This window comes from Hylobates moloch, unplaced genomic scaffold (genome assembly GCF_009828535.3).
Source record: "Hylobates moloch isolate HMO894 unplaced genomic scaffold, HMol_V3 SCAFFOLD_12, whole genome shotgun sequence".
Lineage (NCBI taxonomy): Eukaryota > Metazoa > Chordata > Mammalia > Primates > Hylobatidae > Hylobates > Hylobates moloch.
This window is the reverse complement of record NW_026652287.1, coordinates 68,207,375-68,322,335: the sequence shown is the minus strand read 5'-3', so window position 1 is coordinate 68,322,335 and position 114,961 is coordinate 68,207,375. Positions and strand designations below refer to the sequence as shown.

At 39.6% G+C, this 114,961-nt stretch overlaps 2 protein-coding genes across 2 annotated transcripts; both read left to right on the top strand.

Moving 5' to 3' along the window:
• Positions 1–43,138: 43,138 nt before the first annotated feature.
• IL22 (interleukin 22) lies at positions 43,139–48,416 on the top strand. The gene is made up of 6 exons (XM_032171655.2): positions 43,139–43,160; positions 43,249–43,480; positions 43,918–43,983; positions 44,100–44,243; positions 45,172–45,237; positions 47,779–48,416. Exons 2-6 carry the CDS (start codon positions 43,295–43,297, stop codon positions 47,854–47,856), a joined length of 540 nt encoding a protein of 179 aa, XP_032027546.1. The 5' UTR covers positions 43,139–43,160; positions 43,249–43,294; the 3' UTR covers positions 47,857–48,416.
• Positions 48,417–70,814: 22,398 nt separating this feature from the next.
• Positions 70,815–98,640, top strand: IL26 (interleukin 26). Its single transcript, XM_032171654.1, has 5 exons — positions 70,815–71,037; positions 71,123–71,179; positions 71,341–71,475; positions 97,906–97,971; positions 98,058–98,640. The coding sequence occupies exons 1-5, from the start codon at positions 70,867–70,869 to the stop codon at positions 98,142–98,144; spliced, it is 516 nt and encodes a 171-aa protein (XP_032027545.1). The 5' UTR covers positions 70,815–70,866; the 3' UTR covers positions 98,145–98,640.
• Positions 98,641–114,961: the final 16,321 nt, after the last annotated feature.

Sequence of the window (114,961 nt, the reverse complement as noted above, 5' to 3'; positions counted from 1 at the left end):
ATACTGAAGCTAAAATATACAGAATATTCATGCTTATTGATTAGAAAACAAGTGAACAATCTGTTCTAAAGTGATAATTGGTCAAAAGTGTATTTGCAAATCATTGGTTCACAATAAGTTTGTTAAAGATCTTACATTATCATGAAGTCTTAAAGAACTGTAGGCATACAAATATTTGCCTGTCTTCCACTGACCTTTAAACTAGTTTGTTCAGTAAAGGCTACTAAGGCATTACATACGAAAATAAAAGTTTGAAATTAGAGTATAACTGGACTTTAGAACACAAATTGGCTTCTATACATATCTGCACTGAGGCATATTAATTGTAAAATAGGTTTGGAGCTTATCTCTCTAGACACATAGATGTATCATTGTCCTCTTCCTCAAAGGTTGGTTAGTCTAGTTGGTTAGGACAGAGTTTTCAATGGCTGACCACTGATGCATGGTAAAGAAGGGAATTAGAGCTAGCTTGCAGGGAATTTTGCATAACTCAGTCTATTCAAGCTATAGATGTAAAATCTGGGTACACCCATTGGAGTGAATCAAACCACATGAACTTGATCTACCAGGTGTTAGATGGATTAGGATATAGTTCTCATGGGGACAAGGTCATGACCCCAGTCTCTATGCAACAATTTAGCTCTGCAGTTATTGACTCCTTCTGTTAAAAACCCTATTCAGTGGCCCAGGGGAGAGAATAGTGTTGAGGGCCCAGTAGTGTTTTATCGCTCATACTAAGGGCAACTCAGAAGACATGCATTTGGGTTGGTGAGTAGTCTTAGTTACATGACAACTGCCCCTTGAGATCTGCTGGTATTCAGGAGCTGGGATTGCTAATTCAAATTTTTGTTAGTTTTATTAAGGCATACTTTACAAAACTGCAATTGTTAAAAAAAAATAGAGCTCAATGAGTTTGAATAGATGTACACATCTGTGAAACTAACACCACCATCATGATATATTATGTTTCCATCACCCCAAAAGTTTCTTCATATTCTTTTGCAGTCAGTCTGTCCTTCCACCCCTGGTCCCCAAGGCAACCAATAATCTGCTTTCTGTTGGTATAAATTAGTTTACAGGAATTTTATATAAATGGAGGCATCCTTTATGCCTGGCTTTTACTCAGCATAATATTTTTGAGAGTCATCCATGTTTTGGTGTGCATGTTGCCTCTTTATTCACTTGCTGGTGGACTTTGGGGTTATTTTCAGTTTGGGATTATAATGAATAAAACTGCTATCAGTATCGGTGTGCAAGTCTTTGTGTAGATAAATGCTTTCATTTCTCTGCAGAATATCCAGGTAATTCAATTTTTATTCACCTTGAATATAACTTCTGCTTTGAGTATGCAGTATATACCCAAATAAATATTATAAACTGGTAGCTTGGTCTTTCTGTCTGAATTAATATCTCACAAGCCACACTGGGGAGCCAACTGCAGAACTGCAACGGACAGTTTTTCTAAAATGCATACACCTACCTGCTCTTTTCCCTGCCCCTCCCCCTCCCCCATCTTCACCCCAGGTGTTGAGATTCTCAGTGTATCCGTATATGAGAGCCCTTATAAAAATGCACCAAAACACATACATGGGAGGTTTCACATGTTAATTTCTGGTCTCATCTCTGGATCCCCATGGAATTCTGAACTCGAAATTAACCCTTGAAGGATGGTTTTGATGATCAAGGATAAATAACATGATAAATATGCTTGGTACATAGGAGGAAATGTTACCATGAGATTTAAGCATAAATATCCTCATTTTACAGATGGGAAAACAGATTTAGATGAAATAACTGGCCCAAGATCTGAAGGCTGGTGAATTAAATCTAGGTCTCCTTACTCGAAATCCACCCACGCTAACTCCTTTGAAGTGTGTATGCTAAAATTGCAAGTCCCACTGTGATTCAATTCTCTCTCTGGTTGATTCATTTGGGAGTTAATTTTCCACTTTGCCTTCTTGGAAGATAAATGTCTACCTTTTCTAGTCGGGAAAAAGAATATGTGAGCATTGAATTATTGTACAAGTGGATTCAACCAGAATGAAGGCAAACTAATATTCAAAACAAGCTTGTCCTTATGTAGAGCAGTGTTCAGGTTGGCTACTTGGGGAGCTCAAGGATGGATTATATATTTTTCTTATAATTGTGCATGCACACATCAGACATCCAGAAAATATCCTGACTTCTAGAAGTTTACCAAAGGAACAAATAATGTAAAATGGTAGATGATCCCAGAATTATTTCTATTTGGTTTTGGAGTATGTTTTTGGTACTTTTACATCTGATAGTGGTAGTCATGTTAGTGTGCTTAGGGCCCAGTCTGTCAAACCACCATTACTCAGTTTCCCAAGGTGATTCTGCTGATAGAGACTACTCCAGGCCAAACAACAGTCTGTGTCATTGGACTAGCTAGGGTTGTGCACCAATGGATCTGGTAACATGGGGTCTCTGAGAAGCCAACTTGCCCCATGAGCTTAACTCATGGACTAAAAGCAGGCTACTGATTTCTTCAGCTCCGTGCTGATGAACTTTCTTGCTAATGCTGACTGCAATCTAACCATACGTGTCTTTCTCCCATGGCAAGTGGAGTCACAGAAAGACCCAGCCCTTTGCTCTCAGGCTTAGAGCCAAGCTTCTTTAAATCATATGTCATGTTTCATTCCCACCCTGAAGCTCGCATACAGGAGGCAGCTCCCCATCCTGCAACTCCTGCCATGTGGCAGGTAAGAGCAAAGGAGCCGTCATCTTAAAGATGGCATCCATTTCTCTTCTACGAAGTGCTCTACCCACTAGTCTCCATCCATAGTTTCATTCTGCCCTATATCCATATAAAGCGTATCTGGAAATTGAGAAATGAGGACCTGGGGGACACTAAGCCACCTTTGGAAATCAGAACATGAGGCCAACAGGTAGGGTAATGTTTGGGGAGTTTACACCAATTCAAACCACAGAATGGACAATTTAGATAATGCTGGGAAATTGTTCAGTTTCTCCCCTATACAGTCTACATGCCAGTATTATGCTGGAGCTGACTCATGGGCCAATCATTAAATAAGAATATTGTGAGCAAGTTGTTAAAGTTATCAGTAGTTTGAAATTGGCCATGGTGGGAGTATTTACACCACTGAAATCAACAGATGCCATAAATTAGTGCTTCTCCCATTTACTGGGAGGCGGTTTACAAGCCCATCACTAGCCACTACCTCAGGCTCTCCTATACTTTCCATATCACTTGCCTGACAGAGAAAACAATCTACTTCAGAAAGCCAGCTCAAGATAAGCTGCTTTAATATTTATTATACCACTGACATATTCCTTGGCTTATAAAAATGGTTGGGTTTAGTTTATTTTCTTGGCTGAAGTCCACCTAGAAAATAAAAACGAGCCACAAATAACAATAGACTTACAGAGGGAGACTATGCAGAGATGGCCTAGGAATCTATATGTGTGATCTTTCAGATGATTCTCATAGGTAGTTTCGGAACAACTGGCTTTGGGGTTATAGTAGCCTAGGTTCTAATCCTAACTCCACCTTGAGCAAGCCAGTTGAACTTTGAGCTTGTATTCCTCATCTTGCAAATTAAGATAACTCACCAATTTAGTTTTCAGATTAAATGGCATAAGGTCTGTAAAGTTTTCATATATGCTATTTAAATGTTATTCACTTCAAAATGTTTAGTTTTATTATGTTGGCAAATTTTCATTAAAACAACAAGAAAAAAAGCCGTGTTTTAGAGAGGCTAGGGTTAAATCTAACAAGCAGGTGACAGGGTACCCTGAAATCGTGGCCTCTCATCACAGACCTATCAGTTGTGACCTACATTCAGCTTACCCAGAGGCAGTTTCAGGTAGGGGTGCTGAAATGATTTGTCTATTTCCGTTATGTGGTAAAGCAAAAAAAGACTGACTACAGTGTTGTGACTCAGCGACTCTAGAAGGTGGAACTAATTACCTGATATATGCAAACTATATTAGCGTAACCATGAATTGGAGATGTTATCAGCTTTGAGTCAGGAAATGCAGAGATAAAGTACCCACGATAATTACTGATGAAAGGAAAGATAGTCAAGGTTGGTCCCTGACTGAATGCGTGTCCAATATCAAAGATTTCCTATGTTTGCTGCAAGTTTTTTTGAATAAGATGAATTAAATAAAACTCAGTTTTGTAATTTTAAGAAGAAAATATAAACTAACCCAAATGCCACACATTATGGGAAGATGTAGGCGCTTTACACTCATAACTTCAATGATAGTCAGAGTTTGGGCATCTCAGGAAAAATTTGCCCACAGTGAGTACCTTAGCATTCAATGTTCCTGTCAAAAAACTATTCAGGTCAAAACAGTTAAGGTTCTCGGGAAACCAAAAGAAAATCGAAAATAAGTTGTATGGCAATTCTAAATTTTGGTTCCACAAGGAATGAGTAATATTAAAGTTTAACTTGTAATTTTGCAAAGATGAAACATCTGAAGTGCTTTACTAATTTGAAAACATATACCTGGCACTAACAAATACCCTAGCATGATCATTTAAATCAATTACTGGCCAGGTGCGGTGGCTCACGCCTGTAATCCCCAGCACTTTGGGAGGCCTAGGTGGGTGGATCACGGGATCAGGAGTTCGAGACCAGCCTGGCCAACATGGTGAAACCCCATATCTACTAAAAATACAAAAAGTAGCTGGGTTTGGTGGCAGGTGCCTGTAATTCCAGCTGCTCAGGAGGCTGAGGCAGGAGAATTGTTTGAACCCGGGAGGCGGAGGTCGCAGTGAGCCGAGATAGTGCCATTACAGTCCAGCCTGGGCGACAGGGCAAGACTCCATCTCAAAAATAAATAAGTAAATAAATAAATAAAATAAATTACTATGAATCATTGCTGCCAAGACATTTGTTTTGTTTTTTATTTATTTATTTTTTATTTTTAATTTTTTTATTATACTTTAAGTTCTAGGATACATGTGCACAACGTGCAGGTTTGTTACATATGTATACATGTGCCATGTTGGTGTGCTGCACCCATTAACCATTTACATTAGGTATATCTCCTAATGCTATCCCTCCACCCTCCCCCCACCCCACGACAGTCCCCAGTGTGTGATGTTCCCCTTCCTGTGTCCAAGTGTTCTCATTGTTCAGTTCCCACCTATGAGTGAGAACATGCAGTGTTTGGTTTTTTGTCCTTGCGATAGTTTGCTGAGAATGATGGTTTCCAGCTTCATCCATGTCCCTACAAAGGACATGAACTCATCATTTTTTATGGTTGCATAGTATTCCATGGTGTATATGTGCCACATTTTCTTAATCCAGTCTATCATTGATGGACATTTGGGTTGGTTCCAAGTCTTTGCTATTGTGAATAGTGCTTCAGTAAACATACGTGTGCATGTGTCTTTATAGCAGTATGATTTATAATCCTTTGGGTATATACCCAGTAATGGGATGGCTGGGTCAAATGATATTTCTAGTTCTAGATCCTTGAGGAATCGCCACACTGTCTTCCACAAAGGTTGAACTAGTTTACAGTCCCACCAACAGTGTAAAAGTGTTCCTATTTCTCCACATCCTCTCCAGCACCTGTTGTTTCCTGACTTTTTAATGATGGCCATTCTAACTGGTGTGAGATGGTATCTCATTGTGGTTTTGATTTGCGTTTCTCTGATGGCCAGTGATGATGAGCATTTTTTTATGTGTTTTTTGGCTGCATAAATGTCTTCTTTTGAGAAGTGTCTGTTCATATCCTTCACCCACTTTTAATGGGGTTGTTTTTCTCTTGTAAATTTGTTTGAGTTCATTGTAGATTCTGGATATTAGCCCTTTGTCAGATGAGTAGATTGCAAAAACTTTCTCCCATTCTATAGGTTGCCTGTTCACTCTAATGGTAGTTTCTTTTGCTGTGCAGAAGCTCTTTAGTTTAATTAGATCCTATTTGTCAATTTTGGCTTCTGTTGCCATTGCTTTTGGTGTTTTAGACATGAAGTCCTTGCCTATGCCTATGTCCTGAATGGTATTACCTAGGTTTTCTTCTAGGGTTTTTATGGTTTTGGGTCTAACATTTAAGTCTTTAATCCATCTTGAATTAATTTTCGTAGAAAGTATAAGGAAGAGATCCAGTTTTAGCTTTCTACATATGGCTAGCCAGTTTTCCTAGCACCATTTATTAAATAGGGAATCCTTTGTTTTTTGTTTTTTGTCAGATTTGTCAAAGATCAGATGGTTGTAGATGTGTGGTATTATTTCTGAGGGCTCTGTTCTGTTCCATTGGTCTACATCTCTGTTTTGGTACCAGTACCATGCTGTTTTGGTTACTGTAGCCTTGCAGTATAGTTTGAAGTCAGGGAGCGTGATGCCTCCATCTTTGTTCTTTTGCTGCCAAGACTTTAAAAACATTACGGATCAATACACTAACAACATGTCAGTTTCTTTTATCATTCAGAATCAAAATGTGGGGACCTAAAAAATTTTATTCAGATTAATTTTAATAATTTGAAGACATAAAAATACAGAATAGTAGAGACATATATCAACATATACAGTTCTTCAGTCACTACTTAAATAATAATGAAAATAAAAAATACAAAAATTAGCTGGGCTTGATGTTTCTGAGTGAATATTTTTTATTAGAAACAGTGAATATTTTTTATTAGAGAAGCTTCTAGAAAAATATCTGATGACCTTCCTTATTATATAGATTTAGTGGTTATTTTCATTCACTAATTAAAACTGCCTGCAACAATTCCAGACATTTTCTGCTATGTACAACACATTAATCTTAGTACCTAAGTAGAAATCTGTTTAATCTTAAAAAGTCACAGTCACAGATTACAAAATAATTTACTAGACAACTAGCTTTTTTTTTATTTGTTAATTCCATATAAGGAGAAGGATTAGTTTCCATTGATACTTCAGGAAATTTTAGATGTACTGTGACAAGTAGTTTCCATTTCCTCTTCTCTCTGAACAACAGCAGAGCCAGCGAGTCTTACTTTTTCCCATGCTAGCTTCCCTTTGGTAAACTCTATTTCCTAGTTGCTAATAAAAAAAAAAAGTCCATCTAAGCCACAGTAAAATATATGAGTTGCGTGGCTTGTGTGTGTGCATGAGTACATGTTCCCATGTGTGTTAATGACAACACCAACACACTACCATTGTCACTTACCGCTGTTGCTTTGTGTGCACTGAAAGATAAAAATGTAACAAATTTTTCCTTCTGCCAAACCAACCTGCTTTACGGAATATTTGTCTTGTCTTTGCCCTTCTGGTTTTCTGTAACAAGCATGGAGCACATTCTCTTTTGTGTCTAAGGCACTGCTTACTCTAGGACTCCAGAATTCAGCTTTTCCTTGGCCTTTGTAGGGCATCTCAAATCTAGACATGGCACGACACCAACTCAGATGTGTTTAGAATATATTCACTCACCATATTTTTCTGAGTGAATGATTCAATCTCCACAAGTCTCTGTACAATAGATTTTCTTTAATAATCTTAACAAGACCACCAAGGAGCTAGAAAAGGAATCAGCCACAAATGTTAATTTCTTTTTTTTTTTTTGGATGGAGTCTTGCTCTGTCACCCAAGCTGGAGTGCAGTGGTGCTATCTTGGCTCGCTGAAACCTCTGCCTCCCGAGTTCAAGTGATTCTCTTGCCTCACAGCCACCCAAGTAGCTGGGATTAGAAGGGTGTGCCATCAAGCCCAGCTAATTTTTGTATTTTTTTAGTAGAGATGGGGTTTTTTCATGTTAGCCAGGCCGAACTGCCTCAGGTGATCTCCCACCTCAGCCTCCCTAAGTGATGGGATTACAGGCGTGAGCCCCCACACCTGGCCCACAAATGTTAATTTTAAATGAAGCTTATACTATTGGGTCAGACAACAGCATGTTCTGCCACTTGTTAGCTCTGTGATCCTGGGCAAGTTACCAAACTCTGAGCTCCAGTTGCTGAGTAAATAGGAATAATAATTATACACTTTCTGAAATGATTTTTGCGAGAATAAATCATCTCATGCATTGAAGTACGTAACACTGGCATGTAGTTAGAGCTCAATAATTGCTAACTATGATTGCTCTTTTGTATCTTATTTCCTATACATAATTTTATTTTACGGGAGGTGAGAGATCTGGAAGGGATAAAAATTATTTCAACTTGGTGTTTAAAAAAATGTAACTAGCAAGTGAAACACGGGTAGTTAGGGCAGTGGCCTAGGGGCCAGGAGGGTCAATCCGAACAGGAAGTACAGCACGTTCGCATCTTTTGGTCTGAGCCCTGCGCCCACTCTTGAGGCATTCACTGAAGCACATGCTGGGTCTTCACCTCCTAAGGAATTGGGAGAGGGCTGGAAACAAGTGGTCGAATCCTTGACAAACAGTGCTGGCAGGGGCTTTGGGAGATGGGAGAGGGAGTGAATTCTCTGTAATGTAGTGAGATACTATTTTGATATAGTGAATATAGATTCTTCCCACCTCTTTCTCCCAAATCTGATATTTTCTGTTAAACTATTTTTCTCCCACAGTTCAGCACTAGGCAAGAAGCCATGATTGTCTATTATAGTACATAAGCCATTACAATCAGAGGGTTGTCACTGCATAACTGGAGAAGTAGAGCTTGGCTTTTGGTTTTGTTTTTGCAAGATAAAAATTGGATGACAATGTGGGCAGGCAAAGCCAGTGTTTCTAGCTCCCAGCCAGACTGTGAATGAAAATGGGAAAGAGAAGGGGTAAATGTTGGTGTGTTCCTAAGGAGGGCCTATTCCCTGAGACTCTCCTAAATGGAGCCCTGGGTTGGCTGAGTGAGGACTGTGGACATTTTGGTTCGTTTGGAGCAATGGCGTGCTGGAGACAGCTTCACCCTCAGGACTCACTGGAGCATTTCTTCCCAACTCCTCATTTGGTGCTGTCATGTTGCTTGCTTGAAATTGGCCATGGTGGGAATATTTACACTGCAGAAATTGGCAACTGCTACAAATCAGAACTTTTCTCTTTGGAGAGCTTATTGTTAAGCATTTGTCCCTCATACCACTGGTTTGGGACCTCTGTCTTACTTCCCTGGTGCAGTCCCGAAAGATGGCAAACTTTTGGAAATCTGCCTCCTCCTTTCCCTATGTCTGGCAAAAATTAGAAATGGCTGTGTGGCCTGTGACCTATCTTGGCAGAAACGTTGTACGACAGCATCCAGAATTTCCCATGGCCACAGAGGGTTATGAGAGACCACTCCAATTTGTTCTGTACTTTGGAGAGAGGCTCAAAAGTGATTGAAATGGAGCCATGCCTGTGGGCATGGACAGTCAAAGATCATTCAGGAAGGTGCACATCTCAGTGGATGAGACAGTGAACAGGTGGGGCTAGGCGCTGTGGCTCATGCCTATAACCTCAGCACTTTGAGAGGCTAATGTGGATGGATCACTTGAGATCAGGAGTTCACAACCAGCCCAGGAAACATGGTGAAACCCCGTCTCTACAAAAAAAAAAAAATAGCAGTGCATGGTAGCACATGCGTGTAGTCCCAGCTACTCAGGAGGCTGAGGTAGGAGGACTGCTTGAGCCGAGGTCGTGCCACTGCACTCAAGCCTGGGTGACACAGAGAGACCCTGTCTCAAAAGAAAAAAATAAAAAGAGTGGACAGGTGATGACACAGGACCGGCTTCCTTCCTCCCCACTCTGGTGGGCAGAAAAGTAGTGTCAGCCATAGAGATAATACAAAAGTTAGAAAGATTCTTGATTACAAGTGCCTGAAGTTGGCCCCATTCTACCACCCACCTGAATGGGACTTTGAAGAGAAGTTAAGTACTATTATAGTGAAAAATAAATAAAATTGTGTTTCTGGTACACCCGAGCTTGTAGCCTGCACTTTGTGGGCACTATTTTAGCTCTTCAGAAAGTTGTAGCACCATCAGAGGTGTCTCTGCAAGAACCAGTTGAGAGCCACTTCTCCAAGCCCCTTTAGTTGTACAAGTTCTATACATTTGATAAGTGAAAATACAAAGTGTTCATCAGCTTGTGATTTTTTTTTCAGAAAAGCATCTCTATGGGAGGTGCAGTGATTAAACACACGGGCTGTGGGCTTTGACTGGGTTCAGATCTCTGCTTTGATAGGTACTATGTCATCTTAGGCAAGTTACCGGGCTTTTCTAAGCCTGTGTTGGGTTCCTCACATAAGAATTAAACAAGCAGGTCCACACAGGATTCTTACATAGCCACCTGTACACAGCAAACACTCAATACACATCAGTTATTACTAGAAGGGAAGTAACAGTCATCAGTAATAAGCAGATGAGGGGCACCTCCAGCTTCCTCTCAAATCCGTGACCAGCTGAGAGTTAGTTAGATGCCAAAGTTCAACTGAAAACAAGAGATTCTGACTCTAGATCCATGAGGAGTCTACATTATTTAATTCAATTTTTCCAATGATCTTGTGAGTACTGTCTTTCTTCTGCCAGTAAGAAAGTTGAGGCTAAGTTGAAACCCAAACTCAGATCTTTTGCCTTCAAAGCCACGTTACATTCATCTCTACTGCTTTGGAGAGGTGGATGAGTGGGCACCTCCAGCTTCGTCTGAAATCATAGCCAGCTGAGAGTTACATGCCAAAGTTCAACTGACAGCAAGAGATTCTGACTGAAGATCTATGAGGAGCCTCATACAATTTTTTTGACATTTGGGGTATAAGTGAAAAATGAAAAGGTTTTCATTAGAGAAGAGTAAAGAATACCAAGTTTATTCTAAACACGCAAAGACAGCCATTCAACTATGTCAGTAGAAGAATGGTGTCACAGTGGACCCACATATTCATTTTTGTTTATAAAAAATACCTTAGTCTAAATTGCATATTGCTTTTACTAAGTAATTAGAGCTTGGTAAAAATAATTGCACTAGATAGTTAATAAAGCTGTATTTTGGGCTTGCCTAGGAGAGCTCAGGTGGCTTTCCCATGGAGCCTGAGCCTGGGGCACCACCATGCACCTGGTGACAGCTACGTAAATGTCAAAAGTGGTAACCTAAGACCGGATGCGTGGCTTACACCTGTAATTCCAGCACTTTGGGAGGCCAAGGCGGAAGGACTGCTTGAAGCCCAGGAGTTCAAGACCAGCCTGGGCAACATTTGGAGACCCCCCATCTCTACAAATAATGAAAAAAATTAGCTATGCATGGTGGCATGTACTTGTAGTTCCAACTATTCTACTAGGGAGGCTGAGGTGGGAGGATCACTTGAGCCCAGGAGGTCAAGGCTACAGTGAGCTGTGTTGGTGCTCCACTGCACTCTAGCCTGGGCAACAGAGCAAGATCCTGACTAGAAAAAAAAAAAGTGGTGACCTAGATAAAAATACCCAGTCTAAGGGGCTAGTCCTTAAAAGCACAACCTTAAGACATCACATATGAAATTAAGTTGTACTGAGAAAAGTTGCACTTGCTTCTTTGAGACAGCAGCTTTAAATTAAATGAACATTAAATTCAATTATTAAATTGAACCATAAGAAATTGCTATTTTTGGCTGGGTGCAGTGGCTCATGCCTGTAATCCTAGTACTTTGGGAGGCCAAGGTGGGCGGACACTTGAGGCCAGGAGTTCGAGAACAGCCTGGCCAACATGGTGAAACCCCATCTCTACTAAAAATACGAAAATTAGCTGGATGTGATGGCACACGCCTGTAATCCCAGCTACTCAGGAGGCTGAGGCACAAGAATCGTTTGAAACCAGGAGGCAGAGGTTGCAGTGAGCTGAGATCAAGCCACTGTACTCCAGCCTGGGTGACAGAGCAAGACTCTGTCTCAAAAAAAAAAAAAAAAAAAAGAAAGAAATTGCTAGTTTTTTGCAGGTAAAAAGTGGTAAAATTTCAGCAATTGAGGTGGCTCAAGCTATTGATTAAATTAAAACTTCAATTCCAGGCTAATTTTCCTTCTTCCCTAAAGAAGGACTGGATAATAATTATAGTAATAGGAGGAGGATTCTTTGTCATCATAGTCCTTACACTTACTGAGTTCTTATGAAGATCCCACTTCTAGTCTGTTTACACACATTAACTCACTTAGTACCACAATAACCATGAGAAATAAAGACAATTGTTATTTGTATTTGACAGATTTATCAGGTTACATGTGGCAGCTTTATTAAATAATATCTGTAGTTTTGGATGCTTATAATATATTAAGTGTTGTACTAAATGCCCTTCACAAATAATCTCTTTACCTCTGAGATTCACAAATGACTTCATTACTTCTCATTACTATGATTTTCCTTATTCTTCAGAGGAGGACCCTGAGGTGAGAGGTTCAGAAATTTTCTGAGTTTCACAAAATTAGTAGGGGGTAGAGGAGAAATTTAAAATGAGACTGGTCTACTTCTGGGCCTCAGTGTGTTAACTATGAAGCGACTCTATTTCAGTCTATGCTTTTTCCATCTGGCCTTTCCAAGTCATAGCAGCCTCCCCCATCTTCTTTGATAATTTAGCGAGTTTCACTAAGTACTTCATAAATATCCTTGCATGCACACTGGTTTCATATGTGGCTGATTTTTGAGAATGTAACATTGCCAAGGTGCTTTTGAAACTAGGCCAATCAAATGTATTGATTCCAATAAAGTTCTTATTAAATTGATTCCTCCTTATAAAATTGTGAAATGGCCATAGAAATACCACTAGATTTAAGTATGCGCAATTTCCTTAAATTGGATTCTCAGATAAGCATCAGCCTCTTAGAGCTTACGATATCTGAGAAAATAACAGCTAAACTCCCCTGCACTGATGTGGCAGTGAAATGATTTCTCTGGTAGTGGCTCATTTCTTAGTTACCAAGTAAAGTATTTACGGAATCTTCCCTCAGGTACAGATATTACTGTTATCATGAACAATGAGATGAGAAAATTGAGGAACCAAGGTGACTACAAAACAGCTAAAGCCAAACTGGCTGTTTGGCACCCACATTGAAAAGATTTTCTGAAGTCTAATGATTTAACTGGTTGTAAAGGATGCGCTGAGTTCAATCAAAGATGTCCAAACTTAGTTTAGATTTTCTCCCACCCGTGATTAAATTGCTGTAAGTGGCCTGTTTCCCGCTGTGCGGGGTCCCCCTCCAGGTTTGCATATGAAGAGTAGGTTCTCTTGGGAGACTAGCCTCACTCACATGCACACCTTCACTCACATGGCTCCATCAGGAGCTGTGAAAATGGGGGTCTTACTCTTTAACTTAAAATATGAGTTGAAATGGAAAATAAAATAAAAGGGAGATAGTGCAAGTATCCGATGTCCCTCCTTCAAAATGCAACAGGGGACGCCAAGGCAAGAGGATTGCTTGAGCCCAGGAGTTTGAGACCAGCCTGGGCAACATGGTGAGGGCCCATCTCAAACAAACAAACAAACAACAACAAAACCTTGCAATGATGTGCAGCCTTGATGAGATAAAGAACAGGCTCCCTTTAGTACAGGCCAAATTACATGAATGGTTTCTATTTACTAGGCACTTACTATGTGTCAGACATTGTACCAAATGCCTGAATGTGCATAATCTTATGTAATTTTGCCTATTATTACCTGTATTTTACAGATGAGGAAACTGAGGTTTACAGAAGCTGAGTAACTTCGCCAAGTCCATACCCTTCATAAATGGTGTAGTTGGGGCTGCAAGCCATCCTAACTGGTCTTGGAGACCAGGTATGTTGCTGGTCTTGAGCACCATGGTATAATGCTTCTCATAGAAAATGTAGCCCATATGAGGCAGACTGAATCTGCAAGCTGCAGTCCCTTGACTGTAGAGTCCTGCTTTGTTCAGCTCTCCTGCACAGTATATTCCAGATTCCCTGTCTTGGGTGAGGGATTATAATGGCAGTTTATCTCCAACCACACGCCAGTGCTCTCATGTCCTGCCTTCCCTTCAAATATGAAGTCTGCCTGTGATCTCATTCCTGTGTCTGAGCAGATAGAGCTCCTATTCCTGTGTCATTCTGCAAGTAGAGGCTCCTCTCCACCTGTCATGTAATAAACCTTCCTTCAGCGGGAAAAAGAGCGACTCAATAAATGTCCCTAGGAAAGCATAGTTCTGCAAGGCTTGGACAAATCTTTACCTGAGGATGTGATTTACTTGTTACAACGAATGGAGGAGGCAAAAGCATGGGGTATTTTTTGGTCTTTATATCTTACTCTATGCCAACATTATAGTTCCTTAAAATTTAAATTCATTCATTCAATAAATAATATATACATGTATAGTTCAAAATCAAAACAATATAAAGCAATTACATATAAAAACGTATTTTATTTCTACCCTTGTCCCCATTCACCCTGATTCTCCCTCTAAATTAGTAAGCATTTTTATTAGTTTCTTGCATATTCATCTCATCCTTTTCAAATGCAAATATAAATACCTGTTTATTCTTTTTTTTTTTACACAAAAGCTGCACTCTGTCCTCATCTTTTTTACTCTAAATATTTTAAAAATACATACAGAACATGTACTTTTTACTGTTTACATCTGCAGAGTATTCCTCGTGTACCTGTCCTACAGCGTATCTAACCAGCCTCCATGAATGGGCGTTTAGGTTGTTTGCAGTCTTGTAATTACAAAAAACATTGCGATGAATTTGCTTATGCAGTGGTATCTGTAGGATAAACTCCCAGAAGTAGGATTGCTGGGTCGAAGAGTAAATGTGCTTTACATGGTTATTGCCAAATTGTCCTTCACAGGACTGTCCCACTAGCATCAGATAAGAGAGTGTCCCACTGCCCTGCCAACAGAGTGTGTTGTCACACTGGATTTTTGCCAATCTGATAGGCGAGAAATGGTTTCCTAGTGCAGTTCTGACTTAATAGTTGTTTTTTTTTCATGACTGAGGTTGAGAATATTTTCATATGTTTAAGGGTATATTTCCTTTCTGTGAAAAATATGTGCAGGGGAGTCTATGCCTGAGATGAGTTACAAATATTTTTGCGGGTTTGCCACTTATTTTTTGACTTTGCCTTGGTGTGTTATTATTATTACTACTCTTTTGCCTTCAGATGGCTTTTGTTTGTTTACGTAGTTAAGCATCATTACTCTCTCGTACTCTCTGGATTTTCAACCATAGTTAGAAAGGCCTTCCCTACACTGATGTTACAAAGGGATTTGCCTGCGTTTTATCATATTTTGACAATTCCTTTCCCCCTCATCTTTAAATCTTTGAATTATTTGGAGTTTATTCTGATGAGTATTATGTTAGTTATGGATCTAACTTTGTCCTTTTGCCCCTGACTACCCAATCGCCCCACCACTGTTCTGTTTAAAAATTATCTTGACTGATTTGAGATGCAGCCTTTATCATATACCAAATCCCCATAGGCATTTGCTTATAATTCTGACTCTGCATCTTTTCCATTGGTCTATGTGTGAATTCATTTAGCAGTACCACTCTACATTAATTATTAAGTCTTTATAGCCTCAATAATATTTGGGGCCTTGTGATATTTCTTTTAGGGAAGAGAGAAAATCCTTTAGTGCTTTCAATGAGAAAGAGAGTGGCCCCTGTCAGTTACCTTAAGTATACAAGTTTCACATTTTTACACATCAATATATAGTAGGACTAGGTATCTTTATCACGAATCACCTTGCAGGGGAAGCAGCAGTGGGCCCTTACGTGCTTGGAGCTGGATGATACACGATGCTCCTTTTCACCCCCTAATTTGCCAGGAGGCATGAGGAGCCTGTGAATTTGGGAATGAGAGGGGTGGAGGCCTCCTGTTCTACTTGGATGCTTGAAATGATTCTAGGGAAGGAGCCTCATTGGAGGAGCACTGAGAAACCAATGCTGGGAATGTCTAATTGCTACCAAGTGGCATCTAAATTGAAAGCATTACGCTTGATGCATGTCTTGGAGTTCTAAACTTTTTGCTTACTGACTTTAAAAAAGATACTATGAATTTAGAGCTCTGAACTTGGCTAACAAGCCCCCTAAACCATCTTTTTTCCCCCTAAACTGTGTTCTCAAAAAACATAACCACTGTGTGAGAAGCTCTCTGGATTGTCTTCAAGCAGGACAATTGTACACTCAATGATTTGCACTTCCAATAATGCTATAGAACATTGTTTAATTAAGAGAAAATGTATACGTAGCATGAAATAAATCTGTGACTTTCCCTAAGGTGTATACAAACTGAGATTGCCTTTTCATTCAACTACCACGGTAATAACTTATTATGAGCCTGCTGCTGGCTTAACTATTTCCCTGAATCCTCAAGCAGCCCTGATGGAGTTGGATCTGAGGGTTTAATACCTTGCAAACTGCACACAGGAGCACGGCAGAGCTGTGTGTGCGTGCTTGGGTGACTGTGAGCTGGGCAAGGAGGTGGGAGTAGGAGTGGGCAGGAAACCCTCTATTCTTGATACTACAAATCTCTGAGTCATTTTCTTTCTCAGTAGGAGCCTTTGTTATTAATCCCTCGATTCTCTGCGGTTTGTTTTTAGCACACCTCAGCCTCTCACAGTGGGAATGTCTCTCTCTTTCTTCCCATCACCTTCTCTTTCTCCTACTTTACAGTAGCAATTGTATCTTCTCCTATTCTCCTTCTAGATTGCTCTGATGTTTGAAGGAACCTTCCATGGCTGTTCCAGGGTGTGGCAGGTGACTTCACAAAACTTGTTTTACATGTTGGCCAAAGATCTCCTAATTTCCTACTTAGACAACATTGTACAATCCAGTTCTAAGAGTAATAGAATTTTTTCTATAAACTCTTAAAGTGTTTTTAAAATTTATTTTTGTCAACAGAAGTAATATATACATTAAATAAAACTTAAACACTGAAGAAATATGTATTGTAAAAAGTGAAGGTGCCTCATAATTCTACCTGCAGAGAAAACCGCTTTAATAGTCTAGTGATCCTCAATTTTTTTCAATAGGTATGCCAGCTAGATTCTTCTTCTTCTTTTTCTTTCTTTTTTCTTTCTTTCTTTCCTTTTTTTTTTTTTTTGACAGTCTGGCTCTCTTGCCCAGGCTGGAGTGCAGTGGCACTACCTTGGGTCACTGCAGCCTCCACCTCCTGGGTTCAAGTGATTCTCCTGCCTCAGCCTCCTGAGTAGCTAGGATTACAGGCACCTGCCACCATGCCTGGCTAATTTTTGTATTTTTAGTAATGATGGGGTTTCACTATGTTGGCCAGGCTGGTCTCGACCTCCTGACCTCAGGTGATCCGCCTGCCTCGGCCTCCCAAAGTGGTGGGATTATAGGCATGAGCCACAGCACCAGGTCAGATTATTCTTATTTTACAAAAATGGGGTCACAGTATACACATGGCTTTTCCCTTCGTTTTCTTCACTTTGGAAGCCTATCCAGCCTGTCCATATGTGGCAATTGCTGTTGTAATGAGGAAGCAACATATTTTTGCTCCATTTCCATTTATCTCATCTTTGGTCCCATCGTAAATAAAAAAAGTACACTGAAGTAAAAGTGAGGAGCGTTGGGTTTCTAGCATAGTTTTGCCACTAGCTAGCTGTGTGACTATAGACAAATTGCTCAACCTCATTGGTTTCAGTTTTCTTTTTTCTTTTTAATTATTATTATACCTTAGGTTTTAGGGTACATGTGCACAATGTGCAGGTTTGTTACATATGTATCCATGTGCCATGTTGGTGTGCTGCACCCATTAACTCGTCATTTAGCATTAGGTGTATCTCCTAATGCTGTCCCTCCTCCCTCCCCCACCCCACAACAGTCCCCGGAGTGTGATGTTCCCCTTCTTGTGTCCATGAGTTCTCATTGTTCAATTCCCACCTGTGAGTGAGAACATGCGGTGTTTGGTTTTTTGTCCTTGCGATAGTTTACTGAGAATGATGGTTTCCAGTTTCATCCATGTCCCTACAAAGGACATGAACTCATCATGTTTTATGGCTGCATAGTATTCCATGGTGTATATGTGCCACATTTTCTTAACCCAGTCTATCATTGTTGGACATTTGGGTTGGTTCCAAGTCTTTGCTATTGTGAATAGTGCCGCAATAAACATACGTGTGCATGTGTCTTTATAGCAGCATGATTTATAGTCCTTTGGGTATATACCCAGTAATGGGATGGCTGGGTCAAATGGTATTTCTAGTTCTAGATCCCTGAGGAATCGCCACACTGACTTCCACAATGGTTGAACTAGTTTACAGTCCCACCAACAGTGTAAAAGTGTTCCTATTTCTCCACATCCTCTCCAGCACCTGTTGTTTCCTGATTTTTTAATGATGGCCATTCTAACTGGTGTGAGATGGTATCTCACTGTGGTTTTGATTTGCATTTCTCTGATGGCCAGTGATGATGAGCATTTCTTCATGTGTTTTCTGGCTGCATAAATGTCTTCTTTTGAGAAGTGTCTGTTCATGTCCTTTGCCCACTTTTTGATGGGGTTGTTTGTTTTTTTCTTGTAAATTTGTTTGAGTTCATTGTAGATTCTGGATATTAGCCCTTTGTCAGATGAGTAGGTTGCAAAAATTTTCTCCCATTCTGTAGGTTGCCTGTTCACTCTGATGGTGGTTTCTTTTGCTGTGCAGAAGCTCTTGAGTTTAATTAGATCCCATTTGTCAATTTTGGCTTTTGTTGCCATTGCTTTTGGTGTTTTAGACATGAAGTCCTTGCCCATGCCTATGTCCTGAATGGTATTGCCTAGGTTTTCTTCTAGGGTTTTTATGGTTTTAGGTCTAACATGTAAGTCTTTAATCCATCTTGAATTAATTTTTGTATAAGGTATAAAGAAGGGATCCAGTTTCAGCTTTCTACATATGGCTAGTCAGTTTTCCCAGCACCATTTATTAAATAGGGAATCCTTTTCCCATTGCTTGTTTTTGTCAGGCTTGTCAAAGATCAGATAGTTGTTGATATGCAGCATTATTTCTGAGGGCTCTGTTCTGTTCCATTGATCTATGTCTCTCAGAAATACAGTGTACCATCAGAGAATACTACAAACACCTCTACGCAAATAAACTAGAAAATCTAGAAGAAATGGATAAATTCCTCGACAAACACACCCTCCCAAGACTAAACCAGGAAAAAGTTGAATCTCTGAATAGACCAATAACAGGCTCTGAAATTGTGGCAATAATCAATAGCTTACCAACCAAAAAGAGTCTAGGACGTGATGGATTCACAGCCGAATTCTACCAGAGGTACAAGGAGGAACTGGTACCATTCCTTCTGAAACTATTCCAATCGATAGAAAAAGAGGGAATCCTCCCTAACACATTTTATGAGGCCAGCATTGTCCTGATACCAAAGCCTGGCAGAGACATAACCAGAAAAGAGAATTTCAGACCAATATCCTTGATGAACATTGATGCAAAAATCCCCAATAAAATACTGGCAAACCGAATCCAGCAGCACATCAAAAAGCTTATCCACCATGATCAAGTGGGCTTCATCCCTGGGATGCAAGGCTGGTGCAACATACGCAAATCAATAAATGTAATCCAGCATATAAACAGAACCAAAGACAAAAACCACATGATTATCTCAATAGATGCAGAAAAGGCCTTCGACAAAATTCAACAACCCTTCATGCTAAAAACTCTCAATAAATTAGGTATTGATGGGACGTATCTCAAAATAATAAGAGCTATCTATGACAAACCCACAGCCAATATCATACTGAATGGGCAAAAACTGGAAGCATTCTCTTTGAAAACTGGCACAGGACAGGGATGCCCTCTCTCACCACTCTTATTCAACATAGTGCTGGAAGTTCTGGCCAGGGCAATCAGGCAGGAGAAGGAAATAAAGGGTATTCAATTAGGAAAAAAGGAAGTCAGATTGTCCCTGTTTGAAGATGACATGATTGTATATCTAGAAAACCCCATTGTCTCAGCCCAAAATCTCCTTAAGCTGATAAGCAACTTCAGCAAAGTCTCAGGATACAAAATCAATATACAAAAATCACAAGCATTCTTGGTTTCAGTTTTTGTTGTAAAGTGTTGGGAATATGATTTTAAAAGCCCCTCCTAGCTCTGTCAGATCAGGCCCATTGGTAATAGTATGTGTTGAGCACCTGCTATGTTCCAGGAACTGTTCTAGGTACTAAGAAAGCAGCAATGAGTGCAGGAGAAGAAAACCCCTATCCTCACAGAGCTTTCATTTCAATGTTGAATGTATTCCCCTCTGAATAGCACCACAAAGCATCCGAAAACAAGTGCTTCTTCTCCCTCCGTTTCTTTACCCCGCAATTATTCTCTAACTCAGCAACTGAACTATTGCTTCAAACCCTCCCACTAGTCCCACAAGTCCTCTAACAAATGCCAGCAATTAACCTTCTATTCACAACATCCAATGCATTCTTCTAGTCTGCATTTTACTTAAGCTCTAGGTGGAATGTAACACTATTATTTGTTTTCTTCTTAGACTGATTGTCTCTTTCAGCACTGATTTCTCTCAAGAATGACCATTCCTTTCCCTGAATATACATGTAGTCAACCTTTATTATTTATGGAGTCTGTTTTTTGCAAATTTGCCTATGCTAAAATTTTTTTGTAACTCCAAAAGTGATCCTGACAGGGTTTTTGAGGTCACTCACAAATGTATGCCGAGGAGCACAAAATTTGAGCTTCCTGATGGGCATGCTCTCAGCTGAGGCTGACCAAGGTGATGCTTTGCTTTCCCGTTTCAGTTCCCATACTATTAAGAAGTTTCTTTATCGCGGCCTATTCAGTGCGCATTTTTCACATATTTGTGCTTTTTGTTGATGACTTTACTGTTTAAAATAGCCCCAGGCCTAGTACTGAAGTGCTGTTTAGTGTTTCCAAGCTCAAGAAAGCTGTACTATGCCTTATGAAGAAAATAAGTGTTAGATAAACTTTGTTCGGGCATGAGTTCAACATTAATAAATTGACAATGTAGATTAAATATGTTATTTTTAAACAGAAACACACACAAAACAAGGTTACCACTGATAAGTTGGTGAAAACGTCGTGACCAGAGGTTTGCAGGAACCTAACCCTGTATTTCCCCTAAAAGAAATAGCTCAGCATTTTCTAATCCAGGGTTCACAGTGGCTTCAGAGAACGTAACTGCCATGAATAATGAAAATCAATGTATTTTTAAATCCAACTTCTCTTTCCTTACCGTTCCTTAAATGTTGGCATTCCTTGGGACACTCTCTTGGTCCCATTGCTCTTCTCATCCTGTGAATTCTCCAAGACTACCCCTTTCTCTCCTAGAAAGGACTCCAGACATGTATATCCAACTGCCGTATATGTGTATTCCATACTCCTGGCCCCAACTAAAAATCTCAAACTAGGAGTTCGAGACCATCCTGGCCAACATGATGAAACCCCATCTCTACTAAAAATACAAAAAATTATCTGGGTGTGGTGGCACGTGCCTGTAATCCCAGCTATTCAGGAGGCTAAGGCAGGAGAATCACTTGAATCCGGGAGGTGGAGGTTGCAGTGAGCCGAGATTGCGCCACTGTACTCCAGCCTGGGCAACAAAACCAAAACTCTGTCTCAAAAAAAAGAAAAAAAATCCCAAACTACGCTTACTACCTCATCGATGTGTTCTTCCTTGAAGATTCCCAGTTTAATAGATGATATCACCCAAGTAGGTAAGCCAGATCATGGAGAATCCTTCTTCACTTCTCTGATCCCTTCCCTACTCCCTCTAGCTCCCAGGTGGTTGACTCTAGCTCCTTAATGTCTCTCAGCTCACTCTCTTCCTTTCTGCTCCCATGGCTACTCCTTAGACCTGGCCCCATGGTTGTGGCCTAGAGTGATGAACTGGCTTCTCAAGTCCTCTACCTATAGTCAGTATTGTACCCCCTTTTCTACACCTTCAATCCATCTTCCACATTGGGGCCCAAATGAGAGTTCTATTTAATAGCAATGTAATAGCTGACATTGACTTCATGGGTCTGTGTCCCAGGCATCATGCTAGAGACCTGACACATACTATCTGTAATCCTCAGGTTGCAGGTATACACAATTATAACTATTTTCCATCAAAGGAACTGAGATTCACAGGTGATAAAACCCTAACTCCTAAGCACTAGAACACAGGAGCCTTTATGATTTAGTCTCTGGCCACTTCATTAATTTCACGTGTTGACAAATTTTTTCTTACCTCTCTGTGTATCCTACCCTCTAGCAGTTTAAAACTGTATGTGGTTTTCCCAAACATTTTGTGCTGCTTCACCTTTTCATGCCATTCTTTAGCTATGCCCTCTGCTTGTCATGATCTTTCTTGCCTTGTCTATGACAGCCTACTCAACTTACTACACTCAACTTAATAAAACTGGCTTTAATAAAACTTCTAGAGCTTCCCAAGTAGAGCAGGCCACACAGTCTTTTCTGTTCCCACTATACTCTGTAGAAACTTCTATTACAGTGTCACCTTACCACATTTACTGCTTAAATGTCTTTCTCTATGTAGACTCTTCTCTTTAGACTTGACACCTTTTCTCTGGATGAACTCATTTTTGCTTATTACTTCTATGACAGTCAATAAGATCACGAGTTTCTAACCAATATTACTGCTCAATTGCCTCTACTCAGCTGCCTATCCCAATATCTGCTTACTGGACCTTTGTACCAGAATGGTCCAAGCCAAATTAATTATTTTTTCTCTAATTTGCACTACTTCTAGATGCACAATGAATGAAACTCCATCTGTCTGCTGTTCAAGCAAGAAAATTTGGAATTGTCAATTTCCCCCCTACTTCTATCTACACATAGTGTCTATCTTTAAATTCTATTTACCCTAGAGCTATCCTATTAATACATTTTGTACCCATCACCTTTCTCTCCACTCCAACTGGCCATATCAGATCACTATCTTCCTGTCAATGCACCCAGCTCCTAACTTTTTTCTCTACCTCCAATCTTGCCAAAATGATTCTCCTTATTCTCATCAGAGTGCTGCTTATAAGGAACAAATGGGATCTCCCCAGTTCATTCCATCATAATCCTTTAGTGTCTTGCCATGGCCAGTAGGATAGTGTAAGCTCACAAGCATTACAGAACCCTTCATGCTTTTCTCTCTGGCTTTGTCTCTCTCTCTACTTCTCCCTTTTATGTAAGTCTTTCAGCCTCATCTGACTATTCACAGATCTTCAAAGGTGGAATTGTGTATGTTCTTTCTTTTTGGGCTGGGTGAATTGTATATTTTCTTTTCTCTTTTCTTTTTTTTTTTTTTTTTTGAGATGGAGTCCCACTCTGTCACCCAGGCTGGAGTGCAGTGGTGTGATGTCAGCTCACTGCAACCTCTGCCTCCTGGGTTCGAGTGATTCTCGTGTCTCAGCCTCCCAAGTAGCTAATACTACAGGTACAAGCCACCATGCCCGGCTAATTTTTCATATTTTTGGTAGAGATGGGGTTTAACCATGTTGACCAGGCTGGTCTCGAACTCCTGACCTCAGGTGATCTGCCTGCCTCGGCCTCCCAAAGTGCTGGGATTACAGGCGTGAGCCACTGCACCTGGCCGAATTGTCTATTTTCTTTATGACTTGGCTGGAGAATTTCTAGTTTGGATTGTGTCCTCTGCTTTCAGAGAACTCTGCCTCTGACTGCATACTGTTCACTTTAAACACCTTAAAGGCAGGAACTGTGTATAATACTCAGAGCATGGCCTAGGGGCCAGCATGGAGGAGGTGAGGTATAGATGTTTGTTGAATGACTGTATGAACTCACAATTTTGAAGGTGTTGACCATGGGCATTGTTGACCTGGTATATATTTGATTGACCAATGGTAGCATCACAAGTCATACCATTGACCAATGGACAGGATCACTTGTGATGGCATCAAGGGCTGCGTTCCCAGGAAAAAACAAATTACTGGGATCTTAGAGATATTCTCCCTTTCCTATGCCTTCAGAGACATATCTAAGCTTAACTATGCTTTCTCTCATCCTCTGAGTTTCAGCAACAACCATCCATAGCAGTTAAGAAAATTTCAAATAGCTTTAAGTTAGGCAACAAGTTACCTTTTGCATAATGTTTGCATAATGTTTGCATAATGCATGATGCAAAATGTTCCTATGTCACTAATTTTTTTTTTCATGGAAAAAATGGTGTGCTACATCTTTTTGACTTATGTTTTAATTTCTAGTTATTCTTCTTTCCTCCTGGCAAAGCTAACTTTAGGGTCGGAGGACTTGAATGCCCAGTGACATTTGGTGACAATCTGAAGCCACCAAGGAAAGAAAATATTTCTTCTTTGTGGTACAATTGTTTAAAACATGGTTGCAAGCAGGTTTAAGTAGGACTTTTTTTTTTTAAAGCATAGTTGATTTAAGCGGAAACTTGAAAAATAAAACACAAAAAGACAACTATAAAATAATATGCATAGCATGACCCCATTTTTGTAAAACAAGAATAATCCAGTTAGCATAGCTTAGAAAAAATGGAAAGAAAGAATATGCACTTGGCTGTTTAATAGTGTTCTTTTTTTTTGTTTTTCTGGAAGTTATGATTATAGCGGACCTTCAATTTTAACATTACTTATTTCTGGTTTTGCTATGCAAAAAAAGTGCAGAAAACTCTGGGAAAAATTTTATTTATAGCTTTATCCTGGGGGCTGTTTTGCTTTTCTACATTTTCAGAGTGAAAATGCTGTCTAAACCAATCAGTTAACAATTTGGTTAACTATTGTTACTGCCATTATTTTGGTTTCCTGTGACACTGGAAGAATGTTTTCTAGCTTGGTCCCTTGTCCAAGCAAATGTTACCAATTTTTGAAAAAGATACTGTGCAACATCCTCAGAAGTAGCCAAGTCTAGCATGTATCTTTTGTTTAAACGTGTGGGGATAAGTTATTCTATAAGCATATGATTATACTGTAAAATCTTAGACCTTTATAATTCAGTGAGTAATGATTTCCCAAAAGCTAAGATTTGTCAGTTACTTGCAGCTAGTAATTTCCAGGTTATGAGGCTACTTCGACAATGGGTGAGACTCTGGGGGTTGCTATGGGGAGCGCCTCCAGCAGTGAAGCTGATGTGGGCTTGTGCCACTGCCATAGGGGCCACACTCTGAGTCAGAAAGGACCTCAGGAAAGGAGTTCAAACGCCCAACTGATGCAAGAATCCCTCTGCAACATCCACGACATGCCAGACTCCTGTTTAAAACTTTCTGACAGCTTCCCACGCTCACAGGGCAAAGTTCAAACTCCTTGACGTGCTTCAGGAGGCCTTGCGCAGTCTGGCCTCTACTTACATCTCCAATTTTGTTTTTAGGTGTTCATCAATTTGCTTACTAATTCCTTTATCAACCCATGCATCAAATATTTACTGAGCGCTTACAGTGTACCAGGCACTATTTTGGGAATTGAAAATACACAACAATAAATGAAACAGACAAAATCCTCTTGGAGCTTGCATTCCAGCGGTCTAAGAAACACAGTAAACAGTCTGGGCACAGTGGCTCATGCCTGTAATCCCAGCACTTTGGGAGGCCAAGGTGGGTGGATTGCCTGAGGTCAGGAGTTTGCGACCAGCCTGGCTAACATGGTGAAACCTCGTCTCTACTAAAAATACAACAAAATTAGCCGGGCGTGGTGGCACACACCTGTAGTCCCAACTACTTGAGAAGCTGAGGCCGGAGAATCGCTTCAACCCGGGAGGCAGAGGTTGCAGTGAGCCGAGATTGTGCCACTGCACTCCAACCTGAGCAGCAGAGGGAGATTCCGTCTCAAAAAAAAAAAAAAAAAAAAAAAAAAGAAATAAACACAGTAAACAAATAAATAAAACATGTTGTGTCAGGTAGTAATGAATGCCATGGGGAAAAATAAAGCATGGAAAATGTAGTGATTTTAAATACAGGCACACATTCTTTGATGCTTCTCCCTCCAAGAGGTTGAGCCTAATTCCTTTTCCCTCTAGTTTGGGCTGGACTTAGTGGCTCACTTCAAATGAATGAAATAAATCAGAAGCAATGATGTGTGACTCTGGAGCCTAGGCCACAGAAGGCACTATGTCTTCCTCTTCTCTCTCTTAGATCACACTCGCTGGGAGATGTTAGCTGCCACGTTGTGAGCAGCCCTATAGAGACAGCCTTGTGTAATGACAAATTGAGGCTGCAGACAGCAGCCATCTGAGTGAACCTTCTTGGAAGTGGATTCCCCAGCCCCTGTCAAGCCTGCAGATGACTGCATCCTTGGCCAACTGTTTACTACAATGTCATGGGTGACCCTGAGCCAGATTCCTTAGAAATGATAAGAGATGACAAATGTTCTTTGTTTTAATCTGCTGAGGTTTGGGGCAATTTGTTATACAGTGATAGGTAACTAATACAAAAAGAAAATAGGGAAGCTGTATGTTGGGTGGTGCTGGCTGTTGCCAGGGTAATTACAGGAGGCCTCACTGAGAAGGAGCCTTGCAGCTAACTCTTGAAGAAGGTGAGGGAGTGAGCCATGAGTACGTCTGGAGAAGATTTCTTGCCACTCTTCCTGTTGCACTGTGGTCATACAGAACTTGCCTCGGTCGTTGGAACACACCATTTTCCTTCTTAACTCCAGGCCTTCCCACATGTTATCGCTTCTACTCACAACTCACACCTCCTCACCCTTCCTGCCACCCCACCTCACTTCCAATGCTGGCCACCTCATTAACTCCTCATTTATCTATCAGGTCTCAGCTTAGGTGCTGCTTTTTCCAGAAAGCCGTTCATATCTGCCTAGCTTTGGGTAAGTACCCCTTCTGCGTGGTTCCTTGTGGTTCCCAGTCATAGCACTTGACACAGTGTAGGATGATGGCCTTTTGGGTTCTTTTTTTTTTTTGGCCATTAGAGGGATTATATTCTCTGTGAGGACAGGGCCATATCTTTTGCAGTTGTAACTGTCACAGCCAGCAGAGTAATTGACACTTGGCAGGAACTCAGTCAATAGCTCCTAAGTGTGTGAAGACATTCTGTTCCACCATCGAATGGCAGTCACACAAACCCTCACCATCTCAGTTTCCTCATCTTTAAAATACCCTCCTTCCAGGATTATGGTGAGGATAACAAATGCGCTATGTAAGTCACCCAGCAGAGTAAGTTCTGTAGAAGCAATAGTCAAATTCTAGTGCAGGAAGTCTGTTCCCTTATAAGATAGTCCCTTCCATTCCATTGTTCAGCAGTTCTAATTAGGAGAAAACTGTTGTATTGAAACTGGACAAATTGAGGATAAATACCTTCTCCGAGTAGGGCCCATTTTGATTTTTCATTCACAATTAGATGGATATTTTAGGACACAAGAGAACAATTCTAGTCAAATCTTTCCTTCCTTCTGTTCATCAGGTTTATTGAGGTATAATTTGCTATAGTAAAATTCACCCTTTTTAGGTGTGCAGTTCTATGAGTTTGGACAAATGCATGCAGTTTTACTACTGTCACCAGTCAACAGGTTTTCACTTTTTATTAATTCTCTGTTGACAGCTCAAAGTAGTGTACAGTTCTTACTTAGTACCGCTTCCACTCTCTGCCAAAACCAACTCTCCAATTTTAAATGATCTTGGCTTGCTCTCTCAGTGTTTGGTGCTTGGACATCTGGGGGTGCCTGTGTTTTTGTCTGAATCTCTGCAGCCAGAAGGATTGTTATTCCAAAGTGTAACCAATCATTAACCAAAATATTATTGCCTTTATTCTGATTCCTTTTATTACCATCTCTCAGAGCAGAAATTGTGAATAGGCAATGATAACCCTTTAGCTTCATTTGGGACCCTGAAGAGGAAAATTCTTTCTCTTCTGTAATAAAAATAGAAAAAGGAAGATTTTGAAACAAAGAGGGGTTTCTAACAAGAAATTTGCACACGTGCATGTTTCTCCCCTGCTCTGAAGCTCTAATGTACTTGTTGTCAACACTGTTTGTCACTTTAGTGCTCCCTAATTGCCACTCCTTTGTGTTTGACAACACTAATTTGATTACAAGATGAGGAACTTTTCCCTGTTTCTTTCCTCCTACATAAAGAGGATGAGCGCAGGACTGGGTACACAGTTAAAACCCAATAAATGTCCTTTTGAGAGACTAACTTGTAGGGAGAGGTGGCTTTTGGTAAATTCATGGGAAGGTTCTTTGCAGATAGATCAGGATTTCTGAACAGAACTTCCATTTAGAAAGCCAGATCTTTTAATTTATTATGATGAATAAAGTTTTCACCAGATTAACTGTGGTTTCACTAATAAATTATGAAATAAATTGCCTAGCAATACAGCATAGTAAGTGTAGACATCTAGGAAGGTGGATTATCTCAAAAGATCAAGGTAAAGCTTAGGTTCCATCTGTGGGTACAAAGAAATGAAAGAAGGAAGCCTTTGTGGCTCTTGAGGTGAAGTGATGCTAGCATCCACTTCTTTCCCCCAATCCTCCTCAGTTTATAAGTCATTGTCGAGAACACTAAACCACCAGGGCGATACAGGGGAATCCCATAGGTGAACATGACTTTAGAACATGCTTTCGGAGAGGGTCTCTGAAAGAGGTTTTCTGGACATCTCAGTCAGGGGAACTCATGGATACCTGGCAGTAAGTACGCAGTAATGTCCCAGAAATCAACCTGATGCAATTTTACTGCAATTTTCTGTTCTTGGGTCATATGCAAAAATATCAAAAGCACTTTCTGCTCTTTCTCAATAGCAATGAATGCAATTAACCACAAATATTTCCAAAGAGGTTACAGAAATTTTAATGTTATGAGAAAGTCAGAGGGTCAGGACAGGGTTGAGCCTAACGCTTATGTGTAAGAGGCACAAGAAGTTGCTGAGACACTTATCCAAAATCTTTTTTTTTTTTTGAGGCAGAATCTCACTCTGTTGCCAAGATGGAGTGCAATGGCATGATCTTGGCTCACTGCAACCTCTGCCTCCCGGGTTCAAGCAATTCTCCTGCCTCAGTCTCCTGAGTAGCCGGGACTACAGGCATACAGCACCACCCCCGGCTAATTTTATGTATTTTTAGTAGAGATAGGGTTTCACCATGTTGGCCAGGATGGTCTCGATCTCTTGACCTTGTGATCTGCCTGCCTCAGCCTCCCAAAGTGCTGGGATTACAGATGTGAGCCACTGCGCCTAGCCTTATCCAAAATCTCTACAGCCATTTTGTCTACATTTTTTATTAGTTTTTTTTTTGGGGGGGCGGCTAAGACGTTAAAGGATCTTGCAGAAATACCTATCTGCATTTAAGCTTTTCTAGCGATTAATGCCTAGGTATGCATTAGTTGGCCATTATAGTCTCAGTGATCTGGTGCCCCCTTGGGTAGTGGCAACACAGGCCAGGTAAATTTTTATAAGTTTGGGCAGGATGTACCATTCAGAGCATGGGGTGCTTCTATGGAGGTTGTGCCTCCATGGGAGAAACATTGGAGACCCTGGACAGCCTGAGGGTCAAATAAAGGCAACCAGGGCTGTCGAAACAACAAGAGGAGAACAGGTCTAATGAAGATGGGCGTGGTTTTGCAACTAGAGTGCCCTCAAGATGGACCTGCAACTGAGGTGGATGGAGCTGCTCAGTGGTGAACTTGGTAGTCATTGCCATTGGGTCACCCTGAGGCATCTATGACAGCTGTGTTAGGGAGAACTGGACAACTCTCTTGAGACACACAGGCATCGGCCTTCATGACCCAACCTTCCTTGAGTGGGTCTCCCAGGCCCAACTTTAGCCTAAAGAATAAGGCACAAAGAGGCTGCTGACGTCATGAGGGCAGGCTTTATCCTTCACAACATGAGGAAGTGGGCAGTTTGCCCCTCCTTTTCCCTTGGTCCCACATGTACTCTTTCTTCTTTCTTGACACCATTTCAATAACTCTCCCAACCTCGGTTTCTAAAGTGAGGGGGAAATTTTCTACACACCTCCTCCCCACGTTCTGCTTGAATAATCATGTAACTTATGGGAAGTTTTGTAGGGTAGCCCTATTCTTATTTCCTATTCTTTTTATTTTACCCCAGGCCATCCCCAGGTCAAATATAAATTGGTGTAGTGTGGGTGTGTGTGTGTGTGTGTGTGTGTGTGTGAGACAGAGAGAGAAAGAGAGAGAAAGAGAGAGAGAAATAGTGATATTTACTGGAATTACAGAAAGAAGCCAGGAAAATCTGACCTGTTCTTGTTTCCTGCCTTAATAGCCTTAATGGAACTGGCCATCTAGTCGGGGAGATAGAAAAGTAACCCGGGCATTTTAATTCAGATTTACATGACCATGATAGGAGCAAACACAAGGTCCTGTATGCTTTAGTTAGGAAGTGGTATAGTTTTATGGATTCCAGAAAAGTCTTTTTTTTTTTTTTTTTTGAGATGGGGTCTCGCTCCATTGCCTAGGCTGGAGTACAGTAGCATGATCTTGGTTCATTGCAACCTCCATCTCCTGGGTTCAAGCGATTCTCCTGCCTCAGCCTCCCAAGTAGCTGGGATTACAGTCACCCGCCACCATGCCCAGCTAATTTTTGTATTTTTAATAGAGACGGAGTTTCACCATGTTGCCCAGGCTGGTCTGAAACTCCTGACCTCAAGTGATCTGCCTGGCTTGGCCTCCCAAAGTGCTCAGATTACAGGAGTGAGCCACTGCGCCTGGCCCAGAAAAGTCTCTTTTAATGACCAAGTATATCCCTTGCCTGGATCCCTAATAGCCGAAATCCAGCAAGTAGAGACGCATTTAGCTTGACACTTCACTCTGAGATAGCATGGTGAATGGAAAAAGCCCTGTATTCATACTGGATTTGTCATTTTATGACCATGTGACTTGGAGAAAGTTATTTCATCTTTCTGAGTCTCATATTTCTTATCTGTAGAACTGGAATAACAGAATTTGATGGGTTACTATGAAGAAGAAATGAGATAAAATCTAGGGGAACAGCTTGAAAATTATGGATGTATTAGTTTTATGGTTTATGACAATGTGATCTATAAAATAGACTAGGGTAGAAGGTGGAGGCTGAGCGAAGAAGGAGAGAGACAAGGGTGAGTGAAAGAAGGTAGAAAGGAAGAGATGAAGGTCCCCAAGGCGTGCTTGTTTTATTCCATGGTTTTGCTCCAAGGTAGTTTTGTTTTGTTGTTGTTGTTGTTGTCTTTTTTTTTTTTTTGAGACAGGGTCTCACTCTGTCACCCAGGCTGGAGTGCAGTGGTGTGATCTTGGCTCACTGCCACCTCTGCGTCCTGGGCTCAAGCAATCCTCCCACCCCAGCCTCCTGAGTAGCTGGGACTACAGGAGTGAGCCATCACACCCAGTTAATTTTTTTGCATTTTTTTGTACATACAGGGTCTCACCATGTTGCCCAGGCTGGTCTCAATCTCCTGAGCTCAAGCAATCTGCCTGCCTTGGCCTCCCAAAGTGCTGGGATTATAGATGTGAGCCACTGCAGCTGGCTTCAAGGCAGTCCTAAGTGCAGGTAATAGTTATTTAGAAATGCAGATAATAGACCTTGGTTATAGTGGAGGAAAGGTAGGGAAGACTAGAAAGTGTGCGATGCAGCCAGTCATAGCTGTGCCCATAGGTAAACCATCTCATTTTCTTCCAATAGAAACTATAATGACATCACCTAACTTTTGTCATTTTTTTTTCCTCCTGAAAAACTGATGAAGTTCCAGAAACCTCAGCAGGAGCATGTTTTCATAACTGGCTGAGAAGCACCTGAAAATTTTTAAGTGGTGATAAGAACAAACCAGATTCAGAGACCAAGATGATGCCAAGCATGAAGAATTTTTACTCAACTCATAGAGAACCTGAAAAGAGACGTTCTAGTGAGGCTGGAGGATTGGGAATTGGGAGAAGAGACCAACGGTGGGCTGTTAGAGAAAGAGAGACAGAGAGATAGTGCCGAAAATCATCCCCAAGCAAGAAAATCTCTGGTCATTTCCTTGACCTTTTTGGATAAAGTCTTACCTTGTAAAATTCAGCATAAATCACCTTTCCATGTTTCTCTCTCTGTGGGCGGTGTGTGGAGGTGCGAGGAGCAGGCACTGAAGCCAAAGAAATCAGTTCTCATTACTCACTGGCCTCCCTTGTTGTCTGAGTTTCTGATGAGGAATAGAAAATTTTTGGTCTTACTCAATGCATGATTTTGCTCAGGCTGTGTCGAGAAGTCATCGAAATAACTAGCTGAAAGCAAAAAATCTTGGCCAACCCACTTACTGTTTTATTTTCACTAGCAGTTTTCTGGATTAGGTGCCTCAGCTGTCTCTATGAGGGCAAAGATCTAGGAGCCACTGACTCCCTTTGTCTCTCTCCACAGACACCTTACACTCTACCCCACACTTACACCCACCCCACACTCCCATTCTCATCCCTACTCCACTCCTTTCCATAGGGGAAGTAGTATTTGACCTCTGCTTCAGTTGGTTCCCCTGCCTATTATTTCAACTGGAATAGGGCAGGGGAAGTCACATCTGGGGACAGGATGGGACCTTTGGGCCACTGCTTCATTTCTCTTGGGCCCATGAATCAATGAAGAGGAGAAAGTCATTGAGAAGCATTTGGGCAGCTGCAGATATGATCAGTGGCAACAGCAGTTTGGTGATTCTGCCTGAGGTCTTCAAATATGGCTTAAATTCCCCTCAAAGTAGGCAGTTCTTATTCCATTTGTCTTTTTCTCCTAAGTGGCTGCACCTTTCTCAGGGACCTCCATATGCCAGCTTTCCATTCTGGATATGCCAATTATTTGCCAGATCTTTCTGACTGATCACAAGTACTGTATGGGACCACTCTTTAAGAATCATTAGTCCTTAAAACATTTAAAAATAGTTGACTTTGTTTTTCTACTGAATTGCCTGAATGAAAGTTTTGAGAAAATATTTTGTTATAGTCTTAAATTAGTTTTAAGTCTAAATCTTACCCATTGGTGGCTCAAGTGTTTTTGGATACTGGTCATTGTCATCATTGCTTCTTATCTCACTAATGGTACTAAATTACCCCCGCCACTGGTGTCAGAAGCCTCCTAGCAGGCCTCACTGATGCCAATTTCTGCCTCCCCAATTCATAACACTCTGGCTATCTGCTTTGATTGTTGCTTTTTGCAGGTTCCTTCCATGCTCAACTGCCCACAACAGGTCTCTATTGCCCTTCATATCAAGTGCAGACTATCTGGCTGGTATTCAAAGATGCTCATAAGCTGTTTCCACCCTCCCTCCCTTCCCTTCTTTGCCATCACTTCCCAACATGTACATTCCATTCTAATCCAAAGAGTCATTTCTTTATCTTGAACTAGTCCCATGTTCAAGTTTTATTTTTCTGCTGCTTCCTGTTCTTGGATAGTCCTTCTTCCGTTCTTTCAACTGGCTCAAGTACTAATAATATTTAAAATGTTACTCAAATCCAGCATCCTTCTTGAAGTCTTGAATGAGTTTTCAGTATCAACCATCTCTATTGCAGTGGTTGTAATTTCATTGTAAAGATGTTTTATTCATTTAAAGTTAACTCATATTTGTGGGGCAATAAATACTACATAGAATTGTTATTTTTCTTCTTTGAATAATTGTCATCTCCACTATACTCTGAGTGCTCCAAGAGCAAGAAACATGTCTTTTTCGTCTTGCATCCCTAGTGTCCAGCCCAGTGCCTGAGACATAGCAGTTGAATTGAAAATGTTACAGTATGAATTGTATTCTGAAGTTCCTTGAGGACAGGGCTATGTCTCAGTCATTTTATATCCCCCAAAGCCAAAGACAGTACCAGGCCCATGGCAGATATTCAACAATCTTTATTGCATTGAGCATTCAGAATAGAAAAGTAGGAATTGTCATGCTTGGTAACATTAAAGAAGGACAGAGATTAAATCTAGAGTGTGACTGGTCAGTTCTAGGAATCAGTAAGTATGCCCTGGGTTTTGCCCACAAACTAAGAGGAGAGGCCTGAACAGATAGCAAAGGCCAACACAGCCACCTCCTGGGAGGTACAGAACTGAGCAGAGGAAGGAAGCCCTGGAAGTTATTACCTGAATTCGAGAAAGTGGGGACAGAATGAGAATTGAAAAGTTTTAACTGATTCTGAGGAATAACGACCTTAAGAACATTTTCAGTAAATTACAAACTACATATAGAAAAGTGAATAAATCATAAATGCATAATTCAATAAATTTTCACCATATAAACACACCCATACAATCAGCCAGATAGAGAAAAACATTACCAGCATCCCAAAAGTCCCATTCCAGTGTCTCAGCACCCCTTGAAGTAACTACTCTTCTGACTTCCAATGTAATAGACGAGTTTTGCCTGTTTTTGAATTTTATATGAAAGAAATGATATTACTTGTATTTTTCTGTATTTGGTTTCTTTTGCTCGGCATTTTTTCATGGGATTTATTCCTTTGTAGTTATATGTAGCAATATAATGTATACGGTTATTGCTGTATAGTATTCCAATATGTAACTATATTGCACTTTATCCATTCTGAAGTTTTCAGTGTGGGGCAATTATGAATAATGCTGTTATGCATATTTCCGTACATGTCTCTTGGTAAACAAGCTCATTTCTGCTGGGGATGTGGCTAGAAACTGAATAGTTGAATCACAGGGTATGTATTTGTTCAGTCTTAGTAGATAATGCAGAACAGTTTTCTAAAATGGTTTTTCCAATTTATACTCTTTAGAGTAGCATATGAGAGCTTCATTTGCTCTAAATGCTTGCCAACAATTGGTATTGTCTGTCTTTTTCATTTTAGTCATGCTGGTGGGTGTGTGGTTTTAATTTGGCATTTCCCTTTGCCTAGTAAAGTCAAACCCCTTTCATGTGTTTATTGGATCTCTTTTGCAAAGTGCCTGTTCAAGCTTTTGTCCATTTTTTTTCCTCCTGGGTGGTCTTTTATTGATTTGTAAGAACTCTATAAATTCTGGATTTGAGTGCTTTATTAGATGTATTACAAATATCTTTCTGGGATTATTTTTGACAACAACTCACTCGTAGTGGTTCCAAAAATAGAAAGTGTCAGTAGATATTTATTGATTGAAAGAGGAAAAGATTCTACCTAAGGAGATATTTCAAAGGAAGACACACGAGGGTTTAGGACAGTTTGACCATACAGGATGAAGGCAAAGGGAGACTCATGCTAAGATTTTCAGTCAAGAACAAGACTCATTAATTCATTGAAGAGATTTGACTTGTGCAAGGTAAAACATCTAGCTAAGTTGCAGAATATCTATTTCCTGACTTGTGGTTCGCTCATTACTATTTCCATGTCTTTCTCTCAGTTGCCACATATGTTGTTCATGAAGAAGCTCCTTGTGGTTAATAGCTGGTGTTTCCTGAACACACTATATTCCATGCCTGCTGAATGGTAGGAGCTTAGTACATGGAATAGTCAAAGATATTTACTGTAACAATCATTTGGTCATCTGTGCCTATAATTCATTCAGTCATCCAACTAGAACTTCCTGAGGGTCTATGATGTGCCAAGGACTGTTCCGGGTATACAAACTCTGCTTTTGTGGAGCTGATGTTACAGTGAATGAATGAATGAGAAAATGAAGGAATAAAGCACATTGCCCCCTTTCTCTCGTGCAGCACCTTGTGTGTAGCTTTTTGTCTCTGCTCCATTTCCTAGGCAGACCTCGCTCAGATATTTCCTCTCATTCTCATGCATTCACAAACTGTGCCTTTTAATGGATGATTCCACTTGTCTATGACTGTATTGTTTATTGTAACTCTTTCCTTTTCCAGCCTGTCAAATAGTCTACGCACTATTTCTATTTGGTTCTTATATTTAATTGCTTGCCCCTCCCAACTTATTCGAGTACTTTTACTTTCTCTAAAGGCGTGTTAACTAGCTAATATGAATACAGTTTAAATTCTAATTCTCTAATCAGTATTTACGTACATTTAATCCTTTCTTTCAAAAGCAAGTCCATTTCAGATTAATCCTGAGGTTACTACAATATAATTAATGCTGACTATTTTTGTATTTTTTTAAAAGTAAGAAATGTGGAGCCAAGATGCCTTATTTGGCAAAATATTCCAACAGCAACAAAACAGATATTTGTTAAACAGGTTGAAATATTATTATCTTCATTTATTTGGTTGTAAGAATATGAAAGAAATAACAAGACTGCATCTCTTTTGCAACAGGCTACCTACCTTTCAGATCTGCCCTAATTCAGAGTGACATCTTGTCCAACTAACCCAAATTTGGGATAATTTACCCTATTTATAGTACACATGCAACCGCTGAATTAGAACAGTGACAAAGAAAAGGAAAAAGGGGCATTTTCTCAGGATTGACATTTGTGATATTTTAAAACCAAATCACCTAGGCTTTGGAACTGTGTTTGGACAGACAATACCAATTGTTGGCAAGCATTTATAAAAAATGAAACTCTCATATGCTACTCTAAAGAGTATAAATTGGAAAAACCATTTTAGAAAATAGTCCTGCATTATCTACTAAGACTGAACAAATATATACCCTGTGATTCATATTTTTAGAAGTTTAACAGGGTCGTGAGGGTGTAGAAAATGTTTAGTTTACTTGGCCCACAATGTTCCCGTCAAAGGCTGAGAGGATCTGGTAAGACAACACCAAGAATCACAGAGTTTTGAATATGAATTTTTAAAAGTTATGTTTTAAAATAATATGTAGCCTCTGCAAAATGATTGTGAAAATGTTAATAACTCTAAAACTGATTAGAGAACTGGGATAAAATATTCACTGATATTAGTAAATTCATTGTGTTTTGAATCTCTGGTGGCAGAAGCAAGTGTGGGTTATGACTCTTTATACCTATTTACTCATCAAAACAATAAATGAAAAGAGAGACTGGGATGTACCTGTGGCCTTCAAAAAATCTATGATAGTAGAGGGCAGATGTTAGGAAGCTAATATCAAATTCTGTTTGCACTAGAGTAGTGAAGAATTTCCATAAATGTTGCTTTCTTCTATCTTTTAAGTTGATTTCAGTAGTTAGCATTAGTAGGGAGAAAAACATGCTCGTTTACATTGTGACACATTCCTGTGGATAGAGTCTTCTCTTTAAGATGAGATATAACACTGACTGAGAAGACTCAGTCCCCAGGAAGAAGGGAAAGGTGGCTATGGTTGACAAGTGTCTTTGTGGGCAGATTGTGGCAGGTGAGGTGGGACTGGTAGGAAGTTACTCTGGGTACCACCAGGGTTACCTTAGAGCAGAAGTGGGAAGTAAATGCAGTTTATGTTTGAAAACCCCAGTCTCTAGCTTTTGTTCTTTGCTGTACCTCTAACCTCTTCTCCTCGCTGGCTGTGAATCACTTGCTCTTCGTGTTCTCAGGAGATGAGTAATTGAATAGTCCCTTTCTCCAAGCCAGCTGGGTACTTATTCACACCAAGGTAAATGTGACTAATAACAGCTTCGCATCTTACTTCTCCCATAAAGTAAGTAGGAATTAAATCTCATACGCAAGACCTCAGTGGAAAAAATTTTGAAAGACTATCAAAAGGGTATAAAAGAAGGTCTTTGGCAGAGACATGGTCGATGATCTTGAATGTAATGAGTTCACATTATAAAGATGTTAATTCTCCTTAAACTGGTCTTTACATTAAATAAAAACCTAGTAAAAATTCCTGCCATATTTTTCCAGGAACTTGACAAATTTATCTAAGCTTTATATAAAATATACATGAAAAGTCCACGAATAGCTAAGTCAGTCCTGAAAAAGTAGAGCAAAGAACGTAAAATTTCCTGTTCAGTTATTAAGGCACTCTTCAGTAATATAATGATATGAAACTGGCTTAAGAACAAAAAGAAAAATAAATAAACCAATGGAACAAAAAAGAGGACTCACATATAGTATTTCTATGTATGGGAAATTCACATATGATAAAAGACATTTTTTAGTAGACTATTTTGGGAAAACTGGCCCACTATGTGGAGAAGAATAAAATTGGATTTCTTACCTTTCATCATATACAAAAATGCATTAAAGACCTGATTGTGAAAGGTTAAGCCATAGAATAAATAGCAGACGAGATAGAAGAATGTCTTTGTGACCCTGGGATGGAGAGAGGCTTTTCAAACAAACCTTGAAAAGTACAAATCATATAATTATAAACAATGTCTTAGATTACATCCAAATTAAGCTTTGCTGTTCAACAAAGGCCAAATAAACAAAGTGAATTGACAGATAAAAAATTGGGAGGAGGCCAGGTGTGGTGGCTTATGCCTGTAATCCAGCACTTTGGGAGGCCAAGGTGGGTGGATCTCTTGAGGTCAGGAGTTCGAGACCAGCCTGGCCATTATGAGGAAACCCCGTCTCTACTAAAAATTAGCCAGGCTTGGTGGCGGGTGCCTGTAATCCCAGCTACTTGGGAGGTTGAGGTGGGAGAGTTGCTTGAACCCAGGAGGTGGAGGTTGCAGTGAGCCAAGATTGCACCACTGCACTCCAGCCTGGGTGACAGGGAGAGACTCCGTCTCAAAAAAACAAAACAAAACAAAAAACACACACACAAACAAAAAAAAAAAACAAAAGGAGGAGAATTTGTTATGGCTACAACCAAAAATATACAGGGAACTCTTACAAATCAACAACAGAAAAAGAGCAAAGCCCGCTAGAAAAATGAGTGACTAATGTAAGTAACCAATGTATAAAAGGTGGAAACCCGAGTGGCTACAAGTGTATGAAGAAAAATGCAAATTAAAACAGTAACAAGATAGATACCATTTTAAACCTCCAAAGCCTGGCCAAGTTAAAGCTGGATATACGAAGTGTGGAGGGGGATTTGAGGAAACAGAGGAAGCTTTATTTGCTGGTGTGAGAGTAGATTAACACTGTCTTTCTGGAGAGCAATCTGGCAATATTTAGTAAATGCTAATAAACTTATCCTTATTACTTAGTGGACATACTTCAAAAATTATGTCCAAAATACTCTCAAAAAATACCATAAAAATGACTTGGATAAGGGTGTTTAGAGCTATAATGTCTGTGGTCTGGGCAACTGGAGGCGGTTCAGGTGCCCACTGTTAGAGAATGAATAAGTAAAATGTGGTTGGTACACACTCTAGAATGTCACATTACAAGCAGAGGCTACACACAGAAACATGGACAGATGGTAAGACATCACACCCAGTAAAAAGGTAAGAAAGAGAGCCATTCCCGTAAAACAAAAATACCTACACACACTAAACAACACTTCTTTTTGCACAGGGATGCATCGATATTCAGAAATACCCATGAAACATTAGAGCCATGACGTATGGCAATGGTAGAGATGGTGGTAGGTGTTTAGTGGGGAGGGAAGGAGAATAATGAGGGTAGGATCACACCCACGCACGTGTGCACACACACACGCAGAAACTTGTATGGAACAATGATCATGTGCACTGGACTGAGGAGTATGATGAGTACAAATCTTTTTACCTGTGATACCAAAAGTCTTCTTTCTTCTAGGGAGATTTGTGTCTTAAAGAACGCATTTCCAGTCATGGATTTTCTAGCATCAGTCAATGAGTTGGGAAACTATTTTATGTATGTGGTCAATGAATATTTATTTTGCCACTAAATGCCAGGCACTGTTCTAGGTGCTGGGCACAGTATAGTGAATGAGACAGCCAAAGCCTACTTCTGGTTGAGGATTCTGATTAGTCCTTCTTGGCATTAGATCAGGTAAATTGTTACATATTCCAAATCAACCATGGGTATGGTCTGTCTGGGACCTGGGAGGTGGGCATTGGGGTTGCTCTTCATCTGCAGTGGCTTTGGGAGAGACTTGAAAATTCACAAGGAAACAACTGCAGAAAAGGCTCATTATAATCTGAAAGTATTTAGCATACATGTGTTTCTGGTTGCTGTTTTCACAGGAGCACCTTTTGGTTATATCTACAATCTCTTCTATTTTTTTTTTTTTTTGAGACAGAATCTTGCTCCATCACCCAGACTATAGCACAGTGGGGCGATCTTGTCTCACTGCAACCTCAGCCTACCAGGTTCAAGCGATTCTTCCACCTCAGCCTCCTGAGTAGCTGGGACTACAGGTGCACCACGACACCTGGCTAATTTTTGTATTTTTAGTAGACAGGGTTTCACCATGTTGGCCAGACTAGTCTCAAACTCCTGACCTCAGGTGATCTGCCCACCTCAGCCTCCCAGGTTCAAGCGATTCTCCCACCTCAGCCTCCCGAGTAGCTGGGACTACAGGTGCACCACCCCACCTGGCTAATTTTTGTATTTTTAATAGACAGGGTTTCACCATGTTGGCCACACTAGTCTCAAACTCCTGACCTCAGGTGATCTGCCCACCTCAGCCTCCCAAAGTGCTGGGATTACAGGCGTGAGCCACTGCGCCCAGCCTCACAATCTCTTCTAATAGCAAATATTTCTGAGACTCCTAGTATGACTGTTCAGAAACCCCCATACAGCACCAAAGCAGATTTTCCCTTTAGTGAGTTTTAGTTAAACTCATTGAAACTTAAGATCTAGGCTCTATTAACACTATCTTATTGATGCTTGGTCCATCGGGGCACACAATGGAATAAGAGACACACTACTGCTCTTAAAGATGGCTTTGCAATTTTCTGGCATTCTCTTTCTGTTTCACAGTGATTTATTTTCTATTCAGGAACAATAAGCTGGTAAGCAGGACTGGGTCAAACACCAACTTTAGAAATACCGTAAAGGCAGTCAATATGTTTTATTGAGTCCTTCCTATGTGTGTAGCACTGTTCTAAGTGTTGGAGTTACAAAGACGAAAGAGGCAGAGACTCTTCCCTATAAAGTATGTAATTCAACGATGTCAAAACTTATTTTCCCATAGAAATAAAATTATGTATGCTGATCAGTTTCCCAGGCAAACCAACAAAAGCCTATTTAATCGATGAATAGCTTAAATCTAGTGCTAATAGAATTGTACGGAGTTCTGGGCAAAAATGGCCATATATAATAGGAAATTGAATAAGGAAGAGTTTCATCATCTTTTCTTGGGCTCATGGTCAACCCCAGGGAAACATTTGGAACACACTTATTTTTTTTAATTCAGAAAAAAATTATCTTATTTTTATTTGACAAATAAAAATTATATATACAGTATTCATGTTACACAATATGATGTTTTAAAAATTACTTATTTTTTAAATTGATGCATTATAATTGTACATATTTGTGGAGTATAATTTGATGTTTTGATATAAGTGTATGCTGTATAATGATACAATTAGGTTAGTGTATCCAACACCTCATGCATTTATCATTACTTTGTGGTGAGAATCTTCAAAAGCCTCTCTTCTAGCTATTTTATAAAATACAGTATTTTCTTGTTAAATATAGTCATTCTACTGTGTAATAGAACACCGAAATTATTCCTCCTGATTGTATCATTGTACCTGTTGACCAACCTCTCCCCATCCTCCTTTCCCCACTTACTCCCCCAGTCTCTGGTAACCACTGTTATATTCTCTGCTTCTGTATCAACTTTATTATTATTATTATTATTATTTTTTAGATTCCACATATGAGTGAGATCATGCAGTATTTGTTTTTCTGCATCTGATTTACTTCACTTAACATGATGTCCTTCAGGTTCATTCATGTTATTGCAAATGACAGGATTTCATTTCTTTTATGGCTGAATAGTATTCCATTGTGTATATACACCACATTTTCTTTATCCATTCATCCATCTGTGGATTCTTAGGTTGATTTCATATATGTTTTGATATATGCATACATTGTGGAATGGCTAAATTGAGCGAATTAACATATATGCATTACCTCACATACTTGGAATTTTTTTTTTGTAATGAGAACATTTACAATCTATGCTCTTCGTGATTTTTAAGCATACGATATATTGCTCTTAACTATTGTCACCATGATGGACAATAGAGCTCTTCAACTTATTCCTCTTCTTTAACTGAAATGTTGTATCCTTTGGGTAACATCTCCCCAACTCGCTGTCCCTTGCCCACCCAGCCCCTGGCAACCAACATTCTACTCTTTCTTTCTATGAGTTCAAGTGTTTTAGATTCCACATGCAAGTGTCATCATGTAGTGTTATTTACTCTCACTAATCTTCCTTTTTGCTTCTTTCTCCTCTGGCCACCTTCACAAATGCTTAGTGTCCGCATATGGTTCCGACCCTTCACAGTGGCACCTTGCTTAGGTCTGTGCCATCTCAAAAAGTGGTCTAGGTTTTACAATTATTTACATCCCTTCTCCCAGTTCTTCAACACTCCTGATCTTAACTAGTTGTGAGGAGAAAAATCTGATTATACAAATTTGCACAATTCACATTGCTTCCCTCAGCAATAGGTATTTGCATTTTGATAGTTGCACTTGCTTCCTTCTCTTGCTCTGTGGGAGAATTTCCAGTCTAGTTTTAGGTGTATTTTTAAATAATTTAAACGTAACATGTAACCTCTATATTCCTATATTCCCGTCTTCAGACATCCATGTATGTGTGTGTATATACGTATGTATATAATGTTGCATATATATGTATATATATAGTATACACATATATATAATATATATAACACACATATATAATATTTATAAGATTATTTGGAAATATTATGTTGAGACTTGTGTGAAGTTTAGAATTAGGTAAAATTTTAAGATGAACTATATCCATGGTATTCTTTTATTTTAAAAAAAGTTTACATGTTAAGAAAAATGGTGATCAGATTGTTCAGCATTAGTATTTACAAACCTAAGTTGATATTGATTATAATTCAATTAATACAATTTTAAGATATATTTGCTTCTGCCTTAATTGTTATGATCACTTAAAAATAGTCCCAGAAAGGGAAGAAAACAATAATTAGATTAGCCAAGACAGTTATTTTTGAAACATAAGTCTGGTTTAGAATTCAGCATGTTTAAAAATGAGATAAAATTATTTTAATAATGGAATGATGTGTTAGCTGCCATTACCATTTACTTTAAAGCAGAGGATATAGGACATGGGTCCTTTTTTTCTGATCACCTCCAATGAGATAAGAATCTATAAAGCTGGTAGGAAAATGAGTCCGTGACCAAAATGCTTACTCAGCCACTATAGGAGATCAAAACATTTTATACTAAATCTGAACTCTACTAAGACAAAACAATTGTTTTCTTTGAAAAATATGTAGGGTTTAGAAAATTTCTGGGATTTGTCTGTAAAATACCCTCTGGGCTCTAATAGTGACGTTTTAGGGAAACACTTGCATCTCAAGGTGGGAAGGATAGAGGTGGTGTTTTGTGGGCTCCTGCGGTGGTTAGGTCGTTCTCAGAAGACAGTACTGGAAATTAGATAATTGCTGATGTCATATTTTTCACAATTAAAAAAAGTCAGTATCCTGGGGGCTATAAAAGCAGCAGCTTCTACCTTCCCCTTCACAAGCAGAATCTTCAGAACAGGTAAGCGTTTCGGCAAACTTGGTACAATTGGTTAGTTTGATGAAATACTTCTTGACTAATTTTGTTCCTTCACGTTGTCTTCGACCAGGTTCTCCTTCCCGAGTCACCAGTTGCTTGCGTTAGAGTTGTCTGCAATGGCCGCCCTGCAGAAATCTGTGAGCTCTTTCCTTATGGGGACTCTGGCCACCAGCTGCCTCCTTCTCTTGGCCCTCTTGGTACAGGGAGGAGCAGCTGCGCCCATCAGCTCCCACTGCAGGCTTGACAAGTCCAACTTCCAGCAGCCCTATATCACCAACCGCACCTTCATGCTGGCTAAGGAGGTATGCATCTCAATCCTGCTCTTTCTCGTTGGATCTACTTGGAACCCAAATAATTCTTAAACTTTCTTCAGAGCATCTCTAAGAGCTTTAGGAACCCACTGTTTATCCCTGAGAGTAGATAAATTATCTGTTTTTTCCGAGACTCTTTGGGAATCAGGCTTTTTTTTTTTTTTTTACTTGAACTTCTTCCTTCCATTTTGGCCTTTATGGTACATATGATGAATTTTTCCCAAAGAGCGGCCATTCAGTAACCCATCTGATGATTTTTTTTTCCTTTATGCCTCTGTGCGTTTTTCTAAACTCATGCACGCATCTGAATTCTGCTTTTAGTCTTTATGGGGTTGCTCTGGGGAGAGGGAATGGGGCACATGTCTATGTATAGATTTTTTTTTCTATTTGCTCAATGTCCAGACACTTAGTCTTTTCTTCTCTTCCAGGCTAGCTTGGCTGATAACAACACAGACGTTCGTCTCATTGGGGAGAAACTGTTCCGCGGAGTCAGTGTAAGCTACAGTTGTGATGAACAGGGCCTTGTGCCATCCATGGGTACTTGGAGTGGTGGTGATGATGGTTTAGATCTTATCCCTTATGACCCTTGCTGTTTCCCTTCCACCTGCAGATGAGTGAGCGCTGCTATCTGATGAAGCAGGTGCTGAACTTCACCCTTGAAGAAGTGCTGTTCCCTCAATCTGATAGGTTCCAGCCTTATATGCAGGAGGTGGTGCCCTTCCTGGCCAGGCTCAGCAACAGGCTAAGCACATGTGTAAGTTCAGCTCTCAGCCTATGCCCACCTACCCCTCCTTCCCTCCTTCTTCCACAGAGACCCCCTTACCCCAACTCTCTCTCCTCCCCACTACCCCTAAGCTAGCAGGAAGAAGTGTCTTGGCAGCAGTATTATCAGGAGTCATTTGGGATCATAGAGTGTTTGTTTTTGCTTTGATTGAGTCACATCTTGAGTTTATAGTGGTGAATGGGGTCTGGAGCTTAAGTGTATAGAAGCCGCATTGGTTTGTCTCCGGAAAAAGGGCAACTCAGGTTGTGTAAGATGAGAAAGGTGTTGGGAAAAACATCTAGATGTGGAAATGGATCCATTGAGTCTAAGTTGTTGAGGGGAGGGGATGGCATGGAAAGAAAGTAGAAGAGAAAGTGGGAAATGGGAAGGCTGAATGTCGGTGGTGGGTCAGCAGACTGTTGCCCTGTTGATGTCATGGGAAGCCACAAAATCGGAGGTGTGTGAACTTGATGCCGCTGAACATTTGAAACTATGAAAAAAAGTTTGAGTGGAGTGGGCCCCGTAAAAGGCCCTAGGACTTACTGAAGAGGGCTTAATTTTCACATGAGATGTTTTGTGTACATTTCTTGTTCTAAGCATGCAATTTTCTGGAGGTACGATTGAGGTTTTATTCCTTACAGAATTTGCATAAACCACTCCGCTCTTTCCACAAATGCAAACCTCAGTAGGATTTCCCAAAGATGAAGAGAGGTCTCTTGTAAGGGAAGTGACTGGATTCTGGTGTCCAAGGGAATTCAAGAGCTCAGGAAATCTAGGTCACTGTTGAAATCTAGGTCATTGTGGGCAAAATTACTAAGAGCTTTAATTCCAGGTGAATTGAACCGTACCTCCATGGGTGTGGAGGTTCATAAAGTTTCAGCACGACATTAAGACAGTTATTCTTGTTTTTGTTTTATAGCATATTGAAGGTGATGACCTGCATATCCAGAGCAATGTGCAAAAGCTGAAGGACACAGTGAAAAAGGTAGGACTGATAACTGTCAATGCTGAGTCATGCAATAGGAGAGACAAATGCTATTTTTCTTTCCTTTCTTTCTTCCCACCACTTTGTGATTTTTCACTTGATTCTCCTACCACCAGGGTGATTACTTTGGTATCTGTGTATGTAGATATATCTATATATCTAGATGTCAGTTTCCAAATTTTGCAAATTGCAGAATTCTAGAACTGGTTGGGACCTTAGCTTGTCTAGTCACATAAACTCATGTTCTGGGGATGGCCAGTGGCAGAGATAGGGCTAGAATGCAGGTCTCCTGAATCCCAAGCCAGCACTTTTCCCGGTGGTGATACAGATTAGTTTTGGTATTATTAATTCTTAGGGAAATTTCAGATTCCTATTGACTCATGTAATCTGAAGAAACACTTGTTTAAAAACAGAAAAATTTATTTGAAGTCATTTTTGAAGGCATTAATGCATTGCTTTGAAACTTGGAAGAATGAACTCAGAACAACAAGAAAAGAGCTGGACTTGCATATAGGGCTAATTTCTGGAGTAATAAATACTTATTTTTAATTATCATAATATCTATCAGCTATTGATTTTAGTTTAAAAGCAAGAGCAGACAACCCCTGATCTCTTTTATACAGGTTCAAATACAGTAAAAATATCAGTAAGAGATTTATTATAGTTAAATGGAAGTCTGAATTGGTAAGCCTTTTTTTCTTCCTCTCTCCCATCAAGACCTTCCATTCTAGTTTCTTCCTTCACTCCCTCAACAAATCCCTAGGGAGCATTTATCCATGGTGGGCTGGTGTACATTTCTATAGTGAATGATACCATCATGTGGCCTATTTGGTGAAAAGAACAATGGAAGGCTTAGACTAACAATAGTGACTCACCCCAAAACCAGAGGAATGATTAGGAGCAGTGAAAGTGATGCTCTTGCAAGCAGGTACAACTAAATACTCAGAAACATGAAGGCTCCAGTTGATGGAATTTTCAGTAACAAGCTTAACCTTAATTCCCCCCTTTTCCCTCTTGACTTTTAAAAAAGCATTTCTTCCTGAGCATCATTTAATGAATGTGACTGTTTCTTCCTTTGATAATTGAAGGCTTTGTAGTTTTAAATTGTGAAGCCCAGTTCTCTTGTTATAGAACTATCATCTAGACATGGAGGGCTGAATGTTAGCATGTCACAGACAAGGCGTGCTTTACACGTCTTGCTTAAAAACTTACTGATTTCAGCTTGCTTGTTGTCTTTAGAAAAGTGAAGTGTGAGAGAGGAAAATCTCATGGTGATCTGTATGATTTTCAAGGCCTTTAATCCATTTTGAAAGAATCAATTTAATATTTGCAATGGGTTGCCATGTGGAAGAGTGATTATGCTTTTTTGCTGGCAGCTTCAGAAAGCACAGGAGGGAGAGGAATGTTGTTCAGAGAAAGATCAACAGGAGGAGAAACTGCCAGAGCTGTCTGAAATAGGGTGGTCTTGGGAGGCATTAATTCCCTCTCCTGGGGTTAAAAGCAGAACGCAGGCTGGTAGTAAAATGCATGACAGACAGTAGGGGACGATAAACTTTAAAATTCTTTATAGTCTTGGAGTCTTTGAGATAGAAAAGAATATCTTTTTGGCTTTATGTCAAAAGAAAGGTGAAAGTGTGAAAGAAAGCAGGAAAAGAAAGAACCATGTATTATATAGAGGACAATGGTGACAAGGTTTTTCTTGAAATAATGCAAATATGATAGATTAGAGGAATTTCAGTAGGGAATGCTTTTCACTTGAATTTGGGTCTCCTCTTCGATTAAGTTTGGGATCCTCATCTGCATTTGACTTGGAGGGAGAAAGAATGAATGTTAGGACCTGTATCTGGTTTTCTATTAACTAAAGCAAGTGGAAAAGACTTATTTGGTATTTTTCCCACAAAAGTGAAAACTTTTCTTTTACTATTTGTCAAAAAGGTGGAAACAGAAAAAGCCTTAATGTATTGTTGAATACATGGTTCAAAGTCATTTGAGCTGAGATGTTTTAAATCAGGAGTGTCCAATCATTTGGCTTCCCTGGGCCACCTTGAAAGAATTGTCTTGGGACACACATAAAATCCACTAACACTAACAATAGCTGATGAGCTAAAAAAGTCCATGCATAAATCCCATAATGTTTTAAGAAAGTTTATGAATTTCTGTTAGGGTGCATTCAAAGCTGTCCTGGGCCATGTGTGGCCGCATAACGGGTGGCACTCGGGATCCCCCAGATCCCAGCCTCACTTCAGTCTGCTTGCTCTGGTTAAGAAGGGGTGGTCAAGTCTCTGCCCAGCTTTTAAACAGCTTCATTAGTGTGAGGTGCATCTGAAATTGATGCCTGCTGGTGGCCTCTCAGTCCAGAGAGCCGTCATTTTAAGCTCTTTGGCAAATCATACAATACTAAAGGGATATTACTATGAATATTTTACAAATGCTTAAAATTTGGTTTCTGTCTCCATCAACCTAATCTTGCAATTTCTAATTTGTTCACTTTAGAAAACATGGCATAAATGCTCAAATACTTTTGCATTCTTATTTTCACAGCTTGGAGAGAGTGGAGAGATCAAAGCAATTGGAGAACTGGATTTGCTGTTTATGTCTCTGAGAAATGCCTGCATTTGACCAGAGCAAAGCTGAAAAATGAATAACCAACCCCCTTTCCCTGCTAGAAATAACAATTAGATGCCCAAAAGCAATTTTTTTTTTAACCAAAAGGAAGATGGGAAGCCAAACTCCATCATGATGGGTGGATTCCAAATGAACCCCTGCCTTAGTTACAAAGGAAACCAGTGCCACTTTTGTTTATAAAACCAGAAGGTAGACTTTCTAAGCATAGATATTTATTGATAACATTTTTATTGTAACTGGTGTTCTATACACAGAAAACAGCTTATTTTTTAAACAATTGTCTTTTTCCGTAAAAAAGATTACTTTCCATTCCTTTAGGGGAAAAAAACCCTAAATAACTTCATGTTTCCATAATCAGTACTTTATATTTATAAATGTATTTATTATTATTATAAGACTGCATTTTATTTATATCATTTTATTAATACGGATTTATTTATAGAAACATTATTTGATATTGCTACTTGAGTATAAGGCTAATATTGATATTTATGACAATAATTATAGAGCTATAACATGTTTATCTGACCTCAATAAACACTTGGATATCCTAAGTCTTGCGGTTTTGTGATTTTTCTCCTTTAATATAATCATCATCATTGTCATGTTACCATTCCCATAACTTTATTCTTGACTCTAAGAAAATGAGGTAGCTATTAGTATTATTCCAATTTTACAAATGAGAAAGCTGCATTAGAGACATGTTAAGAAACATGTTATAACTATAAGTAGTTGACCCTTATTGAGCCAGGTCTATCTGATTTCAAGGCTCTCTGCTATAGTGCCTATACTGATTTATTATGTTGACTCAGCATGTACCTTTGAAAAGAAAAAAGGTGAGAAATTGAAAAGAACTTATCATTAGTCATTTATGGATAAAAGAAAGTAGTGATGTTGCTGGAGAGAAATACATGTAGCCTCTATTGCTATAGATAAACGGTTTTAGTTCTAGTTCAGGCTCACTAAAAGGTGCACTCTCCAGTTTCCCTGAAAGTAAGACACTAAAGGAACAGCAAAGCTGTGTTTGGGGAGTCATTCCTACTAGTAAGTTTAGCCCTGATAGGGAAGTCTCATAGGTGGAAGATGGGCAAGACATTATGACACACACATAGAGAGGGAAAGGGGTTCATCTTCAAAATTTGTACAATGCTACAGAGAAGACAGAGAAGACGTAGAGATAAAGGTTGGATTTGTTCTACCAAGAAGAATGGACAAAGGATGCCAGCAATGAAGAGCCGTTCCTGGGGGAAGGGCTTTGAAAGATTGTGTAGGTCTTTTCATACAAGGTCAAAGTCAATGATCGGAAGTCAGTCATCAGCTGCTAAGGTATTTTCTTCTCCAAGAAATCAGGAACCAGCATTGCAGGTCACTTGCCAGTTGTTGGCCAAGTTCCTGCAGGATTAGGTCCAGCCTAGTGGTGAGAGGGGAGCACATAGAATAAATTCCCAGCAAACCTTTGTCTTTTCCTGGCAGTCAGCCCCTCTTTTGCTACCTTGCCTGTTGCACTCTTGCAACATATTTTCATACTTTCTCTAGTAAATCTGTCTTTCTTTACCCACAACTGTCTTGGTAAATTCTTTTACCACCTGTGCCGCCAGCCTTAGATATTTGTCACTCACCCACAACATTTGGGTGGCCTGTATGGGGAGCTCTCTCTCCTTATGGGGAACTCTCTCTGCATGGGGGCTCTTTCTCCTCATAGGGAACCCTCTCGCCTCTGTCTCTTTCCCAACTTGGAACCCTCAGTGGATAGCATCTAAGCATGGAGAGAGTTGTAGGTCTCTGGCCAGAGTTACACTCTGGTGGGCTGAAAGGTGTCCCCGTGGAAGCATCTGACTGCCATGCCCATTCAGGTGAGGCACCTAAGTTTATTTTCTCTTTTCAGTCTTTCAGCAGCCAGCTTCTAGTATCTCTCTGGCAATTGATGGTAACTGGCCAGGGCTGTTCTCTGGTGTTGCCTAAAGGTCAGAGGGTGAACAGGGTTAGCTGCCTCTCCCATTAGGGAAGAAGGCTTTTCCCTCTCTTCTCTGGTCGGAAGTCCCTAATCCCTAAGTGTGGCGTGACTGGTAGCGGAGGCTCATTCAGAGTGAATTCACACACGTTTTTGGGTGCCTCAGACCCTCTCTTTCTCATTCTGAATTCCCCCACGGAGTCAGCCAGCCATTCTGTTCCGATGTTGCTGAATAAGGTGAACTCAGCCTCAGAACAGTGAGTCTTCCCTTCCCTGCCCCTTCCCTGGGCTGGCGCCAGGCGGAGTTCTTCCTTTACCTTTTTCCTCATATCTGGGCTGATCACCCAGCTTTAAGTGAGTACCTGGACTAACCATCCAACTTAAGGCCTCCAAGTGGCTGAGAGGTCTTTACTAATAGGTGGGATGCCCCTTTAGAAAGTGCACCCAAGTCCCTCGGTGGATGCAAGTGGGCCGCTTTTCATCTTGGTGGGATGCCCCAGGAGAAAATGCAGTTCAGTGTGAGGTTCCGTGATGTAGTGGTGAGTACTTGGGACTCTACAAATGCAGTTCATGAGGCCCTGAGTGGTGTGTTTTCCAGTCCCACCATGGGACAACCCCATCTATTCTTTCAGACTCACCTCTAGGCTGCATTCTAAAGCATTGGAACAAACTTAACCCTCAGACTCTCAGAAAGAAGCTTCTAATTTTCTTGTGTAATACAGCATGGCTCCTATGCAGGAAATCCTCAAATTAGCCTCCTTAGTCTTTATAACCAAAAGCAGAATAAAGAAAACAAAGCTAAGAAGAAAGAAAAAGACAGAGACAAGAGGCAGGCTTAACGGTTGGCTGCTTTACAAGCCCCCAGCCCCCTCCAAATTGCCCTAAGCACTGTCCTCCAGATAACCACCACTGGAGCAGAAGAGCAGGCAAGAAGAAAGGCAAACTGACCCAATGAAATAAAAGGAAAAAAGCCCCATATGGCTTGCCCCCTCTGCCACAAGCTCTGCCACTGGAAACGGGATTGCCCTGAGAGCCGAAGGGCCCCTGGAGCAAAATCCCAACTCCTAACGGCCTTAAGCTGAAGGGGCTCTCTGCTCTGGCTGGAACAGGTCACCTTAACTGGTGACTGGTGGAAGTGGGAGAAATTCATCTCACACGGTGTAGGTCTGGGATGCTAAGGCTTTCCCTGATGGGAGACAAATGAAAGTGGTAGAGGTGCTGCCCCTGCTCCACAGGCTGTGCAGTGGCTGGAAGTCTCACAAGCCCTCCTGTAAAACTGAACCTTTTCCTCTCCGTTCTTTGCTTTTCTTTTTCTCTTTTTCTGCTCATTCCAGGGGTCCAGCCTTAAAAGGGAAAGACAATTTCTAATGTCCTAACCCCTGATTTTGTCATTCTCTTTAAATCTCCAGCTGGTTACATATTATGGCCTGTTTCTGTGCATATTTTAAACTAATGGGCAAATTACAACAAGAAAACTTCAGAGCTCAAATGGTCAATCTGCACTACAGAGTTAAGTAGAGTCTCCTAAAGCTCTCTGTCTTCCCCCTCTTTTTTCTGCCTGCTTTAAATCTGCTGTTACTAAGCTGCTAGTGCTGAGATAAGACTCATTATTTATGGTCTAACTAGAATATAAACATTGAAAACTCATTTAAAGAAAAAAGGTAAAAGAGGTTTTGTTAAACCAAGCAGCCTAGAATTTTTAACCTCCTTAAAAGTTAATGAATATAAATTCAACACCTCTTTTAAATATTACTCGTAAAGCGGCTCTTTTTATTCAATTTTACTGCAAGCTCTCAGTAATTATCCATCTGTCTCCCTCGAGCAGCTTCACGCTCTTAATGTTAATGCTTTTATAAGGGAAATAGAACAAAATTGCTATTTGCAGGGAGACCTCCAAAACTACTACCCAGATTATGTTTCTTTTTTTCTTTTTCTTTTTCTTTTTTGAGATGGAGTCTTGCTCTGTCACCCAGCCTGGAGTACAGTGGCACAATCTTGGCTCACTGCAGCTTCCACCTCCTGGGTTCAAGCGATTCTCCCACCTCAGCCTCCTGAGTAGCTGGGACTACAGTCACTTGCCACCATGCCCGGCTAATTTTTGTATTTTTAATAGAAACAAGGTTTCACCATGTTGGCCAGGCTGGTCTTGAACTCCTGGCCTCAAGTGATCGGCCCGACTCCGCCTTCCAAAGTGCTGGGTTTACAGGTGTCAGGGCTGAAATTTCTTTATACTTGTCCTAGTAATGTTATTTACCCCTAAACCACAACATTGATGTGCTAAGATACTAGGTATTTGTTGAACTGTTTTTCTCATACTCTTTGCAGCCCTTCTTCTTTTCTAAGTTTACCATATATTATCATTTTCCTTAAATATGGCTCTGTTTTTTTTGGTATCTATCATGGCTAACTATTGCCTCAATGGCTGCAACCAGGCACCTGCTCTACCCAGTAATATCTCAGGTTACTAACATAACACATCGTACTAACTGCTGGACATGCCCACATAGGCCGGCACTCGAGAATAACATTACATTCCTAGCCATCCCACTCTCTATAGAAGAAATGACTAACACACAAGCCCAATACTAGATACTCTGAATTTGACTACACTATGTACATGCACACCAAAAATACAGGGGGACCTAGGCCAATTGATCTCTCATGGCAATCATCCACTGTAACCCAGTGAATAGGGAAGGCACCAGAAATGGCCTGTAAAGTGAGCCTTCAGAAACTCGGAAGGGCCTGGCCCTTTCCTAGGGGCTTTAACACAAGCCCATTGTAATTACACCCTCAACTATAAAGAGACACACCAGGAATGGGAGCTGTATGATGACTGATGAGTTCACCGTGGACCTCCACAGGTTTTCTCTGTGGTGGAAAAACAACAAAATTAATGCCAGCAAAATTTAAAACGATTCCTTTATGCTTATAAATAGTTTAGCAACTGGGATGGGATATATAGGAATAGGGGTTGAAACTTCTTAACCTCACTAATACGGCTTTTCCTCAATTTTCCTTTAACCAATTAATATTTAGAACTCTTATCTGTCAGGCCCCATATTTACACAACACAACAAGTGAAACTTTTGCTCCCTCATGTATGGATAACTACTTTTCCGGTCATTGCCCGTTCACATTTAATCCCCAGGGGCCGTGAAATGCCCCTATTTATGCAAATTATACTGGAATCCAAACTAATCACACCTATGCCTGGTTACGAAGTCCCTCCTTGGGAGTTTCATTAAAAAGAATTTGGTTCTTTTTATGTGTATCCAACATGTTTCTAGCCTTGCCTATTAAGTGGATGGGCACCTGCACTACAGCTGCAGCGACACCTGGAGTGCATATATATAACTCCTCGAACTTCATAACCTCTGGCCAAGTTCCAAATTTGGTGTTCTTCCTAAGTGGAGCCCTCTAAAGGTCATCGGAAGAAAGAAAACAAAAGTGGAACTTAACCTCCCACCATTTGGCATCCTTGCCACTGATAATCCCATTATGGAGAGAAATGGTCTAGAATATTCTATAGCCACTGGACTCTTGGTTTGCAGGTATACCCATGCTCAAGCACAGCATTTGTAATCTCACCGATATGGTTTGGCTATGTCCCCAACAAAATCTCATCTTGAATTCCCACATGTTGTGGGAGGGACCCAGTGGGAGGTAATTGAATCATGGGGGCTGTTCTCATGATAGTAGACTAAGTCTCACAAGATCTGATGGTTTTAAAAAGGGGAGTTTCCCTGCAAAAGCTCTCTTCTCTTGTCTGCTGCCATGTGAGGCGTGCCTTTCACCTTCTGCCATGGTTATGAGGCCTCCACAGGCACATGGAACTGTGAGTCCAATAAACCGCTTTCTTTTGTTAATTGCCCAGTTTCAGGTATGTCTTTATCAGAAGCAGGAAAACAGACTAATACACTCACCATCTTAGTCCAGCAATCTTGGAAACCTAAAGTCACAGCCCTTGAGGCCCAGCAACAGGCCCTAATTTCATTGTCAGGGGTTGTCCTGCAGAATCAACACGCTTTAGATGTGCTTATCACCAAGGTAGGAGGCACTTGTCCGCTGTTAAATGAAACCTATTGCTTTTACATCAATACTTCAGGTCAAGTAGAAGAAAGTTTAAAAAAGATAAAAGAGAATATCAAAGTGTCAGAGGGCCTTCAAAAAAGAGTTCCTCAAGATTTTTTTTTTGGCACAACTATTCAAAACTTCTCCAGCTGGGTTTGGCCATGGGTTGCCCAACTTCTCCTCCCTATAATAATGTTCATATTAGTTTGTTTACTTGTACCACATATTTTTACTGCAATATCTCATGTTGTGTCTTCTAGAACACAATAAATTCAAACCAAAATGTTACTGCAGCGAGGGATATCAGCTTCTAAAAGAACTCCATGACTCTCCTTTGGATGCAGCAGAACAAAATTTTAGGCTGCAAATGCAGTTCCCCCATAGTCTCACAGCAGCCTTGCCCAATTTAAGTCCCAACTTAGGGATTTAGACCCATGGAACCTCCTAACTGAGCAGCAATCCTAGGTAGGGCCAACTCTCCACTTCTGGTCAGCAGGAAGCAGTTGGAAGATGAGACCTTCACCCACATGCCAAAGATTTGTCATTCTACCTCTGTTAGGGGGGAAATGTGGAGTCCTAATTAGGGAAAAGGAGTTAGGCTGGTGGGACTGAGGGAAAACAAAAAAAGCAAGTAGATAAGCTATAAAGTCTGCTTTTGTTCATGGTCCAGGACATATAGCCCTCCTGCGCCCAGCTTATTACCAGACACCGGCGAGTTAGCTCCCTGCAGCCTTGGCGTTATCAGTACTGCAGGCAGCACTCTTCGGCCCACATTCCAGTCTACAAAATCCCCAGCAAGCCTTTGCTTCCCGGCAGTTAGCCCCTCTTTTACTAACTTGCCCATTGCACTCTTGCAACATATTATCATACTTTCTCTAATAAATCTGCCTTTCTTTACCTACAACTGTCTTGGTAAGTTCTTTTACCACCTGTGCCACGGGCCTCAGATAGTTGCTGCTCACCTATGGCAGGTTCCAAATGCTGAGAGGCACTGATGTTCCCTTTCAGGGATGATAGAATTATAATTTTTTTTTCTGTGATTAGCTGCGGTTAAGGAGTCTTTCCTTTTCCAAATGAGTCTCCGTGAAATGACTAGAGCAAAAGTTGATATCATATTTGTTTTTGGCCAGTCTTCTGGAAACTGAGCCATAAGTGGAAGAATATTTACCCCTAAAATTGGAAGGTAAGAAACTGAGAGACTTTATGTTCAGATATATTTCAGAAGTAGCTAGAGTCAACCTTGGTTTTTTCCTTCCCTAACCCTGCACATTGAATGCGTCAGGAGTCCTGTTTGCTCAAACTTCAAAATAATGGCTGAATCTGTTCACTTCTCATTCTGGCTAAAGCCCATCCATGCCTCTATCATCTCTCCTCTAAATTACCATAGTATTGAACTTCCTCCTACTGTCTGTTTTTAACTCAGGAGCCAAAGTAAACTTACAAATTAAAAACAGTAGATTGGGCACATCCTGGCTTCCCCTAAGGGCTTCCCTTCACAGTGAGAATGAAACTGAAAGTTCGTATCATCACCCCACCTCTGCAATCTCATCTGCTATCACCCTTCCCTTGAGCTCTCTGCTGCAGTCACAAGGCCTACTGGCTGGTCCTCACATGCACCAGTCTAGCTCCTGACTAGAAGTCTTTGCACTGGCTGTTTTCCTAAGCCCAGAACAATCTTCCCACTAATATTTCATGATCATTCCCTCCCTTCATTCAGGTCCTGCTCAAATGTTACTGCCTCAGAAAGATCTATACTGGCCACCCTATCAAACACAACCTCTTCACCACCCTCCATACCCTCCCCTCACCCCACTTCATTTTTCTTTGTTGTACTTAGCACACATGAAATTAGTTATTTATTTACTTTGGCCACTTATTTAATTTTCAGTATGTACTTATTGGGCGTTAACCTGATGCCATGGGATGTGGTGGTAAACATCATACATACAGAGCCCATGTCCTCATAGAACTTGCATTTTAATGTAAATATAACAGAGGACATATAGCATAATAACAAGCATGGATATCTGCTATGAAGAAAAACAAAGTAGGGCGGGGGGGTAGAACTTAATGGGGGTTAATTTAGGTAAGGAGATCAGGGAAGGCCTCTTGGAGGGCAGATATCTGAATGAGGTGGGGACATGGGCCATGTGAATATCTGGGGACATCACCTTGAGATGAGGCAAGTTTGGTGTATTCAAGAAGTAGCAAGAAGGTTGGGACTGGAGTAGCCTGGGTGAAGGGCAAAGCTTAAGATGAGCCCAAGATTTGACTAGGACCAGGTATGTGCATCTTTGCAAGCTAGAGCAGGACTTTGGATTTTGTTCTAAGGCTGAGGAAAAGCCACCAGAGGGTTTCAAGCATGAGGAAGGCTTGGTATGACTCATGTTTTGTAAAGATCACTATGGTTGATAATGCAGCGTAAATCTAGGAGGAGTAAGGATAGAAGCAAGACCAGGACAAGAGTCTAGGAAAGAAGCAATGATTGCATTGGAGTGGAAGGGAGCACATCCAGAGAAATCTGGCATGTGACTCTTACTGTGACACTCAGCATGGGTTGCCTGGGAAATAGGAGTTATGTATGGATCATATTCACTAACAGGAAAAGTAATTCTTCAGTGTTTCTTCTGGTTCTTCATTTATACTATATTATTCACTAGCAGAAAGTGCTCCATATAGGAATTGAAGGAAGACAGGTGATTTTTTCTGAAAGGAAGTTTTTAAGATTTGAGTGAAGACACTTAGATGAGGAGCATGAAGTAATACCAAGGGTTGAAGGCTGAAGTCCTCTTGTCTCAGAGGCAAACACAGCCTCCGTGAATTTATCTTCTGCCTGAGCCAAAGAGATTCACTGGATTTTCTTGAAATAGCCCCTTGTTCAGGAGTATTTTCACTGGAAAATTGCATCAACTCAGAAGAAACAGAATCATTAAGCATTCTGTTTCTATGGGAATGAGGGTTTAAGTCACTTTACCAGGCAAAGGATTCCATTCTACAGTGGTACAGGCAGAGGGTAAGGGAAAAATAAAGCGGTGGTGGAAGAAAGAATCCACACTTGTTAACTTGGGTCTTGTGAATTGTTATAAAAGCAGGAACTGTAGCAGATAGGATTTCTGTTCATTGTTTGTCTTCTCCCCTCCTTTCCTTCCTTTTATTTGAAGAGTACTTGTGGTGGCTAATATTTTTGTTTTCAGGTGGGAATATGACCACAATGACATCATCCTATAATGAGATGGTAGCTGATGAGATTCTATATGTTTCCTATGCTGCCAATACACATTGTTCACCTGGATAAAGATAAGAGTGGATGCTGAAGACACAAGGGATGCAAGGTGTCCATCTGGCCCTCCAGATCCATGTTCTGTACTTTTCCACTCTACTTGGTGCCCAAAGAGGCTGACGTATATGGATTGGTTCATATACATGCATGCTCTCTGGCTTTTGATTGCATTTGGCTAATGGAAGAAGTACCAGGAGATCGAAGGGTGGGCTGGGGGGTGGGGAGGATAAGGTCAGAGTATCTACTCCCTTGGAGCTCTCCTGCCAGGCTGCCATGCTGGTTGGCTATGTACTTCTACCAAAAGCCTCAGCTCTTGCAGACAGCCCTTCTCAATATAGATATCTTTCTTAGTTCTGAAAACTGCTTTCAACCCTGACCTCAACAGCCAGCTAGCTGTTGCTAGTCTCAGGGAATTGCACTATTTCTTGTTGATTTCCTTGAGCTCTTTCCACACCTGTTATGGTTTGAATGTTTGTGTTCCCTCCAAGATTCATGTTGAAACTTTATCTCCAATGCAATAGTATTAAGATGTGGGACCTTTAGGAGGTGATTAAGTCATGAAGGGTTCTCCCTCGTGAATGGGATTCAGGCCCTTTTAAAAGAAGCTCCACACAGTTAAAAGGCCCTCTTTTTTCCATTCCACCTTCACCCTGTGAGAACACAGCACTTGTCTCCTCTGGAGAATGAACAACAAGGCACCATCTTGGAAGCAGAGAAAGCCAGCTCTGACCAGACACCAAACCTGCTGGCACCCTGATCTTGGACTTCCCAGCCTCCAGAACTGTGAGAAATAAATGTCTGTTCTTTATAAATTATCTAGTCTGTGGTATTTTGTTATAGCAGCACAAACACATTAACACGATGCCTTAAAAAATCAATCTATTATTAAACTCTTATCCATTCCCCAGTTTGAACATATCATCCATTTTCTCCTGGGACTTTGCCCTATTTACTCTTCTTCCCCCTTCCATTTCCCACCCCCTCTTCAATCCCCACCCAGCAGCAGGATGGAGTCTAGGAATTTCGGTGAAATCATTTATGGACAATAAATAAAACCAATTTTGGGTATGTCTGAGTCATGCGTAAATTTTTGATTCTGTAACAAAACAAACTTGGAAACAATAGTATTTTGATTTCTAAAATTTAAATGTTGTTCTATATTTTGTTTTCCTGTTTCTCCAACAGTTTTCTCCACAAAGAAGTAGAGGCCAATGTGCACTATCCCCTACAGAAGCCTAGAATTCCCTTCTCCCCCTCAGTCCCAGGACTGCCCTTGTTCCTTTCTGTGTCAGCTCTTCCCTCTCTGCAGCATCCAGGGGCATTCATAGGAATCTTTGTTTAATTTGGGCTACTATGCAAGCTACAGGATGAGAGATTCTTTCACTGGAATAATTCTGACTCCTCTTAACGTTGCATTTTGGCTGATTCTCTTGTGTGTGGCCCATCTTCCTCCTCCTTTCTTGTTACAGCTACTGAAAACATTCAGGGTGACCCAATGTGTTTCTATTAGTCACAGTCCCTTCATTGTTTCTATGGGACTTCACCATCTGGGTTCATTCTCTGCATCTTGAATCTTATGTTAGCCATGTGTGTGCAGCTTAATCTCTATAGCACCTAGAAATTGACCAGCTGAGTCCTTACCAGTAGGCACTGTTTCTTTTTGAAATTCACATGCTGTGAGGTGCTTTTGTGAGCTGTTCTTCCATCTGTGACATTTTCATCTTGCCATCGCTGCAGATGCTATTTTTAAGCACAGTAACTGCCCAGGAATTTTAGAACTCTTACATTGCTGCTTGTCTCAGTGAAATCCTTAGAAATTTCAATTCAATTTGGTTCCTAAACGATTTTTTAGATCATAGGGATACAAGATCCTGCCAGATGGGCTTTGAAAACACAAGGTCGGATTTTATTTGGATGCTGCCCTGAAGGAGTCTGCAGTTGCCTTGCGAGGAAGACAGGCATGCAACAGCCTAGGGCACAAGTGGACTGACATGTGCTACAGGTGAGGCACCAACAAGTTGACAATCATCACTGGGAAGGCACCGAAGGTTGCATTTAAGCTAATCTTTTGGAGGACAAGAACGATTTAAATGGGTTCAAATGACAACACTGTGAAATTTCCCTTTATTCTTACCCTTTGCAATCCAGCCAAAGTTAATTGCTGCATCTTCAGGGCTCTCAAGGTATAATTTACACCTCTCTTAGTATTTACCACACTGTAGTTTAATCCCTCATCATGTGTCTATCTTGAGAATTTTTAAGGACAGAAACTGTTGCCTACATTTAAGCCCCGATAGCCTGAAAATGCCTGGCGCTTTATAGGTGCTCAGTAAATGCTTGAGATGGATGCACAAAGGATTGAATGGCTTTCTGGACCCAAGGACTCAGATGAGTAAAGAGTTGGGGATGTGAAAGTGGACACAGTGCTCAGGCGAGGGCCACAGGTCCGTGTGGCTGGAGCGCAGCTTGTGTGGGCAACGCAGTGGGAAATGGCCAGTAGCTGGTAACGTTAATTCTCTTCAGTTTTCTATTTCTAGTCCCTGGAAACTCAGTTCTTGATGGGACTTATGCAAAGGGAGCTTAGTGGACTAACAGGATTTGGGCTCATAGTGGGCCTCAGCCCCTAACCTGCTACAGGCTGAGAAGACAATTCCATCAACGCTGTGTACTTTCACTTTCTCTTTGGTGAGTTTGGGCAGCTAATACTCACGAAAACTTCCCACCACCAGGTGCTCACAAGAACGATAGGAAAGCTGGTGCCACTGATGGTATGGAATAAAATCCATTCAAAAAACTAAATACACAGCAATTAAGTTGTTTCTGACACAGCCAGGCAAGAGGTGTTCCCTCAAAGGGAACACTCAAACTGTAGGAGACCCAACTACAGCCTAGTTGGATTGCTTTTGTTGATAATTGCTGACGTGTGAAGGCTGCTAGGAGCCTTGTGGTTTAAAGCCATGGTAGAATCATCTTGAGCTTTCTTCCCCTGGTTTTGCCAAACTCTCTAGGCTTTCATCTTCAGAAGGTTGTTCTAATGGGGCTTGTCTACAGAGTGCATGAGATCTGCTCTTCACTGCCCCAGAACCTTTGAATGGAAAATTCCTTGTCCTTAAAATGAGAAGTACACCTATCCTCATGGAGAAATTAAATCACTTCCATCTTGGCTGGAAGAATAATTGTTTAAATTGAATTTTAATGATGTTCAGAAGTGAAAAATAAGGTGCACCGCCACCAAGCTCCTCTCCCTCTCCCCAGGCGGGGAGCCCAGGGAGATGCTGATTTGCCCTCCCTCCAAATGGACCTGCCCTATAGGCAGAAATCCCCTCATAATCTGTTTGGTCAGATATGTCTCATATGTTGATTCTAATCATTGGCTTAGATTAGGAATGGACAAAATTTTTTTGTAAAGGGAAAAATAGTAAATATTTTAGGCTTTGTGGGCCATATATGGTCTCTGTTTTATGTTTCTTCTTCTTCCCCTCCTTGTCTTTCTCGTCTTCCTTCTTCTCCTCTTCTTTTCTCCTACCCCTTCTTCTCTTCCTACTCCTTCTCCTCCTGCCTTATCTTCCTTCCTCCTTCTCCTTCTTCTCAGCCCCTTAAAAGTGTAAATACACTTCTTAGCTCATAAGCCTTACAAAAACCAGCTTCGGGCCAGATTTGGGTCATCGTTTGCTGACTTCGGGCTTAGATCATCCACAGTTCATCTCCTGGCACTAGACACACTGACACCCAAACAAAATTCCGTGACCAAGATTAAAAGACATTGGTTTTGTGGGCAACTATTAAGATCTGTTATGAGTGGCAGATGGCAGATGTATTCAGCACTGGGTGTGACCCAGAGTTAACAAAAATTGCATTAAATTTCCATATCAACCACAGTTGTTATTGCAGAACAATAAAATAAAATCATGACTATCGTAGCATTTTATCTTGTTAGCCATTTTAAAAATAGGGAAGTGTTAGGTTTACAGCAAAACGTAACAGAAGGTACAGAGATTTCCCATAAATACCCTCTGCCCCATGGATGCATAGACTCCCCCATGATCAACGTCTCCCACCAGAGTGATATGTTTGTTAGATTGATGAACCTACATTGCTGTTAGCCATTTTTGATAACAGTAAGTTTTTTTTATTACAATAGACAATAAATCTCTGTATCATCATGGGAACCAATTCAGATTCTCTTGGTCTGTCTTGCTCCACTATTGCCACTGCAGTGATCATCTCTGGCTCTTTCTTCCACTCTGGACTCAGATAAAGTGCCATGGAACAGGTTGTGGAATTTACTTTCCCCTTGGCTGCTAAAGAGACCAGGTACCGTCTGAGGTTGAAGAAGTTAACTCCTCCTAGAGCAGGCGAGGAAGCTGGCATCCAACTTTCATTCCCCTCTCTCCTTGCCCTGGTCTGATCCAAGGCATGCTTCTGCATAGCCTTTGTGGAGATGTCCTACATGGCCAAAAGGCTAGCTGTCTCTCTTCATAAAGCACTGGCTAGATCACTTATGCATTGCCGTGAACTTGCTCCCCATCCTGGTTGACCTAATTTCTTTTTTCCATCACTCTCACTCTTCCCTAATAGAGCTTCAGCACACAAACTGATCCTTACGCTCTATTTTCTGGGGAACCTGGGCTGAGCCAATTTTCTGTATGAATCTAAGCTCCATGAGGGTAAGACTTTGTTGGGGGGGGCGAGGGATGGGGGTAAGGCATAGACAAGATATCTCTTGGCACCTGGTAGAGGCTCAACACATAATTTTTATTTTGCATTTTGAAAGAATTAATAAATGCATTGATTCAGGGCACAACCCATGGAAGACATGAGCACTGACAAGTTTGCTAGAAGAACTGGACACCTCTTATTAGTGGATTCCCACCATCAGAGAGCACCTAGGCCTGTAATACAAAGAAACACAGACATATGTAACTGCAGTAAAGGGAACAGATGGTGTGTAGGAAGTGATGAGAGAAAAGATACAGAGAGAGAGAAAAAAAAAGTCATCGGCATCAGCCAACGCAGGGCTGCACTAGAGGCTCCTATCTAGCCCAGACGCTCAGCTCATCTGCCCTCCTACCCTCTGCTTTGGTTTGAAATGCAGAGGAGAGACAGGAAACAATGATGAAGGCAGGGGAGGGGATGCCCACTGTGGGCTCTGTAGATGTCTAAGGCAAAATTAGGAGATAAAGAGCTGCTTGTGGCTGCCCAATCTCAGAAGAGGATCAAGAAGAAGCTTCCAGCGAAGTATTCTGAAAGCAGAGCTCATCGTTTTATGCCAAATATCCCCACATTTCTTCTTCCTCCTCCTCATGGCCCCAACAGCCCTATAGTCTGTTTCGTCCCACAGGACATTCTGTGGTGATGGTAGGGAGGTGTCTCCAGTAACCCGATGGTATTTACTGGGCACATACCATGGACCAGTCACTGTTTGGAACTGGGGTGACAGCAATGAACAAGCAGGAAAAAATCCTTGCTCTGATAGGGCTTAGATTTTAGCAAAGGGAGATAAATAGCAAACAAAATGCACAAATGAAATATATCATATGTTAGATAATGATAAGGGCTTTGGAAAAAATAAAACAGAAAAAAGAGATAGAGGGAGTGGAAGTGGGGTGAACCCTAATTAGGGCACTGTATTAGTTTGCTAGGGCTGCCACCACAAAGCCCCACACACTGGGTGGCTTAAATAACAGAAAGCTGTCCTCTCACAGTTCTGGAGGCTAGAAGTCTGACATCACAGCGTTGGCAGGGTTGGTTCCTGCTGAGTCCTCTCTCCTTGGCATGTAGATGGCCCCTCCTTTTGTCTTCAGTTGGTCTTCCCTCTCTACCTGTGCCCTCATCTCTTCTTATAAGGACTCCCATCATTTTTAACTTTGTCACCTCTTTAAAGATCCTATCTTCAAATCTAGTCACAGTCACCTTCTGAGATGCCAAGGGTTAGGACCTCAACATAAGAATTTGAGGGCATGGAGGACAACACATGACCCCCACGCCTCCTTTGGCCTATAATAGGCATCCAGGAAAAACCTTGCTGGGAAGGTGATATTTCAGCAAAGACTTGCAAGAGTTGAAAGGGCTAGCTATACAGAAAAGCATTTCAGACAGACGGAACAGCAAGGGCAAAGGCTCTGAGACACAGGCCTGCTCCATGGGTTTGAGAAAGAGTGAAGAGCCTATTGTGCTGGACTAGGTGAACCAGGGGGAGGAATAGGAATAGAGGTTGGGGGGCAAGGAGGATTAGGGGTAAAGAGCATAGGCAAGATATGATAGGTCCTTAGGCCGCAGAAAGGATATTGGCTTTTACTCTGGGTTGGAGGGGGATCCTTAAGGGAGAAATAGCGTTCCTGGTGCCCTGAAAGTTCAGGCTCAAATTCATTGCTCAGCCCAAGCAGAGTCTATTCACATGCTCATGTTGACTGCCTCAGGGACACAGGTCGAAGAGCTGAAGCAACAATTAATGTGTTTTGACAGAAAAGATACATCTATTTCTAGAGCTCTCACAATTGTGACTTCTAAACATCACCTCAATTCTTATGTTATTACTGTGAAACTTCTTGTCGATGTACTTAGAAAATGAAATGGAAAGGTTATTTTGATGTCACCTGTGCTTTGATAAAACTTGAGAGGATTTGTGCACTGTGCGTTCTTTTCTCCTTTTTCTTTTGCTGGACTAAGAGTGAAGATGAAAACAGCAGAGAAGCTATTTTCCATCACCTTTGGTGGGGGCGATGATGGGCAATCTGCTTCTGACTTATTTTTGAAATATAGTTAGGGTACCATATTCTTTGCAGATTATGTAGATGATATACTTTTCATTGTCAGAGAATGAGTAGCCAATATGTATAATGCCAGTTTGTCAAATCTGAAAATGCTAAAATAACCCCAAACCTATAAAGCTATGAAGAGTATTGCTATATTGCAATAACAGCTATTGGAGCATACAAAATTTTCCTCAAAGGTAGGTTTATTCTCACACTGCCTATAAGGATATTTTGGAATGATACATGTGTAATGCTCATTTATTAATCCAGAGGCAAGATGGTACTATGGGAATACCACTGGGTTTGTTGTTCAAAGACATGGGTCAAGGCCCAGGTTTGCTACTTCCTGGCTTTGTGCCTTCAGGCAGGTCACATAACCTCTGTCAGTATCAGCTTTCCCACCTATAAACTGGAGAAAACAAGATCCCCTCTACTTCTTATAGCAGTATTGGAAGATCAAGTAAAGAGGTGGCTTTGGGAAGTACTATATAAAGTTAGATATTGTTATAATATATATTCAAGAGCTTTAAAATACCATAAACATTTAAGTTTTACTATTCCTTAGGTATTTCCTATTCCCATTTCTTCCTTTCTTTTAGGTTACTGTCCCATCTCTTATTTTCTATAGTGCCTGCCACAGCCTCAGACATTCCTTGGGAACTGCTCTAATGTGGTGGGAGGCTGCACAGACAGTGGGAAACACGTGGGCTTTGGAGTTCCACGAACATGGATTGGAATCCTCTGCCACTTTTGAGCTGTGTGCTACTGGGCGTGTGATGAGACTTCCCTGCAGTTCAGATTCTTCCTCTAAAATGGAGCAATGCCAGCTGCTTTAAGAACTAACAACATTCTCAAATGTAATAGGAAATCTTTGGTTATGCCTGTATTTTAGGAAACAAAAATTGTCTCCCCCCAACTGCCTGTGGAATATTAAGTTGTCACTCATGATATTCAAGGTGTCTCTTAATTCCACTAATTTCTGGTTCAACAAACAAGTGATTAGGTCATGATTTCACCTCTTAAAAAGGCATTTAATTGGATCTAAATATGTTTTAAAAGCTGGATGAGGTATGAGTCTCTGCTTCTTAAGCATGTTTTTCTAGAGCTACTAAAAAGCTTACATTGACAACACAGTTGAAAAAGTATTCTGGATTATAGAAGAAGGGAAGTACCAGATAAGACTTGGTGGAGATATGACTCAGATGTGGCTTCTCTCTCTACTGCTGCGTCTGTGGTGGGGCTCTTCTTTTCTTTGGTTGCTTGCTTGCTGGCTTTCTTGCTCTCTCTTTCCTTCCTTCTTCCCTCCCTCCTTCCCTTCCTTCTCTCCTCCTCCTTTTTTAACAGTTGAGGTGAAATTCACATAATATAAAATTAACCATTTAAAAGTGAACAATTCATTGGTATTTAGTACGTTCATAATGTTGTGCAACTATCACCTTTATCTAGTTCCAAAATATTTTCATTACCCTCAAAGAAAACCACATACCATTAAGCAGTTACTCCCCATTCTGCACTCCTCCCAGCCCTGGGCAACCATCTTTCTGTTATCTGTGTACTCATTTATTCTGGATATTTCATATAAGTGGAATCACACAATACGTGACTTGTTGAGGCTAGTGTTCTTCACTTAGTATGCTGTTTTCAGGATTTATCCATGTTATAGCCTGTATCAGTACTTCATTTAAAAAATGGTTGAATAATCTTCATATATATATGTGTGTATATATATCTATATCTATATATATATCTATCTCTATCTATCTATCTATCTATCATCTATCTATCTATCTATCTATCTATCTATCTATCATCTATCTATCTATCTATCTAATCTATCTATCTATATCTACCACAACTGGTTTCTGCATCCATTCATTAATGGACGTTTGAGTCCTATTTTCTTTTTTAAAGAATATAAGTCAGATGATAGAACTCCTCTTCTCAAAATTCCCACATAGCACGAGTAGGAGCTAAAGTCCTACCAACAGCCTAAAAGGCTCTGCATGATCTTCATCTGTTTCTTCCCTGGCCTGACATCCTCCCCGTCCTCCTCCGTTGTTCTAGAACAACCCACACAACCTTTCTAGCTACAGCGAACCTGCTGAGCATGCTGTTTCCCTTAGCCTATTGCAGTGAGAGTTGCATTTGGCTTAAACAGGTAACTCCATTGCTCACTCCCCTTACTCTATTCATTATGTTACTTAAATGTTCCCTTTGCATTGAGGCCTTGTATGACCATCTATTTACAATCATCTCCTATCTCAGCACCTCTACCTCTCTTACTGTAGTCTATTTTTTCAAAACAACTATTATTTTCCAACTGGCTATAACATACTTAAGGCATATAACTTACATCTATTATGTTTATTTATTGTCTGCCTGTTCCCCCACCCCACTAGAACATTTTATGAAATTAAGAATTTTGTGCGTTTTGTTTATTAATGCATCTGTGGCCCTAGTACAGCCTGGAATACTCAATAAGTATTTGATGAATGGCTATGTTAATGATGACACATGCAAACCTGCGGAGTACAAGTCAGCTAACTGAGGGCCAGGACACTCAGGCAGAGGCTGTCAGGGAATGTTCGTGTGCTTCTCCTCCGCATACCCTTCCGCTTGTCCAGCTTCCAGGTCTCCTTTCCTTCCTCTCCAGTCCATTTACAACACTCCTCATTCCTTCTCTAACCTCTTCTCATCATGATGGTAAACAGGGTTACCATCCTGTTGGTTACCAGGCTTACCATTGTCCAATGTAGTGGGGCCTGTCCTTTCTGGAGAGACAAAACCATGGTATCATTGCATCAAACATATTAATCTAATCTATTTATTACTGTTTCTTATCTACATCCTCTGGCTCTATTCTGGAAAAAATACATTGAATTTCAGTTTTTATAGTATGATTATATAAAAATAGATACACGTACTTTTATGCACAGCTGCATCGATTTTAGGATTTAGGATCCTAAGAAATTATGCCAATCACTGAGATCATTAAATAACATATTTCAACCAATGTAAGATGTTGTACACTGGAAATTGCACCACTACTTTGTTTACCACGAATAAAGGAAAAAGTGCTACTGATTAAACTATGAGGCAATTCTTTCTTAAGATTTAGCACTTGATTTTTGCTTTTCAAGTAAATATGTAATTTTGGTCATTTCTCCAAAAACAAATATTTACTTTTCTAACATCAAATTTGTGCTCCACTGCTGTTTTGTATCTTTCTATGAACATATTAACATTTGTTTTAATGCCAAATCATAATCTTTCTGAAGACCTTTTAAGTAGCAATTAAATACCTGTTGTAACAACCATGCACACAGTTCAAGTGAAGTGATACCATCATTAGTGGTTGTGACCAAGTTCAGGACTGCACAGGCAGGGATAACTGTGGATTACAATGCACACTGTCATCTAAGAGACATTAAAATGTAAAAAAAAAAATGTGTGTTTCAGTGTCAACCAAATAGGTTAGTAACAACAATTAGTTGTTGTTTTTTCCCCATAGGAGGAAAGCAGATAAAAAGCAGTGTCACTGAAGACTCGAAGCAAGCTAAGATTCTGCACAGGAGTTGGTGAGCTGAGTTTGCTCATGGGCTACACTGGGCCATCAGAGAGGGCAGCTAGGATTCTTTGGGTGGGAGAGGACTTAAACTTTAAGGAAAATGACCGCCATGCTGGCATTTGGAAATTGGGGCAGTCAATTATATTTTTGGGCAGATCAATTGTTTGAATATTCTCCTGTACATTATACAAGAGTGACCTCCCTAAAATATCCACTTAATGGTCCAACCTCTGGATGTGTGTGGGATTAACTCAATTCCTCATGCCTATGTATTTTTTGGACATATTGTCAGATTGTTGCATTTCCTTCACTTTTCTCACTTTCTTCAACCATTTCTGAAAGCTCCTGAAGGCTCATGATAAACTTTAACATTATTCAGAGTATTACACATGCATTTATTATTTGTTATTTCATAAATAATAAATCAGTAGCTGCCACTTCCAGAGTGCCTCTACAGCTGTCTTTGTGCTAGACATTCTATTTAGATTACTGTATTTTTGCCCATGACAACCCTCTGTAGTTAGGTATGATTATTGTTCCATTTTAGTGATGACAAAATCGGAAGCCTAGAGAGGACTAATAACTTCCCCAAGGCCATGCAGAATCAGAGTGAATTAGAGTTTTGAAACCCAATCTCTTTGTAATTAATAGCAACTCTTATACTTTCTGTATAAGTTACTTATGAAAGTGGCTGGGCATGGTGGCTCATGCCTGTAATCCCAGCACTTTGGGAGGCCAAGGCGGGTGGATCACGAGGTCAGGAGATCGAGACCATCCTGGCCAACATGGTGAAACCCCGTCTCTATTAAAATGCAAAAAATTAGCTGGGCATGGGGACCCACGCCTGTAGTCCCAGCTACTCTGGAGGCTGAGGCAGGAGAATCACTTGAACCTGGGAGGCAGAGATTGCAGTGAGCCGAGATGGTGCCACTGCACTCCAGCCTGGCGACAGAGCGAGACTCTGTCTCAAAAAAAAAAAAAAAAAAAAAAGATACTCATGAAAGTGATATAATAAATATACATTCAGTGAAGCAGAGAATTATCTTTTCAATTGGTACTCCTACAGTATTATGCATTTATTCTAACGGCTATTCTGTTATTTAGGACACTTTGGGGGCTCCTCTTTGGAACTGTGTTCAGGACCCATGTTTTGAACATCTTTTTAGTGGGCACTATTTACCCTTTGAGGTCAGATTTTCCTGCTTATCAAAGGACCCTAACGAGGCAGGTTTGCTGTCCAAGATGGAGGATGACTGTGATCCAGTGGGTGATACGGTCATTCATAAAGAAATGGCCACAGTTTTCTTGAGTTGGCTGTAAACCAAAGCAGAGGCATTCTAGGAACAAATGTGGATTTTCCTTGTGTGAGGATGATTTGAGGGATGTAAGGTATTTATGGAAATGTAACTACCAGAAGTTAAAAAATAGCCAGAACCCACATCAGCTTAATTTATCAATATTAGCCACTTGAGTTATCAATATTAGCCACAAGTTTTCTTGGTACACACCAGGGATCTGAAACTGGCTGCTCAAGGCAGCATATGGCTCTGGGAGGCATTTTGCGTCATCCTTTTATTGCACTCTGTGTTTATAGCACAGTGTATTAACAGGCTATGTGATTAGGCACACTTTAAGACTGGTGACAATATAAGCATATTAGCCACAATTGTCCGGCATCTACCCACCCAGTGTGTTTGTATTAATCCTTGCCCTCTAAGGGCATTTGAGCTTTTGATCCCTCCATGTTCACACTGTTTCTTTCCAAAGGAACTTATAATACTAGGCATTCCTCTGCTCAAATAAATAAATAAATAAATAAATAAATAAATAAATAAATAAATCCCTTTGTGTATTTCATGTCCTAGTTCAAACACCCTTTCAGCCACTCCCAACTGAAACGACTTCTTTCTTTTTCTGAATTTCATAAAATTTCAGTGAACTTCACTCAGCGCTCCCAGTCAGCTGACTTCTGCTATAGTTTTTTTGTAAATAGTTCTCATCTCAATTGATAGGTTGTGCCATTACCAGTGATCTTGCTCTCAGGGAAATAAGGCTTGGATTCTTCCAAGAGATCCACTCATGTTTTGAAACAGCAGACATCAGTCCAAGCATTTTTCTTATTTTCCCTTTTTCTTCTTGCTTTTTTTTTTTTTTTTGACAGCCCTGCTTGCTTTCATTTGGAATTTAGTCTTGGGTTCTGATGCTTGTTATTGACTGACTAGTTTTGATGACTTTCTTGACTCACAACCAGATTACTAGTGTTGACTTATCCCTGATACACATTAACTTTATTCATTCTAGGATTTAGTGACCTATCTCTGCTTCTCAGAATATGACTCTGGGCTGCCCTCTTTTTATATTGGGGCTGCTACCCAGAATGAGCCATATTTACTGTCTAGGAAGAACTGGGACAGAACTGAGGATGGGAGTTCATGGAGAATCCACCTTGGTGGCTCCCTCATACCTAGCACTGTTTTTTGTATAGGCAGGTCTTTAATAAAAATGTGTGAATGGAAGAAATTTAAAAAATAAAGCAGTTATGGTAGCATCTCATGATGTGACAAAAGTATTTACTTAATTAATAATGGATGCACTTCTTTAGATGAGATGCCATGGTAGATACTGGATTCAAAGATGAAAATATACAGTCTCTTTCTTCAAGGAATTTGCACTCTCCTGGAAGTTGGGAGTTGTAAGGAAAGTCTGAGTGGTAAATGTGGACAGAGATGACAGAGAACTTATTACATTGTGGACCTTAGTCCCAGGTCCAGTTCCAAACATATCTTGAGTATGTTAAGGGGAGTTACTGTTTCTGCAATGTTCTTGCTGCTATCTGAAGAATAATGGCATCTGGGGGAAGCTGGGTGAAGGATGTGGCAAGCAATAAACACAAAATCCATTTGAATCCTGAGCAGATTTCCTGGGGCTGCCCATTTCCACCCCCTTGTTAAATTTTTCTGGGATTCTGGGTAGAAAAGGAGATTTTTCACATGGGGTTTAAAAAATTATGACACAGCCCCCGGGAAATCATCCTGTTTTTATTGGCGTGCCTTTTAAAATAATGCAAGCTGCTGTGATAGGCAACTGAAATTCTGAATTTTTTTGGAAATGAGAACCCAATCTTACCAGTAAGGCTGAGCTTTTAAATAATGTCAGTTGATGGTGTGATCAGCGTTTTTTGATTATGAAGCAAGCTCTTAAAAAAATAGAACAACCAAAGTGATCTTCCTCTATATAAACTGTAAATTATCTTTCACAGCACCTCATTGGACTGGTGGCTTTGAGGGCTACATTAAGTAGGTTATCCTCTCATCTAACCAGCACTAGTATCTCCTGGGCCGCTGTGAGTGACACACGCTGAGTGGGGTGAAGGGAAATGCTGGTGAATTTCATTTTGAGGTGTGGGTTGCTGTTAGTCACTCTGTCTCTTGCCATTGCCAAGCACAGGCAATCTTCCTTCACCAAAAGTTGTTACCCAAGGGGAACACTGTCCCAAGCTGTTGACGCTCTCTATATCAAAGCAGCATGGCTCAAAGCAACGATTCCAGTAAGTATTAGGCTCTGCTTAAAATCATGACCTCAAGGACATTTACAATCTTGGATACAACTTATTTCTCTTTGTTTTATTGTAGGAAGACCGCATAAAAAATATACGATTATTAAAAAAGAAAACAAAAAAGCAATTTATGGTAAGTCAGAAAGTCTTCTTCTTTTTTACATTTCCACTTATTTGATGTTTATTTCCCCCTGCATTTAAATTCTTTTCAGAGAGTAATTGAGTAATGATCAGGGGGACATTAAAAAAAGATTCATAATTTACCATATGCAATTTCTTGTATCTTATTTTTAGAAAAACTGCCAATTTCAAGAACAGCTTCTGTCTTTCTTCATGGAAGACGTTTTTGGTCAACTGCAATTGCAAGGTTGCAATAAAATACGCTTTGTGGAGGACTTTCATAGCCTTAGGCAGAAATTGAGCCACTGTGTAAGTATACACACCAAATACTGTGCATTTGATCCTAGAAACCTATTTAGAAGTCAGCACGTAAGAATCTGTCTACACACCAAAGGGTGAGTAAAGCGAACTTTGTAATTGTTGGCTTGTAGTCCAAATGGAGAGGTCATCACCAGGGAAACAGCATCAAATAGCTGTACATTACTCAGAATGCTGCTATTTATTATTTCTTAAAGAATGGCTCATAAAACACACTGAAGAGAGCTAAAGTAACATGAAATGGTTTTCAAATAAATACTTTAAAATCATTCTCTCATTATGTGTTCCCAAGTAATTCATTCATCCATTTAATATTTCTTGAGTACCAACTTTGTGCCAAACACTATTCTAAGTCTCCCTCTCTCCTTTCCTCCCTCCCTTCCTCTCTCCCTTCTTCCCTTCCTCCCTCCCTCCCTCCCTCCCTTCCTTCCTCCACCCTCCCTCCCTCCCTCTCTTTCTTTTCCTTCCTTCTTTCTTTACTTCCTTTTCTTTCTTTCTCTCCTTCCTTCCTTCTTTCCCATAATAATAATAACTAACTGATGCCCTTTTTCTTATTTACTTATCTTTTTAAAAAAATAGTTGTGCCCCTTTTAAGGCATAATCTCAGTAAAAAACTTAAAAAGGGATAGAGATGCCTTCTTTGGTACCTAAATTATTTGATGCCTCAGTATGGTCACTGTCATAGCAGGCAGTGCAGAATTAATTAAGAAGGTAAAAGTGATCACATTTCTATGAAAACTTCCACAGTAATAAAGACCAGTGCAGAAAACAAAACAAAACAAAACAAAAACACTGAGCCAGAATCTGTGTGATGTTAGTTGAGTTGCCTCTGTGGGGAATATTGAAGCTTTTCTGTGCCCTTAGTTGGGGTCCAAGTATGCTTTCTCCAGCCTCCTGCAGTTGTAGCTTGCAGATGGTACAAAGGTTGGGTGGGGAGCCTTATTGCAATCCTTGGGAAGCCAGTTGGAAAGGAGCTGTCCGTCCTGGGCATCATGGTCACTGAGACTTCAACACTAGGCCATTAGAGGGGGGTGTTTATTTTTTAAGAGTTAAGATGTCTTTTTCTTGTGGTCAACTAAAGTGCTCCGTAACCCAAATTTCAGCCCAGAGTACATGAGGCATTTTATGAGTGTGAGTAGATCAGCTAGGTTCAAAAGAAAAAAACAAGCAAAAAAAAAAAAAAAAAAAAAAAAAAAAAAAAAAAAAAAAAAAAAAAAAACCCGACAAAGTTAAGTTCTCTATTTCTTTGGTTAGTTTGTGTTTGTTATATCCTTACTTAGGTTTGGACTGCATGGTTTTTCATAAACTCTCACATTTTATTAAAATCACAACACTGATAAAAAGAAATTACAAACTGATACCTCTTTGCAAAACATAGGGAGAATTCTCTGGGCCAGTTCCGGTGCCTGAAATTTTGTTCTATGCTTAACCTATAAGACTACCTTATGAAGAAAGTACATCTGTAACTATAAATAGTCTCTTAAATTTAAGTTGCATTGTTAAATCCTTGCCTGATACAGTATAGAGTGTCTGGCTCCCTAGAACCCCCAAATCCATGTCAGGTTTTCACTACTAATTTGGTTTTGTTGACCCAAATAGCTAGACAACATATAGCGACAGTTATAACCTAAAACGAACAATATTCTAGATGAAAAGCCTAGGAAACCTAGATCTGTCTAGGAACTCTGGTTTTTCTTGGTTTGTTTCTGGAGAAGTTTTCCTAAAGTGAGTGGGACAGTGTGGCGCCGCGCTGGTTGGTTGTTGCTGCTTACCAAAGGGTCTGGCTCCCTCCTGTGGCCAAATACGAACACATCATCTCATCAATCTCGCCAGGGAGCACGTAACTCCGGGCTTTCCCTGCCGTCCTCCCACCTCAAGCCCATCAGTGTGAGCATCAGTTGTCTTACAAGCTGTGAAGTTTATGCCCTGGGGTAAAGCAAGCTCCCCTGTGAAACATAAAGCGTCAGGATTGGCCTGAGCGTTAGAAAGACTGCAGACATTGATTTAGGGAAAAATGTAACTGGCTTGGTGTCTAATCTTTCAGCCAAACATAATTTTATATTTCTGGCAACAGAAGCTGGTATCTGTCTGTTTAATACAAATTAACTGAGCATCTACTCTATGAAGCTCTGAATTAGTGGTTGGGAGAGGGCTTAGCAGACAGAAGTTATAAAACATGAAGTAAACAACATTAATTTAAATATGATATTTTCTTAATAAAAATGGACACTAAATGTAATCAGTGTATAAACGGTCAACCTATTGAAACTAATTATACTAGCTGTATTTCCCCTGCCGTCCATACTATTGAGGTTGTTGTGGGAAAAATAAGTAAAACAAAGCCCTGGGGATTCAGAGCAGTAGTGATCAAGTCACAAGTGGTCAAGTCCCTTCTTGAAAGGGGGGACTGTGAGAGGGGGCCTTCCGTGCTGCAGGCTCTGAGCTTTAGAAAGCTTTCTGCGGAACCTTGACATATTTTAAAACTGATCCAAGGCTTCTTCCATGATCGGGAGACAGGAGGAAATGGCCCATTCTGTTTCCTGGACGTGGTACTCTGGGATAATGCTTAGGTTAGTATGATGCTATAGGCTAAATAGGATTTTGAGGGGTTGATTGAGCAATGAATGCTGCATTGGTAGTGCTGCTGCAGAGTTAAATGCTGTCTGCGTTCTGAACAGCTGATTTACACAGAATTTTGGCACACAGCCTACTTGCTTAATGTGTGCACTTAATATTTGAAATTATGCCAACAATAAAATATTGGTTTGTGTTCTTCTGAAAGTTTTCCCCGCCCCAAACCTTGGGAATAATTTTAAAAAAGCGAAACATATGATATCAATTGCTTTAAATCAGTTGAAGAATCCAATAATTATGTATTTTGTATCTTAATACATTAAAGATAATAGTAAGGATTACTACAGCTCTTTGGGCATGGGATTTTTACATGCTCTTACCAGTGTACCTGTTTTATTTCTGTTGACAATTTTTAATGGATACCAGAGTTATTAAAAGATGCTTACTCTGCTAAAGTTGCAAAGACATTTTAATTTGTGATGGTAACTTTTTTTCAGATAATTATACTTTACCAAATAGGATATGACTGTGGTTGGATTTGTTGATTACATGCTGAATTAGGTGAAAATTTTCACATATCAAGAGCCAAGTACTAAATTATTCCTTTAAAATTTACAGTAGCCTTCCCTGGTAGGTTTAATAGGAGTATTTGGGTTGGGGAAATATTGCAATTCCAATGATGGAATACTTATGTACTATATTACCAAATCTTATTACCTTGGAATATAACCTGGATTATATTTGAGTTATCCTTGGTGGGTGTTGTTTTGTATCACCAGAAAGAAAAACTTAAAGATGAACTCTGGTATAACTCGGAATTAGATACTGGATCACATGCTGTCAGCTAGAGATGATCAATATCTATTTCACTTGCAGTTCATTTGCATGGAATTTTATGATTACTGGCCGCAGATAACAGTACAACTCTTTTGACATTCATATCACCAGCCCACTATTGAACATTTCTAGGTTTTAGATAGTTCAAAATTCAGATATAAAAATAAAATGCTCATGGTGAGCAACTGGTCCTATCCACCTCCTTTCCATTTATTCTTTTTTATTCCTGTTCATAGGCAACATTGTGTCACTCATTACTATTTGATAAAGGTGATGAAATAAGTAATTGCCACATTTTGAGGGTATGGATTTGCACTTGATGGATATTCGTCAGATGGCTGAGACCACGTGCTTTCCTTCCTTTTCCTTCCTTCATTTCTTTCTTTTTCCTCCCACCCCATTCCTCTTTTCCTTTAATATACTTAAAAAACTGTCCATGTGCCTGCTCCAGAACAATTGCCAAATGATGAATCTGTCAATGACCAAGCTGTTGAGTTAGGTTTTTCTTTTATTTATTTAGTTTTAGTTGACTGGCTTTGTTTTGTCTCCATGAGAAAGAAGCTTTCGTGTTGAGGACTGTTGTGTTTGTTTCTGTTCCTAATTCCTACTTTTGGAAATAAAGATCAAGTAGCAGGGAGAGGGGAGACTTGAGGGCATAAAAATCCTAAGATCGGAATGTTTTTGAGCATGCAGAATTCTTATTACTATATTTGACATTAATATATTTGTATACAAGGGAGAATATATAAGAATTTGGCCAGGTACGGTAGCTTACGCCTTTAATCCCAGCACTTTGGGAGGCTGAGATGGGTGGATCACCTGAGGTCAGGAGTTCGGGACCAACCTGACCAACATGGCAAAACCCCATCTCAAGAAAAAATACAAAAATTAGCCGGGCGCGGTGGCACATGCCTGTAGTCCTAGCTACTCGGGAGGCTGAGACAGGAGAATCTCTTGAACCCAGGAGGTGGAGGTTGCAGTGAGCCAAGATCGCACCACTATACTCCAACCTGGAAGACAGAGCAAGACTCTGTCTCAAAAAAGAAAAAAAAATTCTCCATAGTCCAGAGCACATTTGGGTATATGTACCGATTTTGGTGTTAGAGGGATTCTAACTGCTAACTGTAAGAAGTACTCCTCCAATTTTGGTGGCTTCACATTTTAAAACTTTATTTCTCACCAATGTAAAAGTCTGGGTTTTTTAGATGGTGACGCATTTCTCCACATTATGAATCAAGGGTCCAGACTCGTTCCATATTGCAGCTCTCTCATCTCCTAAGCCAGCCTTCTGCTTTGGGTCAGTGGAAGAGGGATGAGACTAGTCAGAAGACGTGTCAGCTTCTTAGAGGTCTTGTTCCCCAAATCACACATTCACTCTGCTCACATTCCATTGCAAGAACTCATCACATGGCCACAAGTAACTGCAAGGATTCATGGGAAATGTAGTTTAGCTTATGGCTCGGAAGAAGAGACAATAAATTTTGGCCTACAGTCCTGCCATAAATATTTAAGAATTCTTTAATAATATATTATTTATGACCAGGGCCACTCTTAGCTTATAGAGTACCTTTGCACAAAGCAGAAAAAGGGATATAGCCTTGCAGGAGCAAGGTACAATGAATACAGCACTCTCAAGTGGGGTATTCATGTGTGAGGCATGCCTTGCTCAATGTTACAGGATGATTCTGCTTATAACTAGTCAACAAATGATTTCTTCTTATGAATACATTCTTCTCATGAATAAGAAGGGAATTCAGACAGAGGAAAACTGAACTTACCCTACAATGGTATTATAAAGACAAAATAAAAATTGAAATAACTAAAACTAATGGGTTAAAAGAAGTACATTTTGTAAATTGGTTGGGTAGTGTATTAGTCAGGGTTCTCTAGAAGGACAGAACTAATAGGGTAGATGTATATATAAAGGGGAGTTTATTAAGGAGTATTGACTCACACAATCACAATGTAAGGTCTCATAATAGGCCATTTGCAAGCTGAGGAGCAAGGAAGCCAGTCCGAGTCCCAAAGCTGAAGAACTTGGAGTCTGATGTTTGAGGGCAGAAAGCATCCAGCATGGGAGAAAGATGTAGGCTGGAAGGCTAACCCAGTCTAGTCTTTTCACGTTCTTCTGCCTGCTTTTATTCTGGCCGCACTGGCAGCTGATTAGATGGTGCCCACCCAGATTGAGGGTGGATCTGTCTTTTCCAGTCCACTGACTCAGATGTTAATCTCCTTTGGCAACACCCTCACAGACACACCCAGGAACAATACTTTGCATCATTTCAATCCAATCAAGTTGACACTCAATATTAACCATCGCAGGTAGTGAATTGACTTTTGGCAAACTGTCTTACAGCAGTTTGGCCTAATTCTATATTTGCTGGCCACTGTGTTAGGTGCTGAGGCAAAAAAGGCAAGTGTGATTTGGTCCAGGCTCTCTAAACTCTTTTTGGATGGGAAAAGTAAACAAAAAATTCAATGAATCATAAAATGCAAAATATGTGAGTGCTTAAAGTTTTCTGTTTGAAGAAGTCACTGTGAAACCCAAAGGAAGAAGTAGTTAATTCTATCTGCTGCAGGGATAGGGGTACATGTAGGGGGAAACTCAAAAGAGCGTTATTAAAGGAGATGATGCTTGAGCTTAATTTCCAGGGGAATGGCAGGGGAAGAAGCCTGAATAAAGGTTTGGTGGTATAAAACAACATGCCATATTCAGGAAGCTGCAAGTAATTGAGTAATGGGTGTAAAGGGGCTTGTGGACCGTTAAGAGAAGGTAGGCTGGTCAGATTTTAGCCAGGGGATATTAGTAGGGTCAGGTAAAGGAGGGCCTGGTGAGACTGGCTAAGGAGTTTGGATTTATCCTGAGGATAAGGGAAAGCCATTGAAAGGCATGGCATGATCAAATACATGATGTTTTAGAAAGAAGTCTCTGGTGACTGTATAGGGATGTATGTAGAGGTGGGGCTCAAGACAGAGGAAACCGTGAGATGAGACTTGCAATAATGTGCCGAAGTGGTGGCACACCAATGTCATAGGCAAGAGTGAGGAGAGCCTGAGGGAGAGAGGAGAGCCCAAGATGACCCCAAGATTTCTACTTGGGGGCCGGTTGTGTGGGTGCTGGTGCCATTTACTGAAAACACAGTAGAAAGCTTGCAGGAGGGTTAACAGACCTGCTAAAAGTTTGAAGAGTCCCACGCAAAAGTGTAATTACAACCACAGCATGTAGCTCTTTGTATATATTTTGTGTATGTTTAAAATGTACTAATGTATCTATTTATAGATTTATTGAGGTATAATTGACATATAATTTTTTTTTTTTTGAGACAGAGTCTCACTCTGTCACCCAGGCTGGAGTGCAGTGGCACCACCTTGGCTCACTGAGACCTCCACCTCCCGGGTTCAAATGTTTCTCGTGCCTCAGCCTTCCAAGTAGCTGGGACTACAGGCGGGTACCACCACACTTGGCTAATTTTTGTATTTTTAGTAAAGATGAGGTTTTACCATGTTGGCGAAGCTGGTCTCGAACTCCTGACCTCAAGTAATACATCTGCCTTGGTCTCTCAAAGTGCTGGGATTACAGGCGTGAGCCACTGTGTCTAGACTTCTAATTGATGTACAATTAACTGAGCATATTTAAAGTGTGTAATTTGAAGGTTTTAACATATGTCTACACTTGTGAAACCAACACCACAATTAAGATAATAAACATATCCATCACTTTAATGTAAATTGTACTATTATATGTGTTATACTCTTTTTTTTTGGTCTGGCTTCTTTCACCTAGCTATTCATCCATAATTATTTTGAGATTCGTTCATATTTTTGCAAGTATCCATAATGTGTTTCTTTTTCATTGTCAAGTAGCCTCCCATTGTAATGATATGCCACAATTTCTTTATTCACCTATTGATGGGCATTTGCTTCCTCCTCTCCCAGCTGCTATGAATATTCATGCATAAGTCTCTGGAGAAATATTTTTATTTCTCTTGGATAAATACCTAGGAGTGGAAAGTTTTGATCACAGATTAGTTATATGTTTAACTTTGTAAGAAACTGCCAAACTGTTTCCCACAGTGGTTTTTATCATTCTACATTTCTAGCAGTAACGTAGGAGAGTTCAAAGTGCTCATTTTTTTTTTCGCTCTCACTTGATAAGATCAGTGTTTAAAATGTTAGCCAGTGTAGTTGAAGAGTAGTGGTACAGCATTGTGTTTTCAATCTGCATTTCCACAATAACTAATGATGTTGAGCATCTTTTGATTATTTACCACATAATAGCTTCTTTGATAAAATGCCTGTTCAAATAGTGTGCCCTCCTTTTTAAAATTGGGTCGATTGGTTTCTTATTGTTGAGTTTTGAGTATGTGAGTGTGTTTTACAATATATTCTTGATACAAGTCCTTTATCAGAGATATAATTTGTAAATATTTTATCCGATATCTATGACAGCTTCTCATTATCTTAGTGTCTTTTGAGGAGATTTTACATTTTATGAAGTACAATATAATAGTTTTTTCTTTAATGGACCATGTTTTGGTGTCATATTGAAGAAATCTTTATTTAACACAAAGGTCATGAAAAATTTTACATTTAGAAGTTTCCTAATTTTAAATATCACATTTAGATCAGTGCCTTTTTAACACATTGACAGGATTGTATGATTTTTAATTTTTGCACAATTGAAACAACGAATTACATGATTTTCAAAGTTAAACCAATCTTGCATTTCTGGGATGGACTCTACTTGGCAATAGTATATTATTTCTTTCATACATCACTAGATTTAATTTGCTAAAACTTTGCTTAAAAATTTTGCATATACATATGTGAGATGTTAGTCTACAGTTTTCTTGTAATATCTGTGTCACTTTGATACTAGCATAATCCTGGCCTCATAAAGTTGAAAAGGGTTTACCTTTCGGAAAGTGTTAGTATAGACTTATTTTTTTTCTTAAATGTTTGGCAAGATTTACCAGTGAAGCCATTTTTGCTTAGAGTTTTCTTTGTGGGAAGATTTTAAACTACGTATTCTATTTTTTAGTAGATGCAAGGTTATTTATTCAGATTATCTATTTCTTTTTGAAGGAAACTTGGTAGTTTGTGTCTTTCAATGATTTTATTCATCTCATCAAATTCACCAAATTTATAGCCAGATAATTTTTCATGATATTTCCTTAATATGCTTTTAATATCTGCATAGTACACTTCTCTTATTCCTGATATTGGTAATTTTTGTCTTTATTTTTTCTTTCTCACATGTCTGGCTAAAAATTCATCAATTGTATTTTTTTCTCAAAGAACCAGTTTTTAGTTTCATGGATTTTTCTTTATTACTTTTCTGTTTTTTATTTCAGTGATTTTTCTTCTGAACATTATTATTCATTTTCTTCTATTAGATTTATATTTAGTCGGCTCCTTCTAGTTTCTTAAGATAGAAACTTGGGTCATTAACTTGAAATTTTTTTTTCTTTAGGTGGAAGCTAAGATTATTAATTTGGATTTTCTAACTTTTTATTATAGGAGTTTAGAACTATAAATTTCCCTCTAAGTACTTCTTTAAATTTCACAATCTTTGCTATGCTGTGCTTTCACGTTTATTTGCTTTAAATTACTTGCTAATTTCCCTGTTGATTTTTCTTTTATATATGGATTACTTAGAAGAGTGTTATTTAGTTTCTATATGTGGGAATTTTTCTAGATACTTTTCTAATTTTGATTGCTAATTTGATATCATTTTGGCCAGAGACCATACTTTGTATGACTTGAATCCCTTTATATTTGCTGATCCATGTTTCATAACCCAGAATTTGGTCTATTTTGGTAAATGTTCTATGTATATTTGAAAAGAATATGTATTCTGCCATTGTTGGGCTGAGTATTTTATACATTTCAATTAGATTTAGTTGTGACAGGTTTTTACTTTTTCTCTTTATTTTATCAATTATTGGTATCTCCGACATTAATTGTGAACTTCTGTTTCTTCTTGAAGTTCTATCAGATTTTGCTTCATGTATTTTGAAGTTCTGTTATTAGGTACATAAATGATTATGGTTGTTATATTCTTTTGATGAATTGACACATTTATCATTATAAAATTACACTTATTGTCCCTAATAGTGTTCTTTGTCCTGAAATCCACTTCTTTTTTGATGCTAATAGAATCACTCCAGCTTTCTTTTGATTAATGTTAGTGTGCTATGTCTTTTTCCATCCTTTTACTCATAACATATTCATGCCTTTCATTTTTCTCATTATTACTTGTTTTAAGCAATATGATTATGATGTGAATTGGTGTAGTTTTCTTCATTTTCCTTGTGCTTATAGCTGATTGGGAATCTTGTATTTGTGAGTATGTGGTTTTCATCAAATTTGAAATTGTTCAGCTATTATTTATTCAAAAAATTTTTTCTGTATCTCCTGTCTCTTCTCCCCTCGGAATGCTAATTACACATATATTAGCCCATTTGTAGTTGTCCCACAGCTCACTGATTCTGCAGGTTGTTTTTTTCCCAGTTTTTTTCTGTGTTTCATTGTGAATAGTTTCTATTGCTATATCTTCAAGATCACTAATCGTTTCTTCTGTAGTGCCTATCTGTTAGTCCCATTCAGAATATTTTTCACCTCATACATTGTAGTTTTTATCTCTAGAAGTTTGAATTGAGTCTTTTTAATATTTTCCATTGCTTTACTTAACTTCTAGAACATATGGAATAGAGTTATAGAAACTTTTAAAATATCCTTATCGATTAATTGTAACATTTGTTTCCACTCTGGGTTGGTTTGTATTGATTGGTTTTTCCCCCGTTATGGGTCATATTTTACAGCATCTTTTCGTGGCTGGTAATTTTAATCAAATGTCAAATATTATGAATTTTACCTTGTTGGATCTTAGACATTTTTATATTCCTGTAAATGTTCTTGAGTTTTCTTCTGGGACACAGTTAAATTACTTGCAACTAGACTGATCTTTTCAGATCTTATTTTTTAAGCTTTGTTAGGCAGGACCAAAGTACTGCTTAGTCTAGTGCTAATTTTGCCCCTCATTGAAGCACCACATTCCTGTAAACTATACCATATTGCCTATGATTTCACCTTCCTTTCTTCTTTTCCTTCTCCTCTTCCTCTTTTTTGAAATTTATTTGTTCAGGACATTTGGCCATTTGTCTTACAGAGTTTCTCATAGTCTGTATTTTCTGACTGCATTTTCATAATGTCATTTAATATATTCTCCTCTTTATTTACCATAAATTAACAATTATATAGAGAGACTTGATCAGATTTAGCTTGATGTTTTAGCTAGAACAGTTTATAGGTAGCACTGTCTACTTTCATTGGGTCACATGATGTATGATCTTTATTTTTACAATGATAACAACCACCAACAATTATTGTCTAGATCCGTTAATTCATAAGGCACTACAAAATAATAATTTTTCAATTCTATTTTATCTTCTTTACTCATAAGCTGGGATAATTCAATAAATAGAATCTACTTCTATTTGGATGTTCTGAGGAACTTATCATATAAGAAAGCGAGGTTAAATACTTAATTATTTTTCTTTATTTGCTAGCTTTCAACATAAGGGGGTGGTTTTTTGATTTTCTCTCATAATGACAAATGAATTATTAATTTTGTTGTCATTTTCTCTGTTTCATTATTCATGAACTGAAATTATTTCTTATTTTTGTGAAACTTATCTGATTTTTCTAAGGTACCTGCCTTTTGGGCTTCCTTGCAAGTCCGTTTTCCTTGAGCCACTCTTAAGATAAAACACCATGACAAATTATCATGATAGACTCCAAGGACTGGAATTCCCATTACCACTGTATTTGGACGTCCTCTCATTGTTTCTGGTAACATTCTAAGCATTTTGCAGCACCTAATAAAATGTATTTTCCAATTAGTTTGATTTGGGTAACTCAGATAGTATAATTGTTCAAAAAATAAGTTATGTGTAATGTAAACTTCTTTATGTTTATACTCTCTTCTAGCCATAATATTTGGAAAATTGTGTGTGTAAGAAGACATTTTAGAGATTCTTACAGACTCAAATACTCTCAGACTTGAAAGAGAGTTTAGCAGTCACCTTATTGGATTCATAAAATAATTTACCTAATTGCTAGTGATCAAAATAGAAATGAAAATAATTTCTGTTGGTTTTTAAGATTTCATCGCCTACTTTAATTAACATTTTGAGAGCCTGAACAGTAATTGGTATTTAGAGAGACACATTTCTTCATATTGGTTGCATGTAATTAATTTTCAAGTCTGGCAAAAATCAGCAAACAGAATATTGTGTTTCCATTTTTTGTAGGCTGTTTAATAAGTAACTTGTATCATCAATTGCAACTATCTTATCAACTTGTAAAATATTACCAATTATTCATCCCTGTAATTTAAAATTGTAAAAATTGCAATTGGTTGAACTGATAAAGCAAGAGTGAGACCAATCCTGTCTTATTCTTTCATCAACTGCAAAGTCTAAAACCTATGTCTTCAACAACAGTAGCCTCATCTTAAGGTTGTTGGGAGAATTAAGTACCTAGCATGTAGTAGTTTGCAAAATTGTTAGTGCTTCCCTTATTGCTTTTCATGCACAGAGCATTAATTTTTATTCCAATTACATTTTCTCAACAATTTACAAAGGAGTGGTTCTCTTAAGTAATCAAATACTTTTTTAGTGCTTAGTATTAGTATTATCTTGTATAATGTGTATAATTTATAGTAGTAGCTTATTTATTTTTTTATGAGACGGAGTCTTGCTGTGTTGTCAGGCTGGAATGCAGTGGTGCAATCTTGGCTCACTGCAAACTCCACCTCCTGGGTTCAAGCGATTCCCCTGCCTCAGCCTCCTGTGTAGTTGGGACTACAAGCGTGTGCCACCATGCCTGGATAATTTTTTGTATTTTAGTAGAGATGGGGATTTCACCATGTTGGCCAGGATGGTCTCGATCTTCTGGCCTTGTGATTCTTCCACCTCAGCCTCCCAAAGTGCTGGGATTACAGGCATGAGCTACCACGCCTAGCCAGCAGTAGTTTAATTTAAAGATAAATAGGCTGAGCGTGGTGGCTCATGCCTGTAATACCAGCACGTTGGGAGGCCGAGGTGGGCAGATTACTTGAGGCCAGAAGTTTGAGACCAGCCTGACCAACATAGTGAAACTCTGTCTCTACTAAAAATAAAAATAAAAAATTATCTGGATGTGGGGTGCATGCCTATAATCCCAGCTACTCAGGAGGCTGAGGCACAAGAATTACTTGAACCCAGGAGGCTGAGATTGCAGTGCGCCAAGATTGTACCACTGCTTTCCAGCCTCAGCAACAGAGGGAGATTCTGTCTCGAGAAAAAAAGATAAATAAATTATGAGTAATTGGTTTTACTTTTGGTAAAGGTATTTCCTAATTATGTTATTGAATTGTTTTGCTGACAAATTCATTTCTTGGTTAATGATATATAATTTCTCTGTCAAAATTGTGAGGCATGAAAAATGATGGAGAAAAAGCAAGCTGGCTTCACGATCCCTTCTTCTGCATCCTGAAAACCAAAAACAAATACACAGCACTGTGATTATCAGTAGCAATATCACAGAATGGTAATATATGAGGATAAGACAGTTCCTGAGGCCTCAGAGAAGTGAAAAAATTTTGGGCAGATAGTAATAGAACTGGCATTTTACATCCACAATGCCCCTCCCCCAATCTGCCAGGCACCAAGCATAGGGAAAATTTTCTCCCAACTCACAATTACTACACTGGAAAACGTGGGATTGAGGTGGACAATCGGCTTCCCAATCATCTTGAGTTCCTGGGTAGGATACCTATACCTGCCTCAACAAAAAGTCAAAATGTGTGTGTGTTGGGGGATGGAGTTAAAGTATAGTTTTTAAAAGTATTTCCTTGGTTTGTGTCTAGTCCCTTTTTATTTTGATCAAATATTAGTTGTCATCTGTTTGAAATAACTCGTTATATTTATAAGAGGTTTTTTGTAAGCCTCGTGGTAACCACAAAGCAAAAACTATAATAAATGCACTAAAAATTAAAAGCAACAAAATAAAACATATTGCCAAAGAAAATAACCACAGAAGAAGACAGTAAAAAGGAAGAGAGGAGTTAAAAAAAACAAAATAAAACAAAAAAACCCCCCAGAAAACAAGTAACAAAATGTCAGTAGTAAGTTTTTACCTATCAATGATAACATTGAATGTAAGTGGACTAAATTTTCTAATTAAATGGCAAAGTGGCTGAATGGATAAAGAAACAAGACCAAACAATATGCCACCTATAAGAAACTTGCTTCACCTATAAAGGCTCACATAGACTGAAAGTTAAGGAATGGATAAAAGATATTCCATGCAAATGGAAACCAAAAAATGAGCAGGACTAGCTATCCTTTTATCAGACAGACTACAAGCCAAAGTCCGTAAAAAGAGGATAGAAAGTCACTATATAATGATAAAGAGGTTAATTCAGCTAGAGGATATAACAATTATAAATATCTATGCATGCAACATAAGAGCACCCAAGTATATAAAGCAAGCATTAATAGATCTAAAGGGAGAGCTAGACTGCAATACAATAATAGCAGGGGACTTCAACACTCCACTCTTAGTAATGGACAGATCATTTAGACAGAAAAAGTTAAACTACACATTAGACCAAATGGATCTATGTGACACTCACAGAATAATTCACCCAACTGCTACAGAATACACATTCTTTTCATCAGCACGTGGAACATTCTCCAGAAAGACCATATTTTAGGCTACCAAACAAGTGTCAGCACATTCAAAAAGTCACAATTATGTCAAGTATCTTTTCTGACCACAATGGAATAAAACAGAAACAAACAACAAGAGGAATCTTGGAAACTACGAAAACATATGGAAATTAAATAATATGTTCCTGAGCAATCGATGAGTCAATAAATATATTAAGATGGAAATTTAAAAATGTCTTAAAATAAATAAAAGTGGAAACACAATATACCAAAACCTATGGGATACAGCAAAAGCAGTCCTAAGACGGAAGTTTATAGCAGTAAATGCCTATCTCAAAAAAGCAGAAAGACTTCAAATAAACAACCTAATAATGTATCTGAAGGAAGTGGGAAAGTAAGAACAAACCAAATTTAGTAAAAGGAAATAACTAATAAATGTCAGAGCAGAAACAAATGAAATCAAGCCTACAAAAACAATAGGAAAGTGCAATAAAATAAAAAACTGGTTTTTTTGAAAAGATAAACAGTGGACATTTAGCTAAGAGAAAAGAGAAAACACAAAATAAAATCAGAGATGAAAAAAGAGACATAACAACTGATGCCACAGAAATACAAATAACTATTACAGAATTACAGAATATTATGGGCAATTATATGTTAACAAATTGGAAAACTTAGAAGAAATGGATAAATTACGAGACACATGCAACCTATCAAGATTAAACCATGAAGAAAGAAAACCTGAACAAACCAATAATGAGTAACAAGATTGAAGCTGTAACAAAAGTCTTATATTAAAGAAAACCCAGGACATAATGGATTCAGTGCTGAGTTCTACCAAACATTTTAAAAAGAATTAATTCCAATTCTACCCAAACTCTTAAAAAATTGAAGAGGAGCATATTTCCAAACTCATTCTGTGGGTCCAGTTGTACCTTGATATAAATCAGACAAGGACACAACAAAAAAGAGAAAACTACAGGCCCATGTTTCTAATGAAAACAAACACAAAAATCCTGACAAAAATATTAGCAAACCAAATTCAACAACACATTTAAAAGATCATTCACCAGATCAGGTGGGATGCATCCCAGGGATGCAAGGATGGCTCAACATGTGCAAATCAATAAATGTGATACATGAAAAGAACCAAGAAAAAAACCCATATGATCATTTCAATAGATATTGAAAAAGTATTCAATAAAATTTACATCCCTTTATGATAAAAACCCTTAACAGACTAGATATAGAAGGGACATACCTCAGAACAATAAAGGCCATATATGATGAGCTAACATCATACTGAATGGGGAAAAATTGAAAGCCTTTCCTCTATCATCTGGAACAGGACAAGTTTGACCACTTTCACCACTTTTATTCAACATAATACTGGAAGTCCTAGCCACAGCAAATAGTCAAGAGAAGGAAATAAAGGGCATTGAATTTGAAAAGGAAGAAGTTAAATTATGCTTTTTCACAAATGACATGGTCTTATATTCAAAATATCCTAAAGACTCTACCTAAACTGTTAGAACTGATAAAAAAATTCCGTAAAGTTGCAGGATACAAAATCAAGCTACAAAAATCAATAGCATTTATGCATGCAAACAGTGAACAACATAAAAAAGAAATAAAAAAGCAATCCCATTTACAATAGCTACAAAAATATAAGATACCTAGGAATAAATTTAACCAAGGAAGTGAAGGATCTCTATAAGAAAAACTACAAAACATTGATGAAATTGTGTATAAAACAATGAAATTGAAGAGGACACACACACAAAACATGGATATTCCATGCTCCTTCATTGAAATAAATAACACTGTTAAAATATCAATACTACCCAAAGCTATCTACAGATTAAATGCAATTTCTATCAAGATACTTCTAGCATTCTTCACAGAAATAGAAAAACATGCTAAAATTTACATGGAACCACGGAACCACAAAAGACTCCCCCAAAAGCCAAAGCAATACTGAGCAAAAAGAACAAAGCTGGAAGCATCACACTACCTGACTTCAAAACATACTATAAAGCTATAGTAACCAGAAGAGCATGGTACTGGCATTAAAAACGAAAAACATAGACCAGTAGAAAAGAATAGATAACCCAGAAATAAATCCATACATTAACAGCCAACTCATATTTTGACAAAGGTGCCAAGAATATGCATTGGGGGAAAGAACAGTCTCTTCAATAAATGATGCAAGGAAAACTGGATAACCATATGCAGAAAAATGAAACTAAACTCCTATCTCTCACAGTATAGAAAAATAAAATCAAAATGGATTGGAGCCCAATATAAGACCTAGCACTATGAAACTATTGGAAGAAAACTTGGGGAAATACTTCAGGACATTGGTCTGGGCAGAGATTTTTTTTTGAGTAAGTCCTCAAAAGTACAGACAACCAAAGAAAAAAGTAGACAAATGGGATTACGTAAAGCTAAAAATCTTCTGCATAGCAAAGGAAACAATCGACAAAGTAAGAAGGCAACATACAGAATGGGAAAAAATATTTGCAACTATCCATCTGACAAGGGACTAATCAGAATATATGAGGAACTCAAAGAACTCAATAGCAAAAAGCAAATAATCTGATTTAAAAATGGGAAAAAGATCTGAATAGACATACGAATGGCCAACAGGCATATCAAAATACTCAACACCACTAATCAGAGAAATGCAAATCAAAACCACAATGAGATACCATCTCACTCCCGTTAGAATGGCTGTAACTTAAAAGGCAGTAGTGATGCTGGGAAGGAGGTAGAGAAAGGGGAACCCTGGCACACTGTTGGTGGGAATGTAAACTGGTATAATCGCTATGGAAGCTCCTCAAAAAACTGAAAGTATAACTACCATGTGATCCAGCAATCTCACTGCTGGATATATATCCTAAAGAAAGGAAATCAATTTCTTGAAGAGATAACCTGCACTCAAATATTTATTCAGCACTATCCACAGTAGCAAACATGAAATCAATCTAAGTGCTCATCAATGGATGAATGGATACAGAAAATGTGGTATAATGAAAAAAATGAAATTCTGTCATTTGCAGCAACATGGATGGAACAGAGGTTTTTATGTTAAGTGAAGTAAGCCAGGCATGGAAAGACAACTATTTCCTGTTCTCACGCATTTGTGGGAACTAATAAAGTGGATCTCATGAAGACAGTGAATAGATTGAGTGTGAGCAGAGGCTGGGAGAGGTAGGGGTGTGGAAAGATGAAGAGAGGCTCAAAAATACAGTGGGAGGAAGTTACTCTGATTTAATTATAACACATTATATGAATGCATCAAAATGTCACATGTACCCTGAACATATTTACATCTATTATGTCTCAATAAAAAATTATGGGGTGCAGCTCTATTGCTGAGTTAGGAATTTAATTCACATGCTAAATTGTGTGAACTAATTCTGATGAATGATAATAACACTGAAAAATGTAAAAACCTGCACTAACGTTATCCTACTATAGTATCTATTTGTATTTAAAGTATTAAAAAACTCTTTCTAATTTTTTTCTATGGTTGGAACATGAAGAAATGTCTTACAAGGGTTTAAGATTATTCTCGGTAAGCTAGCTTATCTATATCAGATGATCTTTGTAGTTATAGAGAATATAGAAATTGGATAATGATGCTTTGTAAACTTTTCTGTTCAATATCTACTGAGTTGTTGGATATTTGTCTTTTTATTAAAATTAAATGTCTGATTATGAATTTGGTTTCGCAAAGAGACACTTGGCTGATAATTTAGTCACTCTTTTCTCCTTTGATGAAAACTTGCTTGTAAATATAATCCTGCTTTCTTCAAATTATGCTAATTTTGTTATTTTCTTTCAAAGTTTCCTATAAATCTTTCTGGTGTCAATAGTTTTGTGTTGGTGTCCTAGTGCTTGTGCTTTTTTTTTTTTTTTGCCAAACTGGTATTTATTTATTTAGTCTATTTTTTGAACATTACACTGGCATAATTTTCTCAAGTATGGCTTTAAAAGCATTTCAGATAATATCTGTAGGACCCCATGTGAACAACTGTGCAAAAAGTCCGTGAATAAGATTTGCTTAAAAGTCTGTATCTGCAGTAAAACAATAAAATTAAGTTTAATCTTTAGTCGAATCTCTTAAGTTTAGTCTTTAGTCGAATCTCTTAAGTTTAGTCTTTAGTCGAATCTCTTATCTGTCACTCTTATCTATCATTTGTATTTTGGAGAAGAAAAGCTTTCAAGAAACCAAGGCTGTGGTCAGAGTAGAAACCATCTTAGCCATTAAGGTCAACTAAAAAAACAAAAAACAACAAGAAGAGTGGTTATGATCCAGTCTGAAGTTGTATATTGAGGTCTATAAAAATGAAGGTCTTATGTATGGTTTTTCACTTACCCTCTGGCTGTATATTTATAACATGATAGAGTATAATCTAATAAAATCCTTTTTGTCGAGAGAGGATTTGGGGCCATTCTCTGTGAGAATGCAGTCTGGGCAGTTAATTCTCTGAGGAACCGTGATACATGTAGCTGTCCACTGATAACCCACTATCTCCTTTCCTCAAATTATTGGTGTTGGGAGAGAAGCTGAGTGTTGCGAGAAGCTGAGGCAGGGGCTCGCATGTCTGACATAATGTAAAAGAGTCTTTGAACATGTCCGGGGTCCAGAGTCTAAAACCCCTCGTGGACTTTGGAACACCAAGCTCTGTGCAAAAGGGTGGAAGGCTACCCTGACCCACCATAATCTAAGCCTAGGGCATAAAACCTGTCGGGGCTTGGATAGCATCCAGGGATCATGGCATAAAACCCCTCGTGGCCTCTGGAATGTGTCTAGACTTGGTAGCTCCTTGCTCTCCCAGGATCGATTGTATCTTGAGTTAAAAGAACCTGCTCTCCATTATCTCAAGTAGCAGAGCATATGCTAAACCGTCCCAGCTGCAAATCATGTGTTTAATGCAACGCTCCCTTTCAACCCCACATTCTCACCGCCTGTTTCTTTGTTTGATCACCAATAAATAGTCTGGGCTTCCAGAGCTCAGGGCCTTTGCAGCCTCTATACTCGTGTTGGCCCCCCGGACTCACTTTCTCTCTCAAACTGTCTTTTCTCATTCCTTTGACTCCACTGGACTTCATTGCCCCCACGACCCGGTGTTGGGTCTGATTACCCCAACAATCAGTAGAGGTTTTCCATTTTTGCTTTAGCCATCATACGCAATACAAATTTGTATGATTTTTTGAACACATAAGGAAATTGGAAAAAACTAAGGATTGTACTGCTTGTTTATCTGATTGTTTTAGACAAAGTTATGAGGGTCACTAATGTCTAGGCCACGCTTCAAATTTTTAAGAAACAAGTAGACTTGTGGACCCTGAGGTGGTAAGTCGATGCTTGCATTTTATTTGTTGATTGATTTATTCAGCAAACGTTTATTATTTAGTATTTGCTGAACACTATTCCAGATGCAGGGGACTCAATGAAAATTGGCAGACAATATTTCTGTCCTCATAGAGCTCATTGAAAATGCTGGCTGGGCATGGTGGCTCACACCTGTAATCCCAGGACTTTGGGAGGCAGAGGCGGGTGGATCACTTGAGGTCAGGAGTTCGAGACCAGCCTGGCCAACATGGTGAACCTCCATCTTTACTAAAATACAAAATTAGCCAGGCGTGGTGGTGGGTGCCTGTAATCCCAGCTACTTGGGAGGCTGAGGCAGGAGTATTGCTTGAACCCAGGAGACGGAGGTTACAGTGAGCTGAGATTGCGCCACTGCACTCCAGCCTGGGCAACAAGAGCGAAACTCCGTCTCAAGAAAACAAGAAAGAAAGAAAATGCTTTCTGCCCATCTTGGCTAGTCTCAAGTTGTGATTGGTGCTGCAAAGAGAGCACATAGGAGGATGTGCTGCAGCAGAGGTGGAGGTTAGGGGCCATAACTTGGATTTAGTCTGAGGTTTTCAGCTGAGACCTGAAGGGTGTTTAAATTGTCTCTGCGCTCTCCAGCCTTTGAACACCTTGCTTCCCTGCCTAGTCATCTCTTCTTCCTGCTTTTTCCACTCATCTTTCAAGACACAAGCCACTTTTTTTCTTCTGGAAGCCTTCAGGGGTTGCCTCTCCTCTGTCTCCTGGAGCAGTCATGTTTTTGCTTTAATCACAGTATTTGTCATATAGAATTGTAATTGTGCACCACTCTGTCTCTTGGCAGACTGTGAGGCATCAAGTGTACCCTGGGGTGATTTTCATGCAGGGTACTTTTATACATTAAATATAGGTTTGAACTGCATAGGTCAACTCATATGTGTGTGTTTTTTTTTTCAATAAATAGGTTTGAACTGCATAAGTCAAGTTACATGTGGTTTCTTTTTTCCAATAAATACATTAGACAATTTTTTGGAGATTTGTAACAATTTGACAAACTTGCAGATGAAATGTGTAGCCTAGAAATATGGAAAAAATTAAGAAAAATATATGTCATTAATGCATAAAATATATGTATTTACTAGTCTATTTTATCATTTGCTACCATGAAGTATCCACAAATCTATTATAAAGAGTTAAAATGTATCAAAACCCATAACACAAACACTTACAGACCATACATGGAGCCATTTGGTTTGTAAACAAAGGTAAAGATACAATATTAAAGCATCTGGCGACTGGGAACTTGTCTGCTGCCTTTTGGTTGGTAGAAACTGCTTCTACCAATCAATGTGTGCAAATTGCATGTAAATTGCACATTATCAATGTGCAATTTACTGTGGAGACAAACTGCTCACATGAAGATAATTAGCTGCACAAAATTACTTGTGGTAATGCTGTACTACTATAACAATTCTGTAGCCACCTCCTGTTGCTATTGTAGTGAGCTCAAGTGCTGTGAATATCCACTTAAAATGCTGTGTAATGTTAATTATCTTCATGTGAGCAGTTTGTCGCTACAGTAAATTGCCCATCGCAGTAAAAAGTGGTCTGTTGTGTATTTTTCACTGTGTTTTGTGCAATATCATAAATCTGGAATAATACCATGGGTGCCACACAAAGTGCCACTGGTGATGCTGGAAGTGCTCCCAAGAAGTAGAGAAAAGTCATGACGTTACAAGAAAAAGTTGAATTGCTTGATATGTACCACAGAGTGAGGTCTGCAGCTGAGGTTGCCTGACAAGTCCGGGATAAAGACCACTGTGAAAAAAGAAAAGGAAATTTCTGAATCCCCCCGCTACAGCTACACCAGCAGGTGTGAAAACCTTGCACTTTTCCAGAAACAACTTTTTAAAAATCTCCTATTGAAAATGCGGCTTTCATGTGGGTGTAGGACTGCTAAAAGAAAGGCACATCTATAGACCCTGATACGATTCAAGAAAAAGTGAAGTCATTATATGACAATTTAAAGCAAAAGAAAGATGAAGGATCTACAGCTGTAGAATTTAATGCCCTCAAAGGATGGTTTGAAAATTTTAGAAAGACATTTGGCTTAAAAAGCTGTCAAGATAACAAGAGAAACAATTTCTACCAACCAAGAGGCAGCAGACAAGTTCCCAGATGCCATTAAAACAATCACTGGGAAGGAAGGATATCTGCCTGAACAGGTTTTTAATGTAGATGGAAGTGCCCTATTCTGGAAAACAATGCTATAGTCATTTATCAGTAAAGAAGTGACCACCAGGATTTTAAGGCAGGAAGGAATAGGCTAACTTTACTGTTTTGTGCAAATGCAGTCAGGTTTATGATCAGGACTGCCCTTATTTATAAAGCTGCTAACCTCTGAGCCTTGAAGGGAAGAGATAAACACCAGCTGCCAGTCTTTCCATTGTAGAACATGAAGGCCCAGACAATGAGAACATTTTTTTATGGATTGGTTCCACTGGTGCTTTGTTCCTGAAGTCAGGAAGTACCTTGCCAGTAAGCAACTGCCTTTTAAAGTTTTTTTTTTGGATATTAGGCAATGCTCCTGGCCACCCAGAACCCCATGAATTCAAGAGAAGGCACTGAAGTAATCTACTTGCCCACATATACAACATCTCTAATTCAGCCTCTAGATCAAGGGGTCATAAGGACCTTTTAGGCTCATTACATGTGGTATTCTACAAAAAGGATTGTCAACACTATAGAAGAGAACACGAATGGAGGGAACATCGTCAAACATTAGATTACACTATTGAAGATGCTATCATTGTTATAGAAAAAAACATGAAAGTCATCAAGCCTGAAACAATCAATTCCTGCTGGAGAAAAGTGTGTTGAGATGTTGTACATAACTTCATAGAATTTACAACAGAACTAATCAAAGAAATCACAAAATAGATTGTGGAGATGGCAAAAAAGATGGTGGGGGCAGGGGCGGGTTGAAGATATCAAGATATGGATCTTGGAGAAATTCAAGAGCTAGTAGACATTGCACCATAGGAATTAGCAGAAGATGACTTGATGGAGATGAGTGTTTCTGAGCCAGTGCCAGACGATGAGGAAGAAGACATAGAAGAAGCAATGCCAGAAAACAAATTGACATTAGACAGTTGGCAGAAGGGTTCCAATTATTCAAGAGTGGTTTTAACTTCTTTTATGACATGAACTTTTCTATGATACGAAGACTGAAACTAAAGCAAATGGTGGAAGAAGGGTTAGTACTGTATAGAAATATTTTTAGAGGAATGAAAAAAGTCAGACAGAAATTACTATGTATTTCTTTAAAGTTACACCAAGTGCCTGCCTCTCCTGCCTCCCCTTGCACTTCCTCCACCTCTTTTGCTTCTGCCATCCCTGAGATAGCAAGACCAACTCCTCCTCTGCCTCCTCCTTAGTTTGCTGAACATGAAGATGGCAAGGATGAAGGCATTTATGATGATCCACTTCCACTTAATGACTAGTAAATATATTTTCTCTTCCTTATGATTTTCTTACTTAATTGTCTTTTCTACAGCTTATTTCATTATAAAAATACAGTCTATCTATCCATCTATTTATCTATCTCACAAAATATGTGTTAATTGATTAATCATGTTATCAATAAGGCTTCCAGTCAACTGTAGGCTATTAGTAGTTTAATTTGGGGGGAGTCTAATGTTTTACGCAGGTTTTTAACTTCATTGGTGGGGGGGTTCAGTGCACCTAACGTTATCCTGCATTGTTCATCTGTAAATCATTCATTGTCAACTGTAAATCAGTGCTATATGGCAGGGGCATTGCTGTATGCTTAGCATATAGTAAGTATGTGATAAATATATGTTGACTTAATAAAGAATGAATGTTTCCTATGACATGATTATCTCAAATTTTTCTCTGAGCTGATTTCTAGTTATTTTAGCCCTACCAATAAATTGCCTCTGGTCTAGATCATATCAGCTTCTGTTGAGTTTGTCAAATCGTTCAGCCATTCTTATGATAAAACTGCTGACCCTTTTATCACACATTCTAATTTCAGCCACTGCAACTAGACTCAAAAATATAAAGAAAAGAAAATCATTCTTTTAATAAATTCCTCTTTCCAAGCAAAGCAATCTGAATTATGGCAGTAAAATCTGCTATCCTGCTGGACCTGTGGACACATTTACAGCAGTATAAAGAAAATGAGAACTCTGTAGGTCAGATCTTTACTAGGGGCCACTCATAGTAAACAGTGCTCAAGGCACTAGGAAGTATCCCTTCAACCAGAGTGTAGCTGTAGTGGCAACACTGGCACTGTTAGGTTTTTTTTTTTTTTTAATTGAACAGTGTTTTCCTCGTTTTTGACTCTCGTTACTCTTCCTAGAGAAGCATGTGCCTTTGGTGTGAGTGAGGGACAAAACCTCTCTGGCACTTCCCACCTGCTGTGGGATGCATGGCACATCCACGTTCCCTGGGCAGAAGATACAGTTGACAGGAATGCCTTAGTTTTACTTAACTTCTGTAGTGTCCAGAATGTGGTTGGTTCTTTGGTCTCTCACCTTCAATGTTCAATCTTTAAATCCTGGCCAGGCACGGTGTAATCCCAGCACTTTGGGAGGCCGAGGCGGGCAGATCATGAGGTCAGGGGATCGAGACCGTCCTGGCTAACACGGTGAAACCCCGTCTCTACTAAAAATACAAAAAATCAGCTGGGTGTGGTGGCGGGTGCCCGTATTCCCAGCTACTCGGGAGGCTGAGGCACGGGAATGGCGTGAACCCGGGGGGCGGAGTTTGCAGTGAGCCAAGATTGCGCCACTGCACTCCAGCCTGGGAGACAGAGCAAGACTCTGCCTCAAAAAAAAAAAAAAAAAAAATCTTTAAATCCTAACACATGATTTTAGAAACATGAGGATTTTAGAAACAGGAGGAACTACTTTTAAAAAGGATTCTATGCATTAAATATTAGGATGAAGTTTTACTGAGCATTCACAGACACACTAATGACAGATTAGAACATTCCACTCATCCCAGAGAAAGAATCCCATGTTGTATAGTTTGGTGCAAATGTAACATGAAATACACCTAGAGAGCATTCTGAAGTCAGGGCTCCTATCACAGTGAGGTCTAACCCTGTGTTTCATGAATCCTGTACCTTAAGCTGAGCAGTCTGTGTCTGCAGCCCCTTGATCACAGCACTCTGCTGCGCCTAATCATGAAAGCCCCTTTCACAGGAAGAGTCTCTTCCCTCCTATGCAGGGTCTGACCTGAAGGTAGCATCCCCATTTGAGCAGAGCCATAAAACCGTCACCACCATGAACACCCCTGAAGAGACCTGTTGGTTGACCTCAGCCATGTTTCATTCATTTTATAGATGTTATCATTTAGCCACTTTCATTTCAAGTGTTTGAACTAAGTGTTATCTTTATGGATATAACATTCTTTTGTCGAGAGGACATTTAGAGACTAAATGTTATCATTTACCCACTTCCGTTTCACGAGTTTTAACTCTTACCTTTAACTGTTAGATAGTGACAGTATTTTGTCACGAGCATAGGACTTCCTGTGGGACGTTACGTGAGTGACTTAACTACCTGGGCCTTGGTCTCCCTTTCTGCAAAGTGCAAACAATCGGCCTATTCAATCTCCTTGGTCTATTCCGGTGCTAAAAGTTTTATGAGTAAAAACTAAGTAGATAAATTAGGCATTTTCACGTTTTCTTTCCTTTCTTTTATTAGTCCTATAGAAATTTGTGGGAGAATAGAGTACGATATTAACTTTCTCCTGTTTGACGCCCAGGTGATTCCTGTGCTCAGATAGGGTTTGAGAATTCACTTGCTCAAAGCGGACTGGTAGTTTCCCCTGGCCAGCCAGCCTACAAGCCAGCTGCTCAAGATACTAGCCTGCTGCTTCTCCTCATTTAGAAAGTAATATTAATGTCCTGGGTGCCTTCTCCTTGTAGTCTACACTGAACATTGTTCTGTGCTTTGTACATGACAGGCAGAGTGATTTTTTAAAAGGTAAATTTTTTTTCTTGTCATTCTCCTGTCTTTCATGCTTCCCACATTTCTCTTGCTTAATTGCTCCAGCCATGCTTTCTTTCTTTCTTTCAGTTTCTGGAAAGCACTGAGCTTTCTCTTGCCTCGGAGGAGCATATTTTCCTCTGTCTGAGTTACTCTCTTGTGTCTCCTCCCCACCTTCCTCTCTCCTTTCCTCAGTTTCTCATATAGCCTGTGCCTTCCCGTTTTTGATATCTCAACTTAAATGTTGATATGGTTTGGCTGTGTGTCCCCACCCAAATCTCATCTTGAATTGTGATCCCCAAATGTGGAGGGAGGGACCTGATGGGAGGTGATTGGATCATGGGGAAAGTTTCTCCTGTGCTGTTCTCATGACAGTAAATGAATTCTCACGAAATCTGATGGTTTAAAAGTGTCGCACTTCCCCCTCTGCTCGCTCTCCTGCTGCCATGTAAGATGTGCCTTGGTTTCCCTTCACCTTCTGCCGTGATTGTAAGTTTCCTGAGGCCTCCCTAGCCATGCGGAACTGTGAGTCAATTAAACCTCTTTTCTTTTTAAATTACCCAGTCTCGGGTAGTTCTTTATAGCAGTGTGAAAATGGGCTAATACAAATGTCATTTTTCAAAAGAGCCCTCCTTGACCACCCAATTGAAGGTAGGTGGTTCCTATAAATCCCTGTCATAGAGCTTCCAGAGTTGCTAACACAGCTTTAATTGTAATTTGTAAATTTTTATTTTTGTTTTATTTGTCATCTGCTTTCCCATGAAACTTTAAGCTCTGTGAGGAAAAAGATCATGCATTATTTATTTTGCCAGTGCATATCTAGTGCTCAGCACATAATACCTGCTCTATAAATATTTGTTGAATGAATGAAAGAGTATCATTAATGCCTCTTCAACAATATTATCTGTAATTACTGTTGATTTCTTAGATTTCCTGTGCTTCATCAGCTAGAGAGATGAAATCCATTACCAGGATGAAAAGAATATTTTATAGGGTAAGAATTCTAAATCCTTATATTAAAAAACTTTTTTTTTTAAAATATGAAAAATTTATTCTCTTGTATCTGTACTTTATCTGCAGATTGGAAACAAAGGAATCTACAAAGCCATCAGTGAACTGGATATTCTTCTTTCCTGGATTAAAAAATTATTGGAAAACAGTCAGTAAACCAAAGCCAAGTACATCGATTTTACAGTTATTTTGAAATACAATAAGAACTGCTAGAAATATGTTTATAACCATCTATGTCTTTTAAAAACTTTTTAACATAATACTGACAGCATGTTAGGTGATTCAGAATAGACAAGAAGGATTTAGTATAATAAAGTTTTGTATATAAGTTGTCACTAATTTGCACATTTTCTGTGTTTTCAAATAATGTTTCCATTCTGAACATGTTTTGTTATTCACAAGCACATTGTGTCAACTTAATTTAAAGTATATAACCTGAATTAATTCATGTAATATTTGTGTGTGGAGGGAGATGTGGGGGGTGGAGGGGGAATGACAGATTTCTGGAATGCAATATAATGTTACTGAGACTTAAATAGATGTTATGTATATGATTGTCTATTTAAGTGTTTGAAAATTGTTAATTATGCCCAGTGCGAACTTAGTACTTAACACATTTTGATTTTAATTAAATAAATTGTGCTTCTTTCTCCTGGGTGTCCTTTTCATGACAGCATGCTGGAATTTCATGGAGTGCAAGGGGTAACTACAAGATAACAGCAAATAAGATACACAAAGTAACTAACTGCTTGGAATGATTTACCAGGAATGCCTTTGACAGGAAACCCAAGCCACTAAGACCACAAGTAACCAAGATCAAATGATGCTGAATCTTGATAACACACCTTTAGGGTGCCGTACAACTAGGAAAGTTCATAGAAGCCAAATAAAAGTCTAAATGCAGTTCAAATTCCACCACAGTCAACTTTTCATAATGTCTAAAAACCCCATCTACATACTTAGCCCTTCAGTTAAATGAGTAATATGGCCTAACCATTGTTTTGCATTAAAGGGACTCCACTCAGTGCTATTGGCATACAGCATGGAAAACAGGAATAGTTTCTGATGGCACATCCTGGGCCACCAGCCAATTCATTCCCACAAGGCTTTCATTGTGCCCCTGCTGCACGCTGACAATTCTGGGACTTGGCACCTTTTGTATTAACAGGTGGGACTTCACCAAGGTCTTCATGGATTGTGTCTCTGGAAGCTTTTCTCTTCATTGCTTTCCCATCACGTAGTTCTTCGTTTCAGTCATGGGGTCATTAGGCTGTTCCCTAGGAACTACCCTCTCTTGATTGATTTCATATTCCAAAGTGATCCCTTTCTGCCTTTCCCCATCAACACACTGTGGTCCCATGTCTGATCTCTTCTGGGGATGTCATTCCTAGACAAGTATACAGGACAGGAAAGGTGTGGTGAGCTGCAGGGCATTGGTGAGGGGAGACTGGAGGACTCTCTTCATCTTGCTTTTTACCCAGAGCTTTCTGGGCAGGCTCCTTGGCCATCAGCAGCAGGGCAGTCTTCTTTCCTGAAAAACACTGGGAAGAGCTGGAATCTGGGGGATCAGGAACCTGCTCCCTGGCTTTGCCAAGGACTGGGGGAGATGATGCACCGATAGCCTTTCCTTGATCCACTTTTAGGGCTCTCAGCATTTTCCAGGATTCAGCACCACTGGCAGCTCAGTTGAAGTGTGCTGTACTTCCACGAAGGCCAAAGTAGCCCCCAGTCTTGGTCACAAACCATTCTTAAGCTGTCCCATTATTTGGTGTCTCCAGACATGAGAAGGGCTGAGAAACATTCATTTGCCAGTCAGCAAAGAAGTATTTATTATGGGGGCTTTAGATTCTTAGGAGTAAAATTTCATTTGCCTCCCCAGTGTTGCTGGGTGATTGAATTTCATATTTGTTTGTTCGATTGTTTCCCAAGTTCTCTGGTTTTCCAGAACAGTCAAGAGGTTGCTAAACTCAGTCAGGAGCAATAGAGGAATTTAAAAGTCACTATTGTGTGAAAAATCAATATCCAAGTGCTGGTGCTTATTCACAAACTTCTCAAATGCCAGGGGCAAAAGCACAGTTTTCATGTGCTTGAGTAAGGACTGGAATATTGAAAGGGCAGCAAGAGAGAAGCTGTATTCTTGTGCACAGTGGGGACACTGTGTCTTGGCGGTGCTGCTGTGGGCTCAGGGGTGAAGCCCTCTGATTTACAGGCCCCACTCTGGATTTTATCAGAACCAGGGATGATGACACGTTAGGAAATGGCTGCACATCCCTGAACCCACATGAGCTGCTGTATATGCATACCCTAAACCCGGCCAGGCGCGGTGGCTCACGCCTGTAATCCCAGCACTTTGGGAGGCCGAGGCGGGCGGATCACGAGGTCAGGAGATCGAGACCATCCTGGCTAACATAGTGAAACCCTGTCTCTACTAAAAATACAAAAAATTAGCCGGGTGTGGTGGCGGGCGCCTGTAGTCCCAGCTACTCGGGAGGCTGAGGCAGGAGAATGGTGTGAACCCCGGGGGTTGGAGCCTGCAGTGAGCCGAGATCACGCCACTGCACTCCAGCCTGGGGGACAGCGAGACTCTGTCTCAAAAAAAAAACAAACCCTAAACCCATTTAGCATTTGTAGGAGGTTATCCCTTTTGGTAGATCCCTCTTGGATGAAACAAAGAGACTAAGTATCCCATTAAGATGTTTTGTCTGGCCATCTCTTGCTGCTTCTCTCTGCCATGTGAGGACACAGAGAAAAGACAGAAACATAATAAATTTTTTTAAAAGATACTTTTGTCTGTCAACCATTATATCAGGCCTAGCTCAGGGTAGAGCAGAAGGAGCTTGAGTACCAGTGGGTAGCATGGAGAGTTGCAAAGAACCCTCAGCAGGGTTGAGAGACCAGGCCAGCCCCCATTTCCTTCGGGTCTCTGTGGCATCATCAGTGGGTCACCTGCACAAAACAGTGACACCCCAGCCCCCCACCAACCCCTGCTCGCTTTTCTCTAAACCACTCCTCTCCTGCTGGCATGCTTTGTTTGTTTATTGACGGTCTCTACTACATCAGAATATTGGCTCTAGAGGGCTGGGCATTTGTCTGTTTTATTCTCTCTAGGGCCCCCAGCACCTAGAGCAGGCCCTGAACCCTGAGGAATGGAATATATCAGTGCTTCCTGACTTTAATTCTCCAAGTGCACTTATACGCTTATTTGTGTAACAATGACTTTAAATTAACACATTATTTTATTTGGCCCAACTAAAGCGTAAATAAATATATGACTTTAAGAATAGATAACTTACACAAATACATTCCTAACCAAAACACATTTATATGGGTACATATAGAATCATTTCACAAACCCCAGGCAGAACGCGTCTCACACATTGGGAAACACTGCATTATAATGAATTTCCACTGCCTCATTCTGCCTCAAACTTAGAAATATATGAAATTAGAACCAGATCATTTTAACCTGCCCACAGATACCAGTTTAGAAAAAGTCAAGCCAGGATGTTCAGGTTTCAAAATGGTTTCAGAGCTCCCGTCATTTTTTCCGGAGATAGAGGGACGAAAGCACACTCACCCAGTCAGTCACTCCATGGTTCTGATGACTGTGGCTCTTGACAGAGGGTGCTAGGATAGTGGCACGACCCACGTCCTTCTCCCTCAGCCCTGGTCAAGAGGTCATGGTGGATACAGCTCGAAGGGAGGGAAGCTACAGGAGTTCGTGAGGCTTGTGGATTGTTCAGATGCACACACAGGGGTAGGAACAAAAAGTGAAAGCTCAGTCAGGCTGAGCTGGAGTAGCAGCAGAAAATCTCAAAAACAGGCCGGGTGTATTGGCTCATGCCTGGAATCCCAGCACTTTGGGAGGCCGAGGTGGGCCGATCACCTGAGGTCAGGAGTTTGAGACCAGCCTGGCCAACACAGTGAAACCCTGTCTCCACTAAAAATACAAAACTTAACCGAGCTTGGTGGCGCATGTCTACAATCCCAGCTACTTGGGACTGAGGCAGGAGAATCGCTTGAACCCGGGAGGTGGAGGTTGCGGTGAGCCAAGATCGTGCCATGGCACTCAAACCTGGGCGACAATGAGACTCTGTCTCAACAACAACAACAACAACAACAACAACAACAACAACAACAACAATAAACTCAAAAGCAGATGCGGAACTGTGCTGTGAATTACTATTCATCATGAGAATTCATAAGAGTGGATGTCCTTCACTATGGCTGTGAGTTATAAACTAAAATGAAAACCAATCGATTCTATAAATATTTATTGAATGTTCTGCTAGTCATGCAGTCATGCCTGAGGGGTAATGATAAATAAAACTCATAGTTTCTCCCTAGCAATTTAGAAACTAGGAAGGAGGACGCATATCAAAGACAATTAGTGCAATGCGAGCGATCATGGAGACATGTGCAAAGTGCAGCGAGGTGGAGGTCTGCACTTTGCAGAGGAGGTGAGCCTTGAGATAACATCCTTTAAGACTCAGCTCAGGTGTCACCTCCTCCAGCAACCCTTCCTTGATCCCTCCACTTCTAGGCTGGCTTAGATGCACCTTGCAAAGCACATCTCAGAACAGCACTTACAACACTGTGTTGTAATTTTGTTTGCTGCTTGAGGGGGGATCAGAGCTAAATAAATAGTTTAGGATGACTCTAGATTTCAACATTTCTTACTAATTTGAAGTAAATAAAGACGCAAAAATGCATTGAAATGAGAGTCTAGCATCTCATTTGGCCGAACGCAGAAATGCCTTGAAATGTGGACTTTATAGAAGCCTGGCATGTCATAATTTAAAAAGACCAATGAAGCCACATTGTCCAACTTTGCATCTTATACCAGAATCTCCTTCCTAACGCTGTCCCCATCTAACTTATGCTTGACCACTTACAATTAAGAAAGACTAGTGACCTCTTGAAGAGCCCTTGCTAATCCAAATAATCCTGCCTATTAGAAAATTATTCATATTAATCTGAAATCTGTCCTCTTGAAATTTATATATATTTTCTTAGTTACAAACCTATAGTTTCCTATATTACAAAAAGAAATATGTGTTTGTTGTAAAACTGAAATAACACCAAGGTATATAAACTAATCATAGCTCACTGCCTTTCCACCTCTACTTTCCCAAGTGAGCCAATGATGGCAGTTTGTGGGGATTTTTCCACAATTTTCAAATTTTTCCAACAACAATATAAATATATGTTCATATAGAGTATCTTTCTCTTTTTTAGAAACAAAAATGTTATCATATCATTTATTCTACCCTTCAACTAGCTCTTTCCATTTAATACATCAGGAACATCCTTCCAGGTATGTAAATATGTGTATACACCTGTCTGGGTATGCATGCATGTATATGCATATGGGCAGTTATAAAAAAATACTTTTATATAAAAATAAAAATGTCATATTAGCTATGAATTATATATTTTGCAAATATAATGTATTTTATTTATTCAATAGTCCCAGTTAATTTCAGTTTTGTTCATATAGCACAGGCTGTAAATGTGTGTCCTAATCTGTGCTCTTATTTTTACAGAAATGCTTTCTAGAAGCAGGATTGTGGGATCAGAACATATGCCAAATACTACCAAAGTACTTTCATAACCATTTCATTGCTATTTTTTCCCCACATTCTTTCTTGCTAAAACTGGATATTATCAATATTTGAATATTTTTGCCGGTCTGATGGCTGCAAATTATATCATATTGTTTTACTTTGCATTCCCCTTAAAGCTTGTTAAATTGCTCACTTTTATATGTAGATTCTATTTACATTTTTCTTTTTTGAGACATTCCCCCAAATGTCCTATGGGCCATTTATTTAATAAGTTTGAAATCTTACCTGAATCTAATTTCAAATGGTACAATTAAAGTAAAATGTAATCAAGTTTAACATTTCAAATAATCAATCGAGAGAAACACCCCCTGGAAAGGCACGTTGTGCAGTCTCTCCACCGCCTTAGCATCTCTCAGGAAGAGATTGCTGTGAGGATGGCTTCTCCTTGCATCCCGCAGCCTAGACTGGGGAGCACTCCACACCAGCTCTCGCTGCTTTGGGTATCCAAGGGAGAGGGAGAAACCCACCATGAATGTAAGCATTTTCACCTGTTGTGGGAGGTCGATGTGGAGACTGAGAATCCTGTAGGGTTAAGGCAAGCCCCTCACTTGCCTATTCAGCACCTGCTCAAAGCTTCTCCAAACTCCCTCTGCTTCCCACTCCTGCAAAACAAGAGGGCAGATCATCCTACTGATTTGGGATGAGAAATACTTGCGCTACTTTCCCATGAATTAACTTCAATCCATTAACTCCCAGCAGCCTTTAAGGATGAGAGATGTCGCCCTGGTGTCTTCGGGAGCCCACTCTTCCCCCTCCATTAAATAACTTGGTGTATCACTGGTTTTATGTTTTTAACTTTCTATGAAAAAATGCTTCATAAATAGAGGTACTTGGTATAAATAAATTCTTCATAAATAAAGATAGAAAAAAGTATCTAAGAGATGTGGCTATCCTCTTTAAAAGTGCAAACCTTTTACCATGACATTTCACATCTCATTTTTCCCTCTCCAAAGCATGTATCACATTCTAACATACTATATAAACTACTTACATATTATTTCCATTTAATATTGTCTGCCTTCTTCTACTAGAATTTAAATTTCATGAGGGGAGGGACTTTCATATGTTTTGTTCACTGTTGTATGCCTAGTATCTAAACAGTGTCTTACACAAGTATGTGCTCAATAAACTTCTCTTGAATGAGTAAATGAGTGGACTCTGTGTTCAAAGATAAGGGGAAAGAACCAAGAGAACACCACTGCCAAGGATGCTAAAAATTCCAACCGTGGCTGTTTCCTAATCTCACCCTCTATGACAGTGGTAGGTAAAATGGCTCCCAACCATGTGGTCACATATCCCTTAAACAGAACTATTTTCAAAGTGGTTCGTTCAAATAAGGCTCTAATGTTTTCTATTTTCCATTTACCCATATCATTTATGATTTGGTACTTTTAGATTAGACTTAGAGTGGCTTAGACTGAGAAGGTATATTTGGGGGTTAGACATGGACAGCCACAAGTGTCATTAACTTTTGCATAATAAGATGACCTTTTGAGACTCTTTTCGGAACTGGTGAGAAAGCATTCTCTTCACAGAAATTAGGTCCCTTTGGTACTTTTTAGTCATTTTCAAAATTTGGTAATAATTTCCTGCAAGGTACAATGCATAGAGGATGGTCGAGTCCCAGCTTTTCATCCATATGTTGTGGTTGGGAGCCTATTCTAGGGTCCTCTAGTCACCATGATTGGTGAAGATTCAGGAATGGGCCTATGACCCAACAAGGCCCAATCAGAGTGGATTCCAGGATTTATAAATGAGTTCTGGAAAAAGAGTCTTTCTCTTTTCTATGAACTATAAGCTTGGAAGAGTATTGGTTGGAATTACTGCAGCCATCTTGCCACCATGAGGCCAGAGACTGGCTGAGAATCAAGCCAACATGTTAATCACTCAGTTCTGAAAATCCACACACTCCTCTGGGATTCTTTCTGCCTCACTTAGATGCTGCTTCTTGATCTTGCAAGTGAGTTTCTTCTCTATCAGAATACTACAGATTGGAGGACTCAGGGCTAGGTTGTGGCTTCTTGTAATCTCCATGTACTCTATTGCTCTCGATACAGCTAATTCAACCCCATGGCTTTAAATACTATCAGTGTGCTAATGTCTCCAGGGTTGACCTAGTTCCTGAATTCCATGCTCAGACATTCAATTATGTACTCGATATTTCCATGTAAGGCATCTCAAAAACAATATGTCAAAACCAGGAAATTTGTTTCTCCTTCTAAAATCAGTTCATTCTCTAGTATTCCACAACCTGGTAATACAAAACATAAAGATATCATGGTTAAGCACACAGACTCTGAAGCCAATAAAGCTGGGGTTCACATAGAGGCTGTAATTTAACAAAAGTGAGGTTAATCTGTCTGTCCCTCTCTTCCCTTGTCAGTACAATAGGGATGAGAATAGCACCTATCTTGTAGGGTTGTTGTGAGGTTTAAATGAGGTAATATATGTAAAGTGGTTAGAGCCATGACTGCTATATAATAAAAACTTTATACGCATAAGTTGTTATTATTATATGATGAATTGTCACCTACTCAATTGCTAGGGCCATTTTTGCAATCACAAGGATTTTTTATTTCTTCTTTTCCCTCATATCCTGAACCAAATTCATCAGCACATTCTTGCAGTTCTACCTCCCCAGTATATCTCAAATCCTTCTGCTTCTCCTATCCCCATTAGTACACCCTGGCCCAGGTCACTGCCATGTCTCACCTGGACACTGGAAGAGTCCTTCTAACTGGTCTCATTGTTTCCACTCATACCTTGCCCTTGAATCCAGCTTCATTGAGCTTCTAGAGAGAACTTAAGATGTGTAAATCAAAGCATATCCCTTCCTGTTTGATGCCTTTTAATGGCTTCCCTTGCCCTGAGAATAAACCTTATTATCTGGCCAAGAAAGACCTACATTAATTGCCTAGCTTTTCTCTCTGACCTTGTATCCTGGCCTGTGTTGTCTCTTAGCTGACCTTTCTGCTTCTGAAAAGTGCAAGTTCAGCTCTGTCTCGGGCATTTGTAGTTGCTAGCTCCTCTCCCTGGAATACCCTTCCCCAGGCCTTCCCACAGTCAGTTCCTTTCATTTACACGTCAGCTCAAGTGTCTCTTCCTTTGACATGATGTTCCCGACCCAGCTGAGGAAGGATCTCCATCCACTCCTAGTAATTCCAAATCACCTTGGTTATTTCCTTCATATTATCCTCATGCTTTGAAATTATCTTGTTTCTTTGTTGATTTCCTTGTTTATTATCTTCCTTTCTTTGACGCTACTAAAATGTAAGCTTCATGAGAAGAGAGATCTCGTGCATATTGTCTGTGACCCTACCAATCTATTCATTTTTGCCACCTCTCATATTCTCACTCCCATCCCTAGTCAAATGAGATTCCTTCTCTGGATTCTTCTTGCTGCCATGATACCTGTTAATACTTGTAGAATGCCACTTATCACACTGTATTGAAAACCTTTAACTCCCTTGTCTGATGCTTCCACCAAATCAAAGACTCCTTGAAAGCAGGGATTATACCTTGTTGATCTTTGCATTGCTAACATTTAAAGGACAGCTTAGAACACAATAGGGGCTCAAAAGAGTCTAGTGGATGAATTAAGCATGATTTATTACATGCAGCAGAAGTTTTGTCAAGTTTGTCAGAATGAAAAGAGGCATTATCAGTTCTTTGAGGATAAAAGTAGTAATTTTCATATTAAAAGATGTTTTGAGGACGATTCTCGCTATTAATCTGTGGCAGAAGACTGCTTTGAGGAACATGGCATACGTTTGCCTTTTCTCCATATCTCTGAATAGATGTTAGCTCTTTAGACAGCTATTTATTTCTTTTAACCACTTGTAATTTTCCACTCAACAACTTCTAAAGGAGGTAGTAGAAGTATGTTTTATTAGTTTCAGAATAGATATCTTTTTAAGAGTCTGGCTCCATTCCTGGAAAGGTTGAGTTTATAACTTATTTTTAGAAATTTCTGTTCTTAAAACATAAAATAGCTCTGTTTGTTGATGGTGCTTAATCTATTTTATTGCTATTCTGCTTTCCCCACAGCTGTGCTTTCTAAATTCTGACACATTGCATGATCCTCAGAAATATATTGGCTGTGACCATTTGGTTAAATGCATGGCCTAACATGTTGTTTTCACCAGACCAATCACCAACTGGGTAATGATACAGATTATAAGATCATAGAGCAAAGTGGCCTATGGGGCACTTTGGGTGCACTGTTTTCTTAATCCTTAAAATAATCCCATGAGGCAGCATGAGCGTTTTCTCACTTGATAGCCTGACGTTCAGGGAGTCCTTATCTGGCCTTTTACTCTCATCAATCCTAACCCAAAATTCAGCATAGAGTAGGTGTTCAACAAGAGTTTGTCAAATAAATGACTGAATAAGTTTAAAAATCCAATTCTCATTACCCTTTGACATGTATGCCTCCTTCAAGATCAGTCTATTTTTTTAAAAAGCCCCCAACACGAGACAAGCTTATTTCTGCTTTCATGTCCTTCTGTGTGCCAGATTGTCCATCTGCTATGTCTTCTTTACTCTTTTATTTCAAGATCAATTATCTATTTTCTTCATGATCTCCTCTGCTCTACTAAGTCTTGCATGGCCACTGTAGCCCACAGTGAATATTCCCTTTTGGTTAATTTCCCAGTGTGATCAAAGATTGCCTATAAATACATACTGAGCTTTCTCTATGTACCTGATTTTGTGGAAACTATTTACGGTTCTGCTGTTTTATTCTGATATAGCTTTCCAAGTGTTTCCTCAAATTTTACTGCATTGCATATTTTACTGATTTAGCCAACAAAGATTTATTTGTTTTACTTATTAAGTGTCAGGCTCTGTCCTAAACGTTAAACAGGTGAACATACCATTCTCGATAGGGGGACACAGAAATAAACAAATAAGTAAACATAAAGGATGTCAGAATAACAAGAACAAACAAGCAGGAGTGGGGTGGTTTCAGGGACTGGGGCAGGGCAGGTACTGGTTTGCTCTTAAAAAAAGGCTGATCAGGGCTGGGCACGGTGGCTCATTCCTGTAATCCCAGCACTTTGGGAGGCTGAAGTGGGCAGATTACGAGGTCAGGAGATCGAGACCATCTTGGCTAACACTGTGAAACTCCATCTCTACTAAAAATACAAAAAAATTAGCCAGGTGTGGTGGTGAGCGCCTGTAGTCCCAGCTACTTGGGAGGCTGAGGCAGGAGAATCACTTGAACCCAGGAGGCGGAGCTTGCAGTGAGCCAAGATCACGCAACTGCACTACAGCCTGGGTGGCAGAGGAGACTCTGTCTCCAGAAAAAAAAAAAAAAAAAAAAAAAAAGGACTGTTCAGGAAAAAGCTCACCGATGAGGTGACATTTTTGCACAGACCTGAAGGATCCTTACAATGACAAAGGAGTAGAGAGTAAAAAGATTATTAATTTTGGTTTTGTAGTTTATGTGGATGTGGAAACAGGCTTGGGAATGTTAAATATTTTTAGTAACATCACATAATTATCATGAAACAAGTTAAAGCCATAATCGAGAAGATTTTACAATTCTCTGAGTCACCTGTTGTGCCTTATTTTCTCTCAGGTAAGCGTCTTAGTTATCTGGTTACTTTTAACAAATGGCAGAAACAACTTCTTAACTGTGGAAGATTATGTTCTTTTAATTTACCAAATTATTTATCCATATATGTAGTGAATACATTTTCTGAATGAAAAATTGGGCAACAAACTCTGAAAAGTTCTAACATGCTCAGAGGGATAGTGGGACCACATAATTGAAATTGGCACCAAACCATGAATATATGGTCATCATAATAATATAGATGCCTCGGATATAACAGCAAGCACTAACCACAAAGTAATGGTGTACTTTGTCCTTAAGAAAGAAACAAATGTGTGACTGAAATCAGCTTTTCTTACTCTGTTGCATGGAATATATAGTATTTCCTCAACATATTATTAATTTTCCTGTTTTAAACTTACAAAAGTGTTTTCTTATTTAACAAGTTTAAGAAAATGGTGCAAACTATATTTTCTGTGTGGGGAATTATAATGCCCATTAGAATGTTACAGGTTGGAGAAGTTCCACATTAAAACAACTCTTTAACTTTGTTTAACATGAGTTTTTAGAAGACTGTTTCTTCCAAGAATACATTGGCCTTGTAGGCACTTAGTCAAATCAAATGTCTTTGTTACCTAGAAAACAGCTGGGAAATCACCAATTCATACAAATGATTATCTTGAGATGAAGCAGAGCTAGAAAAGTGTATCACTAATGAAGAAGAAAAACAACAACTAGTGGATTTCTCTTCAAAGAATAAGAAAAACATTTAAGGAAGCAAAATGCTGATATGCTATATATGTTTGGAGGAGATTAGAAGAGATTTTAATAAGTATATAGATAATAATTTTTATGTTTGCTATTTGTATTTATTGAAACAAAGTGAATGTCAGAAGTGTGAAATGCACTGAAGAGACATCTCGGATTGCTGCTTCCTGCTCACCTCATCTACTGAAAAAACACTGTGTGTCACCACAGTGATTTGCCTTTACCCACAAGTGAGGAACTCAGTTTTATTTCCTAGATAAAATGTAAGTGCCAACAATATTCACTTTTTTTCTGTTCATCTGTAACATCTTGGGAATGACCAATGACACTTTCCTACTGAGAAAGAAAACTTTTCATGGTAGTAGTAACCACAGATTCGGATGATGACTCACATTATTACATTAGTAACATCTTTTGTTCTATACTCCACACAAGGAAAAAAGTGCTGAATGCAAAACCACAACCTCAGCTGTCGGTGGAAATGATAGTTAATGGTGCTTTGCTGCTACACTGGGGGCCAATTCTTGGTAGAGAGGATTATCTTGAATGTGGTTTCTAAATCAATAGATAGGTATGAACTGTGGCACAAATTATATGATATAATTGATTATCATACTTTTAAAATAGATTGAATCTTTTTTGTAAGACAAATCTGGTTGTAAATTATATTAAAAATAAAATTTTATAAATAAATATATATGTAGATATATATAAGTTATAAACAACTCAGAAGGCCCCTAGATATGGAATCAATTGACGCTTTCTATAAGTTATTTCAAAGGCTACTCTAAATTATAGTGGGAATAATTTTGGGCTTTAGAGTATGAATTTGGAAATCTTAAAGCCTATATTGGAGAGTTATGATAATCAAAATGGCCAAGACAAGTCCCAGGAGATAATAGCACTTAGCTGAGTGCCTTTAAGAAAATCTAGATTTGTCAAATAGTTGGTCAATTTTCACAAACATAGCTGAAACAAAATATATTTCAGAATAATATAGGCTTTCTGTGACCATTTCTACACTTATAAAGTTCAGTGTCTAAAAATGTTGGGATGATCTTTTTTTCCCCTCAAGTATCACTTAAAAGAAAGCTTTTAGGCATATAATTCACTTAGATTTTTAATTTATCAATAGTTTTTAAAATAATCTTCTCTGAGAGTGTTGTCAAGGTAAATTCTAAAATGTATTGTTTTAAATTTGTCATGTAACAGGACATTTTACTTCAAAGCTCACAATTGGTGACCATAATATAAAATGTAAAAGAAAAATAAATCCTTTACTACTATTCTGTAGTGTGGATTTATTAGTGTCACCACTGAAGCAGCTACAGATAATGATGCTGCCAACAGAAATTTTAGGTGGATTGTGATAAGCATTTCGAAGCAAGTTTTGCCTATTTTCCATAAGCAAATTTCCCGATTAATAAATCAATACTCCTTTAAGTGGCCCATTCTTTTCTTTTTGGATAATGATTTTGAAGGAGAGCTTTCTAAGACATATTACATAGGTTCTTCTTACAATAAGTTTACTCTACGTCTCTGAACTTCAGTTTCCTCCTCACTGAAATGAATACTTTCAATTCAGAGACTCCTAAATTCCCTCCTAGCTCTCATATTTCCTACAGGCTGTAGGCATGTTGGTGTGTAAGCATGGGTCGTATTCACTTCTTTCTTTCTGTGTGTGGTTTCTCTTTCTTAGGAGCCCCACTTCCGATAGCCTCATCTGTTGGTATTCATGCAGACTTGGACATCCTCTTCTCCAGGGTTTCCTGAAGGAGCCCAGAGCTCCTAGTCCTCTGGGAAATAAGACCATCACTCCCTCAACCTCCTGGTAACCACAGGCAGGATTGAAGAAGGGACCCGAAACTTTGTGTCCCTGGTAGGATCTTGAATGTTCACAGCCTCCCCATCACTCTCAGCTTTGAGACTACCAAGGATAATCCCATGATGCTCTTTATGCTTGTTTAGGATGGAGGGCCCAAGAAGCCCAGGACATCCAGGTGACCCCTCTGTCCCGAGGCTTTCATTTCTGTGATGGCACTGCACTTCCTTTTCCCTCACCTCATCTTCCACCTATCTCTAGCTTCTGAAACCCTTTCAATGTGTCCCCTGAACTCACTGTCAGTCACCAGCAAGATCCCTTGTATCTTTAACACTTTCTCTGAACTTTGCTTTCTTACTGTAACTGACCTGACTGTCCCTTGGAGACCTGGTTCCTTTGCAGATTTCTCTAGATGCATCTGTTTTCTTTCCCTTTTCTTTTGCACCTCGGGCATGTAGGTGGAGGTCATTTAAGTACCATTCTTGTGTTTCATGAAAGCACACCCCATTCTCCCTCTCTTCTTCTTAAAACTCTTTAGTGTCTTCTTGCTTTAAATATCCTATCATCAGACTACATTATCCACTAATCCCCATGGTCATCATGTACTGATCCCTCAGGTGCTCCTCCTCATTCTAGAAAGATTTTACCTATGTTCACTGTCACACTCTCCAACACCACCTCGTATCATACACTTCAATATGTGTACATACGCTACTTCAAACATGCTGGTCTCTCTATTCCTGATCTCCCTTCTACTCAGATTTTGCCCTTTATCTTACTTTAGCCCATTCTTCCCATTGGGAGGATCCTAGAACTTGCATTGTAATAGCAACAGCCCCCGTTTCCCACATTATCTCAATGACATGACTCCTACTCTATGACTTTTCAGCTTGCCCTTTCTATAACCCACTCTAGCTATCATTAAATTCCAATGGAATTGAAAAAAAAAACCATCATTCCTAGCAACTTTTCACTGTTCCTCTCCACTTTATGTCTTTACTTCTCTCATTATTGAGCCTCAATTCCATGGTCTGTCATTTGTTCTTGTCTTCCTTCATCGTATTCTCCTGGAAAAACTCCAATCAACCATGGCTAAATCCAACTCTCTGCTGTCTACCCTGAGCTTTGCACCTGATGACAGTTTCTTAAGTTGTAGTGGAAATACTTTTAAATAGGATTCACATTACAAATTAAAGTTATCAAGTCCTGGCATGTGCCAATAATTATGATTATCATCATCAACAACATCCTAGTTCACTGTATGCCTGGTAGAGCTCTAAGTGTTTCATAAATGTCAACAACACTTTATTTATTTATTTTTTGAGACAAGGCCTCACTTTATTACCCAGGCTGGAGTGCAGCCTCACGATCTCAGCTCACTGCAGCCTCGACCTCCTGGGCTCAAGTGATCCTCCCACCTCAGCCCCCCAAGTAGCTGGGACTATAGGTGCGAGGCACCACACCTGGCTAATTTTTGTATTTTTTGTAGAGACAGAGTTTTGCCTTGTTGCTTAGGCTGGTCTCAAACTCCTGAGCTCAAGTGATCCACCTGCCTTGGCCTCCCAAAGTGCTAGGATTACAGGCATGAGTCACCCAACGACACTTATTCTTTACAGCAACTCTATGGGATAGGTGCTATTTTCTTCCCTACTTTTAATTGAGAAAAGTAAGATCCTAAAAAGCTAAGTAACTTGCCCATTGTCACACAATTAGTGAAGATGGAGCTAGGATTTGAACCAGAGTTTTTTATCTGGGCTTTAATTTGCTACCCCCTACTGCCTCCTGACTTAGGATTCACTCAAAAAAAAAAAAAGAAAAAAAAAAAAAAGCATGAATCAAACAAAAAGAAAAGAAAAGAAAAGAAAAAGATAGGTAGAAGTACTTATGTAACAATATTATGTTAAGTGAAACCGTGTAAGGAGCCAGCACGCCAAGTACTTCAAGCAGGCTCCCTGAAGGTGGTTTCTTGGAGTTATCCGCATAAACTGATGTGGAGTTTATGCTCCACAAACTCACTGTGCAGATCCTGAGACCTCTTCCGTATTTCTCTGGCTTTGCCTTCCTTGCTGGTGTAGAACTTTTCTCCCCATTCTTGTCAGGAGAGATCTATGAGCACAGCATTCCCGATCTCCCTCCACCCTCTCCTTACTTTCCCCCGGGTAGAGTGGCTCTTCTGTCTGCTGTGCTTGGGAGGACAAACAGGGCACATGTACCCAGCCCCTTCCACATCTCTCTGCTTTTCCTTCTGGGAGTGACCACCTGTGGGAGCACTGGCTTTGTCCTGCTCCCCCAGGGTCTTGGAGAGGGTGTCCATCCTGTCCAGCACCAGAAGTTGATTAAAGATTAAATTCTGAGGTTCAGTTTTAAGACCCCCATTTGCCCACAAATTAGAGCTACATTTGCTGTTATTTGCTTTATCAGAAAGAGGATAATACTTTGCTTTTCCATTTGTTTCACTCTTTGTCTTATTTTTCAATGGGTATAGAACCAAGAAGAGAAGAGAGATGTTATTTATTGGTTGTTACATTGAACTCCAAAATTCACTCACGTTTCAGCAAGAATTTAAGCATTTCCTTTTTAGACCTCCTCCTCCTCCTCCTCCTTCTTCTTCCGCTTTTCTTCCTTTTCTTCTTCTTATAGGTAATTGCACAATGAAGGAATCCTCTGTGGCCATGTTTTCTTCGGCCACATCATGTCGTTGCTGAAGAGTGGCCCTACACAGTGTGATGGGTGAGGCTGGCTCAGTCCTTATATGGCTCCTGAAGCTTGCCAAGGCAGGAGATTTTGGTTTCCTCATGATGAAGTGCCCAATGTGCCCCCAGTTTACTTCCCAGCTTGCTGATTTTTTTTTTTTTTTAAGACAGGGTCTCATTGTGTTGCCCAGGCTGGATTTGAACTCCTGGGCCTTCATATTCCTCCCACCTCAGCCTCCCAGATAGCTGAGACTACAGGTATGCACCACCATGCCTGGCCAACTTTGCTGTTCTTAACACTCAGCTTGTTCAGTCTTCACACCTGGCCACTCTCAGATCCTCTTGGCCCCGGGAACACTTCTTCAGAACTGGTTCCAGCATCTGGCCCCTCGTGCACCCAACCATTTTCCTTTGTCTTGAGAGCCATCCCTTTTAATTAACCAAAATACAAGGGGACTGCTTATTCCTCTTATTTTGTTCTTTCTAGGTAATGGTGATATTTGCCC

Bases quoted from the DNA above. Each gene is read 5' to 3' on its own strand.
- IL22 (XM_032171655.2), top strand. From the start codon at position 43,295: ATGGCCGCCCTGCAGAAATCTGTGAGCTCTTTCCTTATGGGGACTCTG. The intron at 43,984-44,099 runs GTAAGCTACAGT...TTCCACCTGCAG, and splicing joins AACTGTTCCGCGGAGTCAGT to ATGAGTGAGCGCTGCTATCT. The intron at 45,238-47,778 runs GTAGGACTGATA...TTATTTTCACAG, and splicing joins TGAAGGACACAGTGAAAAAG to CTTGGAGAGAGTGGAGAGAT.
- IL26 (XM_032171654.1), top strand. From the start codon at position 70,867: ATGCTGGTGAATTTCATTTTGAGGTGTGGGTTGCTGTTAGTCACTCTG. The intron at 71,038-71,122 runs GTAAGTATTAGG...GTTTTATTGTAG, and splicing joins GGCTCAAAGCAACGATTCCA to GAAGACCGCATAAAAAATAT. The intron at 71,180-71,340 runs GTAAGTCAGAAA...TCTTATTTTTAG, and splicing joins AAACAAAAAAGCAATTTATG to AAAAACTGCCAATTTCAAGA.